The 120899-nt window shown below is 34.2% G+C and overlaps 6 protein-coding genes across 7 annotated transcripts; 3 read left to right on the forward strand and 3 right to left on the reverse strand.

Moving 5' to 3' along the window:
- Positions 1–3611: 3611 nt before the first annotated feature.
- On the reverse strand, positions 3612–47764 carry LOC132562377 (tyrosine-protein kinase CSK-like). Of its 2 annotated transcripts, none has more exons than XM_060227117.1 (12): positions 47684–47764; positions 30068–30137; positions 27305–27433; positions 25614–25714; positions 17873–18092; positions 15552–15720; positions 12339–12441; positions 11618–11776; positions 11145–11244; positions 9466–9561; positions 8163–8249; positions 3612–7919 (listed from the first exon to the last, which is right to left on the reverse strand). In XM_060227117.1, exons 2-12 carry the CDS (start codon positions 30098–30100, stop codon positions 7743–7745), a joined length of 1374 nt encoding a protein of 457 aa, XP_060083100.1. In that variant the 5' UTR covers positions 30101–30137; positions 47684–47764; the 3' UTR covers positions 3612–7742. The 2 variants fall into 2 exon arrangements, with proteins under 2 accessions (XP_060083100.1, XP_060083099.1); XM_060227116.1 differs by lacking the exon at positions 47684–47764 and adding an exon at positions 43941–44245.
- A 1242-nt stretch (positions 47765–49006) lies between these two features.
- Positions 49007–52888, forward strand: LOC132562389 (F-box/WD repeat-containing protein 2-like). The gene is made up of 3 exons (XM_060227129.1): positions 49007–49324; positions 50171–50420; positions 51500–52888. The coding sequence occupies exons 1-3, from the start codon at positions 49076–49078 to the stop codon at positions 52438–52440; spliced, it is 1440 nt and encodes a 479-aa protein (XP_060083112.1). The 5' UTR covers positions 49007–49075; the 3' UTR covers positions 52441–52888.
- A 2934-nt stretch (positions 52889–55822) lies between these two features.
- Positions 55823–62608, reverse strand: LOC132562392 (uncharacterized). The gene is made up of 2 exons (XM_060227133.1): positions 61814–62608; positions 55823–56091 (listed from the first exon to the last, which is right to left on the reverse strand). Exons 1-2 carry the CDS (start codon positions 62606–62608, stop codon positions 56002–56004), a joined length of 885 nt encoding a protein of 294 aa, XP_060083116.1. The 3' UTR covers positions 55823–56001.
- A 2279-nt stretch (positions 62609–64887) lies between these two features.
- On the forward strand, positions 64888–69337 carry LOC132562382 (uncharacterized). The gene is made up of 3 exons (XM_060227122.1): positions 64888–65037; positions 66594–66739; positions 67567–69337. The coding sequence occupies exons 1-3, from the start codon at positions 64888–64890 to the stop codon at positions 69335–69337; spliced, it is 2067 nt and encodes a 688-aa protein (XP_060083105.1).
- A 2740-nt stretch (positions 69338–72077) lies between these two features.
- On the reverse strand, positions 72078–87363 carry LOC132562387 (proton-coupled zinc antiporter SLC30A5-like). The gene is made up of 16 exons (XM_060227126.1): positions 87127–87363; positions 83603–83725; positions 83133–83199; positions 82759–82844; positions 82167–82254; positions 81129–81219; positions 80805–80881; positions 80424–80594; positions 79687–79975; positions 78821–79029; positions 78282–78439; positions 77562–77691; positions 76631–76811; positions 74875–75101; positions 74128–74256; positions 72078–73672 (listed from the first exon to the last, which is right to left on the reverse strand). The coding sequence occupies exons 1-16, from the start codon at positions 87180–87182 to the stop codon at positions 73502–73504; spliced, it is 2253 nt and encodes a 750-aa protein (XP_060083109.1). The 5' UTR covers positions 87183–87363; the 3' UTR covers positions 72078–73501.
- A 177-nt stretch (positions 87364–87540) lies between these two features.
- Positions 87541–106515, forward strand: LOC132562386 (importin-11-like). Its single transcript, XM_060227125.1, has 26 exons — positions 87541–88082; positions 88471–88571; positions 88905–88977; positions 89384–89587; positions 90066–90195; positions 90587–90694; positions 90822–90892; positions 91612–91711; positions 92179–92271; positions 92978–93133; positions 93529–93569; positions 93903–94041; positions 94506–94611; positions 95502–95665; positions 96595–96635; positions 97019–97084; positions 97311–97475; positions 98080–98272; positions 99392–99471; positions 100887–100967; positions 101161–101256; positions 102005–102118; positions 104155–104276; positions 104585–104686; positions 105150–105228; positions 105617–106515. The coding sequence occupies exons 1-26, from the start codon at positions 87945–87947 to the stop codon at positions 105773–105775; spliced, it is 2922 nt and encodes a 973-aa protein (XP_060083108.1). The 5' UTR covers positions 87541–87944; the 3' UTR covers positions 105776–106515.
- Positions 106516–120899: the final 14384 nt, after the last annotated feature.

The following is a 120899-nucleotide window of genomic DNA, read 5'->3' on the forward strand; positions in this document are numbered from 1 at the left end:
ACGCTACAGCTTACATAAAAGACATTGGTTAGTTCATAAAGACATTTTCTGCAAACTTGAAATCATATTCTTTATACATGCACTACACAACTTTGCCATTACTTCGGACATATTACTTGTTCCAAGGCATGCTACTGGTGCAGTATCAAGACCCTTGGTCTTTTGGTTATTGAGAAGTTGCTAACGCATTTCAACACATTTGACCCTTGTGACCTTGACAGTAGGTCATGGTGAACAAACGTGGTAGTCCTTCATCCCAACATGCTACAGACCCAATATCAGCACCATTGACCTTTTGATAACTGAGAATAACTCGTTTGAATATTTCAACACATTTTACTCATGTGACCTCGAAAGTGGATCAAGGTCATTCCTATTCACAAACTTAGTAGCTCTTCACCTCTTTATGCTACAGACCCAATATCAGCATCCTTGGCCTTTTGTTGAAAAGAAATCGTTTAAAGATTTAAACATTTTTGATCACTTTGGCCTTGAAAGCGGGTCAATGTAATTAATATCAACTACTTGGTATTCCTTCATCCCATCATCCTACGTGCCTAATATCACCGCCTTGGGTATTTTTGGTTATTGAGAAGAAGTTGTTTAAAGATTTTAACAATTTTACCCCTGTGACCTTGAAAGTAAAACAATGCCATTCATATTAACAACCTTGGTAGCCTTCATCCCAGCATGCTACAGGCTCATGCATAAAATGCATGAAAGATACAGATACTTATTCTCACCTTTTGCATATATATACACATATTACAATCGCGATCAAAGATTACAGAAAATAAAATGACGAAAGCGACTCTTAACACAGCTGTTGGAGACTATAGTTAATGTTACAAAACAACACTAATTTATAAATGTTAAAAACATCCATTCATTTTAAAGTTCATAATGCTAAATAAAAAAATTTGTAGCCCTCTATACAAGCTGTACATGAATACGTTTTCCTTTTTTTTTTTGTTTGTAACATTCTTGACATTTTCCTTTTTTGTTGTCCTTGTCTACTTCTGATGTTCAATTCATTGTGTTTTGGCACAGTGGAATTCCATACAATAGACTCGCCTGACCACTGCTGTTTCAATATGAACACGTTAATGACTTTAATAGTTATAACAGTGTTATTGGCCTTTAGCATTTCGGCTAATCAGCATAAACAGTTACATCATATTATAATACAACAATGAGTGATTACAGCGATACAGACTTCACTTAATGTTGTGTTATTTTAGACATGACATGAACATTTCCAGTAGTTTTTTAACATCTAGTGTAATGGCGGATATCGACAGAAAACGGAACCTGTGCTGGAACATCCCATTGAAATATCAAATATTTACATTGTAATTGAGGTGTCATGTCATACAACAATATTAGAATCTCTTCAACACAAAATCCATAAAGGACTAATTTCTAGGTCGATATTGTAGTAGAAATACACTAGATGAACTAATTAATTTTTAACACTGATGGCCTGTAATCTCTGATCCGCGCGCCGGAATGTTTTGGTTTTAGCTGTAATTTATAAAATGTCAATCCACTTTTGGTGAAATAATTCTCTTTTAAGTACGTTATTTTACTGCGATTATTTCATAATAAGAAAAAAATATCGAAGTACGCAATTTTTCACTATGAGGAACCAGCGCTTATTTCGACAGTTGTCGCGCGCAGGAGGTCGGTCGGCTTCGCAGTTGTCTGATTGGATTCAATTTGCCACGACATTGCTTTACAGCTTTCGTTTTGTTTGGAATGGAAACGAAAATAAAGTAAATGTTACAACAGTGGCCAGGTTAGTCTTATAAACAAATGCACAAACTTGGTTTTGGTCTCCACATTTTTTTCTGAATTTCAAAATTAAGTACTTACGGAGAAGTAGATTCTGAATATACATTTGATATTAGAAGTTGACAATCTCACAAATACATGTATGAAGTTTAAAAAAAAAAAAAAACCAATCAAAATGATAAAATTGAAACAACGTTCCAGTTGCCTTTGATGGTCTGGTGACCACCATCAGTCTGTTTATGAATAGACTATACATACTAGACGTCCAATTATATATCTAAGAGTTAATTTGCCACGGGAGACAACTCAACATGGAGATTATACAGTACCCCATTTTTGCCAAAATGTTGAAAATAGGATCGGTAACAAAAACTTTGGGACGGTCATATAACCGCAAACACATGTTTGTCTTATCAAGCTATTCCTTATCTTTGCACCGAATGTCAGGGTGATGCGGTATTCTTTACAGGGACATTCTAGTGTCGTTTTCTTTTCAGTTAATATCATCTTAATTGATGAAACCACCTTCCGATAACCCTTCATAAATTCAACATTTTCTTGGCTTATTGCAAAGTCTGGCAATCACTGAGTCCGTGCTCATATTTTAAGCCGCTGCGTTCACATACCAGCTGGCATTTTTTTGGATGATCACGTGTTTTTACTTGAAGTTATTTCCTTTCTATCTCATCATTTATCAAATTTACTAATTGCTATTCCATTTGGTGTATATATTTCTACAGCCAACTTGTTTACATTCCCGTTTGTGTATAAATCCTCTTTGGAGATTATTTTTCACTAAAGACACATAATTCCTGTTTAAGTTCTGAAAATCAATCATGCTATTTCACCCTGTTTTCTGGGATAGATATTGTTCAATTTGAACACGAGGCTAAACAAATTAATAGAAATTCATTTGTATTAGTTTTAAGTTTGTAATTTGGTCTTCTCGTGGCTTTAATTTCATTTGACCTCTTTGCTGCTTTTAAAAAAAGGATGAAAAATTGTTTGTTGTAAATCTGTCTGCTGTGCGACTCAAGTCTACTGTAAACCATGTCAACCAATAGGTGCCAAGGCTATAGATGGTGCTAATATATGAAAGCTTTATAAACCACTACCATGTAGACAACGAGTCGTAACATTTATCATTATCCATTCTAATATGGGTCATGTAAAAATCTCGTCCAGTTTATGATTAGAAATGTCCCAAACTGACAAATGACTCCAAACAGAAATTAAGTGTTTATAGACAAAGGAAATTTCAAAATGATCTTGCATCTTCGTCGTGATTCTGATTTGCACATTAATAATGTTGCTGGAAAATACCTCTAATTCCATGTCTGATCGTACCTGGTAACACTGTAGAATGTTATAACAAAGGTTCAGTGACTAAATACAGATGCAGTCCTTTGATCCCACCACCTCTGTTGAAAGGAGGAACTTGAAATGTAAATTATACAAGTTTTGCTTCCCTGAGGTGAGTTTGATGGTTGTATAGGTCTAAGTGATTCAGCATTGTGTCAAAAACTGTTTTATCTGGTTACACTGTGGTAACTTTTCACTTGGAAAGTTCACTATTATCCGTTACAGAAGATCAGAAATATACAACCTTCCAAACAGACTCCACACTCAAATCAGAAGGTACATTTAGCAATTAAATCATTTTCAGCACAGCATATTGTTTAAATACTGAACCACATGCCAAAAACAATTTTCTAGTTTGTTCAGTCCCTTGTCATTGGTATTATTTTTTTTATATATTTAGTACTGTCACCTTTTTTGCAATCTCATACCTAATATCAAGACAACCAGAGATAAGGCAATGTAATTAAGTATTTTATTGGTATTACACATGTTACATTATAACAGGATATTTACAAACCATCAGCAGTTGAATGATGTAGTTTTATATAAAAAAAAATAATAAAATCAACTAATGTGTTTACATTATGATATGTCAGAACGTAACATTAAAAACTTTTGGCAGCATAACAGATTGATAATTTACCATATTCCACCCAATCTACGATACACCACTAACATCAGCTAACGGCTAAGCATTTCCTAAGGGATCAAAACACCTGAAAAGCTTACAAAGAAAAAAAAATGATAAAATAAGTGGGCAAAGGATTCCAATTTTAAATTATCCCTCTTTGATTTTAATGTAATTCAAACACCTGTTACATACCTGGAGAAATAATGTTAAAATCCAAATGACTTTTTGCAGATTCTAATGTCTGTTAAAAGTCAAGTATTCATTCTATCAAAACCAAGGATTAAATTTCATCAAAGCAAAGTGTTCACATTCCCACCATCGCCATATGTCAAGACTGAAGCCCAAGTATTGCAGAATTTGATGTCTACCCTGATGGTTCAGTCTAGAAAACTGAATGTCTATAGAAAATAAAACAAAGAGTATTTATCCGGAAATGTATATATCAAAACAAAATTGTGATGTCTTTATAACAAGCTGAAATGTACAGAAGTTTCCAATCCATAGTTTAAAATTATTGAGTCATCAAAAACACTGAGAATTCATATCAGGTGCTGTGAAGTCTGTACACAAACAATAACTAAGGAACAATATATTATCTATGGGGAGAACTCTATTCCTGCAATACTAATTAGAATAAGAAGCAACCATTATCAGGGTGAGAAATTGGAGGCTAGCAACTGTCATCAGGGTGAGAAATTGGAGGCTAGCAACTATCATCAGGGTGAGAAATTGGAGGCTAACAACTATCACCAGGGTGAGACATTGGAGGCTAGCAACTGTCACCAGGGTGAGAAATTGGAGGCTAGCAACTATCATCATGGTGAGAAATTGGAGGCTAGCAACTGTCATCATGGTGAGAAATTGGAGGCTAGCAACTATCATCATGGTGAGAAATTGGAGGCTAGCAACTGTCACCAGGGTGAGAAATTGGAGGCTAGCAACTATCATCATGGTGAGAAATTGGAGGCTAGCAACTGTCATCAGTGTTAGAAATTCAAAGCTAGCAACTGTCACCATGGTGAGAAATCTGAAGCTAGCAAACAATTGTTTTATTAAACCCTTTATTGTTGGTTAAAACTTAAAACCAGTACATTGTATACCCTTGGTTAAAATAAGATAAAATATTATAAGAGAGTTAACTACATCTAGCAGTGCTGAACATAGGCTAATCTTTTCCTGGTGTAAACCATATTTATTAGGGTGGGGATGGGATGTTCAATATTTTTTGTATTTGTATGAATATGATTTCCCAATATTAATACACTTCTATGATACATATAGAGAACTTTTTTTCATATATATTCACGGTAATAGCGTATGATCTTCACTTATCAAGCTTTTCTGATGCTAGCAGCACCTCCAGACAGTTTATACATGTAAAAAGTATGTACTTTTCTTGGTCACATGACCTAAATTTTATCATAATTAACTAAAATAAATTGATATCAATGATAGCAATAGAGTTGTTTATAATTCTTGGGCTTTAACCTTACTGAACTTCCAAATTGATGCTTGGTCCTTTCTCTGTGTTTTGCATGTATGGTCCCTAATTAAGGTGTAGATCAGTCGGGTGGAATATTATACTCACATAATGAAAAAAAAAATGAGATGGAGAAACGACTTACACCATATCTTCAGCTAAACATAAAAGAAACCAATCTAAAACAAACAAAATATGCATACAGTTAAACTTTACCACCAAAAGCAAACCCCTCATTTCATCATCTATCAAAAATAGATCAAATATCTAGTGTACTGTCATAATTTAGGAAAATCTGGTCTATTTTAGACTTGGTATTCAGTCACATAAATATCACAACGAGACATTGATTGATTATCATCTCCTACAAAGTCACTGCATGATTTTTACAAAGCTACGTAGTGTATTATACATAAAATGGGACCGGAAAGCCATCTGAAGGCAACATCTCAGGGCTCCATGGATTACCAACTTCTAACACGCATCAGGTTCCTTGAAATCTCTCATCTAATCTCATCCATTAACAAACTTTAATTTTCCGTTTCAAGATGACTGAGTTATCATATGGCTATGTTCTGTGACAATTCATTTACATCATTAGGACGCTGTGGTGATATACACAAATGAAGTTGGCCTTGTATCAAATTTTTGAACATTTAAACCGTTCTCAAAAAGCAAAAATTTAACATGATTCATAAGCTAAATATAAATCTTCTGTAATGTAGTATAAAAGAGGGTAGTTGTACAAGCATTTGGTAGGACATCAAATACTACATACATTGTCATTCAGAATTAGTCAAAAATAATACATACTGCCACTAAAAAATTGCCACAGTTTCTGAACATGATGTTTGTCATATGGAGCTTTAAATCACAGGAAACCAGAAAACCAAGTTTCTTGAAAACAACAGAATTGAAACCAGAAAACCAAGTTTCTTGAAAACAACAGAATTGAAAGTTAAATATTCTCTAAAAGAGTGTAAAGTTCAAAGTCTCAGAAATAAGAGTTCTACTGAATTATGAAGAATGAAGTAAACTGAAGCTTCAAGTGACAATATAAATAAAGAAACCAATTTCAGATTATCAATAAATGTATACACACATGATGTTTTAAATGTAAGCTAATTCACAAAATATATATATATTAGAAATGTAAGAAAAAATTACGGTACCAGTCCATTCCCGTTTTCATACACGACAACAATAAGAGACATGCAAAAACACTTTTGCCTGACATTTCTACAATTTGTATTTTATTAACACTGTAAAATCACAGATTTCATTCTCTCTATAACCGGTACAAAATTATAGGCACGAACCTAATCATCAGTCACATTAAAACAGTATTTTCTTTCTCGCATTTACACATTAATCAAGTTTTAAGACTTTTTCAGGAAATGGTTTTCAGAGTAAGGAAGTTCTATGCTATGCATTATGGTTATTTCCAATTCAAAGTGTTTCTTGACTATTTTTTCCAAATATTTTGTAATCTTTCTTCCATGTTTATTTAAGATGACTGTAACTTCAATGATAAAAGATAATGTTTCTGCATATAGGAAAACTTTCAGAGATAAAGCCACATTATCAATGTTCAATGATATCTATATAATAACTTGATATAACTTCATACATAATTATTAATATGTAAATATGTGCACTATATTTATTTGAATCTCTAGAATTAATGCATATTTTTAAACATAAAAAGGCATTTCAGTCTGAGAAAAGTCATGGAATTATTCTGTACCAAATTACTCCAGCTTACAATTTTTAAGACAATTGTCATATCAGCAAGGAATTTTTGCTGGTTTATTTGCTGCTTTTCTTCCCTTTAAGAAAGCAAATCAAATTAATATTTTTATACACCAACTATTTTCCCCCATAGAGAGAAAAATCTGGTGACCGTTTTTGATGAATGATATAACATAAAGCCATGAAATATTGTGACATTTCCATTGTGCTTGGATATAAGCTTCAGACCTGCAGATAATCCTAAAGCAAATTTTGGTAAAAAATTCAGACTTTAGGAAATGTCATTTGAATTTGACATTTTCAATAAATGTATAACCATGTAGAATATCAAAACAGAGATGTTTTATTAGTATTCCCATTACAGATGCAGACACTTGAAGCAAAAATAATGTCCACGCTAGTATTTGAATAACAGTGGAATGCAGCCACTGATTAGTGTAGAATCACACATAAGGTATACACTGACACAGCTACAACAAACAACAGTGTACATCACTTATAATAAGGCAATGTGGTACTCTTTTCTCCACTGCAAATAGTGAAAATAAAATGTATCTTAATGATGAAGAGACAAATATAGACTAACTGCTGGCCAATGCTGGCATGACCAGCAGACAAGAGATTTGATTTTGGCTTGCAGAGTTATGCCCCATGGAGGATTAAATCTCTCAGTATCCAATGCATGGCTTGTCCCAGAATCATGACACTCATACTGCAACGTTGCTATACAGTCGTGGATCTCAAATGGTTAAGTTTGTCTAAAACTTCTTCGAATGAAGGTCGTTTGACAGCCTCAATTTCCCAGGAGCTGAGCATAATTTGGTAAATTTCTTTTGGACAGCCTTCTGGAGCCTCCATCCTGTATCCACGCTGTACATAGGTCACAACATCTGCTAACGGCTGTAACACACACAAACAGATACATTTAAACATGCTACATACCAACAATAAAATGAATGACCAGGTGGAATTGAACTTTATTCAGGTGAAAGAGTATTAGGAAAGGACACTAGTTTAACAACTGTGGGGAAAAACAGGTTTTTCATTATTTCTGCCTATGACACTATGCTATATTACCCATGATGCAAAATTTTTCAAATATGAGATATATTACCAATAATTCCCTCTTACTTATATACTTACAATTCTAGGATATGGTACTCTTCCAAAAGAATATATCTCCCACATTAATACACCAAAGCTCCACATATCAGATTTGCTGGAAAATTCCTGTTAGAAAAATGAAAACAAAGCTTAACACTTAAAAACCAGCTGTTCATGTACAAAGTGAATACCCTCACATAGAAATTGAACAGAAGATTGAAACTTAAACAGTTCTCTTTCTTCCAAAAAAAATAGGTGTTGTTAATTCACAAAGTTTCAGTTAATTGATTCTAATATTTTTAAAATGTAATAGAATTTCATCTATAAGTTAGTGATGAATGAGTTTAAGTTAGTATAAAATTATATTTTCATGGAGCTCAATTTCCATGGAAAAAGTACTATGTTGTGGACATATGATTTCATGGATAAATGAAGATCAATAAACCTATCTATATCTATTTCAACAGTTTAGGGACATCAGAATTTGGGGATTAAGAGTACACATAAAATCAATGTAATGAAAACTAGAGATCTGTTTTGATGAAGAAAAACACGTCTCCCCTTTCCAGAAAATATGTTTATTTACTGCTTTTGTTCACAATCATTAATTTTATTTGACGCTGTGCTACTGCTAAAATGTTGGCAAGTTTTGGTAGCTTTGTTATCCACAAGTATATATACTAGAAATAGCAATTTTTGCACATATAATAACATTATGTTTTTCATTACAAGTGGTTAATAGGAGTTTAAAACAAAAGCAAGCAGAATATCAAATATTCATCACATTTTGTAGGTATTTAATGAACAGGTGTTTTGATTTATCCTCTCTCAACAACCATGTATCTACAGAACATTGCACTGTTACTGAAATCGCTAACTTGACTATAATACTTCTGCTGGAGTTCATCAGTTCTAAGTTAAACCATTCGTTGAATGAATATTCTGGCTTTTGACCTTGAGTTCTAGGTCACAGTGACCTTACTGCAATGTATTGCACATCAGTTTTAGCTAACAGAGGTGTACAGCAACTTTCAAAATATCTTCAACAGTTCGAAAGTTATTGCCTGGACTTGGAGCGTATCAGAAGAACCAGAATAAGGACCAGAAGAACCAGCACTAAAACAACAGGTCTCCCTCCCTTTATTTAAAGGGGAGGCATAATAAAACCTAGAAAATCAATTATTTAGATTAATCTAAATATTACACTTTAAATAAATCCATCAAATACTTTACTAAGGAATATCTTGGTTAATCAAACAAACAAATTTTAGCCTTGCTCTCTTAATCTTAATTCTAATAAACCCATACAGGTACTACACTAATTTAGACCAGGCTTACTTACATTTTCTTTCAAAGCTTCTGGAGCTGTCCACTTGATGGGGAACTTGCCCCCCTCTTGTGTGTAATCTCCATGTTTGGCTAGACCAAAGTCAGATACCTAATAACACATCAGAAATGCAACAGCCTTGTAATAAAATCATACAATACTGTGAAAATAAATCAGAAAAATGGTCAGGTCCCAGACAAACTGTCGGCAGCTATAAGTGCCTGTAAATTCTACAATGAACTATTAAAATATCAACAATTTAAATTTTTAGACAAGAGTATAAGTGAAACTGATTAATTCCCCCCTGAAAACGACTTTATTGGACACAAACTTTTACCAAAGGGCAATAATTCTGTAATCAAGGTGTTGCAAGCTCTGAATTTAGTATACTATATACAGTAAAACCCTGCTAAGTCGAAATCCTCGGGCCTGTGTCAATAGTTCGAGGAATACAGGGTATTCGAATAATCAGAGGTTGGTCAAAATGTAGATTGTGTGTGAGATATAGTCTGTACCTCGATGGTACGTCTCTGGTCATAGTAAGTAGTCATCGATCCGTTAATGAACAATAACACTTGATTGAAGTCTCATAGAAGCGAAACATCTCATACATTTCGGAATCAATACCCAGAACTATTGTAAAAAGTCTCTGATTGAATACTGACGGAGTCTTGTATCGACGTCGTTACAACGATACATCAGTAGAAAATTGTTCCTTTATTAGTGTGTCATTTCGTAATTTGGTTTACTGAAATAAAACTTCTGGTATAATGTAACAATATTATTCAATTTTTTAAGTCAAGCTAATGATAAAATTACTGCATAAGGTGTGAAGTATCAGCACAGGCAGGTTACCCTGTCGTTAATCCTTTAATTGGCTGCTGTCATGTCGCACACCTGTGAAAACACATGACAGTGATCTGAGCCAATCAGCTCACGTTAAAGCAGTCAAGTGTGACACAGGTGGATTACATGTTCGATGAAAACATGGGAATATACTATGGTAATATTAGGGAACGGGGATAAATATGAGTTCGACAAAAAGGGGGTATTCAACAAATAGCGGTTCGAGGAATCTGGGGTTTTATAACATATAATATATAAGGAAACGGTAGGGACCGAGTGGGCAGTTCGACGAATACGGGGTATTCGAGGAATGCGAGTTCAAGTAAGTGGGGTTTTACTGTATTCTCTTAGTATGTCAAATGTATACACATAGTTCTATGCGCCTAGTTTTCATGCAAGCACAAATATACTCATGACACAAAATTTAAACAAAAGGCAATTACTTGATACTGAAGGGTCATGGGCCCTGACTTTGCTACACTACACCTTGCCTTTGTATGACTGATGTATGTATCACCTTTCAATATCCTAGTTTAAATGGAGGCAAAGTAATGCTGCAGACATAAAATTTGAACATTGTAGTTAAGCAGTTGCTGGCCCTTACTTTGGTACACTACACACTGTCTTCATATTATCAATGTATACACCAAGTTTCATTATCCTACCTTAAATGCAAGTTTTTTACAACTTCTCACTCTATTTTTTGACTCAAGATCTTTCAGATTTTTTTTCTTTTATATTTTGGTCTTGTTCTATAATGTAATTTTTATATTTTGAATTTTTCTAAGTTAACATCATTGTCATCAACTAGACACCTCTGAATCATATCAAACCAACCCTTCACCCACCTTGGCTGTATTGCTTTCATTCACCAACACATTCCTGGCTGCTAGATCTCTGTGTACTAGATTCTTACTTTCTAAATACTGCATAGCTGAACATGTATCTCTGTAAATGAAGGGATAAAACACTTGTTACCATTGTCAAGCTAAATTCATCATTTTTCTTGACAGTTAAAGAGCATGATACCTTATACATGAGACAATCCATTCTGTTTCATAAGTATCAAGACAATAAACAACGTGTCACTTGATATACAATATGAACTAGGTACATACATGAACTGTATTTCATTCAAAATACAGCCAAACATGAAAATTCCACAACTTCTAAAAGATTCATTTAAGACGATATTTGGAATAAGATGTCTAATATTTTTTCTATATACATGTACTTATTTTCAATTTTTCTTGATTCAAAAACATTCTGAATATTTGTTGCCATGGTTATATGCTAGTTCCTAATATCATCACAGACTTACGTGGTAAAGTCAATTTGATCTTTCTTTGTAATTACACTCCTTCCACGAGACCTTAAGTATTCCACTAAATTCCCTTTCCCCATAAATTCTGTTACAATCAAAATATTGTCTCCTAAAACAACTCCAATCAATTGGACCAGATTTGGATGTCGAAGTGATCTGAAAAACATGAAGATTCTGCCGATTACATCAAATGTGAAATTATATATGCAAAACAAACTTTTTCTTTAAGGTAGGGCAAAGATCAAAATGTTGGTTTTAGGTCAGAGTGACCTACTTTTGATACATGACATATTGCACCAAAAAGAAGAATCCATACCTTAAGAACCAGTACAAAGTTCCAGAGACAAGTAGTGTAAGACTTAAAGCTCAAACACTTTTTCAATGTAGGTCAAAGGTTAAAAAGTACGTCGGAATGACTTACTTTGATACATGACACATTGCACCAACAAGAGGAATCTATCCCTTACAAACCAGTACGAAGTTCCAGAGACAAGCTCAGACATACTTTTTTTGAATGTAAGTCAAAGGTCAAATTGTATGTCAGGGTGACCTACTTTTGATACACCCAACATCACTTATCCTTGCTGAACAAATATCCATATCATGAAGTTCAAGTGACAAGTAGTGTAGGCCATAGAGCTAGGACAAACTTTTTCTTTAATGTAGGTCAAAACAGAAAGCAGATTTAAGACAAATCTAAAAAAACCACAATACTTACGTCATAACAGAAGCTTCTTTTAAGAAAGCCTGAGCAGCGTTGTCCTGTTTCTTCAGCTGTTTTATTGCTACTTGTTGGTGTTTATATTTACCCTTACACACATCTGAAATCATACCAAACAGTGTTTATATTCACCTTTACACACATCTGAAATCATACCAAACAGTGTTTATATTCACCCTTACACACATCTGAAATCATACCAAACAGTATTTATATTCACCCTTACACACATCTGAAATCATACCAAACAGTGTTTATATTCACCCTTACACACATCTGAAATCATACTAAAAAGTGTTTATATTTACCCTTACACACATCTGAAATCATACCAAACAGTGTTTATATTCACCCTTACACACATCTGAAATCAAACCAAATATTGTTTATATTCACCCTTACACACATCTGAAATCAAACCAAATATTGTTTATATTTACCCTTACACACATCTGAAATCAAACCAAATATTGTTTATATTTACCCTTACACACATCTGAAATCAAACCAAATATTGTTTATATTTACCCTTACACACATCTGAAATCATACCAAACAGTGTTTATATTCACCCTTACACACATCTGAAATCAAACCAAATATTGTTTATATTTACCCTTACACACATCTGAAATCATACCAAACAGTGTTAATGTTCACCCTTACACACATCTGAAATCATACCAAACAGTGTTTATATTTACCCTTACACACATCTGAAATCATACCAAACAGTGTTTATATTTACCCTTACACACATCTGAAATCATACCAAACATTGTTTATATTCACCCTTACACACATCTGAAATCATACCAAACAGTGTTTATATTCACCCTTACACACATCTGAAATCATACCAAACAGTGTTTATATTCACCCTTACACACATCTGAAATCATACCAAACAGTGTTTATATTCACCCTTACACACATCTGAAATCATACCAAACAGTGTTAACGTTCACCCTTACACACATCTGAAATCAAACCAAATATTGTTTATATTTACCCTTACACACATCTGAAATCATACCAAACAGTGTTAATATTCACCCTTACACACATCTGAAATCATACCAAACAGTGTTTATATTCACCCTTACACACATCTGAAATCATACCAAACAGTGTTTATATTCACCCTTACACAATTTCACCCTACATACAACTGATACGAAACAGAGTTTAACAACAAAATCTTAAATTACAAGGTTTCAAATCTTGCCTTCCTGGAACAAGATTCCCTAGTACACAGGAACAGATCTCAGGTACATTTCTCACTTCCCTGTGGTCAAGTACACTGGATAAGGTTTAGGTACATTTCTCACTTCCCTGTGGTCTAGTACAGTGGACAAGGTTTAGGTACATTTCTCACTTCCCTGTGGTCAAGTACACTGGATAAGGTTTAGGTACATTTCTCACTTCCCTGTGGTCTAGTACAGTGGACAAGGTTTAGGTACATTTCTCACTTCCCTATGGTCTAGTAGAGTGGATAAGGTTTCAGGTACATTTCTCACTTCCCTATGGTCCAGTACAGTGGACAAGGTTTCAGGTACATTTCTCACTTCCCTGTGGTCTAGTACAGTGGACAAGGTTTAGGTACATTTCTCACTTCCCTGTGGTCTAGTACAGTGGACAAGGTTTAGGTACATTTCTCACTTCCCTATGGTCTAGTACAGTGGACAAGGTTTAGGTACATTTCTCACTTCCCTATGGTCTAGTTCAGTGGACAAGGTTTCAGGTACATTTCTCACTTCCCTATGGTCCAGTACAGTGGACAAGGTTTCAGGTACATTTCTCACTTCCCTGTGGTCTAGTACAGTGGACAAGGTTTAGGTACATTTCTCACTTCCCTGTAGTCTAGTACAGTGGACAAGGTTTAGGTACATTTCTCACTTCCCTATGGTCTAGTACAGTGGACAAGGTTTAGGTACATTTCTCACTTCCCTATGGTCTAGTACAGTGGATAAGGTTTCAGGTACATTTCTCACTTCCCTATGGTCTAGTTCAGTGGACAAGGTTTCAGGTACATTTCTCACTTCCCTGTGGTCTAGTACAGTGGACAAGGTTTAGGTACATTTCTCACTTCCCTGTGGTCTAGTACAGTGGACAAGGTTTAGGTACATTTCTCACTTCCCTATGGTCTAGTACAGTGGACAAGGTTTAGGTACATTTCTCACTTCCCTATGGTCTAGTACAGTGGACAAGGTTTCAGGTACATTTCTCAGTTCCCTGTGGTCTAGTACAGTGGACAAGGTTTCAGGTACATATCTCCCCTCCCTGTGGTCTAATACAGTGGACAAGGTTTCAGGTACATTTCTCACTTCCCTGTGGTCTAGTACAGTGGACAAGGTTTTAGGTACATTTCTCCCCTCCCTGTGGTCTAGTACAGTGGACAAAGTTTTAGGTACATTTCTCACTTCCCTGTGGTCTAGTACAACGGACAAGGTTTCAGGTACATTTCTCCCCTCCCTGTGGTCTAGTACAATGGACAAGGTTTCAGGTACATTTCTCCCTTCCCTATGGTCTAGTACAGTGGACAAGGTTTAGGTACATTTCTCACTTCCCTATGGTCTAGTACAGTGGACAAGGTTTAGGTACATTTCTCACTTCCCTATGGTCTAGTACAGTGGACAAGGTTTAGGTACATTTCTCACTTCCCTATGGTCTAGTACAGTGGATAAGGTTTCAGGTACATTTCTCACTTCCCTATGGTCTAGTACAGTGGACAAGGTTTCAGGTACATTTCTCACCTCCCTATGGTCTAGTACAGTGGATAAGGTTTCAGGTACATTTCTCACTTCCCTATGGTCTAGTACAGTGGATAAGGTTTCAGGTACATTTCTCACTTCCCTATGGTCTAGTACAGTGGACAAGGTTTTAGGTACATTTCTCACTTCCCTATGGTCTAGTACAGTGGACAAGGTTTCAGGTACATTTCTCACTTCCCTGTGGTCTAGTACAGTGGACAAGGTTTAGGTACATTTCTCACTTCCCTGTGGTCTAGTACAGTGGACAAGGTTTCAGGTATATTTCACCCCTTCTTGTAGTCTATGTTAAGAAGCAATTTACTGTTAACATGCACTTGATATCTTGTACGCAAGATTTCTACTTCTGACAGAGACATACACACACTTAGACACTCACTTTTTAACCGTATCCTACAATGTAGTGGAATAATTTGAATACAGGAAAAATAAAGATTACCTCCAAATTCTCCCTTCCCTATAGACTCGCCCACTTCCAAGTCTTGTTTGTGAATCACCCAGCCTCCACTCTCAAAGTCCTGGACAGATACCATGGAGAAACTGGAGCCTTTCTTCTGAAGAGGACGTATTAGTCGGACACAAAGACCATCTGCATCCTTAGAGTAATGCTGCAGAATCACACATCATAATTAGTTTTGTCAGAACATAAAATCTACATCAGATTTAGAGAGACATTATTATTCTAATATCATAAATTGTAAAGCTGCTTGTAAAAATAATACATGTATGACTTTATAAAATCTACTCCGTGAAAATTCAAAACATTTTGCATTTCAATGCATACTGTATAATTTCACAAATGGAACTTTATTGATATGAAAAATAATGGATAAAAAATAAACCACAATAGTTTTAATGAAAGACTAAAAAGAAAGCATAGATCTTTGAACAACAACAAATTAACAACATTTATAAGCATCAAAGTGACCACAGGTAGCTGACAAAGACGTGAAGCACTATCCCGTACCATGGCCCCACACATTCACTGCCTACAACATGCATATTCCCCCTATACCAGATTAATATTATATATTGGCTTTCAAATTAAGTTCCTTTCATGTGTGCCTAGTGTTTTACAGAAACATGTTTGATAATGAATATTCATGAGCTGCTTTCATCAATAGGCTATCAGTACAATTTCACAGCTTTTACCATATGGTAACATTAATCAGAATCTACTGAACCCTTCTTTCCATGTTTTTGAAGTAAAGTCAGTCTTGATTAAAAAAAACAGATTGATGTTAACTTTGCATCATTACATTGAAAATATCAAAGAACTTTTATCACAGTTAAATACTTTCTCTACTAAAATATCAGTCTTATAAAACTGATGAGTTCATTTAAAAGATTTGTAATTGACAGTAAATTACTTCAGTTATCAACTATGAGGTGGTAATTTTTTTCAAGAGGCACACAATTCTGACAATATAAAAAGATTTTAAAGATTTTGGATACAAAAATAGAGAGGGGCCTATTCAAAAGGAACTATATATCTGGACACCAATATAGGGGGGTCTGTTTAAGGGAAAGCCTGTATCTGGATAAAAAAATAGAGAGGGGCCTATTCAAAAGGAACTATATATCTGGACACCAATATAGAGGGGCCTGTTTAAGGGGAAACCTGTATCTGGGTACAAAAATAGAGAGGGGCCTATTCAAAAGGAACTATATATCTGGACACCAATATAGGGGGGTCTGTTTAAGGGAAAGCCTGTATCTGGATACAAAAATAGAGAGGGGCCTATTCAAAAGGAACTATATATCTGGACACCAATATAGGGGGGCCTGTTTAAGGGGAAACCTGTATCTGGGTACAAAAATAGAGAGGGGCCTATTCAAAAGGAACTATATATCTGGACACCAATATAGGGGGGCCTGTTTAAGGGGAAACCTGTATCTGGGTACAAAAATAGAGAGGGGCCTATTCAAAAGGAACTATATATCTGGACACCAATATAGGGGGGCCTGTTTAAGGGGAAACCTGTATCTAGACACCAAAATAGAGGAGTCTGTTCAAGGAGAAATACATATCTGGACCCCAATATACTGGGTCCTATTTAAAACTAAATATATCTGGACATCAATGTGGATTGGCCTATTTAAGGGGATATACATCTATATGCTAACATATCAGATGTGCTATATCGTCAAAACACAAAGGCCATTAAGGGCATACACACAATGACAGACATACTAAAAGCTATCTATAGCACATGAAACCAATATTATTTGGTTAGATTTGACTAACTATGATGGTGTGAAGTTATATGGAACTGAAGTCATCTCAAGTGCATCCAGAACATGTTAGTATTTCTAAACACTATCATAAACAAATCTAACTCATGTTTAATTGGGTTACCATATTTAGTACTAACAGTAGATTTGTCTTCATGATTTGTCAGCAGAAACATTTTCATTGTGGGTATTTTTTTAGAGATATTTTACATATTGGCATTGTCTACAAAATAACTTGAAACCAGTTATAAACCAACATGTAAAATTAAATACAGTAATGAAAATGTCAATTACCCTTTTACATTAGTCCATCAATTACACCTAAACCAAAGTGCAACTATCAACCAAATTTAAAGAAAAACTCAAACTACAAAAACATTTCAAGATATACATAAGAAAACATCAAATTCTGGGGAAATCTTACACCATTGAACCAAAAAAAAAAAAGCACAAAAACAATGAAAAAGACCAAATATTAAGACTGGACATAGTAATAGAATATAGAAATAAACATGATATATGTACCTCAACAAGTTGTGTTAGATTTTCAAAATATGATTCTTCGTCTATGGTCATCTTGTTTTGACTGTAAATTATGCGATAATGTTCCACTTTGGACTTATGACACACACTAAGTGTGAAGTCGCCAGGGTAATTCACGCTTTCGCGCACAAGAAAAAGTCCATCCTCTGGAGGCACAAGTAATTCTTCTGCATTTTCTCGTTTTATTTTCCCATGGAACCATCTACAAAGAACAAAATAGTACCATGCAACATGCATTTTCCTTACAACGAATGCAACATAAGACATGGATACAGTAGCAGCTATGTAGATGTGACTGGAACTCAGAAATATGGTGAACATCTATATTACCAGTGCAACAGCAGTAGTCTTAACCAAGTTCAGCATTCATGTTACAGAGGTCTACAGTTAATGTAACGACTGTAGTGTTTCTACCCACTAACCAGTAATGATTTACTGAAGAAACAGGTCTTTTCTTCATTAATACAACATGTTCTGGAAACAGTAAAAGATCATTTAGATCAATATTCTATTATTCTTGGTATACTATGATAATTCAATGACAAATGTCAGTAAAGATGACCATTTTTGCTTTGGTGTATGTATGGTGACCATGAATGCTGAATTCAGTTGTAATATCTGCAGTTACCTAATTAGGAACCACATACACTTATAAAGCGATGTCAGTCAAAAGGCACTTGATATCACACCTCAAAACATATCAAATAAATTCTTGACACTAGAAACATATATGTTCCCTCTCACTAGAGTAACATGAATTCCCAGTCAGTATAATCAGTTCCCTGTCACTAAAATCAAATGAGTTCCCCCTCATTAGGATCAAATAAGTTCCCTATCACTAAGGTCAAATGAGTTCCCCATCACTAGAGTCAAATGAGTTCCCTATCACTAGAGTCAAATGAGTTCCTTGTCTCCAAAATCAAATGAGCCAGCAACATGCATTCGTTACCCATGGGTTAGAAATAAGGGTACAGTATACATTATCTGGATGTATGTCATCTTATGCATAACTTTTAAGTGTGTGATCGATTCATATAGCCTAGTTACAACTCCTGCCTGCATATAGGAAACACGAGCCATATGCTAGCATACATTGAAAAGTTGTGTGCATGCTCAAAATATTTGGAAGACCTTACAATACTTTAGCTCATACCAGTGTACTGATAATTTTACAAAACTTATAATACTTATTCCATGTACACCAGTCCATTAACCAAATTTTCATATGTCGACATACACTGGCAAAGTTGTCAATATATGACAGGCCTATTATAATCCCAAAATGTTCCACAGCATCTTCCTTATCAAAAATCTCCATCTTACTGAAAGAAAACTATCCGTAAAACTCCCTATGAACAGAGTATCATGTTTAAATAATTATGTTGGTGTGATATTCAAAAACCTTTTGAATGACATGCACATGTGACTATAATCCAGAGTTAAACCATACTTAAACCATATCATGACTGCTTTGCTTATCACACCTCACAATTATTCATTACTGGTTATAAATGGTTAAAAGTCACATTACAATTTAATTCCCTTTCTACTAAACTCAGGCTACCCTTAATCTTACGGTAGATTCCTGTTACTGTTACAGATTGGTTGATATTTCAGGCACCAGTAATACAGATAAGAAAACAGTCATACATATTTCACAAGTTTATAAGAACCAGCATATAGAACCACTAGACTACAATACCAAACACTACATTATGCTTATCAGCAGTATATAGGCTTCTCAGACCAACATCAATTTCTTCCTCTCTGATTGTCATTTTTTCCTTATCATTTTTCAAAAACAATATTAATTTTCTTTCAACTGGTGATTGATTTGTATATCTATAATTACTTCTTTTTCAAACAAATTAATACTAATAAAGATTTAAATGTTGACAGTAGTTAAATTGAATGATAATTTCAGAAGAAGATACAAGAAATTGATCTAAGACATGACAACAGAAAGTGAGAAAAAGACAGCAATTTGAAATCAATGATCAGTAACATTAATATTCAAAAACTCAACAAATTACTGGCAAGTTATGGCTGTCTGTTCCTCAAACTGTATCAAAGTTTAAATCTGAAGAAAATGCAAAAATAAAAAGTTAATGAGGGTTTTTCTGAAAATCATTGATCATCCATAATCTATTTTTACAAAACCTCCCTTAAAATATGCAAGGCCTAGGTTGGCATAACAGCAGCAAGCAGTGACTATAGGTTGTTGGCATAGCAACCAATGCAACAAATCACAGAAGAGGGCAGCACTGAAGGGAGGAGACCAGTGGAGGGTTTGCTCTGGAACATACCTCAACCAGTTCAAATAAGTTATCAAAACAACAGTCCCCACCATCCACCTCCAGTTTGTTGTTGTGAGCCAAAATGCGGTAATGATCAACTTTGTTATCAAATGAAACTGAAAGTGTAAAATCGCCACGGTAATGGACACTGTCTCGCACAAGGAACACACCATCTTCCATGTCCTGTAAGAGACACTCTGCCTGCTCTCGAGAGATACTGCCGTGGAACCAGCTGGAAAAGTATTTACATTACCACAGTGTTACAGCAATGAAGCTGTCAGTCAAAGAAATATTAGACCATTAAAGTCAAAGACACAGCCTATAGTCAAATCATAGACTGGTAGAAAGTCAAATACCATCAGTGTTTCTGGGACAGAGATACAACAGAATTACTGAAATTGTAAATGTTACAAATTCTAAAGACTGATGTAGTTTATACTGATATCCAAATTTTAAAATCAATTTTACAAGTTTGTACAGTAAAATTCTTGTCACAACACAGCAATTTATACAGTCACTTTGTCCAACCCAAGGTATACCCACACAGATAATCTGTCTGACAAAATAGTCACTATCAAAACCCAGGTATACCAAGACAGATAATCTGTAGGACAAAATAGTCCCTGTCAAAACCTAGGTATACCGAGACAGATAATCAGTCTGACAAAACAGTCACTATGAAAAACCAGATAATTTGTCAGAGAAAATATACACCCCATGAAATTTCCGAGTTATAAACAGCACTGCCGGAGAGCCAATTTTTTATGATGTTTCGATCTGATACACATAATAGCTACATCAGAATCTAAGCTGCACCCTTTCTTATGATGTGGTAACAGTTATGGTGAAAAATGTTTGTTGATATAACAGTCAACGGAAGTCAGTTTATCAAGCTCATTGAGGAAACATTTAATATAAGTTTGAAAATGAACCATACATAGATAATCCTTTATTTTACATATGTGTTTAGTTCCTTGCATGCTGACATATTATTTCTTGTAAGTTACACATGGCCATTCATATTCTAAACAAGTTTGGTGGTCATTATAGAATTTGACCCTGTGACCTATCAATCCCAGGATGCAAGGGGCTATTGTAAACTTCTGCTATGGCTTCTGAAGCAACCATGAAAGTTCAGAAGATATTATTGTGAGTCATATTAAAAGTTTTGATAAATTAAATCAACGAGAATGTTATTTTTATTTCAATCTTAAAATCATCCTGTATACCGTTGCAAATGACGGTTCTAGACGATCTGTTTTAGACACAAACATGTGATAGACAGGTACTTGCAAAACAAGGAAGTCTTGTACAGCTATACTGGTATCCTTGGTTTAAATCACTATTTTTCTGTCTTTCTGGAAGCGCGACATTTTACAGCAACCAAAATTATCTGGGTGTGAGGTCACGCAGGTCAATAATGCATGTGATACACAACAACAAAATGGCTGTTTCATAATACATAACAGTCCAGAACGAAAGTTGAGACAACATGTTTTTTTTTTTTTTTTATTTTTTCATTTCATTCTGCCAATTTTTTTTTCGACCACATGTAAGACGCACTGGAAAAAAGCTGTGGCTTATAATCTAGAAAATAGGGTAGTCACTGTCAAAACCCTGGTATACAAAGTTGGAATAATCTGTAGCACAAAATTAGTCCCTGTTAAAACCCTGGTATACAAAGTCAGATAATTTGTAAGACAAAATTAGTCCCTGTTAAAACCCTGGTATACAAAGTCAGATAATCTGTAGGACAAAATTAGTCCCTGTTAAAACCCTGGTATACAAAGTCAGATAATCTGTAGGACAAAATTAGTCCCTGTTAAAACCCTGGTATACAAAGTCAGATAATCTGTAGGACAAAATTAGTCCCTGTTAAAACCCTGGTATACAAAGTCAGATAATCTGTAGGACAAAATTAGTCCCTGTTAAAACCCTGGTATACAAAGTAAGATAACCTGTAGGACAAAATTAGTCCCTGTTAAAACCCTGGTATACAAAGTCAGATAATCTGTAGGACAAAATTAGTCCCTGTTAAAACCCTGGTATACAAAGTAAGATAACCTGTAGGACAAAATTAGTCCCTGCTAAAACCCTGGTATACAAAGTCAGATAATCTGTAGGACAAAATTAGTCCCTGTTAAAACCCTGGTATACAAAGTCAGATAATTTGTAAGACAAAATTAGTCCCTGTTAAAACCCTGGTATACAAAGTCAGATAATTTGTAAGACAAAATTAGTCCCTGTTAAAACCCTGGTATACAAAGTCAGATAATCTGTAGGACAAAATTAGTCCCTGTTAAAACCCTGGTATACAAAGTCAGATAATTTGTAAGACAAAATTAGTCCCTGTTAAAACCCTGGTATACAAAGTCAGATAATCTGTAGGACAAAATTAGTCCCTGTTAAAACCCTGGTATACAAAGTCAGATAATTTGTAAGACAAAATTAGTCCCTGTTAAAACCCTGGTATACAAAGTCAGATAATCTGTAGGACAAAATTAGTCCCTGTTAAAACCCTGGTATACAAAGTCAGATAATTTGTAAGACAAAATTAGTCCCTGTTAAAACCCTGGTATACAAAGTCAGATAATAAGTAGGACAAAATTAGTCCCTGTTAAAACCCTGGTATACAAAGTCAGATAATCTGTAGGACAAAATTAGTCCCTGTTAAAACCCTGGTATACAAAGTCAGATAATTTGTAAGACAAAATTAGTCCCTGTTAAAACCCTGGTATACAAAGTCAGATAATTTGTAGGACAAAATTAGTCCCTGTTAAAACCCTGGTATACAAAGTCAGATAATCTGTAGGACAAAATTAGTCCCTGTTAAAACCCTGGTATACAAAGTCAGATAATTTGTAAGACAAAATTAGTCCCTGTTAAAACCCTGGTATACAAAGTCAGATAATCTGTAGGACAAAATTAGTCCCTGTTAAAACCCTGGTATACAAAGTCAGATAATCTGTAGGACAAAATTAGTCCCTGTTAAAACCCTGGTATACAAAGTCAGATAATCTGTAGGACAAAATTAGTCCCTGTTAAAACCCTGGTATACAAAGTCGGAATAATCTGTAGGACAAAATTAGTCCCTGTTAAAACCATGGTATACAAAGTCAGATAATCTGTAGGACAAAATTAGTCCCTGTTAAAACCCTGGTATACAAAGTCGGAATAATCTGTAGGACAAAATTAGTCCCTGTTAAAACCCTGGTATACAAAGTCAGATAATCTGTAGGACAAAATTAGTCCCTGTTAAAACCCTGGTATACAAAGTCGGAATAATCTGTAGGACAAAATTAGTCCCTGTTAAAACCCTGGTATACAAAGTAAGATAACCTGTAGGACAAAATTAGTCCCTGTTAAAACCCTGGTATACAAAGTCAGATAATCTGTAGGACAAAATTAGTCCCTGTTAAAACCCTGGTATACAAAGTAAGATAATCTGTAGGACAAAATTAGTCCCTGTTAAAACCCTGGTATACAAAGTCAGATAATCTGTAGGACAAAATTAGTCCCTGTTAAAACCCTGGTATACAAAGTCAGATAATCTGTAGGACAAAATTAGTCCCTGTTAAAACCCTGGTATACAAAGTCAGATAATCTGTAGGACAAAATTAGTCCCTGTTAAAACCCTGGTATACAAAGTCAGATAATCTGTAGGACAAAATTAGTCCCTGTTAAAACCCTGGTATACAAAGTCGGAATAATCTGTAGGACAAAATTAGTCCCTGTTAAAACCCTGGTATACAAAGTCAGATAATCTGTAGGACAAAATTAGTCCCTGTTAAAACCCTGGTATACAAAGTCAGATAATTTGTAAGACAAAATTAGTCCCTGTTAAAACCCTGGTATACAAAGTCAGATAATTTGTAAGACAAAATTAGTCCCTGTTAAAACCCTGGTATACAAAGTCAGATAATCTGTAGGACAAAATTAGTCCCTGTTAAAACCCTGGTATACAAAGTCAGATAATTTGTAAGACAAAATTAGTCCCTGTTAAAACCCTGGTATACAAAGTCAGATAATCTGTAGGACAAAATTAGTCCCTGTTAAAACCCTGGTATACAAAGTCAGATAATTTGTAAGACAAAATTAGTCCCTGTTAAAACCCTGGTATACAAAGTCAGATAATCTGTAGGACAAAATTAGTCCCTGTTAAAACCCTGGTATACAAAGTCAGATAATCTGTAGGACAAAATTAGTCCCTGTTAAAACCCTGGTATACAAAGTCAGATAATCTGTAGGACAAAATTAGTCCCCGTTAAAACCCTGGTATACAAAGTCAGATAATCTGTAGGACAAAATTAGTCCCTGTTAAAACCCTGGTATACAAAGTCAGATAATCTGTAGGACAAAATTAGTCCCTGTTAAAACCCTGGTATACAAAGTCAGATAATCTGTAGGACAAAATTAGTCCCTGTTAAAACCCTGGTATACAAAGTCAGATAATCTGTAGGACAAAATTAGTCCCTGTTAAAACCCTGGTATACAAAGTCGGAATAATCTGTAGGACAAAATTAGTCCCTGTTAAAACCCTGGTATACAAAGTCAGATAATTTGTAAGACAAAATTAGTCCCTGTTAAAACCCTGGTATACAAAGTCAGATAATCTGTAAGACAAAATTAGTCCCTGTTAAAACCCTGGTATACAAAGTCGGAATAATCTGTAAGACAAATAGTTACTATGTCAAAATTCAGGTATACCCAGACAGATAATCTGTCAGCTGAATTCCTGCATGCATCAAAATAGGATAATCACATCATTTGTTGGAGGCTAAAGCAAAGGAAGCAAAAGTAGGCAAAGCACCTGTTTGTGTTACTACCAATAATCTACAAAGAGTGATATTTTTTCTGAATTGTATTGATGACAATTGTAAAGCTGGTTATTTTTGCAGGAAGATAATAGATGATTGCTAAAAAATGATAATGTGGCATGAGTTACTATTATTGATGATATAAACTTTTAATTATAACTTCTGTGTATGCGATCACACTTTAATGCTATGTAAATTACTGATTAATTCCAGTAACAATTTTTTTATGTCTGACAACTAGTATGACTGGTGATGCATGCCCCATAAGTTGTTTGTTTGATAAGTAATTACAGTTAGTTGTTTGTTATCTTTTCAAATGAAGATTACTTACAGAAGCTTGTCATCACGACCAATAATCTAGGCATTCATAAGTTTGAATCATTGAAATTGAACTAAAAATTTATTAAAAAAGAAATTCCTGATTTAGAAAGGAATCAGCAAAACAAAACACCTGCAAAGATAACCTTTATACAGTGCTTAAAATGTAGATTTGTCAGAGAGTTTTTAATACAACAAAGTTATCAATTAGCTCGTAGAAGAAAAATTATAAAAAAATATTTGACGTGTTTTGTTTAATAGATCTATATGTTTATGATACTGATTACTCACGGCATTGCATGCAGGGGCACCTCTCTACGTCTCTGGACATAGGTAGCAGGGACCATCCCCTCACGACCAGCACCATTACGTCCCTTATACCAATTAGCATCCTGTAGGGGAGACAACAGAGACACATCATTAACATTATACCACACATAATATAAAGGATCTCAGATGAAAATCTGTTAATATGAAATTCATGAAACAAGTTTGAGGCCCAGGAAAATGAAATGAAGATTGATAAAACTCATAGAAATGGAAACAAATGTAAGATTCTGTTTTTCATATAATTTAGATCCTTTTGGCAAGCATTTATGAAAACAGCATTTACAAGACAGATAACAAAAGGCCCAAGGGGCCTTAACAGTCACCTGAGGAATATATGTCAATAATCTGGGGATTTTAAAATGTTGCAAAAATGTAACAACACTTGTGCAGGACTATGTGTAAAACATCTTTACCAAGTTTGAACATGACCCACCCAATGGTTCTTGAGAGGAAGTCCATAATGTCTTAGCCAAACAGAGGCCAGGGTGGCCATCTTGGATTTTGAATTGCCCCAAAAAGTTAAAACACTTGCCAGGACCTTGTGTAGAACATTCGTATCAAGTTTCCCTTTTTCCCCCTCCTGGGGCCCCTATTGGGGCACGCCCTTTTTCTTTGTAAACTTGAAGTGGCTTCCCATGGGGATGCTTTGTGCCAAGTTTGGTCAAAATCCATCCTATGGTTCTTGAAAAGAAGTCATTTAAAGAAGGTTTTAACATATGGCCCCTTTTACACCCCTTATGGGCCCCAAAGAGGACATAATCACTTTTTTCAACATGATTTCATATGTTCTTCACTTCGGGATGCTTTCTACCAAATTTGATTGAAATTGGTCAAAGTTGAATTTTTGACCCTTTTTAGTGCCCCCTAGTGGGGCTGTTTTTGACCCAATTTTTTTTTTATTCGCAAATTTTGTAGATCATGCCATAAGGACCCTAAATATTAAATATGATTTTAATCTGACAGCTGGTTCATGAGAAGAAGATTTTTAAAGATTTACCTAATTTTACCCCCTCCTGCAGCCCCTATGAGGGCCACACCCTTTTTCTTTTCAAACTTGAAGCAGCTTCCCATGGGGATGCTTTGTGCCAAGTTTGGTCAAAATCCATCCAATGGTTCTTGAGAAGAAGTCATTTAAAGAAGGTTTTTACATATGGCCCCTTTTACACCCCTTCGGCTCAGGCGACCTAAAAATCTAAATTGGTGATGTTCTCACAAAATGTCTTTTTCTTTGATCAAGCTACAATGCATGATGAAAGTTATCTCGTTACAATGGAAACAATGAAAACGTCCAGCCAATCACAGGTCTGCTAAGTCATATTTCACATGTGTAAGAATAAAACTCTATATTATAGGGGCAGATTTGTGATAGAATATCTACATGACTTTGTTTATGATTAAGATTAATATTCATTTTTGATACATTTAATTGGGGGATCTATGAAAGTTATCACCAGACAAAATCCAAAGCCATTCTGGAAATTAGCAACAAGAATAGAACTAAAAAACGACAAAAGTGAATATGACTCGACACAATTAGACTGATGACTCTTCTGATCTGTATCAGCTGTGTGTATATTATTCTGCCATCATATAATAAAACTCCAATATAACAGTCCAGGATATATGGTTTCTACGACTTTCGTGCAAATTACCCTAGTTGTTTGGACTATTGTAAGTACATCGCCTTTGTTAAATGGCAAATCCTCGGCTGATGATCCCTGAAAGTTGTATGAAGCCACTACTTCTTGTCCTGGTCTCCATGCTTCTGTGGGAATGCAGTGCTGTAATACATACAAGTTAAATTCAAGCCTTATGTACCAACACAATCCCTCTTTAATAATACCACAATTAGCCCACACAAAGTGTAGTGAACTAAACCACCACCGCTGAGTAAGGGGGTGAGCTTACTACTGGACAATATCATAGTTTGCTTCAAAGCCCTCCCCATAGCCTGTTGAAATATGGAAATTACAAGACCCAAATTATTTTTATGAACGTCATTCAAAATATACAGAAGAACCCTATTTGATATGAAAAAGGACCACATTTATGAAATACCCTTAACATGATTTAGGATATACAGTGAAACCTCACCTAACGACCACCTCAAAATTACGACCACCCCGCTATTACGGGCACTTTTTTTCAGTCTCGTTTCTTTTCCACTATAAATCTTTGTATTGGTTGCTTCAGTATTACGACCACCCTGCTATTCCGTTTCACGACCACTTCTTACAGTCCCAACGACCACTTATTAAGGATAATTGACCTCACAATTACGACCATGGTCTGACCAGTGATTAAAGTTTACCTGGTGGGCAGTGAACCGCGAACATGGGTGTCGTTCACGACCATTGTTTTCGTCATGGGTTACCGACCCTGTCACCAGGTGGCGTTAAACGAAGTAAACATCATTATTGGATTAACTTGGCCTACCCATCCGAAACCGCGTGCTAGACACGTTTTAATAGTGATCTGTTGTTTGTTAATTATATATTGATAGATCGGTAGGTATGCTGTTAAACACCTTAGAAGCCCTGCATACCCAAAAGTGAATTATGTAGTCGTTTCGGCCGATATTCCTTGGCTTCCACGCCCACACTTTGTTGAGGGTTTTTAACTTTTTTTGTAGCAATGTTATACTCTCAATATCGTTTGAACAATAAAAAACGTGTATGTGTTCCATTTTTTTACGACACATTTTCTCTGTCACAAATCTCCGATGAACTTAATCAAGCAATGACGAAACCACAGAAACAAAACGAGCTATCGCGATCGTTAAAAAGGATGTATAAAAGAGGAGGCTGTCCAGATCCGTAGCTCTTCGCAATATTGTGCACTGGACTCTTTTTTTTTTAAGTGTTGTGCTGAGTGATACACTGATAAAGATAACGTGTTTGTGAATTTAATTGAAAAATGAAGCGTTGAAAGACTTTAAAGTGACTTCATTAAAGTTGTTACAAATACTGAGTAAATGTGTTCATAAATTTAGGTGAAATAGTTGCAAAATTAACGTTAAATTCCAATTGAACTTAAAATGGATTGTTTGTTTCCTTTTATTCAATGTTTACAGTAGTAAATATACATGTATATTATGATATAAACTAAGGAATATATACATAATTATTCTTCTGTCAATTCAGCAATTTTGTTTTTTTTTTACATGCATTTCATAAAATTCAACATTTTAGTTTATTATTATTAGTTATTATTGTTGAATAATATACATGTACATTACTTAATGATATATATACTCTTTATTTTAAACAGAGTTACGGTTCTTTGTGGTCAATCTGATCCACCTCATTATTAAGACCACCTCGCTATTAAGACCACTTTTGTCCAGTCCCCAAAGTGGTCTTAATAGCGAGTTTTCACTATACTGATCTTTCTTCTGAAAATAATCGACATATAAATATGTGTATATTTCCACTAAGAGTCACTATGTGTGCATGAAAATAATCATAACAAATTGCATTTATAAGGTTATGAATGCAATTGGATTACTATACTTTTTAATCCTGACTGATATACACGTATCTTGCATTTGATGAGCAAATATATTAACTGGTTCAGAGCTTAGCTGTGCACCGTTAAAATTTATATTTATTTACTAGCTAAGTGACAATACAATACAGAATGTGTTACCACGACGATCTTATAGAATCATATCTGTAAAAACAACCAGTATCACAGACAACTAATCAATGTATTATTTGCCATGTGGCAATGTACAGATTATCAGTACAGGATGTGAGAGTTTTCCGTCCTTATTGCAAAGCTTTGATAATCAGTAACATGTACTTGAACTGGTCAGGAAATTTCTAATGATATCAAGTAGTTAAGCTCTTCCACAGAACAAGAAACTTTGCCAACACTTAAAGAAGTCTTACTAATAGGTCCTGGACCTGGTCCACTTGCATTAGATTGGTTTTTCATGTGTTTAATCTTTAAAAAACAATGTGGGCAAAGGAAAGTGGTAAAGACTTCAAATACTGTAGATGGATTTCCATATATGTATATTAAGTATATATTTTTAAGTTTTCAAAATTATGTATTTATTAGTTCCACTAAATGATATAAAGCCACTTTCCATCATATCATGTGATTGATTAAATCACTGATTTTCAATATCAGCCTGCAGAATTCTCATATTCTCCATTACTGAAATATCATGGGTGGGTTTTTTTTTCTGACCATTACTTTTTTGGTGGCACTTAATTTTGTGAATAAATATAGTATGTAGGAAATACATAAGTAGTAGTTCATGTTAATTTTCAACTGTTTATCATTTCATGGCTACAAGAATTTGTGGGTAAAGAAAATTCCCACAAAAATGGATGTTTTTTTTACAGTATATGGATGCTTGTAGCCTGTAGAATATAATACACAAGATTCATGTGCTGTGTTCTTACCTGCTTATTTATCAACCTAGGATCCATTTTCATATCTGTTCTTTGGGCCGTATCACAGGCAGGGCGGAACCTGACAACAAATAATTACAATTATCATTCAGCTGGTCAACATCCCTATCTGGGAGATAAGAAGGCTAGACAGCAATTTAGTGTTTATCTACAATTCAGGGGAACCACTCGAGTAAACACAATGTATTCAACTCATCATACACCAATTACCCGGGTTAGGTATAATCGTGGAAATTATATGATGACTTATCAAGAATTAAAATTAAAATGTTCCAGAGCTTTTTTCCAATTTTTTTCAATGATAGAAATAAGCTGAAATTCCTTGTTGAAGTTTTCAAATTTATCCAGCTGAACAATTTACAGGAGCTTCAAGGCCACATTTGAACATCTGTATCTTGTCACTCCAGGCACAAACAGTCCGTTAATACATAGAATATGTCTATGTGAAAGAAGACCTGGAGAAGAACATGGCAGCTAGTTAAGGTTTAAAAACCCAGACCAATTCATCAACTCTGTTAAGGATACTCTGACATTACAGACTAAAACATGAACCCAAACCTTGCGATACCCCTGGCTAAAAACAAACACATACTTCCAATATCCCTGACTAAACATGACCCCATACCTTCCAACATCTCCTAGTTAAAATATGAACACAAATTATAAATAACCATGGCTAAAATAAATTATGAACCCAAGATATGAACTCAATCTGCCCCATATCAGTTGCCATGCATGCACACCTAAAGTTATGAAACCAAACCTTTAAATATCTATACCTGCCAAAGATATAAAACCCAAACCTTCCAATATCCATAGCAACCTAACTTATGAACTCAAACCTTCCAATATTCATAGCAACCAAAGTTATGAACTCAAACCTTCCAATATTCATAGCAACCAAAGTTATAAACGCAAACCTTTCAATATTCATAGCAACCAAAGTTATGAACCCAAACCTTTCAATATCTATCACAACCAAAGTTATGTAACCAAACCTTCCAATATTCATAGCAACCAAAGTTATGAACCCAAACCTTCCAATATTCATAGCAACCAAAGTTATGAACCCAAACCTTCCAATATTCATAGCAACCTAACTTATGAACCCAAACCTTCCAATATTCATAGCAACCAAAGTTATGAACCCAAACCTTTCAATATTCATAGCAACCAAAGTTATGAACCCAAACCTTCCAATGTCCATTGTTTCTTTTGATATGAAACCAAACTTTCTTATATCTATAACCTGAGCCATTGGACAGTCTATATACAGAGTTTGACTGATCTAACCCAGGCCTATGTATGCACATGTAGCAACACAACCACATTTTCACATTTATCTTACATATAGCAAATTATGGTACATACTACAACAGTATGACCTTTTCATAAGTTACTTCTAATAATCAGTTCAATGAATAGGTAATGATTTCTAAATATCAAATGGTCATATAGGACATATTGACATGCTATATGTACAACAGATCAGAAAACAGTAGCTTGTTATAGATTATCAAATAAAGAGTTTGTTTGTTTGATTTATCATTCTGTAATGGTTACGGTCAATATGCATCTCAAAATCAAAAGGATACATTTATGGACTTGGGGAACCTACATTAAAATTTGGGGAAAATCCATCCAGTGTTCCTAATAAAATAGAGATAACAACCTTTCATTGTCCAAACCCAAGATTGCCACCTGTCAGCAAGTTAGTTTTTCGGATCAGTCCCAAAATTAAAAGAGCACAACTAGGGACCTAGTGTAACCTTTAGATACAATATGAGACAGATTCATCCTGCAATTCCCAAGAAATAGAGATACCACAGATCATAGGGCAATTCGAACAGCCCACCATCTCTGATGATTGCAGGCTAATAACACAGGGGTTACTGTTGATGTGTAAAAGAGATTACCTACTGAGAAGTGAAAGTTATATAGTAAGCAATTTATAAATACATATTGTATTATCAAATAAGGTAGGAAGATCCATTTACACTCAGCATTTTACTAATGGCTCTGAGCATTAGCATTGGCATCAGAAAGTGAAATAAAATGATAAAGGTTGCAATAGAAATTTATTTACTGCTTTCAATTGCCGATATACTTACCACTATCAAGATAAAATTCAACAACCAGCATTTTTTGGACAAAAAATCTTATCATATATGCCCCCCCCGCACGTTTTTTGCTACACATCATCAGTTATACAGATAAATTTGGTTGTAAAAGAGCTTCCAAATTTGTTATAAAACAATATCTTTTACACTTTTATCATATCAAATTGATTATTTAGTTTTAAAGACTAAGTTGCTGTTCAGTACTGCTTATATATTTCCCCATTAATTATAATGTAGTTAACAGTGTTGGTTACTCATACAAGTACTTACAGCGAGTTCGTGATGTCTCGTTTCCGGGAGGAACAAATTTAAACACGATTCAGAAAGCTCTCAAGTAGGACTTAAAAACAACCACTCTGACATGGCAATTATTTTTCCTCTTTTCTCCCCCATCCAGTTTAAGCAGCTTGTGTATGTAGTCACTTCCTTAGCATTATCCTTTTTTAGGAAATTACAACAGGAACACATAATAGAAGGTTTTATTATGCTTCCGTGATAAAGTCTAGGGTCAATTTCATTATTTCACTGTTAACAAACAAAATAAAATGATGTAAATTTGATCTGTTTGAGTTATTATTTATATAATTGTAATTTTGTCTTTGTTTTATGCCTTGTGTGTGTGATGTAATCTGTGTTATGTAATTCATGTCTTCATAAATTCTGAATAGATTTGGCAAAGATTGAGTAAATAAGAAATGTGAATCACATAATTGACAATAGTAGAACTTAAAAATCTGTCTCTGTAAATAAGGTCATTATTTAAACCTGTCACTTCTGCTTTATCTTAATAACTAGTCTGATGATCAACCAATCAAGCTATCAAGTGTTGTATATTGCAGTTAGAATTTAATACCCATGTTGATGTGAATGAACATGTAGAACTTGTTAAATTAGCACTGCCTCGGCTCCCATCCTCATTATACTACCATATTTCACCGCAAATAAGCCCCCTCCCGCAAAAAAGCCCCCCACCACTTTTTAAAATTTGCCAGGAATAGGGGGGTATTCGCAATTAAGCCCCCCCCCCACCTTTTCCGAAAAAAAAACAAAACAGGTGCGACGACAAAGCAGTACATTTAATCGCCAGGTGTAATTATTAATGGTCTGTTTTTGTAGTGTTCACAGGTGACCACTTTTTTGTTATTTAAACTGGTGATAATTAGCTAACATTCACAGCGTATAAGTATATACAATGTATTAAATCTGATGGTGCTATTGGCCAAAATACCAATACCTGGTATATATTTAATCACTTAACAGACTGGATGGCATCTATTTTTTCATTCAGAAGATTTTTTAAACACATTTCATTGTCAGGATCAGTGACTTTCAAAATGTATGACTCTAGATCTTTCATTGGTCTCTACATTCCGGCATGCATACCAACAATCCATTATTAAGTAACACCCGGTCTATATATGACTTATCATTCAAAAGAAATCTGTCAAAATCAATAATTACTACCGATGAAGGGAAGGTGTGAACGACACACTTACTATAGTATTGAACAAAGTATTGATACTATTGTATTGAAGTATTCAAATAATCGAGTCAAGTATACAACGACCTCTGTGATTGGTCGGGGGCGGAGTTTAGACAACCTGAATAGTTGATCTGACACCCAATTTGTTCCGGTAGGTGGAGTTAATGTACACTATCAGTTACATAACAAGTACTAAGTAATCGCTGGAAAAATGTCCGACGACGGCAACAGTACGCAAAATTTTCTTCGACGAAATTATATCCGATACGAACGATATGGGGAATCCTGTTTTTGTACAAGGCGATGTGGTTGTGATGGATAATTGTGGATTCCATCACCATAGACAGGGAGAGCGCATTTTAAGAAATATGCTGAAAGAATATGGCGTGTCCCTGGTTTTTCAGCCGTCTTATTCCCCGGAATACAACGTAACTGAATATGTATTCAATGTCATGAGACAGAGGCTTCGGGCAAATATACCCGACTTGTGTCAGAATTTCTGGAACTTGCAGTAGTAAATGCTCTAGATATTCCGCCCAACCAACTTCAAAGTTTTTTCACATGTTGCGGATATGTATAATTTTCGATGGAAAGATAAAAAATAAAATAAAAAATATATGGGACCACAGAATTCCTTTATTTTTTAATGCAGTATGAATTATCGGCATATATCAGGAGGTCCCAGGTAATTCGTAATTCTTTGTTACATATAATAGAGCTTGGGCTTAAACCGAAATATTTTGAGCCAACCCTCCCCCCCCCCCCTTTCAAAAAAATAAATAAATAAATAAAACTAGTACAGAATGACTATGTGACTACATTCACTGTTAAGATGTTATGAATTCTCCGGTCCCAGTGATCTAACCTGTTGATATATATTTTGTACATAAATTAGTTTAGTACTGAGTAACTTTCGTTTTCTCGTTGTACCATCGATGGAAAAGCAAAGTACATTGGGTGTAGAACGAAACAAATGGGACAACCCAATTAGGTCTGATCTGAAGCCACCTGTGACTTGGACTCTTCCAATTAACCTCTCGCGACAGTCGAGTGTTTGTAAAATGCCGATGTCTGCACAGTATTTTTTCACCTGGCTCCACCCACAATCGATCTAGACTTGGCTCTGCCAATCAGAGAGCTTGTTGCATAAATTTAAGGAATTCGATTGGTGAAGTACTTCAATACAATACTATCAATACTTTGTTCAGTACTACAGTACTTGAAACGTTCACACCTTCCCTTCATCGGTAGTAAAAGGTTAATAGTCTTATCATAATTGAGATCCCATGTTAGTCAAATTTGGTCAAGGTTATTCATATCCCAGCATGCTAGCTGCAAATACACAACCACCTGGAGGTAAAATTTGATGTCAGACAGATGAGCTCAATGAATTCATTATTTTGTTGGTGTATTATGGTAAAAGTTGATGTGGGACAGATGAGCTAATGAATACATTTGGTGGCATTTGTGGTAAAAGTTGATGTGGGACAGATGAGCTAATGAATACATTTGGTGGCATTTGTGGTAAAAGTTGATGTGGGAAAGATGAGCTAATGAATATATTTGGTGGCATTTGTGGTAAAAGTTGATGTGGGACAGATGAGATAATGAATTATGTCGGTGGAATATTGTGGTAAAAAGTTGATGTGGAACAGATAAGCTAATTAATTCATTCAGTGGTTTATTGAGGTAAAAGTTGATGTGGCAGAGATAAGCTAATGAATTATCTCCATGGCATGTTGTGGTAAAAGCTGATGCTAACAAATTCACCTTGTGTTGTGTCTGTGGTTAAAGTTGATGCAGGAAAGATGAGCTAACGAATGACTGATAGTAATTTGTATTACACAGACACCAATCACCACGTCACCTGTCTTAACCACCTCCGATAATGAATTATCATGCCATGATGATGTGTCAATGCAGTCACATCCCAGTTCAGTTACAAACCCCTATGTACCTCTTGGTATGTCTCTTATGTCCCCAGCTTCACTGCAATATCTAAGAGTAGCTACAGCCAGTGCATTGATTGAACTCTAGATAACTTAAAGATGTGTCACAGATGTGGTGCCCATGTTATTGTAAACAAAAAACTGCGGACATCAGCACCACCAAACTCTGTGTAGCCACATTTATCTATAAAAGGCTAATCATTGTAATATGGTGTTTGTAAACAGAAGCAATCATGTGTAAAAGGAGTAAAGTTAAAGTGGTTTATCAGTACATGCATATCAGAATGTGGAGTTGTTGCATGTGTATATATATAAGATAATATGTGTTATGAAACTTATTGTGAAGCCATTTTAGTTTTAAACTAGAAACTTGATAAACAAGAAACTGGTAACATATTCACTCTGCCAGACAGTCTGGAAACAGACGAGTAAAATGACGGCGGGCTGAGAGGCTTATTTATCAGAGACTATTCTTTAACATAGCTTATTTACAAGCCGCTACATATTTGCTTATGGTGCTTATTCCAAACATTAAGTGTAAAGACTCGAGACTATTCAATGAATATCCTGCAATGGATCAATGGTTCTTTCTTTTAACATTAAATCAACTTCCTGCTAAACACAGTTTTTGACAGGATCCGTTTCAAATCTGCCATAATACCGGGATATGAACTAGTGCCCCATCCCACATACATATACCACAGCCTTAACTTTTCAAAGTATTAAAATTTAACAGGATGCATACACCAGACAAATAGTTATACTATATGCTACTGGTATCTTTTCTCAGTTGTGGCTGGATCTCGAATAATTTTCTTCTTCGTGTACATGGAGTCAAAAGAACATGTTTATTCAAAACTAGTTGATAATAAAAATTAAAATATTCCTAGTTTAACAATACACATATATTACAAACCACTGAACCAGAAACAAGTTGTGTGCATATTTTTGAATCAGTTTTCTTTTTAACAGTTACATCAGAATAGAGCAGAAAACTACCATTTCACAGCCATTACAATCAGTTACATATGTAACTGTAGACACCCGGATGTTCCAAAATCTACCCATTTTGTACTCGTATTACAGGAAGGTACATACATGTATATGATCAGGCATAAGGAGATAAAATTCCTAACACATGACATCAAACAGGAAGTAAATTTAACGTGAAGATTCCAGGTTATTGTATCTAGGCATATATGTGACCTTGTAATGACTTTATCTACACGAAATAAAATCAATAGAACAACAGCTATTTAAAGCAACCTCTATCACTGAAGCAGAATAGCATTACCTGTACATGTCTTTTTGGCTTAAATTTAATGTTCTTAATAACAATATAATATTATATTTGTTGAGATGTAGTGGTGCTGAAATATATCTACATGTATACAAAGACTATATTTAGATCCAGGAAAATCTCCAAAAGGAGAGATCCTCCTAGAACTGTTGTCCTATGAAGTGTGGATGTTGTAGTTCATCTGCTAAGTTTCAGGAGGAAACCTGCTAGTCTGAAAGGCCTCTTAAAACAAAATAAATCAGCTCTTGAAGAACAGTTACCAAACACTGCATTTAAAGAATACAGCACTACATGCATGTAGTGAACATTTATATATGTAATATCTTAGTTTACAAAAATTATATTTGTTGTCACAAATTTTGTTATCCCCAACTATGTTTCTTGTTTTCACTATACTGTCATTGTACCATGTTCATTCACACTGAAGGACACTATATATCATGTAAAATAAATATTGAACACTAGTGAATTATAACTGTAATCATGAAAAACATTGATGAGTGATATTTGTGTATATATTGAAGTGATTTACTCATTTCCTACCTAGATACTGCTGTAGAAACTTTACATGTATCTTACCCACATAAATAATGTAACACTGAATCCCATACACAACTGTGAAAACATGCCCTCAGTTTCCTGTGTCAAGTGCCACAGCATAGAGGGTATAGTTGACCGTATGTAAGAGTGTGTGAACTGACATTTCTTACAGATGTGACCATATAATGAACTTATTTGTATTTAACTGACAACAATACATCCCCCGCGTCATTTAAAGTTGTACAATATAATCCATAAAATCAAAATATCTTGTACAGTAGTCTACATAAATAATATCTATATTAAGCATGTAAAGTTTAGACAAATTATACAATTTTTAACAAACATTTATCAAACTTTAGAATTAACAGCCAGAGTGATATACCAGAATGTGGCAAGGGTAAAACCCAGCTACTGGATGTAGACGTCTGTCACCAATCCTCTGGTGTTGTAACCTGGTCTAGATTCCAAACAAGATACATCCAAGTGGTATGTTTGACACAGGGTAGTAGGGTGGACACATTCTGATGGACATCATGCTTAGCCTTGTTTTATAGGCTTCACATAACCTTATCTTCCTTACAGTCCAAACAGCTTTCAATCATGAACAATACATAGGGAAGAAACTAATTCAATCTGAATTGGAAATGTAAAATTCCCCTGACTTATCATAATGAGGTAGTAAATTAAGCTCAGCATTCCATCCCCGTAGAGAGTACATATACATTGATCCGAGATCACAATTTTCAACAGATAGTCGTTAAAATACTGTAAAAAATGAAAGACCGAGTTATAAAGGCTAAAAAATTAGTGTTTAGGAATAAATAGCATGTACACATGCAACATGTTTATAAGAACCGTGAGAGAAAAGAAGATTTCAAGTCAAATTCAATGTCTGACTGTTGATACAGGGAAGGAAGCTTCCGACCGGTTACATTGGCTTTATTGATCTACACTGACAGAACAGATATAGATACATGCATAGTTGTCTGATCAACAGCTATGTATAAAATCTCACAGTTGGTCATGGGGCCACTAAATGCAACTAGAAAAACAATTTTAAGTGTTGCCATTCAGATATGTTACAATAGTATGGAAAGCCTAGAATTCACATTCGGAAATAGGGGTGACTTTGTGGGCTACAAAAAAAAATGTAGTGCACTTCTTTGGAAGAATGAATATTGAATGTATTTAAAAGTTGTTATGTAGCTATAGACAGCTGTTGAACTTGTGTATATATATATATATTGGTCCAACACAGACAAACTTATTGGAGTTCTCATGATGTACATATAAAAGTACATGTTAGAACTACTACATGGGACATATACAGTATCTACACAGGGAATCACGCCAGAAGAGATATACAATATAGCACATGCAAGATAGAGGTCAAGATGGCCATGTTGGCCAATTGATGGGGTTAGAGCTGGCATCTACAGCCTTCAGAGGGTTATAGTATAGAGAATCCAGTCTGAGAAATGGGAGATAACTTTACAAAGTAACTACGTATACATTCCAAGGCTGTTAAACCATTTCTTGGCCAAATAAACTTGGCAAACAGATAAATGGCCAATTACATTAAGTCTTGTATCTCTCTCCAATAAGATTTCACTCAACAGTCTACAGCAAAAGTCACTTCAGAGTCAATCAACTTTTTCCCAGGATACATGTATAAGACAATATATAGAGACTTATCAAAGCTGTCAATTATCTCAATCATATACTGAAATAAAAAATGTCAAGTATAAGTTCATTATTTCTTTATATCTGTCTACTTAAATTATTGTGCTATATCACAAGAATGAAATAACTTCTCTGATACTCAAGTAAGCTGTGCTCTACATATGAAAGATACTGTTCTGCTGAGTTTTTATTTAAACGACAATCTTGTTAACTAAATTAAATCAAATAACATGTATTTTCAAATTCTTTTTGCTAAAAATAAATCTACATGCAATTTCATATTAGAAAGTAAGTGCATTCCTAGGCCGAAACCAAGTAACATTTTATCATCTAATAATTTCATTACTATCAAAGGACTACTAGTTGAGGATGAGCTTGGAATAGGATGAATTTAGCAGCTGACTGTTCTGCTCTGCTGACAATAAGGTTAACCAGTCTGAGCCTCAGGCCAGTGCAACACATCAGACACAATTTTTGCACTTAATTAATTCAGGCAGCCAAGAACTTCTATAACAAACATTTAACAACTTTCCAAAACACATCACATCTGAATTCAGGCTCTGGAAAATCGTAAATCTGCAACGGTTTAATTTTATTTATTGACTGAAGCTATTTGATTATAATACCATCTACATGGTAATATCGTGAAGTTGAATCTGTTGTACTGGTACCAGACTGACTAAAATCCAATATGGCTGCTCTCATATCTAACATTAGTGTCCATTCACTATAGGTATACCTTAAGTAGAACTGACAGTTTATAACCAGGATGCTTCTTATTCTTCCACTTTAAAACAACTGGCACCAAAATATCACAACACATGTTTTTCATTATCCATAAAAAATAAAGCCTTACATCCTAACATATGTTCAACTCATCATGCTGGCAAGATGGTAACATCTTAGAGGAGATTCATCGTCTTATAATCACATATACACTGTGTTTGATTGCCATATTATGGCTGTTTTCTTCAAATTATCGACAGGATAGAAAGAAATGAATATTAAAAAATTACAACCCTCCTCAAAAGATGACCTTGATATAAACAATATATATGAGAACATTTTCTAATTGCCTTCATATTGCTGCTACATTTTGTATGTCTTGAAAAATAAATATTTTTTTTAATGACTAATAGAAGAACCTACAATCCCATGGAATGTACAATTTACAAGCTAATATACTGAAATATGCAACTAAACAATTGCCTACACAACATCAAAGCATACATCTATAACACCTCCCTTTGGTTTTACAAGGTATGAAGCAAGAATGACATATTTTTATGATAATTATTAAATAGACTACACTTTTTTTATTAGTTTTATTTCAAAGGTTTCTATTTTCACAACTATTATTCTATCCTCAAAAACTGATTTTTTTTTTTTTTTTTTTTAAATCCCCCAAAAAATGACAACCTTTAGAGCACATATACAAAATGTATATATTTATTACCAACTTATTTTTGAGACTTGAATATTTGAGTCTTGGACTCAGGTGGGACTCACTCAAATTATGAGAACCCACTATATCTCTTAGTATTGGGTCTCCTCAAAATTTTGAAATTTTCTGGACTTGCCTGAACAAGTCTACAAATACTGTACAGGTTATCATCATCATCAGAGAAAAATTTTGGAGACTTTTACCCAGAGTAATTACCTTATACACTAATCATAAAGTAACATATGATCTAACACATATTGAAAATGGTGGTGGACTATATGATAGTGTTCAAGTCAGCCTGTTCCCAGCATTTTACTTTTCATATCTGTACTGGTCATGGTTGATAATCACGATTCAGTGACATGAGGGTGTACCAGTACTATTGTTAGTAGGTGAAAAGATACTTCTGAAGAGGAGATAAATAGTAAATCTGACGTCTCATAGGAATTACTTTTCCATACCGGTATGGCATTTTCTTTTTACAACAACTCATGGTCGTCAAAAAATATTAACAATTTAAAGATGCATTAGAGAAGAGTTTAATATTGGAAGTATTATTGCTGACATAAAATAAATTTCTTGCATCTGAACATGTACATGTAATGTGTATTCTGGTTGCTTGCCAACTTTATACCAAGACAAATAATGTCATATTTCCCCATCAGTCATTTTTACTATATATCTATAACAGGAAATACCAAGTATCACGTTATTATAAACTAAAGCTTTTTTAAGTCAGGGTTAAGAGCTACAGAGTGTTTCTGTTTTGTACAAAATTTAACCTCTGAATAATGTTGATAGGAGGCACCGAGCTGCTGTTTTCCAGCTTAATTATCAACACACCAGTTAGCCGCCAATTACAAAATCTAAATATAGACCAGATGGGGCCAGGTGTTGTTACTATGTACAGTAAACCTCATTTTCTTTCTCAAATTATTCATGAATTCATTAACATAGGTATGCAAAGATTAAAATGTACCCTTATCCTTTTTCTGATTCAAGCATCCCATCTAAATTTGGATCCCTTTATCGTCGTAATTTCAAAAGTTTGATTTGCTGCAGTTTTGTTGCAGTTTTTGAAGATCCTAACAAGTTTCCAACTTTTCTTACCAACATGTCAGGTGTTCAGTTTGATTAACAATCACTACTTTCAGTAGTTGCAATAATACTTTGATCAAAAGTCTATGTATACATGTATAAATAAGTGACAATTTTAATTATATACAGTAATAGTTTTGCTTCTTATAGAAAGTGAATCCATGAATTAAATTGATGCAATTCTTGATTAATAAAACTCTTATCAGCAGGTAGAAGTGTACTGATGCTACCCATGCCTTGTTGCGGAGAAATCAACTTCTAGATATATATATCACTGATATGTGATCTTGATCTTTACAAATCTATATATAATGTACCGGTATGAAGACATCTACCCTCGAAGACTGTATTTACCAGTATAAAGACATCTCCCCTCTAAGACTGTATATACTGGTATGAAGACATCTGCCCTCTAAGACTGTATATACTGGTATGAAGACATCTACCCTCTAAGACTGTATATATCAGTATGAAGACATCTCCCCTCTAAGACTGTATATACTGGTATGAAGACATCTGCCCTCTAAGACTTTGTATACTGGTATGAAGACATCTCCCCTCTCAGACTGTAAATACCAGTATGAAGATATCTACCCTCTAAGACTGTAAATACCAATATGAAGACATCTGCCCTCTAAGACTGTAAATACCAGTATGAAGACATCTCCCCTCTCAGACTGTAAATACCAGTATGAAGACATCTCCCCTCTCAGACTGTAAATACCAGTATGAAGACATCTCCCCTCTCAGACTGTAAATACCAGTATGAAGACATCTCCCCTCTCAGACTGTAAATACCAGTATGAAGACATCTCCCCTCTAAGACTGTAAATACCAATATGAAGACATCTGCCCTCTAAGACTGTAAATACCAATATGAAGACATCTGCCCTCTAAGACTGTAAATACCAGTATGAAGACATCTCCCCTCTCAGACTGTAAATACCAGTATGAAGACATCTCCCCTCTAAGACTGTATATACTGGTATGAAGACATCTGCCCTCTAAGACTTTGTATACCGGTATGAAGACATCTCCCCTCTCAGACTGTAAATACCAGTATGAAGATATCTCCCCTCTAAGACTGTATATACTGGTATGAAGACATCTGCCCTCTAAGACTGTATATACTGGTATGAAGACATCTGCCCTCTAAGACTTTGTATACCGGTATGAAGACATCTCCCCTCTCAGACTGTAAATACCAGTATGAAGACATCTACCTATGAAGACTCTATCCTAGTGTCTGGTTTGTATATTTACACAGCCATATGCTTTGTAATGTGTTACAGCACATTAACTGCCATTCTTCAACAAGATCTACAGTAAGTTATGCAGGCAAGATTAGAGACAGGTACATTTGTGCACACAATGCCTGTTTAATGTAGAGTCATGTGATTAAATGATCTTGCTACCTGTTTCCTACACTTCTTATACCTCACATGAAAATTCACATTTTTGAAATAGATATAACTACTCTGCTGATTTTCGGGACTCACAATTGTTTTGCGGGCCTCTATCAAATTTTGAGGATCCAATATATCTCTTAGTAATGTGTCTCATCAAAATTTTAGAAATGTTGTTATGAAACAAAAATCAATGCAAGTTCTCACCTTAAAAATTATAGATCAGTTTAATCATCTTTTTATATTAAATAAATCATTTAATTCAATTTCACATGTAAACTTTATTGTTTCTGTCCCTCTCCATAATTAGTTATCATAAAAAGGTTATGGCATTTTATCTCATATCCAGTAAAGAAATACTAAATTCTAAATGAAAAACTTAGTACAGTCTGCCAGATGTACTTACTTAATATAGACATCAACAACTACCAACTAATACCCTATATATCATTTACTGTCAAATGTCATGTGCAAAGTAGGCTAATTATATAGTGCAGTTCCTCTGACGTAAATGTTCTTCAAAATAACACAGGAGTAAAATTGTTCTTTCAAACATACTTTTTATGAGTATAAAACAAATGCTTACAGGTGCATTTCATGGTTAAATTGACAAGAAAAATAAAGTGATATGATTCAGATGGGGATTTTTCATATTTTATGTAATCAATGATTCATCCTCAATCAATTGCATATTTAAAAGCAGATTTGTAATGTCACATCATTCAGAGTGACAACATTATGGCCAATATCATATTAATATAAGTGATGTTAAATAGTATATCAGTACAGTTATACAGTATCAATTGATAAAACCAATTATCAGTCTGAGGGATCTTACCTTTGTCTGTAATTTTCAGCAGATTGATGAGATCTTACACTTCCAGAGAAAATCATTTCTGGAATTTATAAATCTATATCCCAAAACACCTCTGCAAGCAACTGCACACTAGCATGGACAACACACCACAATTGTGCACCTATACAGCTAATAAAGCTCTAGGAGAACCATCCAAACTGGACCACTGCTGCTACCAAACCATCTGTTTTATCATGGGATAATGAGGTTAAATGCTGCCTGCCATGTTTTGTCAGATAAAGTGATGAAGTAAGATAAATTTTCCTGATCAACCTTCCATCACTAGTGGTAATAGACCAGTACAACACTGCCAGTATATATAACTCTACAATAACATCCTCCTCTCTTCCTAGCACTCCGGTTCAACACACTGGCAGTGCAGAAAACCTTGCCAACCCACCAGCTCTAGATCTATCCCACTTCACAAGTCTAAAATGCAACAACACTTGTCTTCCCATTATACATATTTAGTAGGTCATCAACTTATTATTTTTATTTCAGCACTTATAATCATTTCTCAGATGGTTGCTTTTCTAATTAGCCTTGGTGAAATGAAGGGGAAATTTACTATCTTGAACAGTACTTGTGAAGCTGAGGGGCTTACCTGGATAAAAAAGAACTACTGCACAATATATTCATCTTCGGCAATACTTATGATTATTTGCAATTACAACCAATGCTGAAATTCATGGGGGTGATGGAGATACCATTTTACCTTCAAATATTCACTGCATATCAACATTTTTCGACATACCATCCCCTCCACCACCATTCAACTTAGGAGCTAGTATGAAATGCAAAAGACTCAAGTATTTGCACCATCAAACAAAATCATTGTCTAGTTCTTTCTGACAGCATATTTGAAATATTGATATATTTCCTGCTCTGTGTTTAACACTAGACTATTCCAAAAATAGTATCTAATTATATCAAAATTCTTAAAAGAAAATTTGGATAATGTCTGCTTGACACCTAAATGTAAATATGAAAAAAACCACACTACACCGTTCTTTTTGAAATACAAAATAAACACCAGTAACTTAGGCATTTACAAAATTATTACAGTACTTCAAATCAAAACATGATTCAAGAGTCTCTCTCTCACTGTGCTTGATGTTAATAAAATATAATTAATAATTAATTAATTTTGGGCATGTTATCCCATATTACCAAAATACAACTAGATGATATGAAGAGTTATTTGATATTTTGTTCTGGACTAATTTCAAAACATTAACCTTTCACCTAACACTGTTTGCTGCGAGGCATCTTCATTGAATTTCATGTTATCACATTAGAGTACAAATAAGCAGGTATCCTATTAACTCATGGTATAATATCTTGTATAAATGAAACATGTTATTCTTTGAGTAGACTTATAAAAATTTGTGAAATGGTGCTCTAGGTTCGCTGGAAAAAAATTCTACAAGAACTACTTCACATATATTGTTCTCTCAAAAAACACTCCATATTTCCTGTTTCGTTGTTCTTTTTTGTTAGACATAATTATGTCCATGTCACTTTATTTTTGGAGATGTGATCAAATTATCATTTTTGATATGTGACAATTGGGAGAAATGTTACAAGTGGATATGAAATGTAAAAAATGTCAAACATCTTTTGAGTCAAACTTATATTAATACTTTTTGTTGGCCCAGATGGAAACACTCCCAAGGTCTTACAATAATGGAGGACACCAGAATACCCTTGAAAAACCAATGACAGGTGACTCCATACCTTTTCTTATCCCTTTGGGGAATCTAACCCCAAACATTTTTGCAAAAAGGAAGTACATTACCACTGTGGTGCCCAACAACCCTCTAAAGCATACACCATTTTGGCTACATTCATGTATACTATAAACAGGGACCATAGACAAAAACAAAATACAACCAAGCCACTTGAAACTGGGTAAATTTAAGTGTTAATACAGTTTAAAACTTACCGTTTCAGGCACATGAGGACATTGCAACTAAAGATGAGTTATTTACATTGGACATAGGTATGTTTACCAAGATTGAACAACAACATACCTGCCAACTTCTAATGTGCGAGAACAACATTTTTAACTCAACGAAACCTTGTGTGATACATCATTTGTGACAAAGGAAAAATTCATTAATGTATAGTTAATCAATACTTTTTTGATAGGTTTAAATTAACAAAGTGTATGTTTTACTACACTATAAAAATGAAAAAAATATTTGATTTTTTTTGCAAGTGAAAATTTTCAGTATTTATTGAACCCACACAATATATCAGATATTAAGAGTTATGATTTCCAGTATATGTTTGGTTGTTAGTAAGGACATGTATTTCAAAATATGATGCTTCCGAAAGAATTTGTTCAATTGAAATAAGGAAAAAATGATAATTATTATCATATGAAATTTTAAGCTGTCATTTTATTGAAATTTTTGAGAACGAGGCAATGAATAACTTCTTTCATAAAATTCAAAATGTTTTAATCTAGATCTAATGGTCGATGATATTAGAATATATAAATTTACTGTGAAATATATATCTATTAAATAACTGTAGACAGATACAAATCAAACATGCTTGTAATTTTAGTCAACTTTTTGTTGAGTGAAATATTTCTCTGGTCAGATTTCTTACTCAGGATGCCCAACTTTGAAGTTCTTTAAGGACTGATTTGGTTTAATTATTAGTATTAAATGAGGAAAGCTTGCACATTGTTACATAATAAAGGTTGTTTTTCAAAGTGTTTTTCATGTTGAATTTGTTATTTGACCGAATTGGCAGTATGAACATGGTACTTTTGTAATAACTACTTAATGTTCTGTATAATGACCTCATCTTAACAAAGACCCCCTCCTGTGCCCTGAGAGTCCAATTGTCTACTAGGATCTCTGATATCGGGAGATTACACCAATTTTTTATGCATATGATCTGGAGGCAGGTCAGAGGAATAAAAATCAGTAAACTCACAACTGAATTGAGAAAATTGGCAGGTATGCCACAACGGGTAGAATACATTGCCTTAATTCCAATAAGTTTTCTGATCTCAGATAAAAATCCTGTGAACTTTGACACATTTAAGTCAGAATCTATGATATAAAACTCTTTTATATAAATGAACATAAGTGAATGAAAACATAACAAAAACTTTTATCATAGTCTCTCACTTACTGGTACACAGATGTACCAAAATTCAGAGGTTGTGTTGAAATTCATGTACATCTCTGATTCCCTGTAAAAAACGAGCTTTATCCATTCCTGTTTAATGTTTACTATACCGTATACTATGTGACAGAACTATACTTGTCACTGCTCAATCATAATCATATGATAATATAATGTAAATAAACATAAACAAATGTTCTCATTTCTGAGTCAAATAAAATATTGCTTTTATAGTCTGCACCTCTTGGCCGGGTCATGCACAATACACCTTGTGCCTCTACCAAGTGCCTACAAGGCATACATACTCAATTCCAATTGCTTAGTCATTCAGATTTCAGCTATTCGCACTCATTTTTGTCAAAATTATTACATGTAATAAATTACACAATAATCATACTTATTCGATATCGGACAAGTGCTCTATCAGCAAAAACTAAGGTGGGTCTGGAGAAGGAAGTTGTTCTCAAGCACGAAGTGCTTTTGAAAGAAAGTATGCGTTCGAAATAGGTATTGCCATTAAACCGTCATTCTGTAATCATGTTATAATAATGTAAGTGGACAGGTGAATTTCAACTTACTGTTTTCCTTCTTTTGCAGTCAATAAGTCACACTTTTGTTACGATCAAGCAGGAAGAATAATTCGGCAGCCATGTTTCAGAAATAGCAACGGAAGTGGCGCCCTCGAAAGGGAAATAAGGGAATTAACTCCCGATTCAAAGGTTTGAGAACCGATGGGTATGTACTTTCTTTACAATGAATATATCTCATCTACAACTATTGACTACGTAATACTTTCTTCGTTTGCAATTTAGAAAAAAAACTATAAAATGACATCTAACAATGAAAGAAGTGAAATAAATAAAAACGCTTCAGCTGTGAAAGTGAAAGTAGACTGCTTTTGACCAAGTTAGATCATCAGGAACGTCAACACATCCTCTCATTACAGAAGATTGTTCTTTTCTGGACTCCAGACACATTGGTGTATAAATAAGTCATACGTACTTAAAATAACCATAAAAAATGTCATGTTGTCAATAAACTGACTTGAAATATGTACTTAAATGTACATGTATGTGATAAACCTCATTTAAATACAATAAATCAAATCTGTTGTCTTAATTTGTTTACAATTAAAAAAAAAAAAACAACAAAACAGTAGAATGTGATCCAATGGAAAGGAACCGGACTGTAAAATGAAGTACTTGTTAGTGAATCTATTTTCAGAATGTACCCGACTGTGCTTTTCTGAAAAATTGACAAATTGTCAATGTTTTTAAATTTAGATAAATTTTACCATTGTAGTAAATGGTAATTCATCTGACATGCTATTATTGTCAGTTAAAGAAGTGTTAGTTAAATGTCTTACTTGTTAAGGTTCATTCCATCCCAGGTTCTTGATAGATTTGTTGTAGTGGACATCGTGATGTTTATTGTGCTATCATAACTTATTTACTTCCTGTTTCAATCTTTTGTAGATAGGTTATTTCCCAAAATGTTTGTATGTAGATAACCCTATCAAACAAAAATTACAAGATTAAAACTCCCTGGTTTAACCATATTAATAAACTCTATTAAAACTTTGAGGTAAGTTTTACTGGATGTTAGAAACCTCCAGTGCTAATTTTTATTCCCCCCCCCCCCCCCCCCAGAATAACCATATATGGAATTTTATATGATGAAATTGTACAAAGAAAACCACTATGTTTTCACCTTAGATTTAGGCTCTTTTGATAAGTATAACATTAATGTTAAATGTTTGAAAAAATGTTTGTGTATATATATATATATATATATATCAATGGTATGGTTTAATATAGGAACTGTATAACAAATGTTTGTGAGATGCATATAACTACCTTTCTTGACTCTTTTATATCTTTTCATTTCAGTTATTATTTCTGAAATCTTCACTGAAAAGAAGAAATTTTGCTCAATATACTCTTGACATTTTTTGGAAACTGTAACAGACAATGGAGTCACAAGATTTTACAAAGTGGTTAGATTCTACCAAAGAATATTTCAAAACATTGAAGGAGGGAGAGAAAACACAGACCATGGAAGTATTACTACAGCTTTGTGGGCCAGAACAGTTGTTGTTTTTGACCCAGACTTATCTCCCCTTGAACTGTAAAATTGATTTTCTGACCTGTCTTCCCAATGAAATCAGTGATCAAATTCTTTGTTACCTTGATGCGACCTCAGTACACAGCTGCTGTTTGGTATGTATAACATGTAAGGAATGCCTTACAATCACATGCTTTGAATCAATTTATTTTTGTGAAAGGATTATTTTTGCTGACACAAAGTGATAAACAGTTAAAAATACAACATTTTAAACATTAATGAAATTTGAGACCCGCTAAAATATAACAATTATACAGTGATTTGGGATGCATATGTCTCACCTGGATAATACTACTCATAAAAAACCGGTACTGGTCAAAATTTCATTAATGAAATAATTAGTAGTCTCCAAATGGTACAGCAGGAGAGAATCGTGAGGTTTGGACTTTTAGTCAGTTGTTAGTCCAGCATAACCTTGTCCATAATATATCTAGCATACTTCATTTCATTTAATAAAATGGACAGATGAATATAACCTGCACGTAGTGTGAAATATAGTCTTTGTCAGAAAATGTAGCAAAATCAGGTTTGGACCACAAAATTTTAGACAAACGCCGGAACCACTCACACTAATTCTGTTACATTTCTTTCTCCTTTTTGTTTGGAGCATTCTCCCTGTTAGTCACAAGAAAAGCTGTTTCAGAGTGAATTTAGAAAGTAGCCTCAACTTCAGACCAGAAATCAAAATTGGATGCTCTTATTGTTAATTAATTTTCCCAGCAAGTCCAGTGTCAAAACATTTATGTATAAGTTCAGCCTGGTGCATTCCAAAATAGGGTCATTACTATATTAAGACTCAAAAAAATTGATTGTACATAATGCTAAGTACTGACCAAATGTTTTGTAAGGGGGGTGGGGGGTGGGCGGCTGGTCATGTTCAGAATAACTATTCCAGTGACCAACATGGATTAATGTTTGTTCATGTATTGTATGTCATACAGGTCAGCAAGTCCTGGAACTTGTGTGTAAGCCACTGTAAGAAGGTATGGACAGAGCTTGTTTGGCAGATTGGTGGTGTGAGACAGATAGTCCTTAACAAACCAGCTCATGTGTACAGGAATCAGTTCATCAGACGACAGACTTTCCTCACTACCTCACAGCGTGGGTCATATGTGTCAAGAGAGTACAGCCAGCAAAACATTGATAATTTCTGTGTTTGGTCCTACAGACAAGGACGCTTTGCAGTGACTGGTGAGTATAGGTTCATTTCTATGTATCGTCCCTTTGACAGGGACACTTTGCTGTGTGTAGTGAGTAGTGAGTGGTGAGTATAGGTTCATTTCTATGTATCGTCTCTTTGACAGGGACGCTTTGCTGTGTGTAGTGAGTGGTGAGTATGGCTTCATTTCTATGTATCGTCTCTTTGACAGGGACGCTTTGCTGTGTGTAGTGAGTGGTGAGTATGGCTTCATTTCTATGTATCGTCCCTTTGACAGGGACGCTTTGCTGTGTGTGGTGAGTTGTGACAGGTGAGTATAGGTTCATTACAATGTATCGTCCCTTTGACAGGGACACTTTGCTTTGTGTGGTGAGTAGTGAGTGGTGAGCATGGCTTCATTTCTATGTATCGTACGCTTTGCTGTGTGTGGTGAGTGGTGAGTTTGGCTTCATTTCTATGTATCGTCCCTTTGACAGGGACGCTTTGCTGTGTGTGGTGAGTGGTGAGTTTGGCTTCATTTCTATGTATCGTCCCTTTGACAGGGACACTTTGCTGTGTGTGATGAGTGGTGAGTATGGCTTCATTTCTATGTATCGTCCCTTTGACAGGGACGCTTTGCTGTGTGTGGTGATTATAACTTCATTTCTGTATGTGGTCCTAAAGGCAGGGACACTTAGCTGTGGTCTCACAGACAGAACACTTTGCTGTGTCGGACGAGTGTAGTTTTGTTTCCGTGTGCAGTTCTTTAGGTTGGGGCATTCTGCTGTATCAAGTGTAAACGGTTTTCATTTCTGTTTATGGGCCCATAGACAGGGGCAATTTGCTGTGTCTGGTAAATATGATTTCACTTGTGTGTTTGGTCCTACAGACAGGGACTCTTTGATGTCTGGTTAGTATTGGTTTTTTGGTTTCGTTTCTGTGTTTGTTCATTAAATGGGTGCTCTTTGCTGCATCTCATTAATATGATTTCATTTCTCTGCATGGTCTTAGAGACAGGATCACTTTGCTGAAGCTGTATTGTGAAAAACTTCATTGTTTCATGCAATGTTATTAAATGAAGAAAACGACAAAAATGTTTTTGAAATGCAAAGACAAATTGTAATTGTTTCAGGTAAAGGTGCTGCAGAAGTGTTCGTGGGAGAGATAGATTCCCCTGAAGATGGAGTTTCTGTACCAATAGACTGTGCTGTACGTGCCATGGCAATGGACAAAGAATATTTATACATAGCATCAGATTCTATTGCCCTTGTTTACGACCTTCAAAAATTTGACCTTTATCAGATGTTTCAAGGTCATGTACGCTGTCTTCTCTCCATTGATGGTGACTCTTATAGAGGATTAGTTTTGACTGGATCAGCTGATTGTACCATTAAGTTGTGGAATCTTTACACTGCAGAAATAATCTTCTCTTCTCATTTTCACCATGTTGGCTGGGTCTGTCATGTACAATTTTTAAAGAATTTGACTCCATCAATAAAGAGTTTCATGTCTTATGATTCCAATGCTCATTTAAGTGTATGGACTGTACATAAATCTGAACGATCTGAAGTGTGGACTGTACAACATGTTGACGATGTGTTGACAGACATGAAAAGGATTCCATTACCCTCCGATGACAAGTGTGGGTTTTTTGTGTTCCAGAAACCTACTGATGTGTATCAGACAAAATTCTGTATAATAGCTTACTTTAATATAGTATTACAACACTCAGAGAATCATAAATACAAACTAAAATTGGTCAAACATATAGATATAAATCACCGCTTTCAAGACATGTTGGCTATAGGTGATAGGTTTGTGGTATTTACTCAAGTGACGCTGGAGAAACATTCAGTATGTGTATATGACTTACACAGGCAAAGACTATTGATGAGGGTACCACTACCAGACGCACTTCCTGTAGGAAAATGGGCAGTGACCTTGGAGAACCAGGAATGGCTGAGTGGTTTTACTAGTGCCAACCTACCACAAAGTCTATTCTTTGTACTGGTCCCTCAATTTATACATAAACATGAGATCAAGCTGCTACACCACACCGACAGAAAACCTTAAGGTAGTGATACAGCACTTCCCAAGGTGACAAACTGATTTTAAAACCCACCCCTGTTTAAAGATAAAATTAACTTTCCAAAGATGACCAAACTTTACACAATCTCTTTCAACAGCTTCAACTTTCACTTTGATATCTATTGGAAAAAAAACACTGGATAAGGTCTTATATATTCCTGAGAAGTGAAGAACTTACTTTAAACTGAAAGAAATAAGGAAATTCTGTGTAAGTTTTGGAAATAAACACTATAGAATTACTTTCTTAGATGAGTAGCTGTATATATTTGTATTGAGCCTGTTGTCTGTTGTAGTTTTATGGTATACATTTGCCAGAGAATCTGATATGAACATTGAGAATCTAATACTTCTTTTTTCCTTCTATAGCTGAACTATATCATCATGGACTTTGATATAGATATAAGTCTGTGGCAGCAGTGAATGTCAGTCTCCATACGGGTTAAGGATTACTAACATGATTTTCCAAATTCTACAAAATGTACATATGTGCAGAATTTGCCAGCGGTCTGGGTCATTTTGAGATAGAATCTACCTATAGCAACTAACTGGTGGCTACTGTATTGAACAACATACTAGAGGTCTGTTGCATGCCATCGAGAGCAATAAGGGTAAAGTGTCTTTCCTTGTGCCACAACAACATCTGCACAGACAGGTCTGTTTTTTAGCTTCTTGAGAAAAATGCCCCATCACATGTAGGCACATTGAGATTGCAAAGTCCAGCACTTAATCAAGTGGGATATCACAGCCTCTGTGGGGTACACCAAGAAAAAACAAAGAAGAAAAAGAAATTGGTATGCTTTATTACAAATTTTACTTTGTTGTGAACACTTGTGCAAAGACACTACATAACACACATCTGCAGAAAATGTTAAACATGACAAGTTATCTTCTCATAATATTTATATAGGCTTAACATGTTAATTAAGATGTAAAATCTACACAGTTCTCATTTGACTGCAACTGATTTCTAGGTACATACTGTATTTGGAGGGTCCGACTCTTCCCCAGTAGTAAAGTGGAAGGAATTAAAATGGTTTGAGATTGGACTAAATGCAATGTTCACTAGTCATCCTTTATACACATTTTCATATTCTTGACAGCTTTCCGTACATTTGTTTGCTGGGATATTAAGCAGAATTTATAAAATCTACCCAAATAAATTTAGTACAGGTGAAGAGGCGTCTACTGACAGTAACCAGAAAATATGTAAGGCACACAGATGAAGAGATAACTGGTTAAAATTATAACCATGTAGAATTTTGTAGGTTATACTGAACCTTCTACTGGCCAAATAATGCTAACACATTATCATTGATACTAGAATGTTGGAACAAAGACACCAGGAGCTAGGGGTGATCATTAACCCAGTAGGAGTTGTACTCCAGTAGTTGTCATAAATTAGGTGGGATTTTGTAGCACTGGTCACTAGACTAATACTTATGAAATAGTACACTATCTTATACAAAATATTAAATAATACACAATCATTTGATAGATAGATGGCATGTTGCCTTGTATTGTTATGATGAACGTGAAGCAAAACTTTGGAAAATTTTGTGCAACAAACTTGTGATCAGAAAATTCAATGAGTTTTACTTTCTAAAAGATATGATGTATACATTTTATCAACTGGAACATATCATGGCACACAGTCTAGTTAATGTTTGAATAGTGTCTTTGATATTTCCTTAGATCATTTGCATTTATTTCCTGACAGTTTTGATTTGAACTTTGACCTTTTTGTGACTCAGTTTGTCAAGTAAATGTTGGTATAATGACTGAAATGTTCTATTAAACCTTTTTCATTTCTTTTGTTGCAATTCTAATTTGAACTTTGACCTTATTTGTGACCATGACCTTTGTTTGTTTTCTGGTGGGGATTGATATGAATAAGGAATGAATCGTTAAAATGTGTTTTTGCAAAAGAATCATAATCTTGTGAATCAAAAGCTCAATTTGAATTTCGAATGCATTTTTTAAAAAATACGATTCTCAATCACTTTCCAACTGATAATTATTCTATGTTGTTTTTGTGACCCTTACGTACTGCACAATCTGCTGCATGACATGTGACCATATTAATCATTGGATGCTGTTCAGGATAAAGGCACACATGAGTTGTCTTTCCTGAGGTAGGTTGGGTAAAAATAGATATCTTTATCCAAGCTAGAAAACAAAAGAATCCTCCATGAAATCTGATTGAAAATTATTCCAGACAATAGAATGCTGACAGATCGATGGACAAAACACACCATACCATACATGTAACTAGTAATATATACGGCTTAGATGTATAAAAACACATTGCATATTATATGTTGATAAATAAAATAACATGGTTTGTATTCTGTAATAAATAACAACAATTAAATGTTAAAAAATAACAATCAAAATTTATCTTTGGATCAAAATGATTAAATATCACAGAAAATGCCATATAAGGGTAGTATATATGTATTATTTACCCATCCCTAAGTAAAACCATACAACATAATGATCGAGAATACAAAGATATATACACATATTAATTCCATATTTATTAGAGCTTGTTATAATTCTCTACAAAACACAAGAAACACTCGAGAAAATGATGAAGTATTGCAGATTATAATTAGCTAAAGTTTGAACCTTAATTGATTCACTTTTATCATACATGAAATTATTTGAATTTCTTGAAAATCAAATTTGCCAAACATTATTCTCTTTAATGATAAATGTTAAATTTCTGGCTTAAAAAAATAGAAAAATGGAAATTCTTTACTCATCTAATGGTTCCGTTTGTACAGTGTTGAAATGGGTCATATATACATTTTGAACACAAAATTAGCATATATTACTGGAAAGATATCTGATGTTGAGAAAGTTATATAAATGAACACAAGGTCAGTAATTTGTTCAGCAGAACAGGACAGATCCATGCATTACCACAGATCTCAGTTTAACACTGATTTATCCAAGTAAACATACAACCAATGTCCAGTTAGTCTCAGGAAGGTAACATATCATTGCTATTGATACGAGTAACATTAAGACACATATCAGGACACAAACTTGGATGTGATAAGAGATGCAATGTACCTATTGTCAGTATGGATGCAAAAATTCAATATGACTAGATATTATGTTATGGATACTCTTTTCTGGGCAAATATTTTCATTGAAAAAAAGGCTTGACAATCAAGAGAAACAGTTGAAAGAGTACTCCAGTTTCCAACCAGATCACCATTAATCGTAAATATATTTTAATAACTGACCTATGTTTTCTTCTTTTCATTTCAATTGAATTTCAACAAAATCACAAAACTTGATTGAAAAGAAAAATACTGAAGTAATTTACATGAATTAATTGAGAATCACAAGTCATGAATGTAATGCACATTTCAAATTCTGTCCATATCGATACTGATGAGAAACAAACAACAGAATTAAACATAGTATTAGATACATGTATCATGGACAATATGGTGTGTGATGAGGGAGTTTGTAAAAAAAAAAAAACCTGTGCTCTCTGTGCTATTACATAAATGTATTATGCTGTTCTGTCCTTCAGTCCTGGCTGAACCGGTCGTTCCATGGTGGGCGCTCTGTTATTGGAACTGATTCAGGCTTCTTGGCACTTTTTGGTTTCTTGTTTGGCTGTAAGGATAAATACGATAATGTAATCATTAATTATTCTCATAATTGTTTCTTATTTGACTGTAAGGAAAAAACACTATACATGTTTTTTTCTATTGACTAAATGTAAATTATGTAGAAAATTAAATGTTCTATGAAGATTATATATATTTGTATATTATTTAATGATCTAGCAATTCTCTAAAAGCACTATCAGAAATAATACAAAGATATGTACACCAGGATGAGTCACTCTTTTGAAAATTATCCATTTTATAGATGTCCTACATATATAAAGTAGATTATTGAAATTTAAACTTTATTTTGATATTACTTATATTTTTACTTACATATAAATATTACACATTAAAAAATAATACTCATTAAATTTGTCATATCCTAAAGGTACTTTTAAATAGTTCTGTCATTCTTGTGTACAGAGTACTTTAAAATTATTATATATATATTCGTAAACATTTCAGAAGTCTATGCATTGTTTGTGTTTATCATTAGATCGTCCAAATCCATCTATCAAATCCTAAGGATGGAAAGACCTATTGATATTTTTCTGACCTTATTTTAAAGTCAAATAATAAAATTACATCACATTCTTACATTTATCCAATAAAGTATATAATAGTTGTGTTGTCAGAGCAGGTAGCTGGTTAGAGGGTTACAGTACAATGTACTGCTGAAACAAGTATTTGTACAATACCATATGGTTGGCTGTACCGCATTCATTAACCCACATGATGTATACAGTCTTACTGTTCAAACAAGATTTGATGTATTTTATGTCCTGTTATAACCTGAATCAAAATTTAAATGATTGCCCTGTGACTGACTGAAGGATAAAGTATATAGTGATAATACATGACACAGTATATTAACAATAATTTTAGGGAGGATAAAAAGGAAGATTTGATAATGTTAGATAGGATACATCACTTCCAATATTAATGTACATGGAAATTTACATCAGATGAGTTTCAATTCATTTAAGATTGATTGATGTAACAGGTCTTGAGAATTTTTCATTTTATCGAACCTCTGGTGAAGTACAATGAAAAATTTGTGACAAGTTTGATTGATCTGTTATGAATTGGAAATGAATGAAAGATTCTATTTACCATATAACTTAACCTATAAGATAAATTATTTAAACAGTATTTTATTACACAAGATACAAAAGAATCTAAAGTAGCAATATTTTCAATGTAGGTGTTATTCTTTGGGGATGATACTCACACAATGCATATGACGCCATGAAATTATGATGTTACAATTGAAACAATGGGAACCTTCACTCAGGCACAGTCCTAACTAGCTCATATTATACTTTTGTAATAAGAAAAATTGATGTAATAGGTTTTATTACACTGATAACAGGGTAGTTATGTGATAGATATATCTGCTATGATATATTAACACTAGGAACAAGGATCAAGCTGCTACAAAGATGATTAAAAAACTTCTTTTTCTATTGAAAAGCAACAGTTTCTACATATATATGAAATCATGCAGTAGAAGTGAAAGCTGTGGTCCTCACTCTCACAAAACTTCTCAGAGAAAATTGTTTATGATCTTAGATTACCTGTACACACAATATTTAATCCATTATAGATATAATAGTTCTATATGTTAGATAAAACTTACATGAAGTTTTGTGGAATGAAGGGCTGCATTAATCAAAACCATAGCCTTGTATACAACTATAGTGATGTTACCAGCACTTAAATTCTACACTACTAACACAATACATATGCATATACACTTAAGCTGTTACAAAAAAGAAACAAAAAAATAGATATAAAAAGCAAGGAAGCAGCATGTGTAAGGAGGATACAATATTGGTGTATTACAAGATACCATTAAAAAAGACAACTAAAACATTGCAGAAAAATTGAATTTGAATCACAACACTATAAAAATGCTCTATAGTTACTGACTGGCATAGGTATACACACTGAATAGAATATGTAACAGGCAGGTTATCTTAAAGCATTGAAAACAAGATATCTTCTTTTATATAAAGTCAATGTTTATAGATGCAATACCTTAACTTTTAGGAGTTTCATAACCTTAGAAGTTATACAATCACTAGAAGTCGTACAACAACTAGAAGACAAAACCCTTAGAAGTACTGCAACCCCTAGAAATCCTACAACCCCTAAAAGTCCTTCAAGCCCTAGAAACCATAAAACCTCTAGAAGTCAAATAACCCCCAGAAGTCACACAGCCCTAAAGTCAAACTCACTAGAAGACAAACAACTACTAGAAGACAAAACCATTAAAACTCTAGAAACCATACAATCTCTTTGATCCCTTAGAAGCAACAACTCCTGTAACCATACAACTCTAAAAGTACTGCAACCCCTAAAAATCCTACAATCCCTGAAAGTTCTACAACCTCTTGAATTCCTGCAACCCCTGGCTAGCAGTCCTACAACTCAAAGAAATCCTACAACCCCTAGAAGTCCTTCAAGCCCAAGAAATCATAAAACCTCTAGAAGTCAAACAGCCCCCTCCCCCAGTAGTCACACAACCCTATAGTCGGACTCCATAGAAGCCAAACAACTATTAGAAGGCATAACCATTAGAACTCTAGAAACCATATAATCTCTAGAAATCCTTATAAGTCTACAACCCCTATAAGACCTCCAATTCCTAGAAGTCCTGCAAACTCTAGAAATCATATAACCCATTGATGTCATACAATCCCTAGATGTCATACAACCCCTAGATGTCATACAACCCCACAAATCATAAACCCCTAGAAGTCATACAATCCCTAGATGTCATACAACCCCTAAATCATAAACCCCTAGAAGTCATACAACCCCTAGATGTCATACAACCCCACAAATCATAAACCCCTAGAAGTCATACAATCCCTAGATGTCATACAACCCCACAAATCATAAACCCCTAGAAGTCATACAACCCCTAGATGTCATACAACCCCTAAATCATAAACCCCTAGAAGTCATACAATCCCTAGATGTCATACAACCCCACAAATCATAAACCCCTAGAAGTCATACAACCCCTAGATGTCATACAACCCCACAAATCATAAACCCCTGGATGTCATACAACCCCTAGATGTCATACAACCCCACAAATCATAAACCCCTAGAAGTCATACAATCCCTAGATGTCATACAATCCCACAAATCATTAACCCCTAGAAGTCATACAACCCCTAGATGTCATACAACCCCTAAATCATAAACCCCTAGATGTCATACAACCCCTAGATGTCATACAACCCCACAAATCATAAACCCCTAGAAGTCATACAACCCCTAGATGTCATACAACCCCACAAATCATAAACCCCTAGATGTCTTACAACCCCTAGATGTCATACAACCCCACAAATCATAAACCCCTAGAAGTCATACAACCCCTAGATGTCATACAACCCCTAGATGTCATACAACCCCACAAATCATAAACCCCTAGAAGTCATACAACCCCTAGATGTCATACAATCCCACAAATCATAAACCCCTAGATGTCATACAACCCCTAGATGTCATACAACCCCTAGATGTCATACAATCCCACAAATCATAAATCCCCTAGAAGTCCTGTAATACCCAGAAGTCGTACAACTTGAAGTCATTAAGATTTCTATCAGTGTCCACTCATGTAGTGATTGAAATTAATGGTCGAAGTTAAGTCATAATGAACTTGTCTTTATTGATATTTATACCATGTGATAACATTGTTCACAAAACACATAAGGTCAAATGAGTGTCCATGTATCAACTAAGGTCATATGATGACAGCATCAATAAAACTAAGATTATACTAAAATACAACTGTACATGGCAACTAAATAAATGGGGGACACTCAGTGTCTATGCACTTCATAAGCCAACATGTTTCTACACTAGCATAGTACAAAATGCTGTATCTATAACCATTCACATAATTCCTGACATCAGTTAATTAATCTGGAGACAAAAACACAGGTACTACATACTGATATAATACAACTGTTTAAATGAGTTAAATATTTGAATGGTACCAAGATAAGGACTGCATGGCTTTGCTGTTATTGTGAACAACAAGAGTGTGTGAATGAAATATTTCAAAATCTTTTTTCTTTTCAACAAATCCAATCACTAATAGTAATGAAGTATCAACCATAGCTATTTTAAACTTCACTTTTTTACAAAATGAAATTTGGCAAAAGAGAAGACATAAAAATAGTGTAATTCACCAACACTAGTGGTTCACAATAACTTGCGTCATTTCAAATGGATTGGAGGGATTTGTCAACAGTTCTTGTTTTGTGTAATCCATTCTTAATTAAAAAAAGAAATATATGATAAAAGATGTATAGATAAACTTCACTATAACGTTAATACTTAAGTGATAAACATATGATATATTGAAGAAAGATGCATTTGTGCAGATTGAAACAACTCTGTAGGTTTACCGATATGCATTCCTTTTCAGAGAGAGTTCATCCTGAAATTAATGGCAGTTAGTAAAATAATTACACTGTTACAAAGATAAACCATAACTTGTCTTGGGTATCAAATAACGAAAAACATATTATTGCTGATCAAATTACCTTAACATTTTTGGGGTCTTTCTAATCGTCGTATTTTCTCAAAATTTTGTACAGTCTCCAAAAAACTGAAGTGTTTTTTTTCTTTGAGTTATGAGAATAATTAATTTGCTTCATTATAATGTCATACAACATGATATAGTTTCTTTGTGACATCATATGTCTTACTGTGAAGAAGGGTTGTGTTATAGGTTTGAAATGTTGGACCAGGGTTGTTAAAATTTCATTCATAAAATAAGGATAGACTTATTGATTTCATTTTGCTCTTTGAAGAGCCCCCAACTACAGTTATTGCCCTTGTTTGTCAATACACTCATACACTAATATTAGTGTATGAGTGTAGTGCATGTGTGCCTCAACTACATGATTTGTGATCTGTATTAATATTCGCAGGTCTGTCCCAATTTATGACTGAAATACTTCAGAACATTTTCTTTGGGATTTTCTTTGGCTATCAGAAAATTTAAGAGTGACTTTTCAATGACAGTAGTCTTCTTCATCTGACAAATGACTGCCCTGAAGCATATTATCAATGACACAAGAAGTATATGAAATGGTAAAGAATCAACATGACTTTTTTGTCTGTACCAAAATCCTATGTTTGAAAATTTGTCTGATGAAGGTGACAGTGTTGTCCTTTGTCTGTCATAATGAAAGAGTTGTCTTCTTTTTTCTGAGGCTGTGTTGGAATGTGAAAAATCTTTCAATGCAGCTGTCCTGAGATGTAAAATGTCTACCTTTTATTGGGGCTGTAATCGAACATGAAAACAATTGTCTACCTTTAAAAAAAGTTGTAACAAATACATAAGAATTATCTGCTGTATTGTACCTTCCAATGTGTTTTGCCTACATTTCTACATTCTAGGAGACTGCCCTACAATATAAAAGAACTCTATTCCGTGTCAAACCTGGAAAAATTGATGACAGTTCACTTCTTAAATTATTGAGCAAATTAAGGTGAAAAAATTCCTGCTAATCTAATTATTAACAAGTAACTGGCTTCAATCATTTTTCTGCAATCACATATGTGAATACTTTACCAATGTTTCATTCTGTAATGCTTTTATTGTTTATTTTCCTTTAGATGACTATTATACTGTACCATAATTGAGCGTCAATATTTTATAATTACATGGTGCAGCACAATCTTCTTACCATAAGACCTTGGCGAGGTACAATCCTGCGACCTGGACCTTGTGATGATAAGGCATTCCTGGTTGGTGTGGCACCGGCTGAAGGTGGTGCAGGTCGACGCTGCCTGGCACTGTACACTGAAGTCATTGAAGATGGGGCATGTGGGTCAACTGCATTACCAACTGCTGGATTAAGAACGTTTGGATTTTTGTCCTTTATTGGAGGAAGAGGGGCATTTTTAGCAAAAAGATTTTCTCTCGACGAAGTACCAGATGCAACTCTGCCCTGAGAAGACATTGTTCTTGTATTGGAATTAGCCCTGCTATTTGAGATTGTCCTGGTATTAGAACTCGCCCTGGACTGAACAGCGCTACCAGGGACCATTATAACTGACGACCCGTTGACAAGAGATGCTTCCGCGGGATTAAACTCTTTATCCTGGTCCTTTTTCTGCAGAATCATCCGAAGTTTTCTATTGACATTGTAGGCCTCTTGAAGCAGTACATCAGTATCTTCTTCAGAAAGTTCAACCGATTCAAGCATTCGCATCACTTCGTCTGGATTAGTAAGGTCAAATTGAAACATTTCGTTTGGTTTTACAGCTGCTGAAGATTCTGATACTTCATCAGCAATAAACGTTTTTTCGTCATCCTTAACTGTCAAATCAGTTCCTCGGCTTTCTAGTTCAATGCCCGATTCCGGTGACAGACTGTCATTTAACCGGCGTGGCGAATCCGTTTCGTCGTCGATTTCGAGCTCATATCTTTCTGACAGAGAGGAAAGTTCCCTTCCTTCGTGGTCGACAACTTCTGCCATCCTTGCTGACGTAAGATTGTTTTAGCTCTTGTTGAAATCTATCACATTTTTGAAAGTGTTTACAAAATCTCCTGTGATGTCATTCGTTACGGAAGTCGTTTAAAGGACGCCACCTGTCGAAAGAGTCATAAAACCGTTTACGAAAATAATACTATATCGATAGGTTATACGATACCATTTTTTGACAATTTTCGCCAAGGATATAGAACATAACATATTTGCTAACGATTATCATACTCATTTCTTTACTTTGTCATTTGGATATGAAATGATAATTTAAAAAATCGCATGGGTGTCTAAGAGTGTTTTTTCCAGCTTTGTCGCAACAGAACTACAGAGGGCGGCAAACACGATTTTTGACAAGGTAATGTTAGTTATTATGAACCTAGCGATTTTGGCTAACGGTACTTACTTGAATTGAATAATAACATTTACACATGCTTGTGCTGGATACGCTTACAGAAACAGGTGCTGTGCTTAGACTAACATGGCCGGTGCTCGAACACTTTTTGTATTTTCGGTTCTCTTTCCACCGATTTGTCCGCACATGATGCAGGATAATTATGGGGTATATTTACACTTCTACCTGTTAATAATTAACGTGGTAATCTGAATCCAGCAGACAACTTTGCATCTGATCCTGCTGTGCGCGACAACTGTCAAAATAAGCGTCATTTCTTTGAAAGTTTGTTTACTTCATTATGCTGAAATAGTAATAGTAAAATATACTAAGTAGGAACTTATAATCAATTGCAGACCGTTACGTATTTCGGAATGGCCATTTTGTCTAGCTGTATCATATAAACTGTTGACCTTGCACCCGGATCATTTTGGCTGTTGAAACATGTCATGCTTCCAGAAAGAATACAAATTTGTGATTTAAATCAATCACTATATAGAATTATGAGTAGATCTATTCATTTCATTGGAAAATTTGCATTTTTCATGAATACACATTTTTTCATGCCAAACATCCGCCTAGATATGATGAAATCACCTTTCAATTCATCCTCAGATGCCAGTGTTTTGTTGTCTGTCATGTGAATAAAAATCCGCATTTATTCTCATAATTTTTTAGCAATGGAAATCCAAATATGTATGTTTTATATTGAAAAAAAAACGATGTTTAAATCATGACTTTTGACGACCCATTTCTGATTTTATTTAACTAGTGAATTGTAGACCAAGAGATCAAAAATCAACTTTATTTAAATAGTTTTGTTAAAGAATAAAAGGCTCATTTGAGAAAAAAAGAAACCATTAAAACTTAATCTAATCCATTAGAAAGGTGCACACATAAACACAGATATCCGTCACTTTTGCACCCATCAATGTATTTTGATTTGGATTTTCATCAAAATGTTATTCCTGTTCAAATGATAATTGTATGTCGAAAAAAAGAGGGGGTGGTGGGGAGGCTTATTTGCGGGAGGGTGCTTATTTGCGGTGAATTACGGTAATACATGTGTACTTCTGGGTCACTCTAAGCTAACCAAAGCATCTTTGTGCTTTAGTGATGTCATCAGAAACGGAAATGCAATCACATCTTTAATACACATGTCAATCATTTCAGGTGAGGTTGTATCTGTGGATATTTTTAAGAAAAATACTGGTATTTCACCAATCAGTTTATAAATAAATCTTATAGTATGAACACATTTCAAGTCATTTATGTATTTGTTTGATGGCAGTTCATTGACAGAGCGTAGCTAGTGAGAAATGGTTCTTAAGGGCTCTGAAACTAATGTGCCATGGATATAGAATGACATTACAACAATATCTTGAATGTACACAGGTTCCAAGTTTTGTGAATATCCACCATTACATCGGTGGTATGTTACCACTGAAAATGTCATAGCACAAGTATTCAGATCAAAATAGCTAAAAACTACATTTTGTGTTCTATCTCAAGAAGACGGAAGAATGTATCTTTGACAAGAAAAATATATAAGGCAGTGTTGGGTTGGGGGTGGGGGGTGGGGATGGGCCGTATATGTAAATGAAGACAGTACATATTCTATTAATTAGACATCCAATTTGGTTTCATTGACTCCTGTAAGTAAATGCATGGAGAGAAAAAGAGGCAAATAAAATGGCCTAAAGTTTAAACTGTTTACTTTAACCACTTGAAGCAAAGCAAAATTTCATATTCCCAGATGTTGATGAACCTGGTGGTAATCATCAGCTGTGAGCTGCCTCATAGTATTGGCTTTTCAGTTATCCGGATGTGCTCATAAAAGTGAATGGTACTGTATTATACTGTATCATTTATTTTACAGATGGAAAAAGTAAGCAGGTTTGAAATTTCACCCATGGTTGCTCTTCTCAACATGATTAAGGTCAACTACTTTGGAAAAACAGAAGTTTACAAAGCACTGCTTGCAGTTCTTTGTGATTATGATAGAAGAAATCCACTTATTAAAGAAAAGGTAACTATTTGCATGGAGTTTTGAATGAGATTCAGCAGTTTGATATAGATATATATCTAACTAGATGCCTATCTTTGGCATTAACAAAGACTAAATCTTAACTTTTGCAAGCTTTTGGAAAAAGTCTGATTCCTTTATCAGGCAAAGTAGATTTTTTTAGAAGATTGGTCAAAAGCTGTTTTAACTCTTTTAAAATCCACATAACATAAATTCCTCTTTTTGAGTAAACAGAATCACAATATGGCTGAGAGTTTGGACGAAGTTTGGTTGAACAGATAGAGGAGCTAGCAATAAAATGTTTTTTTAAAAACATTTCTTCTGTACACCACTCTACCCCATTCTAAACTGCAAGAACACCTCAGCATTTGTTATGAGAGCTTCCTTTTCTAAAATAGATGAACAGCGATACATGTACCAGTACATCTATCCTGAAGCTTCTTCCAACAGACTTTGCACACCTTTTGAACTGTGTCCCTCTCTTGACTAACTTGTTTTTATATGAAGTTGAATTCATCAAAGAGCTTATTTAAGCAGGTCACAAAGACCTTGCAAAATCCTTTCAATCTCACTTTCAGATGTATATGATGGTGTCTCAGAATAGAGATTTATTGACCACATACATTGTAATTCTTCTACATCAGCTGCTTATCAAGATCTTTTCCAACAACAAAACCAACATGGACATCTTTCCATTAAGCTGTATGATAAGCATGTTGATTTCAATTTTTCTATTGTGAATTTTTCATTTCTGGATAGCAATACCCCTCTATCCCCAACCTCTGGTGTTTACATGTCACTGGTGATTCCATAATCAAGGACATGCTCCAAATATCACAATTTTCATGCAAGAATTCGACAACTGACAGAGATACAGAATGATGAAAAATGTGACAAAGTCTTATGGTTGCCATAGTGATCTCACCGAGAAGTATCCTATTTCTTTGTGCAATATGAAGCTGGATATATTTGAGGCTCATTAGCTTGCCTTTTGGTTCTGTTGTTGTATGGCTTGTTTTCGTTTGGGAATGTGACATTACTTTCTTTATACTTAGATTTATCAAGATTTACATGACAGTGTCTTGGATGATTCAGAAGACACTTACGATTCGGAACTTATTCTCTTTGTACTTATTGATGTTGAGTTTGAATTATGATTCTGTTCACGTACTGGAATTTCTTGTTTTTATTTAGTCACTTATAATAAATAAGTTATGTCTAGTTTTATCACAGTTGTAGTACATGTTTAAAAGATTTGAATTTTTCTGCATGAATGGTGTTTATAACGTTTATGAGAAAACCAACAGTAGTTACAATACACACATTAATGTATAGATTGAGAAATGAAGTTTCATATTTTATCAACTAACATTTTCCTTTGTAAGACTTAGTTTTAATATACTTTTCACTTTCCATGAAGAGTTTCCAGTTAAGTTACTAAATCACCTATTGCTTGATTTTCTAGATAGTCCGATATTTTATTTATAATGGAATTAATTCTTAAACAAGTTCTTCAGATTTCTTGCTGATGCAACTTCAACTGAATTTTTTATTCACAGACAAAGCACTATATCCAGCTGTTACTTGCTGATCATCAGGATCTGGCCAGAAGTCTAATTACCTTCCTCCCTGGAGAGGAAAACGCTGAGAATATCCCTCTAGGCTTAAGTCCAATCACTGATACACCTGCAGTTACCCATAAAAGGTTAGACTTGTGCTGTTAGTGTGTCTCATATACATTGTTAATATTGATAAATTCTCTTGGTATATAAAATATAAATATGCTATTTTAATTCTATGCATATTCTTCAAGACAGCCATTTTGATTTGATTTTTGTAAGGTAACCTGAGACTATGTATCATGGTGATTTATTGTGATTGTTTGTGTCATGCGTTATAAACCTTTTTCAGCATTTTCAACTTCTTCACAAAAACCCCTGAACCAGCTTTGATGAAATTTTGCAGGAACCTTATTTAGTTATTTTACTTTCTTAACAAGAACAACTCCAGTGACCATAGCCCCTTTTGGCCTCATGTTTTTCTCTATTTTCTTCTTGTCTGGATGCCTTATCTTTTAATTTTTAACTTGGCTATCAATTATGGCAGGCTTTATCATCATTTGATGGCAGTGTGTTTACAGTACCTAAATGTTATTTTGATTAAAAAAATTTTGAAAAGTTCGAAATTGTATTTCTGTTGTCACCAGTGACATTTAGATATGAAAATTTCTTTGTGAAATTCCCTCCCAGTTTTCAATGCTTTTCATGTCATTAAGTTGTGCTTTCTCTGAGGCATTTTAAGAGGAAAATTCGGAGTACTTTGAACATTTCTATGAATTTTGATACAAAAATGTACATTTTTCATGTATTTCATTTTCACATGCATATTGTCTGATCTGAGGAGATCTTGTAGTAAATAAGATGTAATTGTTAAAAAGTACAATGTACTAACACATGTAAAGTATATAATATGATGCTAAGATGCTTTATTCATGTAATGTCTTTACGAACCAAAACTTTTTTCTGTTTACAGACATAAAAAGAACAGGCCTAAAGGTAAAAAGAAAAATAAACCGAAGTCCAGGAAGTCCAACCTACTCAACGGAATGCTATTGGAGACCATGCCTTCTGATCTGGCTACACCTCCAAAACATTTTGATAAAAAGATGATCGACATTACAGCTGGCACACCAATATTAGATATCAAATCTGTAACTTCAGAAATGTCTACCCCTTCCATGAAAGAATTAGTTTTACCTCAATCATCACTTCAAACTGAGGTTTACACAACACAAAACATGAAATATAAATGCTGTTCTGAGGTCATTGATTCTGAGAGAGTCCGGAGTAAAAGTCCAATCTTTTCAAATAGCAGCAGAAAGCCTGTGGTATTTACTACAGCTGTTTATAATGAAAGCAAATGTTATGCTGCACCTTTTCCCATATATGACAGTTGTGGTTTTCCTTTGAAGAACTTGTGTAGACCTGGCCAAAAGTTTTCTCCACTTGTAGGTCATAAGCACACATGTAGCAACGTTGCAGATATTGGAACACACCTGACATTGAAAAGTATTTCTCAGTCAGGTACAGCTGAAGCCAACTTATCAGAAGTGCCAACTGTGACCTCTATGATTCCAGGTATCAAGCCTGGCAATAGCTGTCATGGCCTACCCTTATCAGTTCAACCATACCTGGGTGCTTCAAGAATGATGCCTCTATACAACCTTAGTAGAAACGGCTCACACACAAGTAATCAGGCACCATATTCAGCATCTTCTTATGAACCAAACATGAACTCTGGACTTGAAAGTTGGCCATTAAGCAACTGCAATTCAGTACCTCTGGTCCAGGGAACAGAGTCAACACCTCTTGGACCAATAACTCTGCCATATAAAGCTTACACCAACAATACTAATCTTCACCAGAATTTAATCCATAGGCCAGAGACTCTGGTGATGGGACCCACTCCAACGGTTTACAATCCAATGCAATGGCCAACAAGGTTCGAGCAATTCACTACCATGACAGTGGGTCGAACATTCCATCACAGCCCTGCAAGTTGCCTCAAGCCACCATCTGTTGCCCAGCTACCCTGTTCTGCTAGTCAAACTTCCCATACAGCACCTGTCCCACACTTGTACACATTACCAAAATCATCAGCGCCAGTGTCGACTATTTCAAGTTGGATAGAACAATCCATATCTCGTCAAGCCCTTGCCAAGAGTCCTTCACAATACACTATGGCCCAAATGTCTCATTCTGCTGGTAAAAAAACTTTCGTGGGAACAAATACCAACAATCTTTCATCCTTTCCATATACCAAGCAGATGATTCTCCCAGATGGTCAAACACAAAATCTGTATTTAAAGCCATCATCCATCCATGCATCGGACATAAATACAGTACCTGATGTTGATGATCATCAGAAAGGCATAGCAACAATTTCATATAACCACAACAAAGAGGAAAAGAACAATAACAACATTTCTTTCCAAAATGCAAGAGATGTCACTAACTGTGTACCAGTTAATGTATCAGCAGGGTATAGTACAATGCTGCAGCAGGTAGGAGATGCTACACAAAGTCTCCAGTCTTCATTGCCCTTCTTTATAACTGACCACCACCTGTCTATTTATCAACATCCAGATAATATTGTGGATTCCTTTGGTGGTCGAGGTGATGCAGATAGCACTAAGCCAAGAAAAGTTACAATGTCCACAAACTCAAGTGTACGAAAAAAACTGCGGTTAACACCAAAGTGTTCCAAACATCAGGAGAATGGAGTTTTGTTTGGTACTGAATAGATTACTTGCATGTTATTTAACTATAAAACTTCACAAAATATTTGCAACAAAAGTTATTTTACTACATGTATATTGTAAGCAACATCTTCAAATATTTATTGTACAGTTGTTTAAATTTGCTGTTATTCAAACTTCTTATGGTGTATAATTTCAAGTGTCATTTATATTTAATAGTGTTATGTTTGTACATTGTATATATTTAATTTCATATTGTAATTTTATATTTAAATCAAAATTTAATTAATGTGCCTGCATGAACATTTTCTTTTCCTGCTCTGCATGAAACATTGATAGCAATTTGAAGAATATTATATTACTGAAATATTTAAAATTTGGTCAGCTGTATTTTAAAAATACTGTTTCCAGATACTTGGATGAAAATAAATTCAGTGTTATCCTCTAGAAATTGTGTGCAAAGCACCTTATTTGGTAAATGTGACTTTCTTGTTAGGTGATGTTTTCTAAATGTAAACAAGATTCATATTTGGAGGCAAGCGTTTATTTCTTCAAACATGAGACCAAAACAAAGAAATTCTGCAGTTAATTTATTTCTGAAAATATTACGCAGTCCTGTAATTTGTATCCTGGTATGTCTGAAAACACATAACTGTTAAACACAAAGCTATCAAATGAAACTTTCAATCACCCATATACCGCAATACATACATTACAATCTTTCATTTAAAATCAAATGTCATTCAACTATCTTTTATCTCCCCTTTGGTTTTTAAACATGTTTATATGCATTTAAACAAACTCAACTACTTTGTATACAATTTGAAAGTTTGCCTTAGTTGCCTGTGATATATTACTATCAGTCTGCCTACTATTGAGTCTGTGTATATAGGTATTCATATTCTATATAAACAACACAAATTGTTTTTATCAAATATTTTATCATACAAAGTATTCCATAATAAAAATGCTTGTTTGCATGCTAATCCAAATGTAGGTTTAAACAAAGATTTGTAAAAAAAATGTTGATAGTTACTGATCCGTTGATCAGCAAAATAATTTTGAAAAGTCTCTGAAAACATTGGATTTCCTTATGAAAATTTGGAATATAAGGTTAATTTGAAAAATGAACTGTTTTTTAAGTCTCTTTCATTTACTTCTGATAACAGAACTTCGTAAATTAATCTTTGACCTGGTGTGAATTATTGCTTTATTCCTATCTATAATTGTTGTTAATGCTATGCTATGCTTTCCTTACACTATTTTCACTACAATTATAATGTTATTCAATTGAAGTGTCAATGTGTTAATCCAGTTAAGTGGAAACATGTAAATCTAGTTAAGTGGTAAGTGTATAGATTCAAGAACCCACTATAGCATTTTTGAAAATCTTTAAAAGAGTTTTAAATACTTTTTTGCATAATTATACTGCTTCAACTATTATGGTTTTGAGCAAATTATAATCGATTTGGTTTTCTTTCTTTTTTTATTTTAATTTCAGACTGAAAACTAAAAGAAGGTTGAACAAGGTCATAACTTTGTAATACTAAGTGTTAAGTGTAATCAATACTGATTGTTATTTAATACTCTAAGCTTTCAAATGAACATTTCCCCTTCTATGGCTAGTGTTCAGAATAAATTGGAAAGTTTAACTGATTATCAGTTCAATATAAATAACAAATGATCATTGAATAAGTTGGTCAGTGTGGCATATTAAAATTTTCTACCATTTTAATGGGAAGTTTTCACCATCATTAACATTGTAATACTTAATTTTCTTTTATTAAAAAACATATTTACAAATAATGAGTAACTAATATGTCAATAGCTTCTAGACTTTGTCTTTCCTTGCTATGCCAAATAGTAAATACATGACAAAATGAATTTCCAATAGTCAATGATTGATTTTACATCAACTGACTGATTATCAATTACAATTGGAATTGTTCAAACTTTCCCTTGAATACCAATATTACCTTATCACTTTTATAGCAATTTCCTACAAATATCTATTACAAAACTAAAGCCTTTCCAACACTGAACATGTTTTAATGGTTGATATTTTTATATCTACATATATTAATTTTCATTTACTGTGAACAGTATTAAATCTTGCAGTCTTCAAACTGAAAGTGTTGCACTCAATTATCTACACTAATTGCAGTTAATGTATGTTATTCATATAGTAATTAATACAGATGTGCAAATTCATCATTGCAAGAACTTGTTAAACAATGTTAAAGCACTAAGATTTGATTGCACGAAGTTAAGTATTTCTAAAGTGTCTGAAATGTCAGCTCTTCATATTGCTGTGCTATTTCAGTATAACTCACTATTATCAACTAGTGTCCTCTGAGATTTATTCCAGTCATCAATTGTTTGTATTTTAGGAGACTGATCTGTTTTAAGTGTTAGATTTATCAGTAATGTTAGTTTAAAGCAGACATTATATTCTTTTAACATGCATGTTAAGGTCACTGATATTTGCATATACTATAATGCTTTTTTTAGCTCTCAAATAACCTGAAAAGGTTATAGAATGAAATTTAGATTTATTCATCCATAAAAATAGAAATAATTAGATCAAAAACATTTTACTAATATCTGTTGAGACAAATGTTTGTAACAACCAAACATACAAAAATACATTTTTATATATCAATATTTGTAATACTGTATGTTCTCCTAATAGTAACATACACAAATTGCAAAGAATTTCATCATAGAAAATAGAAACTTTATTCAAGTTTATCACATAATTATTGATATCTTTTTTGAACTCATATTAATGATTACGTTGAATAAATATGTGAAACACAAACTGAAAAACACTAAGCCTGAGTTTACACAATACATTTTGATACATAAAAATTGTATGGGTCTATGTTTTATGACCAAGAACACAGCTCATCAATACAATGAAAGAGATTACAGAAAAATATCACATCCAATGCAACAACTCAATATCAGAAAAAAAGGTTTAATAAAAAGTAAAATCACATATTCTAAAGAATCTATTGAGCCTCAAGGATGACGCTAGCTGTTAAAAACTGAATCTTGATTAGTCCAATCATTAAGAGTAAACATCAGATACAGCTAGTTTGTTCTAACCTATGCTCTGTATGAATGATTCAGCTAAGAAATATGTTTGTTGTTCAGGTGCAGTTTGAATTTTTTCTCCTTTTATACTGTTTGGTCCATAAGTTGTTTTCTTAAGTCTGTTAGGTATCATTTTAACTAAATTTAAGAATGCAATTTTTTTGATTGGTCTCCTTGAATTCAATATAAGACAACTGAATATTTATCAATCAGTCATAAGTCTTACAGTATTGTTTATCTATTTAAATTTAAATATACCTGATTGTAAACATTGCAAGTTCTAATTCCTGCTAAAATATACCTTCAATTTACCAGCTCTACAATGAACTAGGAATTACGTTTTCAAAATAGGATTTCAAAGAATATCGTTTCTTCTACATTATTTTTATTTTCATTGTTAATGATGATACAAAGATATATTTACAATCTAATACCTGGATTTATTCTGATATTTTCATTAAAACTGGCCACCATTATGTAGCCATTTAACTGGGACAAAGATTCTGAAGAGGTATGTTAAGTTGTTGTGTTGAACTTGAAGGCATTATTGTAGTTTGTAAAACAAAGATGATATGACCACATGAAATACATTCACGGTGTTGCCAGCTCAACTGATATTGTCAGGTCAACCTGATATTGGACATAGATAGATCTACTGAAATCCTTATAAAATCACCTGTTTCCTGACTTTCAAGCATATTATTGAAAAATTCAAATAAAAGTTAAGATTTAATTTTGTCAAAATTTTGTTAAAAAATACCAAGAGATTATCATCTTAATACAGTAAAATGATTAATTTTCATGAGGAATAAAGTTTCACTGGTTTTTTGGGTACTTTTAAGTGTCTTTACAAAGGTGCTGCTGTTGGAAGAATTTGGTTTCATATTGGCTAATATCCTACTTACAGCTTAACAGTCATTTAAAAATGGTATGTTTAACCTCACAATGATGATATGAACAACTTGCAATTTGATCATTTTCACATTTCCCTTCCCAGATACCTTCTGTAAAAAGTCAGTTCTTGATGAAAATATAAATGTATCCACCGGTATTATGTAGTGGTCTAACTGTTAAGTATTGATTGATTGAGACCTGTCAACAAATAATACTTTATATAGATTTTATATCCTCCAGGGAAACAGGCTGTGCTTTAAAGTTGCTGCTCATGTTGGCCATGTCGCTGAAATTAGCACCAAGTCCAGACAGGTGGAGAAAGTAACTTGCCTTTTCTACCTGGACGGTCAGATTGGTCACACCAATCTCCTTGAATACACTGCTCACCTGTTTAATAAGAATACAAGCATAATGTAAAGACAGAGTGATGGAAAGGTAAAATTTTTTACCTGTTTAATAAGAATACAAGCATAATGTAAAGACAGACTGATGGAAAGGTAAAATTTTTTCAAACTTTCATTTACATTTTAAAAAAAAAAAATTTATAAAAGAAAGACTGAATAAGACTATGTTTTATAAATAAAAAAAACTTCAAAGACCTGAAATTTATTTTGCACTTAACCAGGAAAATGTATATAGGACATTAATGCCTCTACTCTGCACATGATCACATCATGTGCAGAGATTGATGTTATAATACTATGCTGTAAATATCTATAGAGATTTTTTCAAGGTATGATGCTCATTCTCTCAAAATCTGTTCAACTATTTGAGCCAGACAAGCAGTCAAATATGTTATAACCTTTCGATATTGTTGTAAAAGCTAACCTCAAAAAACTTACCTGAGCTACTACCTTTTGTTCACTGGCATCAGGGGTTGCTTGTATGTGTATACTACCAAATATTTTGTCAGCAGTGTGAGACCAGATCTTTGGTTCCCTGTATGACACCACACCTTCAATTGTCAATATCTGTAATGCAAACAGTTTTGGAATGAAATAATGACATCACCATGAAGTGAAGAGGAGAGCAAAATGGGAAATACATGTTACTTAATCATGTTAGGAACAAGAGAGACAAAGGTCGCTGACAGGAAAATCATAATATCAAAAATTGTTCACCGTCTGTGGATTAGAGATGAAAGAATATACGATACCATAGGGAAAATAAAATTTTCAACTTAATTGACTAAAAAGACTTGGATAAACAAATAAAAGTTATGATGGCAAAACAGAGACCAATCGTAGTGGTATTTGGTGCACTGAAGAAAAAGATAGCTATATTTAATTACAGACAGGAAAAAAACCTGTTAGGAAGCCAAGAAATGTACAATTCATATAAAAAAACGACCTCCATGGAAAAGGACAATTAAAAGAAAGGTTAATTTCTAAATATTATAATAACATTGCTACAAATTCAGATTATTTACTAGTAAGATTGCTATCTATATACATGTATAGGTACACAGAAAATGAAAAACTGAAAACTTTGTCACTGAAATAAGTTCATAATACATTGATATACCGGTAAATTTATGGATATAGAGGCCACAGTGTAGTCTTATCTCTTAGAAATATGACATGACTTACCTTTCTGCATACTGTAGGTAGTTCCCTCTCTATTTTGACTGGCATTCTAAGGAGAAGGATCACTGAAGTCTCCTTCAGTAATGGCATAACACTCAACAATATCATGGTAGCAATGAAAAGTGAGCAAATTGGATCTGCAATGTTCCAGCCAAAGTTTTCAATCAACAAAGAAGATATGATCACACCCACGCTGCCCATGGTGTCAGCTAACACATGCAGGAAAACACCTACATGGAAATAAAACAGTTGATTTTATATCACCGAAACTGACACATGAGTATGATATCTTAAAGTAAGATGCTGTTTCCTGAACCAAGAATATCCATACTCCACTGCTGCTTGATGTTACGTGTTCAAATATTGATCATATAATGAAAACTCACCTGAAGAATAACTCCACTATAAACCAATGTTAAATGCTACCTAGCTTGGCAAGCTGCTGATTTGACTTCATTTCTTCGTGTAAACGATAATCTAACTTTGTTAATCAGGTCTGTTTGATGAAACATTTACATGTAGTTTAAGATATGGTCATTTTAATGACCCTCTCAAAGGAGTTCAAATGAAATATTCTAAGACACCTTTCTAAATCTTGCATGAAATTGACAAGAGTTTGAATCTTCTCATCAAATAAACATGAATTTTATTAAAAATAATCAAGAAGACATTTTCTGAAGCTGACTTCATCTGTAAAATTTGCTGTGTTTTTTTCTTGTGTGACTATAATGCTATTGGAAATCTATGACACTATGTCACAAGAGAAACAGGAAGATACAGCTCACCTCAGAAAGTCGTTACCACAGGAGTGTTTAAACACAATTTAAGTAAACGTTTTGACATAATATTGATGTAACTGTATGACAATTGGATATAAATGTGTGCTTACCAGCATTAACAGGTTATATTGGTAAAATAAGTAGAAATATTACTGACAATTGCCAGCTTCATCATATTAATCAAATACATATTAATGATCCTGAAAAAAATCATCATGTGGTACATTGGAGGTTTTGGAGGAAACAGGTTGGGGAAAGGAAATGTAAAATCGTGGTCTAATTTCAGGTCAAAGGGTATAGCTAGATTTATAGAAGCAGTTTACATTTCAAGCTTCATTTATACAAATAAACCTTTTTGAGTCTGATTTTATTTTCTGTACTGGTGAGTGAAATGTGTTAAAAAGATAATATTAAACACCAGTAATGTTGCCATCTAGATGCAAAGGCTGTAAAATTGAGAGAGAAGCAGGGGATCTGGTCTTATAATGATAAAATATACCTGGACCAGATCCTCCAAGATATAAGGTTCTTAGTGAGTGGTGCCAATAGACTGAAATACAGGCAAAATTCACCAGACAAGATCTAGAAATATATATACTGTACTGAAGAAATAGGATATAGATCATCATTCAAGATTTTATCATAATCTACATAGGAAGAAGTAAGGAACATTGCACCATAAAAGATAAAGAAATATTGATCATAACAAGAAATAAAAATATTGAAATACTTAGACCAATTCAAATACATAGAGAAAAATATGTTCTTTGATAATGTATTCTAAGTGAGAAATTAATGAAACCTTCACTTGTTTGCTGCAGTCAGAAAAAAACCCCTTCCCATACCGTACAAAGATAAGCTTCAGTTTTTCCTCTGTGTATCTATCAGTCTGAAACATTGCATTTCAGTGATAAAGTGATAAAAAGAGGAATAAGAAATATAGGCCAACACTGGATTCTATGATTATACGAGTTACTTACCCTCCATATTAATATTATGATCAGACTGACTAGGTGCACCATGTGAGTGACCATGTTGGTCTCCATGGTGACTGTGACCTCCGCCGTGACTGTGGCCATGTCCACCATGACCGTGAGTGTGTGAGCTGCGGAAGGCTGTTATACCGACTAGATTTACTAGTAATCCTATCACAGATACTGTCTGCAATGTTGAAACATTTATAAAATTCAATCCCAATTTTCATATGTATCATGGTCTTAACAGGCACAGAAATGTGTGAGAAATTATAAATAGGCAAAAATTTAGTTTCACTCCGAGGAAAATATGATTTTTTTTTTTAAAAACTTCACATATTATACATACACATTAAGGATGACACAAATACATTTCCATTAATCATCATCATCATCATGGAACCCACATATCACACCATTTTATCAATATCATTAGACATCATAATCATTGATATAAAAATATGTCATCACATTCCTCACCATCAACACCATTCAGCCATTTTATCACATTCCTCACCACCAACATCATTCAGCCATTTCATCACATTCCTCACCATCAACATCATTCAGCCATTTTATCACATTCCTCACCATCAACATCATTCAGCCATTTTATCACATTCCTCACCACCAACATCATTCAGCCACTTCATCACATTCCTCACCATCAACATCATTCTGCCATTTTATCACATTCCTCACCATCAACATCATTCAGCCATTTTATCACATTCCTCACCATCAACATCATTCAGCCATTTCATCACATTCCTCACCATCAACATCATTCAGCCATTTTTTCACATTCCTCACCATCAACATCATTCTGACATTTTATCACATTCCTCACCATCAACATCATTCAGCCATTTTACCACATTCCTCACCATCAACATTGTGGATTTGTCTAGAAGTGAAAACTCTATGTCATACTTACTAGAAGCTTTTCTGTTTTGACCACTGGGGGTTCATGTAATCGCTCAATAGCCTCAGTAAATACAAATATTCCAATTACAACAAGGAACAAGCCATTTATAAACCCAGACAGTACCTCCACTCGATCATACCTTTAAACAAACACAAATGATTTTTAAGAATGGCAGTGGACCAACAGTGTGTTAAAAATCTGAAGCATAAAACCAATACTGTGATATGTAAAATGTTATGGTACCAATACAATTGCAGTTCATACATCTTTTTCATGGAGTTTTAAACCCCATAAACCTTATCTTAACATTACTTATCAAAAACAAGTAAGAAATGCATTCAGAATGTGGGTAAAAGGTATAAAATTTAAATCTGATGTTCATGACAGTAAATCTTAATTCCAAGGTGTCAAAAATAATGTTAAAAACAATGAAAGCACGGGAGGTTGAAACAGTCATCCAGTATTTGCTCCTTAACTGACAACTGAGGCACTTTTAACACCATTTAAAACATAAATTGGGATGGAAATGCACATATTGATACAGGATTTGAAAGGCTAAGTCGAAGCTTGCTAGACCTCAAAATAACATCAGTAGGTCCATCCTTATTTTATAAATAGAAAAAAAATGATCCACTGGTCAAACTAATAAACGGAAATGGGCCCAAATGACACTACTTGTCCCTCTAGATTCAAGCATAAAAGGTGATCAGATAAGTTTAAGGTACAAACCCATAGGAGAATATGCGAGTTGCTTTCCATCTACTCATGATGGCTGCATACAGTCCCATGACCAGCGCGGAACAGTCAAATAACATGTGGAAGCCATCAGATATTAGGCCTAAGCTATTGGTCCAAACCCCATACACCAGCTCAACAAATGTAAATATCTGGTAATGAAGATTAAAACAAAATTATACTTTGAAAAAAAAGGTTTGGAGAAAAGTCCATTTCATATTTTCTTTGCTTTAATAGTTTGACTAATCAGCAAAAAGTTTATCTCTTTAAACACTCTCAAAACATCTCCTTTACAACAAATATCACACAATTAAAAAATTTAATCGAATATATGCAATGATTTCCTTCTAATAAAAATATTTGTTATGAAAAATTTGGATTTAACAAACAATTTCATGTTTTTACAACCAAATATTCTACACATTCCACTATCTTTTAGTTGTATTCTTTTCATTACAGCAGAAGTTTCTTTATTCTTTTTTTAAAAGTGACTTTGAATTAAATGACAATAAACCAGCAATTTATATACTTACTAAATTAATACACAAGAAATAAAATATTTTTCGTGAATTAGAATCCTCCAATATCTGACGCAGCCCATTTTTGATGACGGACAGCACTGAGTGTGAAGTTTTATGTAAAGCATCACCTGTAAAGCTATAGAGAGGTAATCCAGCGGGAGAATAGCCGACAAAACTCCCACCTTTACCTGGCTTACTAGGGAAGCCAAGTATACTGGAAGCTACAACAGAAAGATTAAGTGTGATTTGAATATATATACATTTACCGGTATATATATTTAATAATTAGAAAACAGTAAGATTTAAAAGGCTTCAACATATCACTTATACTCTAAGATACAATCGTACATCAAAGCATCTCCCCCCTACCTTTCCAAAATTTATATACATGTACATTATATGTATATGGTATATCTGTAAAGAAGAATTTTGCATCGTTATGCAAGAATATTTGTGTCCCTGTTACATTTTAGTTACCAAAAATGTCTAAGAGCCAAAAAGACATCAAAAACTTGACAAACATTCTAAATATTGCTTAAAGTAAAATTCATTGATTGATTCGAAGTTGTTCAGAAAAAAATGATCAAGAATTTAACGCCAGTACTAGCATACCTAAAGAAAATAATGTTTTACAACAAAACAGGATCAAGATATCTGAAAGTCGCTGTATTTCATAACAGAATATACCTGGTGCTTATCCTTTATTAGATACAAGCTAAATACTTATCTTATCATTGATGAGAATATTGGCACAAAAGGAAAAATAACATATTAGCCTGATGGCAAAAAAAAAAACCATTAAAAGACATAAAACATAAAAAAATTGTCTTCCTAGTTTCCTGATTCGTAAAAGCATTCCTGAGACATATATCACTTACCAAGAAGGAAGGTCATCAGACTAAGGACCACACCCCCTGACAGAACATGGTCCTCTGTGATGATGTCCCGTAACTTGTGTAGTGTTGTTATCTGTGCCATCATTGGATGGTTCCATGTCAGGCCAAGAAACAGAGCACTAAGTATGATCGCGTATGTACCATACACTGATGTCTTTGGAGGCTGGAGGTGGTTTGTTACAACCGCCTCAATATAAAAGTCTACCACGAATACAAACAGAATCACCAGTGTTAAGGGAAAAAGGAGATAAAGCCATGACTCAATGTAGCTCTGAAATTAGAAATGAGTTTTTATGCTGAAGTGAATATCAGGACAAGAAAAATACTAAATGTTAGTTGATTAAACAGAGAACATATTAAAGTTGAAACTATTTAGGTAAGGTCACAATAATTATCATTTAACAGGAATTTGTTATTTTGAGGTAATAACCGAGTTACCTTCATATTTACAATATAAAATTTCACTGACGATGCAAACTGATTTGAATGCTGTATAGGTAGATGGTTTCATGAATATACATGGTATAAATTGAAATCTTTCAAAGCAAATTTATAAAATCATCTTACAATTCGTAAGCACCTTGATGCTTCTGTTAATTTTCTTAAATCTGTGCAGGTGAAAACATATCCTTCTAAAATCAGAATATATTTATCAACAGAGAATGCATATGTATCAAAAGATGTTATCAGGGTATAAACAGGTTCTGTAAATATCTCACCTCTCTTGTAAAGTGCATAAAGAGCATCCAAGGAAAGAGCAATATTGCCTGCACTAATGTAGAGAGAGCATGGAGTCGTTTTGAGCCACCAATGTCTACTGACAATTTCTTTGATGCACTGCTGTACCCTACATGTGTAAACAGGGTTATCGCCAGCAGGACTACACCTCCCTGTAAAAAGTATAACAATATAACTTAGAAGAAATTTAGAGACCCAGTGTAATTTATTCATCTATACTGAATTCATTAAACATTTGTGTGAGTTAAGTGCTCTTAACTGACATGAGTTAATTTCCTTGTGATCTGACGAGCCAATAAAATTGATAATAGATACATACCTTGTAATCTGACCAGCCAATAAAATTGCTAATAGATACATACCTTGTGATCTGACCAGCCAATGAAATTAACAACGGGATAGAATAAGTGTGTGAAGATGTTTTGATGTATTTCATTAGCTGTAAAGTCTTGTTAAGGAAGCTGAACAAATAAAGACACTACGCTAAAATTTTCATAAGACACAGAAGAAAGAAATGGCTTACTAAACAAATTCCAAAAATTTTCATATTTCATGAAACTTTTCTACAAGATTTTCTTCAAGTGCGATTTTCAGAAACATTAAAAAATACATCGCAAAAAATGGAAGTCATAATCAAACACCTGTAAGTACAGGTAAAATGTCTGATGTTTTGAGTACAAGGATACATTCATGAACAGCTAGATTATCCAATCTCTCGTCATGGTCAAAAAGTAATAGAGTGATCACAGCTATAATGAAAAATATAGCCCCTCTCATCTGAAAAACACAAAAAATTCTTTACAGTTTACAGCAATACAATATTGAAAGCTTACCCAATTTCTAAATGACTAGAAAAAACAAATCAAATATAAACAAGAGATCAATGGGCCTTAATGGCCTCCTGAGGTCTTCAGGTTTTTGGACAGTTTTGTGCATCAGTCCCATCATTGTGGCAGACAGAACTGATATACTGTGTGCATACTTACAATGTTTTTATTGTTTTTAAGTTTGAAGGCTAAATTTTCAATTAAACACAGCTGATAACACTGTCTGTTGTTGTAGCTTAAAATGTTTTTGGCCTCTGTGACCCTTTGAAACAAGGTCAAGATCGCTAATTTGAACAAGTATGATAGCCCATCATTCCAACATGCTACTGGCCCAATATCAGGACCCTGGGCCTTTTGGTTATTGAGAAGTAAAAAAAAAAACAAGTAATTTGTTTGCGACGGACAACACAAGATGCAAGACAAAAGACGATCGGTCACTTGAGACGAAGAACTTGAATTAACTATTAATAAGGCCCTTTAAAAGGACAATATCTTGAACACTGCAATTACTTATTTTCTTGTGTATCATCTTTCTCTTTTTCTGGTAAATACAATCAAAATGGATTTTGCTTTTATTTTTCTGTTGTCAGCAAGTCCAAGATGATGTTCCCTTTGTAAAATGCGTTCTCCATGAGTCAAAAAGTTTGTCATCTTGTCTAATGTGTTCTCCAAGAGTCAAAGATGATGTCATTTTTACTAATGTATCCTCCAAGTTTTAAACACAGTGTCCTTGTTGCTAATCTGTCCTTCAAGACTCAAGAGAGTCTTTGCTATTCTGTCCTCAAAGAGACAAAGTGAATGTCATTTTTACTAATCTGTCCTTCTAGATTCCATTAGGATGCAATATTTGCTAATCTGTCTTCTAACAATCAACTTAATTAGCTTTTATCCACATACCTTTGAGGGGCCTCCTCCATTGTTTGTAAAAAGAGCACATGCTCCTGCTATTATAACTAGATCACTGTGTTCAAAAAGAAGGATTGTTCTGGAAAAAAAGGACAATTTTACAAATATATATCTCCATTATATGTAAACTAGTTACAATAGCATGAAAAATCCAAAGAAGCAGAACCAGTTAGCTATCAGAAAACATCCCCTGATAATCTCCATGGCTGTCAGAAACATTACCTTTTTACAGCAATATTGAAACAAGCTATCAGCTTATAAAACTCACTCTCCACGGCCCTGATTAAGTACCATGAGTGATCTTATTAGTTATTGTAGGAGGAGTACCTAGGTAAAATCCTTATGGTCAGGTGCCTACCCCATACATTTTCATATCTGAATGGAGAAGGACAAGTGTACCTTTGTGTTGCTTCTATGCCATCTCATCACCTATGCTTATGTCATGGTCATTGATGTAATGATACATTTAACTCCAAATGAGAAATTCATCAAACTATCTCAATATAGTTACCTTATATTAAAATGCTTTGTCTATAAATGTTTAACAAACCTCAGAGAGAAATGTGAAAGTACAGAATATTACCTTAAGGGACCACAAAGTGTCAATCCAAACAGCCAGAGCAGATTAATCAGCCCTCCAAACAGTGCATGTCTTAAAACTCGGAACCACTGAAAAAAAAAATGGGTTTCACTTGCAAAGGAAAAACCAATTCAACAATGGTACCATACACAAATCTATCAACTGAGAGGTTGAAAATTTGTGCCAACTATTCATTGTCAAACAGAAAGGTCAACAGAAAAAGATAGGGTCTGATTGGTTAGATTATGGAGGCAACCTTGTTGCCATACTGTATAGCAGTCTGTATGTGTCAACTTATGCAAATTATAAGCCCTCCTCTGTATGATTATCATTTAATTGTTGTTTATTAGAAGTTTGGTAATGAATTTGCTACTTACATGGTTATTTGACAGTTTCTTTCCTGATGAAAATGGTTTTTGGAGAAGTAGTAGTGGTATAGTACTCCTGAAATTTAACGTTGTTTTATAAATACAACATTTACAGTCTCCTCAACTCATCTACATTAATAACCTATTTCTGGAATCAGTTTTAAGCAATGATTGTGATGAAAATTATATCTAGATATTACTCTGATTAAGAAATATCCTGATCAACCCGATGGATGCAACTCCTTTTGGAACCGATATCGATAAAGTTGGACTCAACAAATCTAAAAGTGCAATGGTTGAAGATAAACTGTCATTCCTTGAAGGAAAACAATATATGATAGCATGTTACATGGAAAAGAAAATAATGCAGTTCATAATAATTCAAGCATATGTCACCTACAGTTGTGTGTTTAATATTTTTATATGAATTTTAATCTTTAATACTTCAGACTGTATTTGCAATACTACACAATACTTACCCTGCTTTTATAATAAAAAGGAACTGAACAACTGGAATTAGTTTGAGTAAATCATAGGACATAAACAGGCCCACAGCCCGTAAAAACTTGAACACCACCAAAAGAATCAGATAAGGACTTGCCCTGCAATCAAATAATGTTATAAGACTTTAATACATACAGAGCATGCATTATTTAAACAAGTATGACATATTTCATGTTCAAATGAGTTTTTGCTAATTACAGATTAGCAGCTTTTTGAATCAATTAAAGAATTTTTTTTTCTTTGGGCATTGTAATACATGTACCAAGTCAGCAAGGTCATTGAAAAGGAGAAACTCTTCATAATAACAACCATTGTCTTTAATTTGCAGGTTTAAGTTCATGCAACTGACTTGAATTCAATATGTATAGTTGAAATCATATGATTGGAATGATTTGTGAAGTGCCATTAATATTAGTTAATTTGGGGTAAGAATAAGTTTACTTTTTTGGGAATTGATTTTTGTGTTAACCTTAGTGAAATTCCTGGAATGAATTACGATAAGAAACTTGTTAAATTAAAGGCTCTTATTAATGTGTGGGAAAGACGAAGGCTTACTCCTTTAGGTAGAATCAGTATAATAAAATCTTTATTAATTTCCCAGTTCAATTATTTATTTATTACCCTACCAAATCCTTCCAACAGTTTTCTTGGTAAATTGAGCTCTATTTTATTTGATTTCCTCTGGAATGGCAAACAACACAAGATAAAAAAAGACGTGGTCATTCAGAACTACATAGACGGGGGATTAAAAATGATAGATATTGTAGCTTTCATAGATTCTCTCAAACTTGGCTGGATCAGAAGAATATTCCACTCATCAGGGAAATGGAAAATATTATTGAATTCTATTATAGATGAGAAAAAAATGTTAAATTGTGGGATAGAATATGTTAATTCTTGTTGCCTAAATTGTAGAAATCCATTCTGGAAAGATGTATTTAAAAGTATGATTAAACTTACTAACTCGGAACTTTTTAGACAATGTTATATCACATCTGTCTTAAAAAGTCCTTTGTGGTATAATAAAGACATTCAGGTGGGGAATAAATGTGTTTTTTATCCAAGATGGTTTAATGCAGGTATACATACCATAAATGACCTTGTAAAGAATTATGAAGACATGACATTTTATTCTTTTAATGAGTTTGGTAATCTTTTCCCAACAATCAACGCCAACTATCTGCAGTACTTTGGTCTAATTACATCTATGAAGAAATTTCTACGGAAGAATACACTTCAGGTTGTACAGATTCAACAACCTTTCATACCACTTTTTTATGAAATATTTTTCAAAAGTAAAAAAGGTTCAAAGGATTTTTATATTTGTTTAATTAAACGACCACCAATACCAACTGGAATTCAAAAATGGGGGATAGAGTTTGATTTTGATGAACAGAAGAGGAAAAATATTCTAAGAATCCCATTTACTATCACTAAAAACTCAAAACTTCAGTGGTTCCAAGCAAGAATTATTCATCGTATATTGGTCACAAATTCTTTTCTTTTCAAAATTAATTTAAGTCCTAGTCCTTTGTGTAATTTGTGTAATATGGAAAGGGAGACAATTATACACTGTTTGTGGGAGTGTGTCGAGGTGCAGACACTGTTAGAGAGATTTGAATCGTTAATCAACCTTTTCTTTATTCCATTTTGGATGAACAAAGAAACTTATCTCTTTGGTATTCTTTCTCCTACGGCTAATGTAGTAGATAATGAAATTTTGATTATTATTAAACAATATATATACAAGACAAGATGTCTGCACAAAACTCTAAGTTTAAATGGTCTCATAAATACAATAAAAGATCACTTCCGAGTACAAAAATATATTGTTTCCTCTAAAAATTGTCACATAAAAAGGAATTTTGAAAACAACTGGAAAAAATGGAAACCTGTTTTGGACTTATAAATTATATCTTGAGCTACTTTCTCCATTGACCTTGACATCACCACAATTTCAACCATTATTTCATTTTCCTCATTTGACCTATATATTAACTGTAAATGTTAAAATAGACAGTATCTGATAAAGCCCTCCAGCTTGTTTCTTTCTCTCTTCTCCCTCTTCAATCCATTGCCCCTTCTTTCCTTCCCCTCCGCCTCACCCTTTCCCATCTGTCATATGTAATGTGTGTATGATCTTGTGAGGATGTGTGTGTATATACGTGTGAGAGAGGGTGTGTGAGTGTGTGTGTGTGTACTCATCCCATAGAAGGTATGGGCTGGGCCAAATTCCGTAGCCACCTATATTTTCTGTTGGTTAATAGTCTGGATGTTTGATGATGATGATTATGATGATTGATGTTTGATGATGATGATGAGGATTGGTGCTTGTTTGATACATGTAATTCTTTGCGAATGATAATGATATGTTATGTACAATTTAGAGTGAAAATGATGTTAGGCCCTTAAATTGTATGGCGTGTCTGTGTATTGGTGTGTGAGGGCATGTGTGGCTTTGAAAGGCTGCAAGTGAAACATTTATGTTTTGAAAAATCTTTGAAAAATAAAAAATTATAAAAAAAAAAAAAATTAATATTAGTTGTGTACTTTGTAGTTCACATTTCAAGGAACAAATTAATTTGACACATGCTTTATCATCTATCACAATAACAAATAATAGCTCATAATAACTAATATCAATGTAAATTGGGAAAAATAAAAATTACAAATTGGTTGAAGAGAGAGCATACACAGACTGTTAAAGCTATGTAACTCTCTTACTCCAATCAGCTATTGTTTGTTTATGTTAATTAACATTTAAGATCTTACAGGATTAACACTACAGGGGCAGTCATGCATGTCAGTTTCCCTTCCCTTTGTTGCCCTGGGACTAGTCTGAAGGGTTCTAACTATTTATCTACATTTATATTTTTAGCTTGGCCGCTGACGATAGTAAGTATTCCTCCCTTTGTAAAAACGCCTAATGCTAGCAACCCCTGCTAGGATCCGCATTCAGACAATATTTCATATAGTCTACAACAGTGTGATAGTTATACATCATACATCAATGAAATGCTAAAACACTTTTCTCCTTACATGCACTCGTCTCAAAGCAATCAAATGTTGTAAACTAAGTAGTTCCCTCATTTTCATCAACAACTTTACTTTTCCAGGATATCAACAATTGCTGCAACTATACAAAAACTCTCCAAGGCTTGCTTAACACTTGTAGTTATAAAATCCACCATTCCAGCAGATATTTGATTTAATTTTCGTAGGTTTAATTAACAGCCACAAGTCTAATAAGGTTCCGCAGAGTGGTGGCTATTGTAAATATGCTACAAAGTAAAGTGGTTGAGGAAAATAATTTGAAATGCTTAGTTTACAACATTTAATTGCTTTGACACATATCCAAGTTAGTAGAAAAGTTATTTATCTTTTATTCGATATATGATGTGTAACTAACCAGCTGTTGTAAACTATATAAACGGGTAAGGAATTGTATATTCAGCATTACAAATGAAGTCAAGAATGCGCAACGTATTATAGTCTTTACCCTGATGATGGATAAATAGCATGTTTTGGCAAGATGTTGCCATATGATTCCGTCATAATGAAGAGATAGTTGTCGTGCACACAAACTCAAGTCTCTGCGGACAAGAAATGTCTTGAAACACCAATTTTCGTCGCACAGCATTTGTTGTATAAAAGATGAAACAGTATTTTCACTATGGCCTGTTGCATTTTGAAGTCCAGTCCAGATCTGGAATACACATTTTCTGTACAAATTCTACACAAACTGATCATTAACGAAGAACAATATCCATGCAATGTAACGTAGCAAAACACATTGCCAAGTTTACGGAAGTGTCGTTTCAAACCGGATGTAAGTGTAATATAAAAGAGCATGCGTAGCGGAAATGCAAACCGTAATGGCTGCGCCCATGATTAACTTCCCGGAGCATGAAAGAAGATTTTTTTCACTCTTAGTAGAAGAAAGTTATATCGTAGTTGACATTTTTGAGGTCATATCAGAACATATATAGAACATATGTATTGTTTCACGGGGACAAGAAAGAAATTGTATCATAAAAACTAAAGTTGACATTCAGCTGTTTTTTTCATTCATTCCTCTTTTCGTAACGCCACCAGCTAGACTGAATTGAAAAATATACGTATTAGATTTGAAATACTTATAAAATTGAGAGGGAAACAATGTAGCATTCATTGATGGAGTATTTACCTGCTGTTATCATTATGCTGTCGAGTTTTCGATGTGTGGAAAAAAGTAAAAGAGTTTTAATAATATAGAAGGTTTTTGACAATTTGCCAAATGTAGCTTTCAGTCTGTATAGAAAGTGTTAAGCAAAGACAATGGATAGCAGTAATGCTGGACCACTGGTGTTAGAAACTTTGGCTAATGCCAGCAATCAGAATGCATGTGTGTTTAAAATAGCAGAAAAACAGCTCCACGATTGGGAGACTCAACCTGGATTTTATTCCATTCTATCTGTGAGTAAAATTGATTTCTCCCATAGATAATATCTGATCGATTTTGTCGGTCCATTATGATTGTATTAAAGAAAACATTTCCATTTTTGTATTACACACTGTACTTACAATCAGTGTATAATTAGATGTTGTATTTTTTGTTTGCTTTACACTGACTTAGTTACATAGTTTTATATCCTCATCAATACTGGACTGTGGATAGCTTACAGATATTGAAATTATCATGGGTTACTGTGCAATGATCAGGGTTTTTATTGAAGTTTATTTGATAATTGTGTAACAAGCAGTATCTTTATTAACAAATTGTACTTTATAAATTCATTAACTGAAGCTGTCTTTGAATTTGACATCTCCCACATTAATCTAATGAAACATTTCATATTTTAAGGAAATTTTCCGCAACCATGAGGTAGACATTAATGTACGATGGCTGGCTGTGATGTATGTGAAGAATGGAGTGGAGAGATATTGGAGAAAGAATGCTCCTAAGTATGCTAATGATTTTAATTTACAAGGAAAAATGTGATGATAATATCATGATCAAGACTAGTTTAATGCTTTATTTCTTATCTTTACAATCGTTACTTTATACATGTAGAGGACTATGACATATGTTTCATGCATGGCCTGACATTTTAATACTATACATCTATCTCTATTTGATTTCAAAGGAACTGAAAGTCCAGTGAATAGCTACATAAAGAATGTTTCCATTTCAATTAAGATTTCTGAAGAATGACAATTTTGTAATAAGATGTGCTATCAAGTATTTGTGTTTGGGTATTTTCAATGAGAATTGACAAGATGATCAAATTTTGCCAGTGCGATTGCTGAATCAGAAAAGGAAGGAATAAAACAGAGACTGCTGTCTAATTTCACAGAACCTGTACCCCAGGTAGGATACCCATAGAACAAGTTGCATCTGAAAATGACATACACGACACAAGATTGAAGCTGACCTAAACATTGCACTAATTTCGCAATTGTGCAGCCATGACAGTCAGCTGAAATTTACTGGCTGAATGTCTCTAGTTTGGAGTGTTTCTATGTAATAAGAAAATTTCACAAATATTTTCTTTTCAATATTTTAAAAATTATTATACAGAGGCAGACTTAGTATTTGGTCTACTGTTATATAATGGGCAGAAAGCTCCCAAATTTTGCATTGAGTTCTCCGACCGTTGCCCAAGTCTCCATTGTCTGTATTGATTGAATTCCAAATGGTCACACCCTTTGCCTTATGTAATGTGATAGATAATTGAAAGGAAAGTAAAGTTTGCAAAACATTTCTATTTGTTTAGATTGCTATACAGCAAGCTGTGCTGATTGGGAAGATAGCACGATTAGATTGTCCACGGTTCTGGACTAATTTGCTGCCCACACTGTTTCAAGCAGTTCGCTGTCCTGACCATCTCATCCAAGAGAGAGGGCTGTTGACACTGCACCATGTTACAAAGATGCTGGCTTCGAAGAGACTGTCTCATGACAGAAAACTATTTGAGGATGTAAGTTTTAAAAAGATTAATATCACATGTGCATTAAACTGTATGTAAGAAATTAATATTCATTTCAGCTTGAACTGGTGAGTGGTTAAACAGCGTAGAATATTATCAATGGATGGTTGGTTTGTTTTGGGGTTAATCATTTCCATGACTCCACCTAATGATAAGTGAAGTCTCACCAAGGGCTATAAATGTTCTGTTGACGTAAAGGAATGGAATATTTTGAATAGTTTTGGAAGATGGCTCCCAGACCTAATGCTATGTTATCCTGTCAGAGGCATAGATATTGATTGAGTAATTTTCTGTTATACTCTCAAGACATCATAGGGCATCTGTACAAAGTGGTATAGTAGTCAGTGTAGTGATAAAGACAGTGAGACTGCTATATAACTTGTGACATGGTAACCCCACTGGATTAGTCTAAAATTGTGATGACATTTATCTAGTAAACATATTACCATATGATATTGTATTTTTTCAGTTGACAAATGAAATTTTTGGCTTCGTTCTACGGCTGTGGCAGAGTCACTTGCAAGATTTTCTTGAGGCTGCATCAAAACATGATGAAAAAATGGGTCCTTCATTGGACAAGGCTATTCTGGCCTGCAGGAGTAAGTTTTTCCTAATTACATTGATTCCTCTCAAAATACAAATGAAGATTTATGATAGTATAATATATCACAACTACCTAGTTTTATGCAAGAAGTACAAGTTGAGATTTTCATTTAACTTTAAAGTTATATTTTTTCATCAAAAAGATGGTATAGTTTGATACTGAAAACTTAATGATATTTTTTAATCATCTTGCCATGCATACAGTCCAAGCATACTTATAGAAGTTTCTATGAACACATTGATATATCTTGTGACCAAAGAATGGTATCTGTTTGAACCCACAATCATCAGATAAGCTTAAGATCTCAATGTTAAACATGTTTTTGATTTTGATGATAAGATACAGAGGTTATACACTTTTTTAATTATGTATATCATATATTTCAGTTTTACGAAAACAAATTGCCCATGGTTTCAAGGATCCCACCTGCAGTAATGATGCCAGTAATTTCCTAAGCCAAATATTTCCCAGTATGAAGAGCATGCTTGAATGCAGTGAGTATGAACATTTAAGAAAACTATAAGGAAGATCTATGGTGACAATCTAAAGGAACATAAAATTTCACCGTGACACTTCCATATAAGTCTAAGACAACAGTAACTTTTTTGTTTTACATTGTAGGACAGAGTATGTGGGGGAACCATTTTATTCTTGAGAAGTGTGAAAAGATGATAATCCTTCTGACTAAAGTGGTAAGTGGCCAGATATCCATTGCAGGTGATTTTTTTTTATTATTCATCTGTCTCCAGGATTCAGAGGACTATGGGTTTGTTCTGTGTTCACCAATCCTTCAACATTTATCTTGTCCATGCTGCATAAGTTCACCTAGGCAATATGTCAGGTAGGTCACTTTGAGCTACATTTTTAACTTTGACCTACATCAAAGAAAACAGGTTTGTCTGGGACCTACCTCTTACACTAAATGACTTGTGAATGCTAGTCTCATAAGACATGGACCACATAACACAGACCATGTTTGATGTTGTTGCCAACTGTACTTGTATATGCAAATAGATTAAAAACAAGTCTATCATGTACACGTATTAAAATATTTATCAATTTCCAAGGTCACCTTGACCTACGTTTTGACCTACTGAAAGAAAAGATTATATCTATTTCCTGCAATTTTGCCACTAGAACTTCATATTTGGGTCATTAGTTGACCTAGGTGCAGTAAGGTATTATCTATCGAAATAGATCACTTTTGATCTACATTTTGACCTTTGACCTACATCAAAGTGGAAATCTTTATTTGGATTTTCTGTGAGTGTTGGAAGGAGTTGGGTTACTGCTGATTTTGGCAAAAGAGTATCGTAGATGGGAGTTGAGAGTTGTGTACAGAATGAAATTGTAAAGTAATTACTTAAGAAAACTAGATGAGCTTCCAAATGATTAGTTTTGTGTATTTCAGCTGCTGGACCTACTGGAGTTACATCCTGTTGCCTACACAAGCCTTATTAGGCCAACTTTAGAGTTTGCTGTCAGTTACAACTTCTCGGAAAATGATAAAGGTAATAAACCAAGAGGATGAATATAACACACTCTCCATTGTGGAGACATTACAGTAATTTTGGTTTGACAATACAACAGGTCTCCATGCCAAAGCATTGATTAAGTTACTTCATTTTGAGATTTCCACAGGAGATTAATTTTCACAAAGTCATCAGTTAACCAATTATAATCTTCCACAGATAATTCCATTAGTAATCACTAATCAAGCAGCATCCTCTGACAGACATATTTAGGATTCTATATTTCAGCATAGCTTATACATGTATGTAGACATGAAATTAAAAAGACTGCTTGGTATTGCCTTGTTTAGTATTGCCTTGTTGTACAAAATTCACAGTAAGACCATAATGACAGATGGAAATTATTATATAAATATATTGATTGCTATGAATAATGTAAATGCAAATTTTAAATACTGACAATTTCTACAAAATCTGACATTTCACTGATATGTTTTTATCGTCAGGACTGTTGTTTGAACGATTCACTGTAAACACCTTTAACTTGATCAAGGGAATACTGCAGAACGAAATGTACAGACCTTTAAAGAATGAGGAAGGTTGGTGTTTGTAGACATTGAGAATTTAATCTCAAACGAAATACTGGTGATATATATCACCTTGAACTAATGACATTAATTGGTATTGCATTTGATCAAGAAAAAGAAAAACGAAAAAAAGCACACACACACACACACACACACACACACACACACACTTGTTTGGCCAATTGAGCTTATGCCGTGGCGCATTGTCTGTTGTCAAGTTTTTTCTTTAAACAACATCTTCTCAATAACCAATAGACTAAATGTTTTAATATTTGGCTGGTATGTTCCTAGAATGAAGCCCAACAAAGTGCACAAAAAGAAATTACCTTGACCTATATTCAAGGTCACAGGAGTCAAACTTGTTAAACCTTTTAAATGCCTTCTCCTCATGACCTAAGAGGTCTAGAGGCATGCTAGCTGGCTGGTATGTTCTTAGGATGAAGGCCAACAAAGTTTGCGGAAAGAAATGACCTTGACCTTTATTCAATATACCAGGTGATAGTTGAAGGCCCATTGGGCTGATTGTTTGTAAATAATGTGAATATCAATCTTCTGCAAATAATTTCTTGTAACATGCAGAAGGAAAAGTAAATGCCTCATATCACAAATGTGTTGACTGTTTTTCTCTCTTGTCACTACTATCTATTAAAAGGATTTTTTTAATTCAATGTTGTATAATTTGGCAATTTTACAGTAATTAATTTTTGTTTCCTTAAAGAATCTCAGGAGCCCATGAGGCAGGAAGCATTCAAGATGAAGGCAGAATTCTTTAACCATGGGACATTGTCGGAGATATGTCGCCGTCTGGTGTCACAGTACTTCCTCCTGTCAGGAGACGACTTATCCACCTGGGACACAGACCCTGAGGAGTTTTGTATGTTGTCAATCACACTGTATAAAGGTCACACAGGTTTTAGGTCGGTCATCTTCATCCTCAGTTGGTGGACTTTTCAAATTGCTTTTTTCTATGTTCTGACTGTCCTGCCAGGTGTCCACTGTGCTATTTAACCATTATGGACTTGTTTGATAAAGATATTGCCTGGATGACTTGTGATGGGCATTCAGTATGTTGTTCATCAGTCATCCGCTACTACAGGGAGACTGTAATAACCCAGGCTACTCAAAGCGTGAAACACTGATAGGTTTCAGTCAGTTGACCTAGCAGCATGGAGTTATATTTTGTTAGGGTTATGACATTAGATCATGTTTATTCTATAGATTTAGTCTCAGCAAATGAAGGATATAAAAGTATTTGTTATCTTGTTTTAGGTCAAGAAGAGGTTGGAGACTCCTACAGATATTCTATACGAGTGAGTTGATATTGAACACTATTAGCATAATGCCTTACCGGATGGGTTTGGTTATTTCTACAGGTTAATGTACATACATAGAAAGTAAGAAGACAAAATTGCATAGAACCATGTCAGTACATTGTTTTGTACTCCCACACAATTATAACCAAATCACTTAAATGGCATTTCTTCATATATATCATCACTGTTATTATTCAAAATCTCTGAAGAATGCAGATGCTTGCACATTACAATTGAGACCACCACTGTTAGAGTGATACATGATGACAAATTGTTTCACATGATATTATACAAGTGAGTTCCTCTTATTGTGTATCTTTGTATTTCCAGCCATGTACAGAATCACTCTATATAGCATTATTTAAGGAGTATCGCTCCTCCCTGATCCCAGTACTCTTACAGATGGTACAATCTGTTCAGGCACCTTGTGATCCGGAGGATATGGCAGCGATTCTTCGGAAAGATGGAGGTATGATATGACCAGCTTCTCTTGATTCATGTTTTCTTTTACACAAGTCAGTTGAGGAAGCCAAAACCAGTATAGTGATACATACATATGTTTCTATGTACTTCTTTTTGTCCTAGCATTTTACTGGAGGGAGATGGAGGGGGGAAGGCATACATGAAATCATGTTACTCATGGCTGACAGTCATGTCCCTTTCCCTTCAGAACCTCTCAACAGATTTGGTTCACATATACCCAGTAATACCTTAACATCAAGTTCTACACCTAATCAGATTCTGGTTTGCATTGGAGCAGGGACATCTGTGTTAGATACTGCTGAATCATTTATTAAGCTTGATATTGACTATCAGTGCAGGAAAAAGAATATTTGGATAAATGTAGCATAAATAATAATGCAATGTGGAAAAATCTATCAAATGTTTTGAAAATATTTCTTTCTTGCTAGCAAGTTTGTTTGTGTATTCTAGTGTACAATGCTGTCGGTCTAGCCTCTTTTGAACTGTTTGATGAAATCAACTTTGATGAATGGTTTGCCTCCCATCTGCGACAGGAGCTGCAAATAAAACATGTCAAGTAAGGACGTAACACTTTACAATAATAAATTTAGACCAGTAAGGATGTAACAGGACACTTTACAATAATAAATTTAGACCAGTAAGGATGTAACAGGACACTTTACAATAATAAATATAGACCAGTAAGGATGTAACAGGACACTTTACAATAATAAATATAGACCAGTAAGGATGTAACGGGACACTTTACAATAATAAATATAGACCAGTAAGGATGTAACAGGACACTTTACAATAATAAATATAGACCAGTAAGGATGTAACAGGACACTTTACAATAATAAATATAGACCAGTAAGGATGTAACAGGACACTTTACAATAATAAATATAGACCAGTAAGGATGTAACAGGACACTTTACAATAATAAATATAGACCAGTAAGGATGTAACAGGACACTTTACAATAATAAATATAGACCAGTAAGGATGTAACAGGACACTTTACAATAATTTAGACCAGTTTGACTTGTATTAGTTGATATCAGTACAATAGAACAACTTTGTGTAAGAAACTTTGAACATGATATCGCCTCAAATCCACATTCTTATATTAATGTTTCTTCTAATGAAATAGAATTTTGTGCGCCACCTTATCTTGTTTTTCCTAAACCAAGCAAAATGTTCCTCATTCATGTACTTATGAATTACAAAATCTACATAAGCACCACATATTTAATCTATAAATGATTATCAAAATTTTGAATGTTTGGTTGAATTTTAAAAGCTCATTCATATATATAAAAAAGATCTATTGATACAAAATAAATGGATCTGGACAGGGCCATTGGGGTTCAGTGTTCTGTATATTTAGATATTCTGGTTAAGATTATATCGGTATTAGAGAAGTTGTTATCTTATGCTGTTTGTCTTGTTTGTGTTTAACAGTTACCGGATTATTCGCCGACGAGTGATCTGGCTGTGTGCCCAGTGGGTGGGTGTGAATATGGCTGTGGGGACACGCCCACTTTTGTACCAGGCTGTACTCCCTCTTCTTAACAACGAAGAAGATCTGGTGGTACGGATAGAGGCTTCACTTACCCTTAAAACTGGTATCCTTTGTCACTGTGTAAATAACTGTGGAGGTCACACTGATGAAATGTGATGTCATTTCAGTACATTTGCCTGGCTCCAGTTAATACCAGAGATGTTGATATAGGTTCCATCATGTTATTCAAATATTCACCAAATCAATATTTCCAAACATTTTCTTCAGGTTGGTAATGTCAATAGAATAGAGGTTCTTTTAACATAACCAGCAGAAGATTTGAGTGTGATATTTTGATGACTACATAGTCACCTTCACCAGACAATTGACCATTGTGAAGCATAATATCACTGACGTCTGTAGTGTATAAGATGGTAAGGAATCGATCAACTTTTTTGGTTGTACTATAATCTTATGTACACTATGGTAAAAAAAAGAGTGAAGAGACGGTAAACAGATTATAGACAATACATCAAGTTAAAACCAAATATTTAAAAATATTTTAGTATTAATCTTTCTAATTCATAGCACCAAAAGATTGTGTATTGGTACAACATCTATCAAGATACTCATTTGAAGTTAATTGGTGATATTTGGCTTTTTTAACCTCAGAATTAGAGTTTTGCCTCTTGTTAAAATTTTTTGTCTGGAGCATAACTTTGCATGCATTTAAGGTCGGAGGTTGAAACTTGGTGTATACATTGATCATACAAAGACAATGTACAGTTCTAGTTGTGTAAATTTGTACCCTTTGAAATTAGAAGATCATGATTTTCAAGGATTTTGACATTACCAACAATGACTTGAAAAAAATACTTGAAATTAAAAACCTAAAATCAACAGTTGTTTGGCTTGTACATCATGAGTTCATCATATTTACTGTCTGGCTTTTAGCAATTACAGAATAAGTTGGATTCTGGGTGATTTTTGTTTTTGTTTTCATTGAGATGTATTTTGTATGGAAATATTATTAAATCCTTGACTTTAAATCAGCTGTGGATGATTTTGAATTTAATGTTGATCAGTTTTTACCTGTAAGTATCGACTCTTTCCAGTACTTGAATCACTATTTTATCCATGCAGTAGCTCATCCTTGTAGATTCTGATCATTTCACATGCTCAAGTTATTGATTTACACAGGTATACTTTGTAATATGTGAAATTGAGAAAGAAAATTCCTGTGTCAATAATGTCAAAAGTGATGATATCAGCACAGGCTGCTTGAGCAATAAACAGCAATTTATTCTACATTGAATGTAATATATGTTTCATCTCAGTGTGACAACTGATATAAAAGTTTGTTTCCTTTAAAATTTCAGTTGTCATAGTTTAATCCACAGTAGGATAGTCTAGTTTAGGTTACATTGTAGTGTATGGAGTAATGATTTTACTAACAAACTGTATCTTCCCTTTACAGTATCTTAATGCTTCCTTCTCTATGTTGTTTGAACTTCTGCAAGAAGTGCGTGAATGTGATACAAAGGTAAGTGGTTTTTGTTTGGTTGATTAATTATTTGTCTTTTCGACTAGGGTAAAAAAACTCACCAGAAAAACTTCAGAACTTCATCTGTCCGTGAAATATTCTGTAAATATTCATAATTTGTGAAATCTACATGGGTTTTAGTCACACTTTGGGGGACTTGAAGGTAGAACTTTAAATTGCTTGAAAGAAAATTGAAATCTTACCTTTATGCTGTTTGTTACTTCAGATGCAAGTGCTACATGTGATATCGTTTGTGATAGAGAGGGTGGGGGCCCAGATCCGGCCCTACACCACCTCCCTCATCCAGTACCTACCGTCCCTGTGGCAAGAGTCAGCTGACCACAACATGTTGCGATGTGCTATTCTGACAACTCTCATACACATTGTACAGGTAAAAACTGACCACTCTTACATGTTGTCAAGGTAAAGGTGGCTATTCCCATAAACAGTGCAAAGACAAAAGTGAAAAAAAAGAGAGTATCCACTCCAATTCACTTTGTGCAGGGAACTAGATACAAAAAGTTGCATTATGAATTTATGTTTGACACTGTTGTTGGATGCTGTATATCTGTTACACTGCAGCATTTTAAACCTGACACTATAATGTTATTATACATATCTCCACAGGGATTCGGGTCTCTCAGTACATAAATATTCTACACTATCTCCACAGGGATTTGGGTCTCTCAGTACGTAAATATTCTACTATATCTCCACAGGGATTCGGGTCTCTCAGTACATAAATATTCTACTCTATCTCCACAGGGATATGGGTCTCTCAGTACATAAATATTCTACTATATCTCCACAGGGATTCGGGTCTCTAAGTACGTAAATATTCTACTATATCTCCACAGGGATTCGGTTCTCTCAGTATGTAAATATTCTACTTTATCTGCACAGGGATTCGGATCTCTCAGTATGTAAATATTCTACTTTTTCTCCACAGGGATTTGGGTCTCTAAGTACGTAAATATTCTACTTTATCTCCATAGGGTTTTGGATCAATCTGTTCCAACATGTATGACTTCCTGCTGCCGATTATACAGATAAGCACGGATGTAACACAAGATCAGCACATCTACCTAATGGAGGATGGCCTTGAACTCTGGCATGTGACCTTGTTGAATGCTCCTAACATAACCGAACAGCTTTTACAGCTATTTAAAAACATGTCAGGCTTGCTAGGTATGTAATTGCAGTCTCTTATCTGTCCCTTATAAGCCATTTTAATTGTTTAAAAATGGTTTTTAACTATACTGTAGTGGGTAATGTGGGTATGGACAGAATACCTTTCCTTTGATCTAATGTTGTGTGACAGTGTCAGTTTGAACAATATTCAATTCAGTAAATCAACAATATTTCACATACATATGTTACATAAGGGGATAGAAAACAAACTTCAAACTTATAATTTTATTTCCTTCATGCCAAAGTTTAAGACAGATAACTCTCACCCATATAATCTGAGATTTGGGAACAAATCATATTATAGCAGTGCAGTATGCGTCTGAAACAGGAAAAAATTGTATCTTTCAACATCTACAAAAGTCCACTAAACAGTGTAACTCTATACAGAATAAGATGGTAAATTTTAAACGGCTAATTCCAAACTTAATGAAAAGGAACACTTACTCCAATAGTTATCTCTTGGTTGGTATGCTTTGTTAATGAGAGGGGCTGAAACTCACTTTTATCAAAACTTTCCTAGCCAAAATCAGACACACATGAAGAAGAAATGATAATGTTGAGATGATTGAAGAGCAATAACCAAAGGTTTCATAATTCACCGACATGTCTAAAATCGCCTTCATTTCAAAACAGTTCCTTATTGCATTTTTTCACATCAAGACTTAATATACACTATCCTCTGTTGATATTACATTCCTAACTTAACCTTGCACACATCTATAAGGTATGGTAGGTGTACTATATCAATCAGGCATTTGGTGCTATTTTATGTTGTACTTGACATTTGCGAGGAGACTGAATCAGCTGTTTGTCATAAATCTGTAAGTGTTTACTTTCATCCAAAAGCTAACAAAATTGTGAGAAGAAATTGTTTGAATGTGTACATGTAATTAATTAAGCCTGTTCCAGTGTTTTAGTTTAAATTGTCTGTTACAAGTTTATTTGGAAATGATGAAGCAAAGGCAAAGCTTCTGTTTTAAAGAATGTTAAAAAAGTAATGATGAGCTATATTTAATTAGAGATGAAATATTGTCAGGTATTTTAAATTTCAGCATTTGCTAACAGCAAAAGTATTGTATACAACTGTTTGTTTATAATTATCATCTTATCTTGTAGATCTTGGAACGGAAAACCTTCGGATGTGCCTCAAAGTGATACAGGCTTATATAGTGCTGGGTCCCAGAGATTTTATGCAGGTATGGAAATTATAGGAGTGATACAATCTTATATACTGTATCATGTAGTGTTGTGTCCATGATACTTCTTGCTGCCTATATATTGCTGGGTCCCAGAGATTTCATGCAGGTATAAAGATTGTAGGAGTGAAACAAAGCTATATAGTGCTGGGTCCCAGAGATTTCATGCAGGTATAAAGATTGTAGGAGTGAAACAAGGCTATATAGTGCTGGGTCCCAGAGATTTCATGCAGGTATAAAGATTGTAGGAGTGAAACAAGTCTATATAAAGCTGGGTCCCAGAGATTTCATGCAGGTATAAAGATTGTAGGAGTGAAACAAGGCTATATAGTGCTGGGTCCCAGAGATTTCATGCAGGTATAAAGATTGTAGGAGTGAAACAAGGCTATATAGTGCTGGGTCCCAGAGATTTCATGCAGGTATAAAGATTGTAGGAGTGAAACAAGGCTATATAGTGCTGGGTCCCAGAGATTTCATGCAGGTATAAAGATTGTAGGAGTGAAACAAGGCTATATAGTGCTGGGTCCCAGAGATTTCATGCAGGTATAAAGATTGTAGGAGTGAAACAAGGCTATATAAAGCTGGGTCCCAGAGATTTCATGCAGGTATAAAGATTGTAGGAGTGAAACAAGGCTATATAGTGCTGGGTCCCAGAGATTTCATGCAGGTATAAAGATTGTAGGAGTGAAACAAGGCTATATAGTGCTGGGTCCCAGAGATTTTATGCAGGTGTAAAGATTGTAGGAGTAATACAATCCTATATACGATGTCATGTAGTGTTGTGTCTATGATACTTCTTGCTGCCTATATAGTACTGGGTCACAGATGTTTCATGTAGGTTTAGAGATTATAGGAGTGAAACAAAGCTATATATTGCTGGGTTCCAGAGATTTTATGCAGGTTTACAGATTGTAGGAGTGATACAAGGCTATCGAGTGCTCGGTCCCAGATATTTTATGCAGATATAAGGATTGTAGGAATGAAAAAAGCTTATATACTCTGTGTTAGAGTCAGTTCTGTGTCCATGAGACTTTTTGCAGCGTATACAGGGCTGGATCCATATGATTTCGTGCAAAAATTAGATATGATAAAGCTAAATTATGACTATAACTATAAGCCATTACTGGGGAGAATGATATTAAAGCCATCATGATAATGATGTGGAAAAGAAGCCACTGTCATCCCCCCCTTCTTCCTCAGTCTCTTATGTCATGTAAAATGTCAATAATGTGGGCCTTCTCTTGTATTAACAATTAACTGAGTCAGACATAGTGAAATACCTAGAAACATTCCATGATATGGACTAGTGAATTCAGATACACCCAAGTGCTTTCGTGTTTTAGATCAACAAATAAACAAATTCTTTGTGCAATACTCCATGTAATATCACAAGAAGTCTTTGGTTTTGTTTTCAGAGGTTTTCCTCAGAATTGGCTTCCTCTCTAACAAGTTTGTTGACTGATCTTCGTACCGAGGGTATTGTTCTCATTTTACGTGTGAGTATTATGTTTAATAATGATTTATCATCTAATCCTGCCTTCTCGTAGAATTAGCCAAAGAACAAAAGTTAAATTCTGAATCCTTTGAAGTTTGACTTGGTCTCTCAGTGTGTTTATATGATTTGAAATAATCCTGTGTTATCTGGGATAAATATTTCATAAACATAGTATTAAATGTTTATATTCCCAGGTGATAGAACTTGTCTTTCAAAGCTTCCCTTCAGAAGGTCCTGAGGTATTCCGTCGACTTTTACCGAGTCTTCTGAAGGCTGTTATAGAAGGGGAGGTAAGTACAAGTCCTGAGGTTTTATGTAAACTTTTACGGGGTCTTCTGAAGGCTGTTATAAAAGGGGAGGTAAATACAAGTCCTGAGGTATTCTGTCGACTTTTACGGAGTCTTCTGAAGGCTGTTATAGAAGGGGAGGTAAGTACAAGTCCTGAGGTTTTCTGTCAACTTTTACAGGGTCTTCTGAAGGCTGTTATAGAAGGGGAGGTAAGTACAAGTCCTGAGGTATTCTGTCGGCTTTTACTGAGTCTTCTGAAGGCTGTTATAGAAGGTGAGGTAAGTACAAGTCCTGAGGTTTTCTGTCAACTTTTATGGGGTCTTCTGAAGGCTGTTATAGAGGGGGAGGTAAGTACAAGTCTTGAGGTATTCTGTCGACTTTTACTGAGTCTTCTGAAGGCTGTTGTAGAAGGGGAGGTAAGTACAAGTCCTGAAGTATTCTGTCTTTTACCAAGTCTGGTGAAGGCTGTTGTGGGAGAAGAAGTTAGTTTGAACACTTTTTCTTAATTATCATAACACCTAAAAATACCTCATAAATTTTACGCTGCAGTTTGCAGGAAGATACTATTTACTGTGTACCTTATACAAAATGTACAAATTAGAAGTATGGTAATAGATATTAAGTACAGTCTACGGACAGGAACTGTTTAATTGCTACAAGAGCGGGACAGATATTGATCTCGTTGACAGTTTCTTATGAAGACTTTGGGGCATTGTTTGTTATTTTGACTTTGATTCTTTATTCCCACAGGAACACCCTATGGTTCTAACTGTCTATCTGGGACTGTTTGCCAGAATACTCCTTCAAAATCCGGAATTTATGTGGAAATTCCTGAATGAAGTAGCTCCAGAATTTGGTAAAACAGTAAGTTGTCAGAGATTCTGAAAGGGTTCATTTTAAACAGATAAATATAATGTAAGAAAACAATATTTTTGAGATTTCTTGAAATGTGTAAATGGAGATGTTAGTACTAGATATAATGCTGATTTTCTGTCTCTGTTTGTATGTTTGATATTTTTAGGTCATCTGGACCCGAAGGGTCCGATGACCTATAGTCATCATGCTTCGTCCGTCGTCGTCCGCCGTCCGCCGTCCGCCGTGCGCCGTCCGTAAACTTTTCATTCAAACGACTTCTTCTCAATAACCAAAAGGCTCAGATTGCTGATATTGTGCCTGTGGCATGCTGGGATGAAGGGCTATCAAGTTTGTTTAAATGAATGACCTTGAACAACTTTCAAGGTCACAGGGGTCAAATATGTCAAAATCTTTAAATAACTTCTTCTCAAATACTAGAAGGCCTAGGGGGCTAATACTTGGCCCATAGCATGCTGGCATGGAGCCCTACAAAGTTTGTTCAAATGAATGACCTTGGCCCACTTTCAAGGTCACAGGGGTCAAATATGTTAAAATATACAAAGGACTTCATCTCAATAAGCAAAAGTCTATGAGTGCCGATATTGGGTCTGTAGCATGCTGGGAGGAAAGGCTACCAAGTTTATTTAAATGAATGACCTTGAACAACTTTCAAGGTCGCAGGGGTCAAATATGTCAAAATCTTTAAATAACTTCTTCTCAAATACTAGAAGGCCTAGGGGGCTAATACTTGGCCCATAGCATGCTGGCATGGAGCCCTACAAAGTTTGTTCAAATGAATGACCTTGGCCCACTTTCAAGGTCACAGGGGTCAAATATGTTAAAATATACAAAGGACTTCATCTCAATAAGCAAAAGTCTATGAGTGCCGATATTGGGTCTGTAGCATGCTGGGAGGAAAGGCTACCAAGTTTATTCAAATGAATAACCTCAACCCACTTTCAAGGTCACAGGGGTCAAATATGTTAAAATCTTTAAACAACTTCTTCTCATTAACCAAAAGGCTCAGAGTGTAGATATTGGGCCTGTGACATGCTGGGATGAAGGACTACCAAGTTTGTTCAAATGAATGACCTTGACCCACTTTAAAGGTCACAGGGGTCAAATATGTTAAAATCTTTAAACAACTTCTTCTCAATAACCAAAAGGCTCAGATTGCTGATATTGTGCCTGTGGCATGCTGGGATGAAGGGCTATTAAGTTTGTTTAAATGAATGACCTTGAACAACTTTCAAGGTCACAGGGGTCAAATATGTCAAAATCTTTAAATAACTTCTTCTCAAATACTAGAAGGCCTAGGGGGCTAATACTTGGCCCATAGCATGCTGGCATGGAGCCCTACAAAGTTTGTTCAAATGAATGACCTTGGCCCACTTTCAAGGTCACAGGGGTCAAATATGTTAAAATATACAAAGGACTTCATCTCAATAAGCAAAAGTCTATGAGTGCCGATATTGGGTCTGTAGCATGCTGGGAGGAAAGGTTACCAAGTTTATTTAAATGAATGACCTTGAACAACTTTCAAGGTCGCAGGGGTCAAATATGTCAAAATCTTTAAATAACTTCTTCTCAAATACTAGAAGGCCTAGGGGGCTAATACTTGGCCCATAGCATGCTGGCATGGAGCCCTACAAAGTTTGTTCAAATGAATGACCTTGGCCCACTTTCAAGGTCACAGGGGTCAAATATGTTAAAATATACAAAGGACTTCATCTCAATAAGCAAAAGTCTATGAGTGCCGATATTGGGTCTGTAGCATGCTGGGAGGAAAGGCTACCAAGTTTATTCAAATGAATGACCTCAACCCACTTTCAAGGTCACAGGGGTCAAATATGTTAAAATATACAAACGACTTCTTCTCAACAAGCAAAAGTCCATGAGTGCTGATATTGGGCCTGTAAGATGCTTGGAGGAGAGGCTACCAAGTTTGTTCAAACGAATGACCTCAACCCACTTTCTAGGTTTGGCTTGCTTTTTGTCAGATGACCGTTAAGGCCCATGGGCCTCTTGTTTATGTATCATTACAGAGTGAAGCATTGCTGGGTAACATTGTGGATATGTGGGTGAATAAGATAGACTGTATTGCCCAGCCAGAACGACGCAAACTGATAGCGCTTGGAGCTTGTTCACTTCTGTCACTCAAACTGAGGTTTGTGTCTGTAAGAACATAGTTCTGGGGACCAGTTCACTGCTGTCCTTAAAGCACCTCATTATCAAAATATTTTACTGGATCAACTTATCAATCTAGAAAAGTCTACTAGGTTAATACTTTTTGAAAGTTTTTTACCAACTTTCACTTTGGTTAAGATTTATATTGTTAAGAATTTGAAACCTTGCATAGATGATAGCAACGTTTTCTTTAACTGGCAAACTTTAAGTTCTAGATGTGAATATATAAGGGCAGGAAATAATAACTGCCATCAGTTTTTATAGAATTTATTTTCTTCTATTTGATAGCACTGTGATGGAGAAGTTTGCAGGAATTGTATGTCTGAGTGTAGAGGTCTTACATGATGTTAGCACCATTCCTGTGGATGAGGACGCTGCGCTACAACTAGAGTGAGTTTTAACACAGCTGTACAGCAGGATTGATCTGAAACAAAAAAGGGAGCTAGCGTTTTCTTAATGCTGACTTTTGCATTACAATGTTTGTGATAATTAACAAAATTTCATTCTGTGATTTTCCAAAAAATTTCTGAAACATTTCTCTATATGCAACTCTTTAAAATGGAAAGTGTCCATCAATCTTAAAAAGTTGCCAATATTTAGCAAGAGCAAATATTCAGTTTTGAGAAATAATCATTTTATTATTTGAATTCCGTCCTTGTATGTCCAATGATGAAACCCCGTAATATTCAATTGAAAACTTTTTATAGGTGCTGTAATGTACTTACATGTAGTATACTTCAAAATTTATTTTTTGTATACATAAAAAAATAATGTTTTTTACAGTAAAAGTATCAAGTATAGTTGAAATCAAGACTGAAATAAAATTCATTAAGTGCTGTTTCTGGTTTGGTAGCTCCTTGGTGTTGTCTGACCAGGATGACACTACAGAAGATGGTGAGCAAGAGACAGAACATGACAAACGCAAGAGGATGGTAAGTTGCATTGTATCACCTGACTACAGAAAAAATTCTAAAATTTACTGAGAAGGTTCTTATTTTTGATATTCAAATCTTATTTATCTATTTGTAGAAAATAGTTTACAAGAAACCTCTTCAAAATAAGCAACTTTATGATATCTAAGTCATATGCTCATAGTTGAGGATTTAATTGAGGTTTTTAGGGGGACAGAAGTTTCTACGTATACACCTTACTTTAAGTATCCTTTGAGTATTGGTCTTGAATGGAAGACTCTCTGGATTTTTGAATTTAATTAGTGATTAGCAATTGAAACAAGATAATTTATACTCACAATTTTGCCTGAGAAATTTCTGTCATGATGGCAATAGGCATTATTGTATTTTTAAAGTTATTTTGTTACAGTTGTGCCGACAAGACCCAGTGCACATGGTGCCCCTGAAGGAGTATGTCCTGTCCCAGTTAACTGCCTGTCAGCAGCTACACGGCCAGGTCACCTTTGACAAACTCATGTCCCAGGTCGACCCAGAAATTCTCCAACAGCTGCGCGAGTTCTCTGGCTGAGTGTGGTGCTTTTCAAAGTGGTTATTGTACCCTAGAATGAATGTGGAACTTTTGATTAATTTATTCCATTACCTGTTACTTTTGTGCTGTTGTCTCAGCAATCTTTTCTGTTCATAGTTGAAATTCACAGAGGTTATTTCATCAACTGAATGCTTGTCAGTCTCAATATCTGAAAAGGACATGTAAGTTATTTGACATTAGTTGAAATTTTCCATTTTGCAGAAGATATGGAGTTTCAAAATTTAAATTCTGCAGACAGAACAGCATTGGAGAGTGACTGTGTTTGTTCAGAATACAACTAAGATAAATATTTTCAGTGAAGTATCTAAGAATGATGTTACAAGTTTGTTTGTGTTCAAAGTGAATGTACTGTGGTGATTGTGTGTAGGAAATGAAGTGCACCACCAGAGGTGTTCAGGACAGCTTTATGTACTGTAAATTAAGTCTTTCATTCAATTTCTAGCCTCATAGATATGTTGATATCATTCTACCAAAAAATTCATGCATTACTGAAGGGGAGATTCAAAAAAAAATTGTGAAATGTGGGTGACCTACCCTGGTATATACTGACAGTAGATGACTGAAGAAATGAGGGGCATGATATGGCGGTTTTACTAGATGTTTTATTTTCAAATACAGAAAGGAAAGCATTCCATTGGAATTAAAAAATGAAATGGCTGGATATGTGATAATTTTAAGATTTAGAAAGTAATTGAATCACTAATTTTTAAAAAGTATTTTTGCTTGATGTGTTTGTGATTTTATATGCAAATTATTTCATTAAAAATGTATAATTGTCCATTTATGATTAATTAAATGACTACTCTGTATATGCTTATATGAAATATGTTTTGTCATACTGCAAAGAAAGTGGCTATGTCATTGTTTTTGCCTTAGTAGATAAACACTTTTGTCATCTCCAGATTATTTTAGGAATGTTAACACACATGCTATTTAACTGTCAAAGTCAACAATTTTCCCATTCAGGAAACAGTCCTTTTTTTTAGTGGGCATAGGGTGTGGTCTGTGGTAAATAGTTTTATGTCATTATGATGACTTTACAGTATAAATTTGTTATACAGGGCCTTGGCAGGGTTTACATCCCCATAATCCTTGCCAGCTAGGATATTATGTACCCTGCCAAACACCTGTATAGGCTAAGATTTTTCATATACCTTGATATCAGTTTTGAAGCTTAATACTAATACAGTATAGGAAATTGACAAATTGCATTTATTTACTGTTTTCCACACCTACCTATGAAATAGCCAGTGCTTAAGTGTGTTCAGTATTTGATCCTCTTTGGCTGTGATCAACAAGTTTGTAGTGTAACCAGTATCTTTTAATGTGCACTCGAGACACTTGAATTGAAAAAATTAATAATGCAGGAAGGTGTATACAAATATTAATGTTATAGATAAAACAGATTTCCAGAGCTATATACATTTTTACGATATATAAATAGAAGCTTTGAAGGATGTACATTTACATAAGAATTGGAAGTTAGGTAGAAAGGGTATTTCCACGAGAAATCTTAATTGATGCATTGTTTATTGAAATAAGATTGATGGTGTAATTGATACTGCTCCAGGTTACAAGTCTGAGTAAAGAAAAATACAACTAATGATATCAAGCTTCAGGTTTATGAAACCATAGGGATGCCCAGTGATGAGTTTCTAATTCTCTGGCCATCGTTTTGTAACTGAAAGAAATGTTTCATTAAGGAATGGTTTAGTACAAGATGATTTAGGTAATTTACAAAACTTAGATGATATAATACTCATATACTTGTATATATAGGTATATCCTAATTCATTACTGTGATAAATAGCTGTTAGTATTACATCATTAATGGAACAATCCTACAGTTGTAAGCTGGGTCCATATACTTTACAGACTGTCACCATACCTCTTCATAAAATTCAACTCTGGTTACAATGATAGTTACAACTGTAGATTTAATGAGCTAAAAGAAAGCCGTTGTGAAACTGATTAATAATTATACACCTGTAATTAATCTCCTGTATTAGAGTCTTTAAAACAGATGTTAGACAAATTTGTCTGATCTTGTATGTTGAAGGGTGCTGATACAATTCTATCATCATGTTATGTTTCTGTGACTATACCAAACTATTTCGTCCTTTTGTCAGAGCTTGATATGTACTTCAATATACTACATTAGTTATAATGATATTGTACATCACTAGTGTCACCAACTCACATGCTTTTGATGAACCTGATGTTGGCCATATCATGACATCCTTAACTTGTAAAAAAATGCAGGATTCACCTTATATGTCTTATATATCTTCATTTTTGAAACAGTATCTAAAAAAAATCAATTTTTCGATCTAATACAAATGTATAGTGAAAATAATATTCAACCATAGCTTAGAACTTTATCAACATATATGTTAATACATACAAATAGCAATAGAATGTATTGTAGGGTCTTTTTATTGTTGACCCATTAAAACACCCCGTCACTCTTAATTTTGAAGATTATGACAAGATATAAGATGAGAGGAAGTTGGCAACTTTCTCCTTCATTCTCCTAGTCATTTTCTTCATTTCTTTTTTTTTTTTTTGACTTTTCTACAAAGATAGAAAATTGGTTCATTTTGTCACTCAGTTTGTCCTCTTTATAACAGAAATCTATGCCAAAGGAACTCACAATTTTTTGGTGCTATAGATGTGTCCATGTGCTATAGGAAACTTAAAAGTAAACAAGTCCGACCATTATGTTAGCTAGATATGTAATATATATTGTCAGAATTCTATTGTTTTAGGATTCACACACGATATTCATGTTATGTTAATCATCCCTTTGTAAAACATATTGTATTTGTACTTGGATGTCAAATGGTATTTAACTAGCAAATATTCAAGAACTCTTTTTCCTAAATCAAGAACACCAACAAAAAGTTAAACCTTTAAAATGAAACAAAACCAAAACCCAAATTTATTTCAAGAAAAAGATCATGTGGTCATTGTGATGGAATACCTGTATCAATTTGTTGTTCAAAAAGCAGAAATGTGATTTTTAGTCATTGAGCTTATTCCATATTGTTACGTCTGTCTTCTGTCATCCACCAATTCCTTTCCAGATTGATTAAGGTAAAGAGGACTTGTGTAAACAGAGTATATTGTGGTAGGAGTAATGGGCCTGAATTAATGTTAGGGGAGTACAGGTGTAGTATCCAGCTGATTGATAATTGATAGGTTTATCAACCAATCCAGAGATCACGTATCCTGCACAAGAACACAACTTTTGCAGCACACAATGGTCCATGTCTGTTTCCTGAGAGACACAATGATAAATACTTGTATATGGTTATATATGTTAAAATTATAGAAACGTGATGAAGATAGCATAAACAGAAACGATGGCAGGATTGATCTAATTGTTTTGTCCAAATATGGAATCAATTATGAAGCACACCCTATCACACCTACCATTTATATAGAGACAAATATGGACTACATTTAAGTATCCTGTCTCTGTTAGGCTAGAGAAACATTTGTTGTATGAAGGAAAAATGTATAGTTTATCCACGAGATGGGTCCGTCCGGCCCATTTCTCCTGAACAATAAGACATAGATTTTAAAAAAGGCCAGTAAAGGGGAAATATCTGTGATGGAATGTTATTAAGACTGTATTTATCAATCATTAAGCCTATGTCTTGTAATAAGCCTATTAATGTATTACTGTTTATACTTACCAACAAACATTCAATTGTTCTGTAATAAGCCCATCCCCTTACTAAGGGGCAATTGACGTAGTTTGCAACCTGGGATTATAGCTATTCCATGGTCCTGTAGTAAGCCCTGTCCCTGACTAAGAGATGTTTGATGGTCAGTTTACTACCTGGGTTGATTGCTATCCTATGGTTCTGTAATAAGCCCATCCCAAGACTTGTGTTTGATATGGAGTTTACTAACTTTGCTTATTGCTATTTTACCTCATGATTCTGTTATAAGCCTATCTCCTGACTTACAGGCTTTAGCTTACCGTCTGGGAATATTTTGTTATGATTGCCTACATATGGGTGAGAGATACAGGCCCTTTTAGTCGACTGTTTTATCATAGAAAATTGATATTTCAATAGTTAGTTAACTTGCATATAGGTTTCCCTTGATAAATCCATCTTCAATGTAATATTACAATCATGTGAATCTGTGCTTTTATTTCTGTTAATTCTTACTGGTATTTTTAAAAGAAAAAATTAAACTGTAGAATCACTTCTATTGTATCCAAGTTTTCGAGATCAAAAGAATTCTGTCACCTGATGGTAGTGGTTTTAAATACACTCCCATCAGTACACAATAAAACCTGTCCAATTAGATACAGCAGGACATCACACATTAGAGAGATTAATTCTGATATTTACAATGTGAAAAAAATGGTTATACCTTATATTAGATTAGGAGAAATGTTGTGATTACTGGCGAAAAGTGTGATAAAGATCATACATTTTATTGTCCTAATAAAAGTTGTTTTTATGTTCTTCTGTTTTGGTTTATGCTATAATAAACAGAATTCCAATTTCTCCTCTATGTACACTTGTCTTTCTTTTTAGCACCTGTCAGAGACCTTAAGCCACGGTACAGCATCCAACAACTTTTCTCAATGAATGCTTCTCTCAAATAACCAATAAGCCATTGTGTCTGTAGCATCCTGGCATGAAAGGCTACAAAATTTGTTAGAAGTCATTTACCTTGACTGACTTTCAAGGTCACAAGAGTCAAAGCTGTTTACATTTTTAAGCAACTTCTCAATAACTGAAAGGCTTTGATATTCAGCTTGTAGCAAGTTGGGATAAAAGACAACAGATTTTGCCTAAAATCTAATCAGGAGAGAAATTTCGGATAATATTTTACTGTACTTGTTGCACTATGCCTTTAAACTGAATCTGAAGTGAAAAGAAGTTTTTGTCAAATACATATATATAAAAAAAAGAAAATTTAGGGATTTATGGTGCACACCAACACACTGACTCACCAAGGTAAACTTATACCCAAAGTAAGAAGTTCCTGTGATTAGTGGTATAGGAAATAAAGCTTTGAGAAACTTTTTCTTTTATGTAGGGCAAAAGTAAAAAAGTAGGTCACAATGACCTACTTGTGAAATGCACAAAGGTGAACCCATATCCCAAATATTAAGTTCCCCTGATAAATAGTGTAAAAGATTAGGCCTGGACAAGCTTCCTTAGATGTAGTCCAAAGGCCAAATGAATTTCCCTCTTATGATACGCGACACATCGTCTCACCAACATGAACCCATATCCCTAGTTCGAAGTTCCTAAGATTAATAGTGTAAAAAATAGGGCCCAGACAAACTTTTTTTAGGTCACCTGTGACAAAGTCTCGTTCCAATACCCTTCATCGAGCATCATGCATCCGTTAACAATTTAACACTTCCGACTTCTTTTCAAAAAACCCTTGATTCGATTTCAATGAAAGTTTTGCAGACACCTTCCCTGGCCTAAGATGAACCAAAATTGTGAATTATACAGTCCCCACCCAAGGGACCTGAGGGCCAGGGCCAAAAGAGGTTAAATCGACTCCGATTTGAAAAATCTTCATCTCAAGACCCAGATATGGTAGAATCAAATAGTCTTTATGATTGAAGTATCTTAAGGTGCTTTAATAACCCAAATGAGTTTCCTGGAAGGTATAGTTTTTTAGACTTTACTCTAATTTTCAAAGAAAAAGTATTTTTGAGCATAAGAGTTAAATAAATTTATAAGAATTATCAGTATAGGATGACAGTTTTGATGTATTGACACTGTCTATATTCAGTGTCACAAGTTCTGTTTCAATACACTTGATAACTATCCTTTATATTCAATATTTTAGGTGACCGTCAAGGCTGCTAGACCTCTTGTCTTTGAAGTAGGTTTAGGGTCAAAGCTGTCGTTCTACAATTGTGTATTGATAATTCTAACAAAGTCTAAAAATACTTCCAGTGGAAATAAAGAATATTAAGCTCCAAAATGTAATTTTCCAATGGTAACTGTACCCCCTCCCCAGGAGAAAATGTGAGACCCTGGGGGTATTAAAGTTACAATTTTGGAAAAGTACCTTTAGACCCTTCCATCCAAGAAGAGTATTTGTTTCTACCAAATGGAATTTCAGTAAATTTGACCACTTTCGGCCATATTCCTCAAGCCCGTAGGGGGAGACCACACATAGAATTCACAATTTTGGTTTGCCATTGGCTTTGCAATTTCAAAGAAACTGGTTCTAGGATTTTCCAGAAGATGCTGACAATTTTTAATGTTTACAACAGCTGGCACCAGACAAAAGCTGATAGCAATTGGTCAGCAGAGGCTTTGTCTCACGAGATCTAAAAAAATCATAAAAATTCATGTTATCCTTTTGGTGGGTTCAGGTCTCCATTCTGCAAAGCCACTATATTCCAAACTTTATAATGACATGTTGATGACACTGCCTCACAGCAGGAAAAGTAATGCTGTCTCACTTATGCAAATTTTCATCACAGGACATACAAACACCACGAAAGTGTTGGATATTATGTATAGAATTAAGAAACGCATTAAGAAGAGCAGAATTATTTTTTATTTCAATATTTTGAAACTATTATAGGACCTCATTATAATTGAGAATATGATATGTATGCACCTGGTACTTCCTACAGAAATAATGCAACAACAATTGAAAAATTGGAACTGTACAAGGTCTTAATAATTGTCTGAATTAGATTTTTTTTTTTAAATTTTGTTTTGTTTTTTTTTTTTGTTTTTTTTTCATTTTAAAAAGAAAATGCAAAGTATATTTTCAAACATATATGAAAATCAAAAATATCCAATACACAAAATTGTACCATGTATACTTACTGTGTGATTTAAATTGTTTTTACAAGAAAAAACAATTGTTTTGTCAAAATTACCTTATATTGACAATCTAATGCACCATAACCAAAAAATGTAACAGCAATCAGATACCTTTGTAAAATATTTGTTTTCATTCAGTACCTGTTAAATAACTTTCTTTAAATTAACATGAAGTTAGCTTTTTTCTGTCCAACATGTGAGTTTACCTTACTGCAAGGTTTTTTGCCAATATCTAATTTTCACTGCGAGATGGCCAACATTGAACTGGCCAACTTCAGTTGAAAAAAGTCACATTATGTACATTGTATTTGATTTACTTCTCTTTAATAATCAAAATATGACAAGGCTAAAAATTTGATATCCAGTTTTGACACTAAACTGTGAAATCTGCATGTGGCAAAACATCTGACGTCAACTGAAGATTGTAGACACATGCAATATAAAAACACATGTTTGTGATTGGAATCATTTACTAGTGTAATCTTTCCACAAGTTAATATGATGTTGATGGTTTTTTTAGTTCATTTTTATTATATAAACATAACACAATAAGTGAAATTCCATATCAACCTGGCAATATGCCCGCCCACATCTGTTGAAGTTTTAGTGGAAATAAACATTGTAATATTTCCATCCCTTGACTTTGAACAACAGGTACGGTTGGGTAAGTGGGGCATATTGCAGATAACCATGGCACAATAAGTCAGGTACATGATAATGTATCACTGATTTAGTGTGGAACTCCTGTGTAAAATGATCCCTTATTGCTACAACAAATTACTATCATTTGCTCACAATCTATCGAACAGATTTCATTATTTCGTCTTAATGTTCTTTTCAGTCAATAAATAGAACTTTTGTACACACTTTGGAAAATATATACCAAAATAGTGTAGTATATAATTTCCATTCTCAAAAATCATTTTGTTTTAAATTGATTTCAATTCACATTTGAACCTTCTGATTCTGCAAAATTAAACACATCAGTTTTTCTAGATACAATACAATATTTTTCTACAGAAAGCATACTCATCAGTGTGGTTTTACAGTACTCATAGTAAGTACATGTCATGAAGTTTAACGGTGAATGAAAATACAATTTCTTACCAAAACACAAAGACATATCTAATCTACATGTAGTAATATCCTATAGTAATGGTGTACATCAACATTCAACCTGTCACTCGCACATCTCATCATCTTAATCAATATCATTTAAAACAATGTAAATATAAAATTACAAATACTTCTTTATAAAACAATACTTTCCTGAAATATCTGTGCCCATATTTGTCTGTGTAGTTTATGCACTATTCACATTTACCTTACAAATATATTTCAAAATCTGTTATATAGAAATTGCCATTTTTGAAAGTATTCGCCATTTTAATGTACATGATAAGCTATAATCATTAAAATATAATTCAAGTTCATAAAAATATCATAGTCACAGATAATGTTCTTGATGTTTGCTCAAGTAATCGGCAAGCAAGCTTTTGAAAGGATACTATCTGAAGTATTTCTTACACAACAAGACTTCTAAATAAGTTATCTTTTTAAGTTTTGCAAACTTTTGCTTCATCTCTATACTAAAAAATACAGTTAATGCTAACATAAAAACAAAACCATAAAACTACATACATTAATCTACCGACTTGACAAAAAGTGATTAGATTTCAATTTCAGATACTCTTCTGAAATGCCACACGAATATTTACATGTAGTCAATAACAAAAAAAATGATATTCTTGAACCCAAAACATTTATGCATGAACTGTCCAAGCACAGTGAGATCATTTAAATTAAAAAAAATATTATATACACATATCACTAATGATTACAACAGCATACAAACATGACTGGTTATCACATGGCTGATAGTGATCACATGACTTGCCACTGTAGAACCTACTGGTTTGACCATCATATCTATATCATATTAACTTAATGTTAACATTTCTTTCTGACAAAATTGCATTCCTGTATTTAAAGAAAGTTTTTTCTTCCTAAATCTTAAATACCAATTGTGTAGAATGCACTACGACACAGCTATTCAAATGCTATGTCACACCAAGCAGCATGTACTTATGATTCTTTGTAATCTGCAAATTTCACAAAATTATGAGACCCCCCAAAAATATGCTTTAGTGTAACTGAAAAGAAAGCAAGCAGTCCTTACAGAGCATTTGATGCTCATTATCTTACATATACATTGATTTTGTGCTTATCACTAATCTACACATTTACAAGCCCATGAAATGAGAATAGTTAAAACCCATATCAATCTTATAGCACTAGTGAATTCTGTGAGAACTACTTAAGGATGAAATTAGATACCAACAAAACAGTAATTTATGATAAACCACAGAATTTAATCCTCAACAAAAATATGTGATTTTACAGAAACTGGTATCGGATCGATACCATCACTTGTACATACACATGAGAAATATTACCAGGTAACCGTGGAAATAATTTTGGTGTCTTACTAACAATATCTCCATATTGTCTGTGATCGTATTTAGATTGTGTGTAGAAACATAAATACACTTCTGTGATATTCAAATTCAAACATTTAAATGACACTGACCACATGGGTTTAGTTCAAAGCTTTCCCTCTTTTGATGAAAAATTTTTGACACAGAAACATTTTTCCCCATTTTTTAATAACACATTCACATTTTGATAAGGTTTAGAACCATATTACAATTGGTAAACATAACTTACTGATTAAATAGTTTTATAGAAACTTCTGATTTTGAAACTTCTTTAGATATTAATTTGATCTTATATCAACAAGCAACCACATTTACATCATACACTTAATTAGCTCCCTTCTATTTTCTCTCAATTGACATTTGTGTAATATTTCTGTAAAATTCTCTATCCATTTTTAATTTTCTTAGGGCTTCAATCAAATCTAATATATCATGGATATTTCATATTTGGTTTTTTAATACACATGTACTCCTAAAATATCAAACATAATACTGTGACATACAAAGAAACAAAAACAGACAATAGGATCAATAATGACCATTATTCTATGTTGTCTCTAGATTCCAACAATAAGTGTTTGCAACTCCATGTCTTCTGTAAAACACTGTGGACATTTTTACTATTACACATTTACATCTGTTGTAAGAAACATCCCTATGTTAACATTAGTTACCATACTCCATCAATCTTTCATGTACATAATATATGATGTTTGCTATACAGTATATCTTTCACTATACCTGTACCTAATGTACCATTTACCTGTATATAAACTCTAATCTTTACCTGTACCTAATGCACCAATTACATGTATATATACATCTAAACTATACCTGTACCAAATGCACCATTTACCTATATTTATCCCTCTCATCTTTACTTATACCTAATGAATCATTTACTTGTACAGATACTTCTTAACTTATACCTCTGATCTTTACCTGTACCTAATGCACCATTTACCTGTATAAATACCTCTCATCTTTACCTGTACCTAATGCACCATTTACCTGTATAAATACCTCTGATCTTTACCCGTACCTAATGCACCATTTACCTGTATAAATACCTCTCATCTTTACCTGTACCTAATGCACCATTTACCTGTATAAATACCTCTCATCTTTACCTGTACCTAATGCACCATTTACCTATATAAATACCTCTCATCTTTACCTGTACCTAATGCACCATTTACCTGTATAAATACCTCTCATCTTTACCTGTACCTAATGCACCATTTACCTGTATAAATACCTCTCATCTTTACCTGTACCTAATGCACCATTTACCTGTATAAATACCTCTCATCTTTACCTGTACCTAATGCACCATTTACCTGTATAAATACTTGTATAGATACTAATCTTTACATGCATTTACCTACATATATATACCTCTCTTCTTTACATGTACCTAATACACAATTAACTTGTATACCCAGTAAATACCACTCACCCTTACCTGTATCTGATGTATCATTTACTTATATTGTCTATCCCCTTTACATCCCTAACATCCTATTTACTTTGTACATATTAACTTTGTATATCACATCTTTACCTGTCCCTAATGTACCATATTCCTATGTATATTTATATACCTTCTATCTTTGTGTGTCCTACTCACTAAATCACTTTTTCACACATACCAACAGTGGGTGTCATATAAGATCAAATGACACACATACTGCCTTTTTTCACTATACAGTATACATTACGAGTGTGATTGCATCATAAACGCACTATTTTCAATGAATAAACTGTACAAATGTGAAGACAATGATGGTGATGAAAATGATATCAGCTATTTTTATCAAATAACCCGTAACAATTTGCATTGATTTCGCACAAAATGGGTTCCAATTCACACCTTAAACCAGAGACCTACATATGCAGGTAACTGTCTTAAACATTTACTCCATGTGCTTTGGTCCATATAAGGATAATATACAGGGAAAAATGATGAATGATTTGTAAAACTGTATCATGACTACTATGTGTACTGTATTTATTCGACAATAAGCCCATGCCTGAAAATTATCTATCACTGCTCAGTAGAATTAGAACTGAATGCAAATTCACTGTCCTGTTCCTTAACATTGAGTAAGAGGCATTGTGTTGGCTTCCTAGGCTTATTGCTGGAAAATACAGTATTTTCAATGTACATATATACCATACTGATTCTTAGATATCTAAAATAATGTGCATTGAAATGCGTTAATTGCACATCCAATTAATAATATTTGTCAACAACAAAGATACAATTTTTGGATACATTGGAGTATCACTAGATACATAAGATATATACATGAGTGACACAAATATACTGAAAAAAGGTCAATACTTTTCAACAATCATCATCTAGTAGATGATTAAGTTGGTCCATAACCAACCCTACAATAAGCTGATGTTTAGTAATAAGCCCACCCATATTTATTGCTGTTCTGACGGAACAAATGTCATTCGACTGCCCTATTACCATTAGCCCACCCTGTGTCAGAATTAGTATGTTGGTCAGCCAAACTGATTACAGGATAAACAAGATGCTACCAAATTCTGGTAAAACAGTGTTCACCTACACTGTACATTCTTAATGGTTTATCAGACTTGTAACATCCAATGTTCTACAAAAATGTCATCAACAAAACAAAAGATGGCTTCATATTTAAAACAATTCAAAATATAGCAATATCATCATAAGTAAATCCTAACTTAACCTTACATAATTATATAATGTCACAAACAACAAAAGGCCCACAGGGTGTGCATCACCTATATGTTTGGGTGTGTCTCAACATAAATTCAATCTAAAGTGGTCAAGTTGGATTCCTTAATACTGTCCTAAGCTGTAAACCTGTTGATCTCCCTAAAACTCTACAGTAGTGGTATCTCAGACTTTTATCCATGAAAAACCAAAGGCAGTTTTCCATTTCCACGGTTCTTTCTTTTCCTTTTCTAGATTTGTATTTGTCCTCTCAATATTTGGTCCATAACTTCTTTCCTCTCAATCAGACCCAACACCTCTTTAATTTTCAAAAAGCCCCAAAGCTGAATCTTTTTGATAAGCGTATACATTAGTTTTGTGTAAGCTCTATCCCAAACATAGATGCAGAAAGTTAATGAAAAATTTACGCTGCGCAAAGCCTATGAAGAAAAGGTAAAAACAATAATCATTAAAAATTAATTTGAAACAACATAGCTAACTGTTGAACTTTTTATCATTAACTTTAAAAATTAAATAAGAAACCCACAAACACTGATTACAACACTGAGTATTATTATAAAAGGGTATACATGCTATTATCAGCATGCAATGTTATACATATGTCAGCTTTTCTGTGTATAATATTCCTGTTTTTATATGTCTGCAAAGTTATGTCAGTTTTCTATCAACCACAAGCTTTAGACACAGCATGATGTCAACTTTTACTTAATTATTTAGAATACTTTCTGATTTTTTACATTGCTCTAATTAATCCCATTACCAACTTGTCATAAATATTTACAAGGTAGTGCCTGTACTTATATTATTAATTTATGTCATTAAGTAACAAAATCTTCATATACGGATTTTATTAGGGAAAGTGTTCTATCACTTTAACTATTCAAATTTTGCAAAGAAGTCTTTGGATATCAATATATTGCATTAATTAGAGATAAAGATGTAAATCAATGTATGTTTAATTATTGTTTGATTGTATAGGGTAATTTGATTTTACAAAGAGTTGTTGTTAATGTAGTAATGAGAATAATAAGTTTTACAAGACAGAATTTAAAATCTTCATCAACATATCAGTATCACAATATGCTTTTCAGATCTTTTGAAAATAAAAACAAATCACATACAAAAGAAATTAATATAATCAAAGCTTTAACAATGGAAACAAAAGACATCCCAGCAAACAGCCTGATGTACACAAGACCCATCATACTTAATACCATCTCAGCAGGTTGTTCAAATCTGCTTTATGAATATCCACACTTCCAGTGTTTTAATACAATTTGTGGCATTGATTTGAATTAACTTCCTCAACACATCAAACCAACTCATAAGTAGTGAGTTGATACAAAGTAGTATTGTCTACCACAAAACCCCCCCCCCCCCCCCACCCAAAAAAAAAACCAGGGAAACTTAATTTAAATACTTAAGACTAACAAAAAAGCATACATAATAATAAATATATATATAAAAAAAAAACATTTCTTAATGTCTGTATCAACCTTGATGTAGAGAATGCATGTACAACATACAGACTAGTCTTGGCCAAGTCTTATGATCCAAAATATTATGCAATATGCAATCAAACCTGATTGGCGAGATCATTCTAGATTCCAGACATCACTCACTATTAGTGAAATAACTCCAGATTCATGAAATCACTCAGACTGGTGAGGTCACTCCAGATTTTGTGAGGTCATTCCAGATTTTGTGAGGTCACTCCGTATCGGTGCGATCAGTTGGGATTAGTGAGATCCCTCCTGAATGACAAGATCCTTTCTGAATGTGAGATCCCTCCAGCTTTGGTGGGTGAGATATCCTCATATTAGAAAGCTCTCATCTGATGGGTGGGAGTACTCTAGATTGGTGAGATTACAACTGATTAGTGAGATCACTCTAGATTTGTGTGACCATACCAGATTAGTGAAATCACAACAGATTAGTGAAATCACAACAGATTAGTGAAATCACAACAGATTAGTGAAATTACTCCACATTGTTAGACCACTCCAGAGTGGCGAGTTCAATCTGGTATATTGGTAAGATCAATCTGGCAGATTAGAGAGATCACTACAGACTGGTGAGATCAATCTGGTATATTGGCGAGATCACTATAGACTAGTGAGATCAATCCGGTATATTGGTGAAATTACTACAGACTGGTGAGACCACTCCAGACTTGTGAGATCACTACAGACTGATGAGATCACTCCAGTTTGGTGAGATTACTCCAGTTTGGTCATGGCCATAGTTAACACCTGTATCTGGACAGTAACCTTAAATGACATCCATGTGGTCTTTCTAACATATTCTCATGAACATCAATGGCTGAGGTGGACATAGATAATGGCTTACACAGAAATAGGTTAATATCATGTCCCAAGGGTTACAATCATATCCATACTCGCCAACACTCATCATTTCATTATATGACCGATGAAAATATCAATGGAAGTGTTGTCCACCATCTGATAGCCTCAGAAGATCATTAAATATCTCTTGCGCTATTCCTGATGTCATCTTGTTATTGATGTCATAAAAAGACGCTGCATGAATGGTCAATAAGAATATATCACTGATTTCTAATGATGGGTCTTTTTTCCATTTACAAATCTGAAATCAAATGGTAATTGTTTCTACAATCTAAACAGATTTAATACAAATGTATATGTTATTTCAAATATCATTCTTACTTTCACTCTGATAATTTGGGAGTGATTTTAGTACACTTAGTAAGTTGACACAAGACACTACTCCATCCTCTACACAGCAGTATTCTGCTAACCCTGCATACATTTATGTTACATGGCCCTTCTGAGCGTGAAATAAAATTTGCGTATAAAGATTATTTTCACATTACCAAAAATAAACAATTTGGTATTGAAATAAGCCTAAATCAGATATCCTTTGAAGCTCATAACTTTATAATTTTCACCTTTTCTTTCAGGAATTGTAAGGCACATTATTTTTCTTGTAATCACATATCTTAATCAGTTTCCTCTAGCCATCCTAAACAAAGATTAAGGTACCTTACAAATTAAGAATTA

This window comes from Ylistrum balloti, unplaced genomic scaffold, assembly GCF_031769215.1.
Source record: "Ylistrum balloti isolate Yb309-2 unplaced genomic scaffold, AGI_CSIRO_Ybal_v1 Utg371406, whole genome shotgun sequence".
Lineage (NCBI taxonomy): Eukaryota > Metazoa > Mollusca > Bivalvia > Pectinida > Pectinidae > Ylistrum > Ylistrum balloti.

What these genes read in the sequence shown, in the direction of transcription:
- LOC132562387 (XM_060227126.1), bottom strand. Translation starts at nt 87,182, where the DNA reads ATGACGGAATCATATGGCAACATCTTGCCAAAACATGCTATTTATCCA. An exon ending in TAATCTAGCTGTTCATGAAT is followed by an intron (nt 80,882 to 81,128) that starts GTATCCTTGTAC and finishes AAGACTTTACAG; the next exon opens with CTAATGAAATACATCAAAAC. An exon ending in ATTTCTTGTGTATTAATTTA is followed by an intron (nt 78,440 to 78,820) that starts GTAAGTATATAA and finishes CTTCATTACCAG; the next exon opens with ATATTTACATTTGTTGAGCT.
- LOC132562392 (XM_060227133.1), bottom strand. Translation starts at nt 62,608, where the DNA reads ATGGCAGAAGTTGTCGACCACGAAGGAAGGGAACTTTCCTCTCTGTCA. An exon ending in TACCTCGCCAAGGTCTTATG is followed by an intron (nt 56,092 to 61,813) that starts GTAAGAAGATTG and finishes TTATCCTTACAG; the next exon opens with CCAAACAAGAAACCAAAAAG.
- LOC132562382 (XM_060227122.1), top strand. Translation starts at nt 64,888, where the DNA reads ATGGAAAAAGTAAGCAGGTTTGAAATTTCACCCATGGTTGCTCTTCTC. An exon ending in ATCCACTTATTAAAGAAAAG is followed by an intron (nt 65,038 to 66,593) that starts GTAACTATTTGC and finishes TTTTATTCACAG; the next exon opens with ACAAAGCACTATATCCAGCT. An exon ending in CCTGCAGTTACCCATAAAAG is followed by an intron (nt 66,740 to 67,566) that starts GTTAGACTTGTG and finishes TTCTGTTTACAG; the next exon opens with ACATAAAAAGAACAGGCCTA.
- LOC132562377 (XM_060227116.1), bottom strand. Translation starts at nt 43,996, where the DNA reads ATGATTTTCTCTGGAAGTGTAAGATCTCATCAATCTGCTGAAAATTAC. An exon ending in CAATAGTCCAAACAACTAGG is followed by an intron (nt 25,715 to 27,304) that starts GTAATTTGCACG and finishes TCTCCCCTACAG; the next exon opens with GATGCTAATTGGTATAAGGG. An exon ending in GTGCCCCTGCATGCAATGCC is followed by an intron (nt 18,093 to 25,613) that starts GTGAGTAATCAG and finishes TGTTCTTTGTAG; the next exon opens with ATGGTTCCATGGGAAAATAA.
- LOC132562386 (XM_060227125.1), top strand. Translation starts at nt 87,945, where the DNA reads ATGGATAGCAGTAATGCTGGACCACTGGTGTTAGAAACTTTGGCTAAT. An exon ending in CCTACAGATATTCTATACGA is followed by an intron (nt 93,570 to 93,902) that starts GTGAGTTGATAT and finishes TTGTATTTCCAG; the next exon opens with CCATGTACAGAATCACTCTA. An exon ending in CTCTCATACACATTGTACAG is followed by an intron (nt 97,476 to 98,079) that starts GTAAAAACTGAC and finishes TTATCTCCATAG; the next exon opens with GGTTTTGGATCAATCTGTTC.
- LOC132562389 (XM_060227129.1), top strand. Translation starts at nt 49,076, where the DNA reads ATGGAGTCACAAGATTTTACAAAGTGGTTAGATTCTACCAAAGAATAT. An exon ending in CAGTACACAGCTGCTGTTTG is followed by an intron (nt 49,325 to 50,170) that starts GTATGTATAACA and finishes TATGTCATACAG; the next exon opens with GTCAGCAAGTCCTGGAACTT. An exon ending in AGGACGCTTTGCAGTGACTG is followed by an intron (nt 50,421 to 51,499) that starts GTGAGTATAGGT and finishes TAATTGTTTCAG; the next exon opens with GTAAAGGTGCTGCAGAAGTG.